Source organism: Phyllobates terribilis, unplaced genomic scaffold (assembly GCF_046119375.1).
Source record: "Phyllobates terribilis strain yellow unplaced genomic scaffold, ASM4611937v1 Scaffold_11__3_contigs__length_659146591, whole genome shotgun sequence".
Lineage (NCBI taxonomy): Eukaryota > Metazoa > Chordata > Amphibia > Anura > Dendrobatidae > Phyllobates > Phyllobates terribilis.
The window spans coordinates 334,941,647-335,085,825 of NW_027362771.1; the positions used below are offsets into that span (position 1 = coordinate 334,941,647).

The 144,179-nt window shown below is 42.8% G+C and overlaps 1 protein-coding gene across 2 annotated transcripts; it reads left to right on the top strand.

Annotated features, from left to right (window-relative positions):
* Window positions 1-6,192: 6,192 nt before the first annotated feature.
* PARP6 (poly(ADP-ribose) polymerase family member 6) lies at window positions 6,193-87,135 on the top strand. Of its 2 annotated transcripts, none has more exons than XM_073652745.1 (23): window positions 6,193-7,070; window positions 7,571-7,700; window positions 45,553-45,630; window positions 47,497-47,591; window positions 48,225-48,285; window positions 48,922-49,012; window positions 52,346-52,412; window positions 52,644-52,793; window positions 53,742-53,922; window positions 56,900-56,953; window positions 57,141-57,236; window positions 57,345-57,437; window positions 58,527-58,652; window positions 61,911-61,976; window positions 62,059-62,126; window positions 62,444-62,492; window positions 63,109-63,221; window positions 64,061-64,133; window positions 65,160-65,229; window positions 66,252-66,331; window positions 68,964-69,027; window positions 86,109-86,193; window positions 86,655-87,135. In XM_073652745.1, the coding sequence occupies exons 2-23, from the start codon at window positions 7,698-7,700 to the stop codon at window positions 86,755-86,757; spliced, it is 1,866 nt and encodes a 621-aa protein (XP_073508846.1). In that variant the 5' UTR covers window positions 6,193-7,070; window positions 7,571-7,697; the 3' UTR covers window positions 86,758-87,135. The 2 variants fall into 2 exon arrangements, with proteins under 2 accessions (XP_073508846.1, XP_073508847.1); XM_073652746.1 differs by having other exon boundaries at window positions 63,112-63,221.
* The last annotated feature ends 57,044 nt before the right edge of the window (window positions 87,136-144,179 follow it).

A 144,179-nucleotide genomic window follows, 5' to 3' on the forward strand; every position in this document is an offset into this window, starting at 1 on the left:
TCAGAAATGTTATTTTTTGCATGAGAAAAACAGATTCACACTGATAGTAAGAATGCCACATAGATGAAAAATCAAATGAAAAACACTTATGAAAATCAATTCGCTTTTCTTATATGCAAAAAAAAAAAGTGAAACTGGCCTAAGTGTTATATTGTAGTGTTACATACATAGAAAAACATGTCTGGCCTCTTAGTGTTAAAGTATTACATGCATGGAAAAATATGTCCTATGCCTCTTTCTTTCTGGTTCGCATCTGCATCTCGTTTATTTACCTATATATAGAGGGCCACCACGAAAAATGTATGATCCCGGAGGACACTTCTCACTACACAATGAGTGCGCTGCAATCACTGCCCAGCACATTGATTGACAGCCTGCTCTGCAGTGTGTGTGTGCTCTGCAGCCGCACCTCTGATGATTCATTTTTTGCTCTAGAAACAGAACACTATGGCCCTGATTCATCAAGGCATTCCTCTTAATGAAGGCTGAAAAATGGCGTGCGCCTCCATGTGCACTTCACCACAAATCCTACTTCAGACAGGAAATGGATTAAAATTTGTGGCATAAGGAATAGGATCGCCACTGCTCGTCAGGAATTTGGTGAGCCGGGTTTGACATGCCCCTTTCCTCCCCTGCTCCGCCTACTTTGTCAGACCTGGGTGAAAATGGTGTAAGAACACCAAAAGTCGCTAAGTTTTAGTGCAGTCTTGCGTTGTACCAAACTTTTGAATCGGGTCTTTTATGTTTAAGGATGAACTCCAAACTCTCTACCAGGAAGATTATTTGTCTGTCTGATATTTGTGTTCTTTTTCAAGTAGAGTTAAATAACTGCAAAGCCAAGTTTGTGGGTTATATTTGAGTATCATGCAGAGACATCAAGTGTCAAAAATATGTAAGCCGCATAGGAGATGGCAATAGTTAGCAACAATTTTAATAGTGCCCATTTCAAAAAAATGGAGAAAGAATGTGTTCTTCACTAGGTTAGATGCATATGCAAAACGGAAGTCTATATACAACTGTCTAAAATTATAAGACACAAATTCAAAGAAAAAAGCTTTCAAAACAAGCTCATCAAATCGTCTTTTCAGAAAAATTTGAAGGATAAACAGTGTAACTGTTTAGCCGTCAAAATACAGCTGCCGACCCAAGCACTGTGGTCCCCGGGAATCTGCCCAGGGGGCCGGAGAAAAGGTGATCGAGGCCATGGGCCTGAGCTTCCCCACCCCTGCTCTAAAAGATAATAAACCTACTCTAAAAAAGGATCCGTAACTTGGGAAAACTTTACTTTAGCAGTCTGGGGTCACTTTTAGAGGAGGAATTACGATTAAAAATATCATTGAACCAAGTAGATTAAGAAATAGAGAATCCAAAAAGTTCGGGAAAAATCAGAAAGTAATAAAACTAAGAATGGCTTTTTTAAAACATAGTCTATGTAGACATATTTCAATTGAATACAATGGATTATTTTATTCCATAAAATTAACTTAAAGGGGTTGTCTGGTCTTTAGCTACAAGTCTGAATACTCCTGTCCACATTCTGACTGAATGTGCAAGTATATTGAGCAAGGCCTGAAACAGTCTAATTGGAATGTGGAAGTGCATGTGATTTCAGGAGTCACAAGTCTGCAGTCACATAGAGCGACTACAGACTGGTAGTTTAAGATCGAACAACCCTGTTAAATTAACAAATACCAATTGATAGTAATGATTGTCATTAAATACTTAATAGGAGAGAGTTCTTTTGGATATACATAATAACGTTGGTCTGCATGGCGTTGTTAAATTGATTTAGTAAAACCTTTTTAACAATTAGAACATAGTTTATTAAAATTATTGGACTTTTTGCATGAGATGGTATTTGACACCCCTGAAGCTGGTACGGATTTTCCCCGGATCTTCCTCCTTTTGTTTTAGGGATTGTGAGAATAAAGGCTATTGCTATTACACATTTGTAAGATGCAAATAAATTTAAACACTTGGGTGCCAGAACTGGGGCAGAGGAGATCTTGTCAGCCCTGGCCCTGATGTGCAGCAGTGTGATGAGGTCAACATGCTTCTGACTCCACAGTGACAACAGGCACTGATAAGCGCTTTGTGGAGGAGCTGAAGAATAAATGATTAAAGAAGAAATTATTTTAGATGAAGGGGGCTGGAGGGGGGGGTGTTTGGTTTTCCTATAGAGTATATTATGGGGCAATGAGGGGGGGATTGTGAACAGGGCATAGTATAGTGAGGGGCAGTGGTGTGAAGGAACTTTATGCAGAGAGGCAGTGTGGGAGAAATATGGAAAGGGACAGTTTGGGTGGATATCTTGTAGAGAGAAATTTCTAACCTTTGTGGGTGCGTTTTTATAGGGTTAGAATCAAAGAGGCCCTTAATTTAATAGGAAATAAAAAAAAAAAACGCTGAATAAAAAAACGGATTGCATACAGATTAAATACAGATTGCATGTGATTAAATAATCAAACACTCAGCTGGCACTCACGTCATTGTATGCATTTCATCAATAAAAAAGACATTTTTCTGTCAAAATAATTGAGAATCTGGAATATACATATATATATATATATATATATATATATATATATATATATATCGGACCGTGGCTGCACAATTTCAGCCATATATGCTTAACTCTGAAATGCTTCAAATTTTCAGAGAAAAACGTAGTTTAGTAGGCGCTGGAGACCGAGCTGCACGAGAGACTGGGTGGACAGACAGGTCCCCAGCGGCTTCTCTCCGCCCGCTTGCTTTGAGTGATAGGTCTCTTCCTATGTAAGAGTCGTGTACTGTACTTTCACGTTCCTACCCCTAAAGCTACCAATCTAGTTGTAATATAGAGTGTATTATGTCATGCGTCTTTATCTATATGGTGTCATGTGAATTTATTGCATTGTGGTGTTTGCCTGTGTAATGTATAGCGTGTGATAAGTATTGTTAGTATAATATGCATAGTGCGTAGCAGTGTTTTAGGGAAATTATAGAGTAAGACATAGCTTAGGTTTTAGGGTATAAGGTAGTGACTATAGGGTAAGATAGACTTTGGTAAGCATTATAAGCATAATATCTTTAATGTAATGCATAATGTTTGTGAAGGAGATCTGTCACCTACAGATGTAGGGACATACATAATTAAAGTTTGAGACTAGTCCATAGTGGGAGGGGTAAGCCCCAGTAAAAAGGAAGTGCTTCCTGATAGGATTAAGATAGGGAAGTTCGTCAACCAAGGTCAAGGTGAAGTTGCAGCAGGCTGATAGTGAAAGCAAAAATCTACCATTGGGGCAGTGGTAGACCTTACAGGAATCCCCTGCGGACCTTCCTGCAACGTCTGGAGCTCAAAGCTCGATACAGGTACTACGGAGAGTGCCTTATCCTCTGGCGTACTGAGGAAGATGGACGTGGAACCGTGTGAAGGGAAGGTAACAGATCCCGGGTGTACAGCGGAACTGAATGGGAAATCCCTGGAGCTGACAGAACCAGTAAACGTAGGGATAGTCCAGGAGTAACGGATAGTAATGCTGAAAATGTGCTGTGTTAAGGAAATGAGAAATAAGAAGTGTTGCGCACGACACTGCATGTTACCATTAGATGAACTTGAACTGTCCAGTAAACTTCTGTGTGTTGAAACAAACTTGGTATCACCTGAGTTATTTCCGCTGGCTCCAGAAGATGGAAGCCTTGAGACAGCAGAGGCCTGCGGCCTACAACTGAGTGTGATGCACGCCACACCTGACAGTACCTTGGGACCAAGACAAGACGTTTTGGAAAGAGCCAGGGAGTTATGGAGCAGCAGTTCATCCCCGGCTACTGCCCTCCAGCACCTTCCACCCGTTGTGACGCTGGTGGATCATGGACCACTGCGCCCTGGGCCGGGCTTACCCTGGAGGAGCATAACTAAGCAGCTACTAGGTTTTCACTGGAATCTCTGATGGTGAGGTCAGTCTTGAGCTGCAGGTAGCTGCCAGGTACCACCCCAGGGCAGTGTCTGGAACTGTAGCAGCTGACCTCAACGGTCAGGGACGCTGGTTTAGGTTCGAAGTCCCAGGCAGGACCGGATACTGGTGCAGATGCAGACAGTGCTGCTTTTGGATACAAGACAGGACCAGACAAGGCAGTTTCAGGTTCGGGACTAGGTACAGGCAGGTCAGGTACAGGAACAGGTTCAGACAGGATGCTACAGGGTAAGGTTCAGGCAGGATGGACTCAGGGACCTAACAGCAATGAAATAAGTAGAAACTGACAATGTACTAAAGTTGCTCAGGCACCTTCCAACAGAGACACATCAGGTGCCATTCTGGCTAGAAACGTGCGTGTAATGCGCAGGCCCTGGGACATGGGAGCCGGAGCCGAGGTTGTGGCTGGGTGGCCGGGGCTGTGAGCATAGCAACTAGCAACTTCCCTGTAGGGACACCGGCGATACACCTGTCCACAAATGTATTGAATCATAGAATGGGATCTCCAGGGTCATTGTGTCCAATCCCCTGCTCAATGCAGGGAGAGACTTGTCACTCCAGGGCAGCGGGTGGGGAGAAGCCCGCCGGAACCCGCCTGTCCGACTAGTCTCCCATTCAGCTCGATGGTTATTAAATTATGTTTTTCTCTGAAACACCGCACAATTTCAAAATTAATTTTACATGGCTGAAATCGATATAGCTGCACGGCCTGATACATACTGCCTGTGGATCGGGCAACGTGTATTAGCTGTCAGGCCACCTTCAGCTAGTGACTGCTCACAGAGCGTCTCTTTTCGCTTCATTCAGATCCACAGTCTGTTATTTGATATGCACAAGCTCCTCAGGTACAGCATGTGATTTCAGCCACACATGATGTCTTCCTGCTTGTACCCTATACATATAGGGCCTGATTAATCAAGAATGTCAATATTATACTATTATAGTGCTAATGTATTTCAGTATACAGTACTTGCAATCAAAGAATCGCAGGTTCATGTTTCCTAAGGGGAATAAAAAAGTAAAAATAAATAATAAAAATGTTATTAAATATATTTCAAAAATACAAACATCTAAAAATTTAATTAGTCCCTTTTTCCAAAAATAAACATATTTGGTATTATCAAGCATATTTGGTATTATCAAGTTCATAAAAGTCTGAGCTATAAAAATATAAATTTATTCTATATGGTAAACGCGATATAGAAAATTACGTTTAAAACTCCAAAATTGCCATTTCCTGGTTGATGCACAATAAAAAGCAAACAAAACATCATATGTACCAAAAAATTGTAGGATTAAAAAGAATCAGCACGCAAAATTCCTCGTACAGGTCCAGCAACAGAAAAATGAAAACAATAAGGGTCTCAGAAACAAGTTTCTGTATTTTCTTTACCACTTAATGATGGAATTGCATTTTACTGTACTTAGATTTTTTTTCCATTTTCCAGTATATCATTTGATAAAATCAATGGTCTCATTCAAAGCTCAACTCATTACGCAAAGAAAAAAAAGCCGATTGTATGAATGGCTGACTTCAATGTAAAAATACAGTGGTCACAAATCATGGGTTCCTAATCACTAATATTCCACATCAGGTCACTTTTTGCAAAATATTGTCGGGCAATAGTTTCAGAATATCCTGTGTGCATGTGATATTCATTAACTAATGTTAAAAAATAGAGTATGAAAAAGAGTTTACGTACTGTAATGTTTTTCGGTCTGTCAGATTGGCATCATGTGTATTATTTTAGATTTTGTGTCCTGTTGTGCTGTCCTGCTTTACTGTATCTTTGTTATATCTTTATGTGTATACAACATAAATAAAGAATGTAAACTGGGAATGAGAAATGGGTAGAAAAACTAGGATTTTAAACTTTTATTATCCCTTAGTGTTTTTCTTTAGACTTTCATTGTGAATGCATATTGTGATAATTCTTATCTATCTATCGATATATCTATATATTATCTATCTATCCATCTATCTATCTGTAAATCTATCTATTGATATATCTACATATTATCTATCTATCCATCTATCTGTATATCTATCTATCCATATATCTACATATTATCTATCTAGATCTATCTATATATTATCTATCTATATTTATCCATATATTATCTATCTAGATCTACCCATCTATCTATCTATCTATCTATCTATCTATCTATCTATCTATCTATTATTCCCTGCTGTACAGAAGCAGTCATGTGACTTGCACTGGATAATCTGCACATGCGTACACAGCTCTCAGCTGCCATCAGCACAGGAATAACAAAGGCAGGAGCAGCTGTGCCCCTGACAGCCAAAGACAACCATCATCTGGGAGTCCGCTATGTATCTCCAGGAACAATAGCCCTGTGAGAGACACCATCTTCACTTGGAACACACAAGACAAAAAAAACTGATTCTAAAGGGGCATCCATCCATCCATCAGCGGAGAGACATCCAAAGGCATTCTATGACAGCTGCCACCTGAGACAGAATTTGAGACGACCATCGGCTGATAGCAACAGCATGAGACATCCAATTATAGCCTCCACTTAAGACAATTCATTTGGCTAAGACAATCATCTGTAATCCACAGCACCTGCCTGCCCTTCCCAAGCTCCGTCCCTGTCTCCCACACACCGTGACAGCAGCTTCTTAAGTCCCTCAGTCATTCCCCCACCCTCATTTCTCCTGTTCCCCTTTCATATCTGCTCATTCTCAGTCACCCTCCTCCCCCATTTGTGCTTGTGATTGGACCTGCTCCTTTTGTCTGACAACCCATTTTATATTTGTCTGCAACCGGTCATCACAACAACCTACGTTTACATATAATCAAGAAGGAATCTATCTATCTATCTATCTATCTATCTATCTATCTATCTATCTATCTATCATCATATTCTATCCATCCATTGATGCATACCACTTTATTACGCTGTTCTGCATATCTCATATTAATATTTTCCATAAAATCATCATTGACATATAAATCTATGCACACCATACAGAAGTGATTCAGAATCACAAAGACACAGATATACTTTGTGTCAAACATCATACACATACCTTCAGGCCATAATACCTTCTGTCTCATTGTGACAGTCTGCTTTGCTCAGCCAGAAGATGTGAGTATACAATAAAATGATCCTGCATTTCTGATGTTTATGTTTGAGTGTTTTGTGTGCATATTTCTATTTCTATTAAGGTATGTCTGTTAATATGCCTATTGCAAAATGTTTTCAGGTAGAGATATAGTAATTATGTGATAACTTCCTGCGAGACCTGCGACAATGTGTGCAGAACATGAATTCATCTATTGTATATGCCCATCTACTTCTCTGTATGTCTGTATATTTTGGATGTAGTGTGCAGTATTCCTCTTTGGTTAGCTTATCTTATTTTATAATAATATATTCTTGGTTACCAAATGTTGTGTAGTGTCAATAGAGAACAAATATACATCAGGTGTTAGTCCATTATGCCTGTAGCTGAGGTTGTTTTTTTCCTTTTGTTGCTTTTTTCACTCCTTTTTACTTTAGGCCTAGTTTTCTGCTTCTCTTTTACCTGTACTTGGTTTTTCTCAGTCATGAGTTGGTTCCGCTAAATGTATGCTTTTTCTCTACAGGGATCAGTAAACATCTCGCTGTGCCATCCCAGCATGCCAGTGCATGTGATGATAGCTGTGCTGCTACCGGGGGCATCGGACCCCCAACCCTGAGGCAGTGGCTAGGTGATATACCTCCTCAACGCAAATGGTGAGAATATTAGTTTATTAAGGTCAATGTGAATAAAATTACTATATGTAATTATGAGGCTTGCAACCAATTTGTGTCTTTTGATAAGAGCTCTGTTGTTTTTGTAACATGTAATTAAGGAGTAGTTTGCAAAAATGTAATTTAAAGGGGTATTTCCATCTTCAGGATCCTACCCCAATATGTAGAAGGTGTAATAATAATAGTATTAGCAAATACCTCCAATTATAAATGTAGTGTAGTTCTTCTGATTTGCTATGTCACATACCCCATGTGCAGGGCATTGCAGTAGCTTGGGTATCCATGGTTACGACCACTACCAACTAACTGTCACTATATGACTGTTCGTAACCATGGATACCTAAGCTTCTGCAATGCCCTACACATGGGGTAAGCGACATAGCGAATCAGAAGAACTGTACTACATTTGTAATTGAAGTACAAAAAGTCACAGAAGAACATATCTCACAACTTTGCAGCCTTTGCAAAGCAATTTTCCTTCTACTGAAGCCCTAGATTCCCCTTTCATTGCACCCATAAAGTATAATGCCAACAAAAGTGCACCACAAACACAGTATGATACCACCACGGTGAATTCCTCCACAGTACCCTCCACACGCACAGTATGGTGACCCCAACACAGTATGAAGTTGATGCGTCGGATCTGGGGGTTGGGGCTGTGTTGTCTCAGGGTCCGTCCCCTGGTAAATGATGTCCATGCGCCTTCTTTTCTAAAAAATTGTCTTTGGCTGAGAGAAATTATGACGTGGGTAATAGGGAACTCTTGGAGATCAAATTGTCGTTCAAAGAATTGCGACATTGGTTGGAGTGGGCTGTCCATCCTATTACTGTTATTACTGACCATAAGAACCTGTCATATCTCCAGTCAGCTAAACGTCTCAACCCTAAGCAAGCCAGATGGTCCCTGTTTTTTGCTAGGTTAAATTTTGTTGTTACTTTTGTCCAGGGGTCAAAAATGTCAAGGCTGATGCTTTGTCCAGGAGTTTCCCGGGTGGCGGTGACCATGAGAACCCTGCCCCGATATTACAGAAGGGGGTAGTCATTTCGGCATTATATCCTGAACTGGAGGGTGAGGTGTTGGAGGCTGAAGGGGACACCCCTGCCTCCTGCCCTCCAGGAAAGTTATTTGTACCATCCAATCTGGGCCGTAAGGTTATTAAAGAACATCATAACTCTGTGCTTGCTGGTCATCCAGGTGGTAAGGCAACTGCGGACCTCTTCTCTTGTCGTTTTTGGTGGCCGGGGTTGCATCGGGATGTGATTGAACACGTATCTGCTTGTAGTATTTGCGTTCGTTCTAAGGTTTCGCATACCGTCCGTCTGGTACTCTTCTTGTGCTACCTATCCCTAGTAGGCCATGGACACACTTGTCCATGGATTTTATTACTGACCTCCGATTTCTGCAGGCAAAACGGTGGTTTTGGTGTTAGTAGATAGGATTAGTAAAATGGTTCACTTCGTCGCATTACCTGCACTTCCAAATGCCAAGACACTTGCTTAGGTGTTCATAAATGAGATCGTGAAGCTTCACGGGGTTCCCTCCGATGTGGTGTAAGATCAGGGGACCCAATTTGTTTCCAAGTTCTGGAAGGCATTCTGTTCTTAACTGGTGGTGCAGCTGTCCTTTTCCTCTGCCTTCCACCCTCAGTCGAATGGACAGACCGAGTAAGTCAATCAGAATTTGGAAACCTACCTCAGGTGTTTCGTCTCCAAAAATCAGGAGGATTGGGCATCCTACTTACTGCTGGCAGAATTTGCCATTAATAATCATCGACAAGAATCCACTGGCAGGTCACCGTTCTTCGGTGCAAACGGTTACCACCCACAGTTTGGTACCTTTAGTGGGGGAGGAGCTTCGGGAGTTCCTGAGGAGGAACGGTTTGCTTCGTCGCTCTCCTCGGTATGGTGGGGTCTTCTGAGTAATTTAAAGATCATGGGAGACAGGTATAATCGTATGGCTGACAGAAAATGCTTGCCAGGTCTAGACCTGAATGTGAATGACTTTATGTGGTTGTCTACCAAGAATATATGATTCAAAGTTCCTTCTTGGAAGCTGGGACCTAAGCTTATTGGTCCCTATAAAATAACCACCGTCATTAACCCAGCAGCGTTCCGTCTTGAACTTCCTCAGGCCCTTAAGGTCTACAACGTGTTCCACAGGTCCTTACTCAAGAAGTATGTGGAACCTCTTGAGCCCTCACCTCTACCACTGCCTCCAGTAATGGTTGATGGTAATCTGGAGTTCTAGATTTCGAGGTTTGTAGATTCTCGTCTCCAACGTCGTTCTCTACAATACTTTGTGCACTGGAAGGGTTATGGTCCAGAGGAGAGGATGTGAGTTTCAGCATCAGAGGTGAACGCTCCCAGGTTGGCTTATTCATTCCATATCTCTTATCCTGAGAAACCCGGTCCTGAGTGTCCGGAGGCCACTCGTAGAGGGGGGGTGCTGTTGACGCGCTCCCTGGGCCGTGGGGTACTCGGAAGCATGGCCGGTCGATGCTGGGGATGGCACGGTGGCAGTGACCTGGTCAGTGACCCAGGGCGGTCAATAAAAGGGGAATAAAATAAAAGGAATATAGTTTTTATATATATTGTTCGTGACACCACCTGTGGTATGCGGCTATATGGAGCAACCGCTGCGGTGCAGATCCTCTGGAGCTGGTGGTGACGCAGCAGAGTTGGTTCAGCTCTCCACAGGCAGAGCTTAGTTCCAGGGCAAGATATAGTGATGTTATGAGTAGTGTTGAGCATTCCGATACTGAAATATCGGGTATTGACCGATATTCGCTGTATCGGAATTCCGATAATTAATTCCGATACTTTTACAATATCGAATACCGGAATCGAAAGTTCACATAATGCCTGCGCTCTGCAGTGTCTCTGAAGGATGACAAGCTGGATGGCAGCGCTCAGCTGCGATCCAGCCTGTCATCAGAATGCCATCCCAGCGTGGGAGAATTCTCCTGCTCAAGCGCTGACATTACATTATCTCCCTTACATTACAATTAAATGGAATAGCAGGAATTAATATTTTTTTAAGACGTTAATGCCACAGCCATGATGGTTGTGGCATTACAGTGGTTGCCCAAATCGAAGGGAACAGTGCTCACAGTGAAACATGAAAAGCCGGCAATTCAACAGCGGCTTATACTGGTACCCGACAATTTAGAACAGAAAGAATAGAGCTTCACACATAGATTAGAAACATGTCAGTCACATATATAAAAAGTACAGTGACAGTGTTGGTTACTGTACTTGTCATTTAGTGTTAAAGGATTTATTTAAAAAAATAATAGTGTTTTCATGCACCGTCTCTTTAAAAAAGCCGGCCGGCAATTCAGCAACGGTACCCGACAATTTAGAATAGAAAGAATAGAGAATCACACATAGATTAGATAGATAGATAGAAACATGTCAGTCACATATATAATAAGTACAGTGAAAGTGTTGGTTACTGTACTTGTCATTTAGTGTTAAAATAAAGGATTTATTAAAAAAAAAATTGGCGTGGGGTTCCCCGTAATTTTAGTCTCTAGCGGAGGTTAAGCAGATGGCTGGGGCAGATGTTTGAAGCCTGGGAAGGGGGTAATACCCACGGAGCTTCCCAGGCAACTAATATCAGCCCCCAGCTGAATACCTAGCCTTTACTAGCTATTAAAATGGGGGACCCCCAAAAAAATGATGTGGGGTCCCCCCTATTTTAATAGCTAGCAAAGGCTAGGCAGACAGCTGGGGGCTGATATTAATAGCCCAGGAAGGGTGCCATGAATATTGGCCCCCTCCCAGGCTAGAATTTCTACTCCTCAAAAACATTTCTAGAATTCGACCTTTTGTTACCTTTGACTCTGCAAAAACTCTTACTGTCGCTCTGATTCATTCTCGTCTGGACTACTGCAACTCTCTATTAATCGGTCTCCCTCTTACTAAACTTTCCCCTCTCCAATCTGTCCTAAATGCAGCAGCCAGGATCATATTCCTTGCTAACCGCTACACCGATGCCTCCACCCTGTGCCAGTTGTAGAGTTAAATATAAACTCATCACCCTCACCCACAAAGCGCTCCATGCTTCAGCACCGTCCTACATCTCCTCTCTCGTCTCAGCCTACCACCTTACCCGTGTCCTCCGTTCTGCTAATGACCTAAGATTAAGATCCTCAATAATCCGGACCTCCCACTCCCGTCTCCAAAACTTCTCACGTGCTGCGCCAATTCTTTGGAATGCACTATTAACCCAGGACTCTTTGATTAATACTCAACACCCACAGTTTTAAGCATGCCCTAAAAACGCATATCTTTAGACTGGCCTATCACCTCACCTCACCTAAACTATCCCTTTTTTTTCCTCTATACAAAACTTCCTTCCAAATCAGGTCCCTTATATCTTCTGTTCACACACCCCATCACTTAGTAGACCACTGTGTCTGTACTTGTTCAAATACTGGTTGGTGACTGGTTAATTTAGCATTAAGTGATTACTCTTTTTATTACATTGATGGTTGACCGTACAATGCAATCAATTGTTACCATCCACCTTTCGTGTCTCCCCTATTTCCTCATAGATTGTAAGCTTGTGAGCATTGTCCTCACTCCTCCTGGTATCTGTTGATTTATGTGATTATTGTTATTCTGTAATGTATTTTATTGTCTGTACAAGTCCCCTCTAATATGTGCTGCGGAATATGTTGGCACTGTAGAAATAAAAATTATTATTATTATTATTATTATTATGAACAGGGTCCTTTAAGGTCATCATAGGTTCTCAAACCTTCATGTAACCACAACCTCTGCATCCCTTATAGTTATGCGCTAGTTTTTTGTGATTAGGTTGTGATCATCTTGAAATCACCATTTATTTAGAACAAGATTCCTGCACTGCCTGGTATTTGTAAATTTAAATGGATACTGTATACCATAGACCTATAAATGTGATTGCAGTCATCTGCACTATTGTTTCCAGCAGTGACTAATCATGAATTTATTAGCTATTTTGTTGATAGGTGATACACACTGTTTGTGTTCAACCCTTTTAAATGCCTGGTTGTATTTTTGGGTCTAGTTCATCAAGTAGAACATGACAAACAATTGCTGTTTGCACCTAAAAGCAAAGCCTTCTGTAAGATCAAGCCCCCAAAGCACACATATGGGCATGCAGATCTTTGAAATCTAAATCCATTGATACCTTTATATCTTGTATCTGTTGCTGCATTCCCGAGAAATCGACATTTTAATTTATATGCAAATGAGGTGTCAAGTATTCTGGGTGTGACACAGGCTGTAGAAGTGCTCTGTCACACCCAGAGCAATTAAAACGCCTCATTTGAATATGAATTAGAATGCTGATCTATCAGAAATGCAGAAACAAACAGAAGATATAAAGGTATTAATGGATTTAGCTTTCAAAGCTGTATGTATGTATGCAGTGTTGATCTTACTGACAGATTCTCTTTAACCCCTTCACGATATATGAGGTAAGTGTACGTCATGATCGGGAAAGGGTCCCCGTAAATTGATGTAGCTATATCATGGTGATCATGCTGGCACATAAGATGTGCCCGCATGATCAACGCCGGTAGCTTCATTTAAATGATAGCTTAAATGGGTTGTCGGGACCAAATCGATACATCTACAATCACTCTATGTGACTGCAGACTTATGAATCCCCTTAGCACACGCCAGTTTCTGAGTCGGGACTGGAGGGTATGTATGAGTTATACATACTCCTGGCCAGTGGGCGTGGCCTCGCCTCCATACAGTTGTATGGAGCGAGCCCGCGCCCGCTAATTGACCACACCCACTGACTGGCTACGTCATTAGACGGGGCGCAGCCTCGCTCAATACAAGTGCATGGATAGAGAGGCTGCGCCCGCTGGCCAGGAGTATGCATAACTCATACATACTATCCTGTCCTGGGTCAGAAATGGCGAATCTCCGCAGCACACAGTGCCTGTGCTGGGACGATTCATAAGTCACTCTGTGTGACTGCAGACTTATCGATTTTGACCGGGCAACCTCTTTAACTCCCTAAATGCCGCGATCAATAGCGATTGCAGTATTTAGAAGGCTGGTAGAGAAAGGGTGATCCCTATCCCAGCCGAACTGCACCCCCGCAGAGGAATCGTGGGCTGCCAATGGTAGCCATGGCAACTGGAGGACAAATAATGACCTCCGGGTCTGCCATCTGCAATGGCCTATTTGACCATGCCAGGAACCTGGTCTAAAACCTGTTCTGTCAGTGTAACACTAAGGCTATGTGCCCACGATGCAGAAATGAAGCAGAAAATTTCTGCAGCATTTCTGCATCTCCCTGGCAGAAAAAACGCATGCAGATTGTGCATGCGTTTTTCCTGCAGAATACATGCGGGTTCACATGCGTTTCCGCCTGCAGATTGACAAGCGCTTTCCAGGCGATAGCATCACTTGGAAAGTGCTTGACAACTAGGTCACACTATATAAATCCATGCAAACGGCATGGATTTATACAGTGTGAACCGTAAAAATTAAAACAAATAAAGCTATACTCACCCCCGATGTCCCGGCGTGGCTGCAGCGCTGCTTCCTGGCTGCTTCCTGGATGCCGGCATATCGCGAGACAGAGCGGTGAAGGGCCTGCGGTCACATGACTGTGACGTCACCGCAGGTCCTCAAGCGATGCCGGCATTCAGAGAGAAGCCTTCGGAAAGGTGAGTATAAACTTTATTTGTTATTTTATTCTTTTTTTACAGGTACAATGGTACCCAGGTCTGGATGAGAGTCTTCTCTCCTCCAGAACTGGGTACCATCCGCACATAGAGACGCATAGAAGCCGCTTGTACAAATGTACAGTCGCGGTTTCTATGCGTCTCAATGCAAGTCAATGGCGGGAGTTCCGCTGCGCTTCCGCAAAATTAAATGACATGCTGCGGATTTTTGTACGCAGCATAAACGCTGCGGAAAAATCCGCAGCATGTGCATAGAACATGCGGAATCCCCTTGGGGACCATGGGGTGCGGATTACCTAGCGTTTCACAAGCGTTTACGCTGCGGAAATTCCGCAGCATAAACGCTTGAAAAATGCTACGTGGGCACCCAGCCTTAGAGATGTAAAGCATTGCAGTACATGTGTGTTGAAATGCATTACAATAATGATCAAAGTAGTAAAGTAGAAGTCCCATAGACTAAGTAGAAAAGTAAAAAATACTTAACTTTTTAATAAAAATATACAAAACACAAAATAAACAACAACAAAATTGTCAAGAAAATATTATGGCAATAACTATGTATATTTATATAAAAGAAAATAAAATGAAAAAAGTTCACATATTTGGTATCACCGCGTCTGGAACAACCTACTCTATAAAATTGTCACATAATTTAACCCTTTTAGTGAACACTGTAAAAAAATAAAAATGTAGCAAAAATTAAGTTTTCTCATCATACAGCCAAACAAAATGTAGAATAAAATGTGATAAAAAGACGAATGTAAATAGAAATGGTATAGCTGAAATGTCATCTTGTTCCGCAAAAAGCAAGCCTCATTTAGCTCCATCAAAATAAAAAAACGTAGCTTTTAAAATACAGCAATGCAACAACATTTTGTAAAACATCAAAAAGCTATATAAATGTGGTATCACTGTAATCATACTAACCAGAAGAATATAGCTGTCTTATCACTTATACCGCAAGGTAAATGGCGTATAAAAATAAAACCATTTCTTTAACTGCTGTTGATTTGTTCATTCTGCCTCCCATCGATCGCAGTAAGGCTTGGCTCAAATTTATCCTGCACTCTACGCTCCACGCTTACATCATTGTTTCCGTGTATCCAGGTTTCCGTATATAAAGCTGTCTTATCAATTTTACCACATAGTGAACAGCATAAAAAAATAAAAAAAAAACAGAAAAACTATTCCTAACTTGCTGTTTTTTGCTAATTCTGCCTCCCAAAAATCGGAACAGAAAGGGCTCAAAAAATGTTATGTGATTATTATCCATTATTATCCCCCCCTTATATTGTAAAAAAATCCCTCAATAAAAATAATTTAAATAAAAAATGTTATGTGCTGAAAAATGGTACCAATAAAAATTCCAACTCATCCCATAAAAACAAGCTCTCACATGACTCTGTCGGCATAAAAATAGCTTTCAAAATATGGTGATGCAAAAATTTTTTAGTATGTGATAGTAGCAGAAAGTAAAAAACGATATCAATCTGGTATTGCTGTAATCGCACCGACCTGAAGAATAAAGTTGTCTCACATTTATCCTGACACTCTATGCTCTGCACTTACATTGGCATTTCCATGTAAATCTCTGAAATACGTGTTTCACACAAAATCTCCATCGGAACATTCCCTATAATTAGGCAGATGGAGACCGTGTGAAGGCGTCTGGCCTATGATCTAGTGGTGTCCATCTTTTTAGGCATATACAAAAGCACAGTCAACCACAGTTTTATGCACTTCTGAAAAGAAGGACAATGCTGAACATAGGCCAGACGGAGTCCAAGGGTTTCATCTGAATCACATATTTCAGAGATTTAGATGGAAACCCTGATATATGTGCTCAGCGTAAAGCGCAGGATAAAAATGAACTGATCAAAAATGTTCTGTACCCCAAAATGCCACCAACAAAACTTTCAAGTCAGCCCACAAAAAACAAGTCTCTACTCAGGTCCATCACCTGTTAACAGACATATAGTGGGTGTCCACGTTACTGGTACCAAAAAGGTTCTGGAAAATCAACATGGCTGCCACCTAAAGAAATCCAGCGAAATCTACACTCCCAAGTCCAAATACCCCCATCCCTTCTGAGCCCCACAAAATGCCTAAACTGCAGTTAGCGTCCACATGTTTGCCATTAATGTAGTGAGGAGAGCACACTTAATTTACTGGTCGGTAACTCCAGAAGCACAAGCTGGGCACAATATATTGGGCATTAAATGTACTGTGCGCTATAATGTATTGGCACTACAATAGCATATGTGCAATTTTTAGTTTGCAACTTCCACTGCTTGTTTGTTTCTGGAAAACACCCATAGAGTCAAAATCGTCACTACACCCGTAAATTAATCCCCAGAAGGGTGTAAATTCCAATAATGGATCACTTTAGGGAGGGTTCTACTGTTCTGGCACTCAGAGGCTCTGCAAATGGAGTTTGCAAACTGTTCTAGAAAAATTTGTCCCACAAAAGTCAAATAAGGCTCCGTCCCTCCCCTGCCCTGCCGTCTGGCCAAACAGTACTATACAGCCACATATCGGGCATTGCCAACGTTCAGGAAAAAATTGTGTAACAAATTATGGGGCCTTTTTTAGACATTTACTCTTGTGAAAATGAAAAATGTAAAGCTAAAACAGTACTTTAGTGATTAAATGTAGTTATTATTTCTTCACCACCCAATGAAATAAAATTATGTGACGCACCTGTGGTGTCAATATCCTTACTGCATCACTAGATGTATTCACTGAGGGGTGCAGTTTGTAAAATGGGGTCACTTCTAGAGGGTTCTGCTTTTCTGGACCTCAGTGGCTCTGCCAATGTGACATAACACCCACAAACCATTCCAGCAAAATCTGCATTTCAGTATGGAACTCCTTCCCTACTGAGCTTTGCACTGTGCCTGAAAAGCAGTCTCCTACAAAATATGGGGTATTGGCGTACTCAGGATAAATTGTGTATCAAATTATTAAATTGAATTAATTGAAGGGTGTAGTTTGTAAAATGGGGTTACTTATGGGAGTTTCTGCTGTTCTGGCATCTCATGGGCTTTGCCAATGTGACTTGGCACCCGCTAATTATTCCAGCAAAATCTGCACTCCAATATGGCTCTTCTTCCCTTCTGAGCTTTCCACTGTGCCTGAAAAGTAGTTTACGATCACATATAGGATATTGACTGACTCAGGAGAAATTGCATAACAAATTATGTGGTCAATTTTCACGTAATAGCCCTTTTGAAAATTAAAAACTTGGGGCTAAAACAATATTTTAGTTTTAAAAAATATTTTTTCATTTCCACAGCCCAATGTTACACAATTCTCTGAATCATCTGTGGGTTTAAAATGCTCAATCACACAAAAAAAGAGGTAGAAATGCTGACTCTGCTTCCACACCTGTACGCCATTTAATCTGGAAGCACCATGGGGCAAAAAGAATAAGCGGACAACCAGATATGGTGGTGCTCAGCCCAAAGGAGGGCAGCATATAAAAATGAAAAAAAAATAGAAACAATGGAAAAGGAGTGGCACTCATCACTGGTATGTGGATTAAGAGCACTTTATTTGGGTGTTACATGTGGAAAATTCTGTGAAGCACCTGTGGGTTCAAAATGTTCACCAAACTCCTAGATAAATTCCTTGAGGGGTGTAGTTTCCCAAATGAGATCATTTGTAAGAAGCTTCTGTTGCTTTGGCACCTTGGAGGCTCTTCAAATGCAACATGGCGAAAGCAGTCAATTTTGGCCAAATCAGCGATGAAAATCAAATAACTCTCCTTCCCTTACGAGCTCTGCCGTGTGCCCAAACTGTAGATCCCAACCACATATTGGGCATTGTTGTGCTCAGGAGAAATTGGACACAAATTGTGCAGTCTATTTTCTCCTGTTACCCTTTTGAAAATTAAAAATGTTGGGCTAAAGCAATATTTTTGTGGCAAAAAAACTAATTTTTCATTGCTACAGTCCAATGTTTTAAAATTCTGGAACACCCCTGTGGGTTCAAGAAGGTCACCACACGCCTAGAAAAATTCCTTGGGGAGTGTATTTTCTAAAGCGATGTCACTTTTGAGGGTTTTCTGCTGTTTTAGCACTATAGCAACTCTTCAAATGCGACATGGCGTCCACACCCTATTCCGACCAATTCTGAGCTCAAAAAAGTCAAATAGTGCTCCTTTCCTGCCTTGTGCTCAAGCAGTAGATTTTCCCCACATATAGGGCATCAGCATACTCAGGAGAAAATGGACAATCCAATTTGAGCAAATCCTCCTGTTATCCTTGTGAAAATGAAATACACTGCTCAAAAAATAAAGGGAACACTTAAACAACAGAATAGAACTCCAAGTAAATCAAACATCTGATTGACAATCAATTTCACATGCTGTTGTGCAAATGGAATAGACAATAGATGGAAATTATTGGCAATTATCAAGACACCCTCAATAAAGGAGTGTTTCTGCAGGTGGGGACCACAGACCACATCTCAGTACCAATGCTTTCTGGCTGATGTTTTGGTCACTTTTGAATGTTGGTTGTGCTTTCATACTCGTGGTAGCATGAGACCGACTCTACAACTCACAGAAGTTCCACAGTTAGTGCAGCTCATCCAGGATGGCACATCAATGCGAGCTGTGGCAAGAAGGTTTGCTGTGTCTGTCAGCACAGTGTCCAGAGGCTGAAGGTGCTACTGTTATGATCTGCAACATGTACTAAGGAAAGATAGGGGAAAGCTGTCCCTAAAGTAAGACTAAGCTGAATCCCTATGATGTAGCGGGCAGCCTGTTCCTAGCGAACAGACCCGCCTTAGTCCTCGGCTAGTCTGAACGAAGACCTATAGCATAAGGGGAGGGGTCCCTAAAAGAACTAAGGACTGTAACAACAATGGGACACCTCCTAAACAGAGAAGTTGTTGCAGAACACAAAAAGACAAACAGACAAAAAGGTACTAGAAGTCCCAGAAGGACCAAGCGAACTGACAGAGATAGGTTCCGAAACACCTGGCTAGAAAAACAATCAACAACACTGAAGTCCAACACAGCCAGAAGGGCGGAGCTGGAATATAAAGGTAGGTGGTCACGTGATGGAAGATGGAAAAAACAAACAGGAGGGTTCTAACAGTACCCCCTCTTTTATGAGGATCCTCCGGATCCTCCAAGCCCAGACCTATCCGGAAACCTCCTGTGGAAAGCTCTAACAAGCCTAGGAGCAGAGACATCATCCGCCCTTAGGAGTTATCTTCGGGACCGAAACCCTTCCAGGAGACAAGATACTGTAATCTCCCTCTATGCCATCTAGAATTCAGGATACGAGAAATTTCATATTCGCCATCTTCCACCACAGGAGGAACTGTGACAGTGGAATCCCTATCTGATACATCAGCCTTTTTCAACAAGGAAACATGAAACACAGGATTAATCTTCCAGGAAGTAGGGACATCCAACCTAACCGCAGACGGGTTAACAACCTGAAGCACTTTAAATGGACCCACAATCTTTGGACCCAGTTTTTTAGAGGGAATCCTCAACCGCAGGTTCTTTGAGGACAACCAAACCATGTCACCCACAGTAAACAAAACCTCCTTACGTTTCCTGTTAAAATACTTCTTGGACTTCTTGTTAGCCTCTTGAAGGTTGCAGCATACATTAGTCCAAACTCTCTCCAAATCACCGGAAAAATTCTCCTCCTCCGGCACCGCCGACCCCAATTTGGAGAACGAACCAAAAGACGGATGTCTCCCAGTACAACAAAAAAAAGGAGAACACCCAGCAGAGGAGGAAGTATGATTGTTAAGAGCAAATTCTGCAAGAGGCAGAAACTCAGACCACACCTCTTGATTGTCCGCCTCAAAACAACGCAAAAACTGTTCAATATCCTGGTTCTTTCTTTCAGTCTGTCCATTAGACTCAGGATGATACCCAGACGAAAATGACAAATGGACTCCCAACCTGTCACAGAAAGCACGCCAAAAGCGAGCCACAAACTGAGGTCCTCTATCAGAAACAATATCCGTGAGAACGCCTTGAAGCTTGACAATCTCCTTAACAAACGCTTTAGCGAGTGTCATGGCGCAGGGCAACTTAATGAATGGAACCAAATGACACATCTTACTAAAACGGTCCACGACCACCCAGATGACAGTAAAACCCTCAGACACAGGAAGTTCAGTAATAAAATACATTGTGAGATGCGTCCAAGGCGCACTAGGAACCTCCAGAGGGCAAAGCAACCCCGCAGGAGGAGTATGTGAAGCCTTTGACCTAGCACACACCGTACATTGACGCACCCACTTGATGACTTCCTTCTGCCATCCAGACCACCAAAAACTGCGACTGATAAGTCTCTTAGTCTCCGAAATTCCTGGATGACCTGCCAACCGAGACTCATGACACTCCACAAACAAATCTCTCCTAAAGGTTCTAGGAGTGTTAGATGGAGCATCATCTTGAGCTTTCAGAATCCCATTCTCCAAAACGGAGTCCAAAGCCGCCACCACAACTCCTTTCTGGAAAATGCTCTCCTCCTCCTTGGCACCGACCGTAGGAGAGAAGCTGCGAGATAAAGCATTGGCTTTAACATTCTTAGTACCAGGGATATAGGTAACAGAAAAATGAAACCGAGAAAAAAAAAGTACCCACCTAGCTTGACGGGCATTCAAGCGCTTGGCAGCATCCAGATAGATCAAATTCTTATGATCTGTGAACACCTGAATAGGAAATCTAGTGCCTTCCAAAAAATGACGCCAATGTTCAAACGCGAATTTAATAGCCAGCAACTCCCGATTTCCAACATCATAAATCAATTCAGTTTCCGAAAATTTTTTCAAAAAGAAGGCACAAGGATGTATGCCATCCCTGTTCTCCTGAAACAAAACTGCTCCGACCCCCACCGATGAAGCATCGACCTCGACCAAAAAAGGCTTGGTCTCATCTGGCTGCATAAGGATAGGAGCAGAACTGAACCTCTCTTTGAGATACTTAATCGCTTCAATGGCCTCAGTAGTCCACTGGACCGTATTCGCACCTTTCCTGGTGAGATCGGTTAGAGGCTTAACAATTGCAGAAAAATTCTTAATGAATTTCCTGTAATAATTGGCAAAACCCAAAAATCTCTGTATAGATTTCAAACCAATAGGCCTAGGTCATTCCTGCACAGCCTGAACCTTCATCGGGTCCATCTCAAAGCCCTCGCTGGAGACAATGTAGCCCAAAAAAACTAATTTTCTGCACAGCGAACTCACATTTCTATAGCTTAGCAAAGAGTGAATTATCACTGAATAACTTCAAAACTTCACGTACACTCTGCCAATGGGACTCTAGATCTGGTGAATAAATCAAAATGTCATCCAAATACACAACCACATTCTTACCAATCAAAGGTCTCAGGATGTCATTAATAAGGTTCTGAAAAAATGCAGGTGCATTGGTAAGACCAAAAGGCATCACCAGACTCTCAAAATGACCTACCGGAGTGTTAAAAGCAGTTTCCCATTCATCACCCTCCTTCACTCGCAACAAATTGTATGCCCCCCGGAGATCAATTTTAGAGAACCACTTGGCTCCACCAACTGGTTAAAGAAGTCAGGAATTAACGGCAATGGTTAGGAATTGCATACGGTAATCTTATTAATTTCACGAAAATCCAGACATGGGCGTAAACCCCCATCCTTTTTTTTTTAACAAAGAATAATCCAACTGCCACAGGCGACTTAGAAGGTCTAATGTGACCAGCAGCCAGCCTAGTCTGTATGTACTCCTCCAAGACCTTTCTTTCAGGGATAGTCAGATTAAACAAGCGACTCTTGGGAAGAGTAGTTCCCGAAACTAACTCAATGGCGCAATCATAATCCCTATGAGGAGGTAAAACTTGCAACTCCTCCTCCGAAAAAACCCTCCAAAAATCTTGAATAGGTACCGGTAATTCCCCTTTTTCCACAGCTGCAATGCGACCATTACAACATGTATCATAGCACTTCGAACTCCAAGGCTTAATCACATTAGTAGACCAGTCCAGTAAGGGATTGTGCAGTTTTAACCAAGGCAAACCTAGAACGACCGGATAGGGTAAATTATCTAATACAACCAAGTCCAAAATTTCTTGGTGAACTCCATTGATAGTGAGGGGAAATGCAGCTACCTTGTGAGTAATACATTTCAAGGGAGTGTTATCAATTGCAATCACATAAATAGGTGATCACAAAGGTTTGGATCTCAATTTAAGTTTTTCCAAAAACCCTTTATCAATCACATTACGTGTTGAACCACAATCCACAAATACCTGAAATTCAATAAAATTTTCCTGCAAAGTAGTACTCCCTGAAAGAAATACTCCTGCAGAGCATAAACAAGCTATATGGGTGTACCTGACCTTTTTTTTTCTTTACTTAAACGAAGCTCACAATACTTAATAAAATGGACAGCTTTACCACAATAAAGACACAATCCCTCGGCGAACCTCCGGTCTCTTTCCTGAGAGGAGAGCGACTTCACCCCAACCTCCATCGGTTCTCCGCCGTCTGAGCAGATTTTCTGGGGACTAGGACCTGGCATTACAGGAGTCTTTACCTCATTCTGCCTAAAGCTCAGCCTCCTGTCCACAGCTAATTGCATGGCATCCTGCAGAGTCTCAGGTGCGGGGAATGCAATTAGCAAATCCTTAACCCTTTCACTCAGACCAGCAAGAAATAGACATTTCAGAGCAGGATCATTCCATTTGACTTCTGAAGCCCATCTTCTAAAGTGTGTTCAATAATTTTCAACATCACCTGACCCCTGATTCAAACGCCTGAGTTCTGCCTCAGCAGATGAGATTCGATCAGGATCGTCATATAATAGAACCATCGCCGAAAAAAATTCTTCTACAGACCATAAGCATGGATCATTAGGTTGGAGAGAAAAGGCCCACCCCTGTGGTTCTTTGTGCAAAAGTGACATAATAAAACCAATGCTCTGTGATTCATTCCCAGAGGACCTTGGTCTCAAACGAAAATATAACAAACAAGCATTTTTAAAGGAAAAAAAATCTTGCTGTTTACCATAAAAAACATCAGGCTGTCCTACCTTGGGTTCCACAAAATGCGCTCCAGAACAGCTACTCACGTGTTGCTGGAGCTCGGACACCTCCAGAGACAATCCCTGCAAGCGTTGAGCCAAATCCTGGATGGAAACCATGCTGATTCCCGAATTTCTTTCCTTTTAGTTTTTTGGGCTGCACTTACTGTTATGATCTGCAACATGTACTAAGGAAAGATAGGGGAAAGCTGCCCCTACAGTAAGACTAAGCTGAATCCCTACGATGTAGCGGGCAGCCTGTTCCTAGCGAACAAACCCGCCTTAGTCTTCGGCTAATGTTTCTTATTGGCAGATATAGTTCAATGTTAAATACAAATTATTCTCTATGAGCTACACCTATTCAATTCAAGAACCATTTTTCGTTCCTGAAGACTAGCTTTTTACATATATATATATAGTCTTCCTATAGTCTTCCTGTGGGAAAAACATAATTTTTCACCTACATTCTATGCAAACACTACCTTATGTCCTAAGTCCTAACCTATGTCTTTCATGCATCACATCACTATACATTATAATACCTTACATTATCACATTACATAGGCAAATATCTTACACTTCACATGACAAAAGACATTATGCAGATTACACATCACATTATACACAGCACTGATGCCTTCAAGGGGGAACAGGGCAATATATCCATCTCCTTACAATTAAATGCATATCAGTTCAGTGGGCGGTCCTACTAAGTGATTGACAGTCTTTCCTGATTGACTCTACATGCAGAGATAGCGATCAGTCACTAAGCGGGACCATCCCCTGGACTCAAACACATACAAACAGAAGGGATTTTAGTGAATAAAATACAAGTTATACTGAATCTTTCCAACAAACCTATATATCATACTGCTCAGCTTCTTTCTCTTCTACTCTCTCTGTCCATATATCGGACTGTACATACAATGTGACAGTGTCCCTAAGCCTACGTTCTAGTTGCACATGTAACATAGCATGTTTTTAAAAAATATTTTAAAATAGATAGCTATGTTGGATCATGCATCCATCTTTACTTTAATTATCCAGTTTTACTGCGCACAAAAGTAATACTTGATAAAGTGATAAATTCCTACTTTGGAAGATATTGTGGCAGGTATGGTGGATAGAAAAGTAGCACTCCCATAAAAAATGTATTCCCTTATCAATATGCATACAGTGCAGTTGGAGGTGTTTAAATACTTACCGATCACTGTCTTTACCGGTTTCCAGCAACGTTTCAATCCTCTTCTGAACCATTTGACTGCAGTTCACACTAGACAGCTAATCCATTGGGCCAATTCATGAAGGTTTTTTTGCTAGAATTCCAGAGTACAACACTTTCAACTTTTGGAAAAAATTTGCTCCAAAATTGTGTGTGTTCTGCCGTTTTTACTCCAGTCACGTCCAGCTTTCGTTAAAGTAGGAGGTGCTCAAACTGCAAATCATCAAGATTTATGCCACTGATTTACTCCAGAAATGTACTCCAGTCTCTAACTGGAGTAACATTTCTGGTGGTGATGCACGAGACTTGTAATATGCTCCTCTTAATGAATTAGGCACATTGTACTCCAGAACTACCTTCATTAAAATTGGAGTGTGCAACACTAGTCTTAATGACATGGGCCTTATGTATGAACCAGAAGTCTCTTTCCTCGTGTAAGGCTACGAGAGCCTTCATGTGAGACCCATAGGATAAGGGCTCGTTCAGATGAGCGTGTTATACATATGTGTGATGTCTATGTTAAAATAGGATAGCACACTGACAGTACACTGGCCCGTGGTATTGAATAAGGCTGTCCAGATGACATTTTTTTCACAGAGATGGAGGGTCCGTGTTAAAAAAAACTGAAGCAGGTCTCTTCCGTATTTTGGATGAAACTCACCTAGCCTATGGATGTGCAAAAAAAAAAAAAAAACAGAACCCATACAGCTCATCCATGTTGCATCCAACTTTTACCTATGCATTGCAATTCCTAACATAATATACTGAATTTAGTCTTGTACATTTTTTATGTTGATGTATAAAAATAGATGCCATATGGATGTATGGTCTGTGTGTCCGTTTTTACCATCAGTGTGTCATCAGTGTGTCTTCTGTGTGTCCGTTTTTACCATCAGTGAGTCATCCGTGTGTCCAACTTTACCATCAGTGTGTCACAGCATCTGTATTTTAAACTCTCTACAGCCCGTCCTGTGCCTCTAAGATAATCCTGCCTGAGGACAGTATAGGTGTGTCCTAAAGTAGTCATGTCAAATGTTGCGTTGAGTGCCCTAGTTGAATGAGGATTGCAACAGGAATGAGTATACTTATTTAATATTCATCTCTTATAGTTAATGACCTTCTTATACTTAGAACTAAATGTCATACTAACTGTGTACTAATACACCTTACATAATCTTACAATTTACATCTATTTTTCTTATCCATTTTCATGGTTCATAAACAAACGTAGTTGAATCTCTGCACTCTGTTACTGAAGTCTGACATGCTTTTCATATTTTTGGGTCTTTAAAGTCTAGGACATGTTGACAGTAATATCAACAAAAATGAAAAATGCAGATCTAAATATACAGTAGCCTTAGACTTAAAGCCTAATAATACTTACAGTATTTATCCAGTTTAGACACATAATAAATATCCATGTAACATGGTTTTCATGGACTGACCTCGGGTCTCCTGACCTGAACTTGACTGCCAAGTTTAGGTCTGGAGACCCAAGGCCAGGCCATCTTTACACGATCTGTACACGGACTGGACCGTGTTACATAGACGTCTGCGTGAGGTATTACATGATATTCATTAATGAAAGTGTGTTTCCAGATTTGAAGATATACCTTGGTGTACACAATGAAAACTATTTTTATGTAAAAATTGCATGTCTTAGGCTACGGTTACACTACCAGTATTTAGTCAGTATTTCACATCAGTATTTGTAAGCCAAAACCAGGTGAGGAACAATCAGAGGAAAAGTATAATAGAAACAAGTCACCACTTCTACATTTTTCACCCACTCCTGGTTTTGGCTTATTAATACTGATGTGAAATACTGAACGTGTGAATGTGGCCTTAGAGAAAGAATATGCCTTATCAGCTCCCGACAAGGTGCAGAGGGCCCTATACTTACAGGGAATGTGTCATCAGAGAACTACCGTATTTTTTCGGACTATAAGACGCACTTTTTTCCTCCAAATTTTGGAGGAAAATGGGGGGGAGGGTGCGTCTTATAGTCCAATGTACATAAATATTGTGGCTGTGGGTAGTGGGGGATGTGGGGGAAGCGACAGCGGCTGAATAGCGGGGCACAGGAGGCAGCAGCCACATGCTGCAGCCTACAATGTGCCCGCTACTAAAGAAAATGAATATTCACTTCCCCCCACGCCCATGGGCCCCCTCATCCTTGTATGCATGGCCCCCTTCATCCCTGTATGTATGACCCCCTCATCCTGGTATGCTTGGCACCCACTGATCCCTGTCACGCTGTACAGAAAAAAAATAAACAATCACACTCACCTCCTCTCTACTCCAGCACTGTCTTCCGCTCTGTGCCGGAATAGTCACTGCTCCCCACGCCGGGACTATTCATTCTCTCTAATAGCGCGCGCGCTGTAGCCGCAGCACAGCTCCTGCTGCGCTCGGCTGTCAATGTGCCTGCTATTAAAGGCCATGAATATTCACCACTCCCATGGGATGAGGCATGAGGGGGGCCATACATACAGGGATGAAGGGGGCCATACATATAGGGGTGAGGGGGGTCATACATACAGGGATGAGGCATGAGGGGGGCCATACATACAGGGATGAAGGGGGCCATACATACAGGAATGAAGGGGGCCATACATACAGGAATGAAGGGGGCCATACATACCGGAATGAAGGGGGCCATACATACTGGGATGAAGGGGGCCATACATACCGGGATGAAGGGGGCCATACATATAGGGATGAAGGATGAGGGGGGCTATATATACAGGGATGAAGGGGGCCATACATACCAAGATTAGGGGGGCCATACATACAGGGATGAAGAGCGCCATACATACCAGGAAGAGTAATGAAGGTACCATACATACCAGGAAGAGGGATGAAGGTGCTATACATATCAGGATGAGTATGAGAGGGGCCATACATAACAGGATGAAGGGTGCCATACATACCAGGAAGAGGGATGAGGGTGCCATGCATACCAGGATGGTGGATTGGAGTGCCATGTATATCAGGATGGGGATGAGGGCCACGTACAACAGGAAGGAGGGGGCCATATATACCAGGATGGGGGATATTAACAGAGTTGGGGGACATTACCCCTATAACAGTGTCAGCAGCAGACCCCCTCCCCCTTAACAAGGCATCATGACCCCATTTTTTGCTTACATTTTTTTTTTTCGCCTCTAAAACCTAGGTGCGTCTTATGGTCCACTTATTTTTTAAATCATGTTTTTTTTTAATGTGTTAAAAAATTATATTTTTAATGTTTCTTATCACTCTCTATACACAGTATCTCACAAAAGTGGATACACCCCTCACATTTTTGTAAATATTTTATTCTATCTTTTCATGGGACAACACTGAAGATATGACACTTTGATACAATGTAAAGTAGTCAGTGTATAACTTGTATTACAGTGTAAATTTGATGTTCCCCATAAATAACTCAACACACATCCATTAATGTCTAATCTGCTGGCAATAAAAGTGAATACACCCCTAAGTGAAAATGGCCAAATTGTGTCCAAAGTGTCAATATTTTGTGTGGCCACCATTAATTTTAAGCACTGACGTTACTCTCTTGGTGTCATGCACAGTGTGGGAAAGACTAAGTGCAACAAGAAGGGATGAGGGGAACGGAGCCCAGACACTAGGGAAAGGAGGAGTGGAGACGCCTAGGCAGGTCTAATAACACCTGTCTTGTTGAACCTCTGTATGGTCTTGGTCACCATACTGCAGCTCAGTGTCACGGTGTTGGCAATCTTCTTATAGCCTAGGTCATCTTTATGTAGAGCAAGAATTCTTTTTTTCTGATCCTCAGAGAGTTCTTTGCCATGAGGTGCCATGTTGAACTTCTAGTGACCAGTATGAGGGTGTGAGAGCGATAACACCACATTTACCACACCAGCTCCCCATTCACACCTGAGACCTTGTAACACTAATGAGTCACATGGCCCTTGGAAGGGAAAATGGCTAATTGGGCACAATTTGGCCATTTTCACTTAGGGGTGTATTCACTTTTGTTGCCAGCGGTTTAAACAATAATGGCTGTGTGTTGAGTTATTTAGAGGGCACACCAAATTTACACTGTTGTACACTGACTACTTTACATTGTATCAAAGTGTCATATCTTCAGTGTTGTCCCATGAAAATATATAATAAAATATTTACAAAAATGTGAGGGGTGTACTCACTTTTGTGAGATACTGTATATAGATAGTCATAAGGAACATTAAAAATAAAATTTTTTAATACATTAAAAAAAAAAACATGATTTAAAAAATAAGTCGTTCTCTGATGACACATTCCCTGTAAGTATAGGGCCTTCTGCACCTTGTCGGGAGGTGATAAAGCACATTCTTTCTCTAAGGCCACATTCTGTACAGATGACTTTTCAGCAGTGGATTACAAGAAAAAGTAACACATCTACAGTGCCTTGAAAAAGTATTCATACACCTTGAACTTTTCCATATTTTTTCACATTATACCCACAAAGTTAAAATGCATTGTATTGGAATTTTTGGGATATTTTTTTTTAAGTATATACAGTACAGACCAAAAGTTTGGACACACCTTCTCATTTAAAGATTTTTCATGACTATGAAAATTGTACATTCACACTGAAGGCATCAAAACTATGAATTAACACATGTGGAATTATATATTTAACAAAAAAGTGTGAAACAACTGAAAATATGTCTTATATTCTAGATTCTTCAAAGTAGCCACCTTTTGCTTTGATGACTGCTTTGAACACTCTTGGCATTCTCTTGATGAGCTTCAAGAGGTAGTCACCGGAAATGGTTTTCCCTTCACAGGTGTGCCCTCTCAGGTTTAATAAGTGGGATTTCTTGCCTTATAAATGGGGTTGGGACCATCAGTTGTGTTGTGCAGAAGTCAGGTGGATACACAGCTGATAGTCCTACTGAACAGACTGTTAGAATTTGTATTATGGCAAGAAAAAAGCAGCTAAGTAAAGAAAAACGAGTGGCCATCATTACTTTAAGAAATGAAGGTCAGTCAGTCCGAAAAATTGGGCAAACTTTGAATGTGTCCCCAAGTGCAGTTGCAAAAACCATCAAGCGCTACAAAGAAACTGGTTCACATGAGGACCGCCCCAGGAAAGGAAGACCAAGAGTCACCTCTGCTTCTGAGGATAAGTTTATCCGAGTCACCAGCCTCAGAAATCGCAGGTTAACAGCAGCTCAGATTAGAGACCAGGTCAATGTCACACAGAGTTCTAGCAGCAGACACATCTCTTCAACAACTGTTAAGAGGAGACTTTGTGCAGCAGGCCTTCATGGTAAAATAGCTGCTAGGAAACCACTGCTAAGGACAGGCAACAAGCAGAAGAGACTTGTTTGGGCTAAAGAACACAAGGAATGGACATTAGACCAGTGGAAATCTGTGCTTTGGTCTGATGAGTCCCAATTTGAGATCTTTGGTTCCAACCACCGTGTCTTTGTGCAACGCTAAAAAGGTGAACGGATGGACTCTACATGCCTGGTTCCCACCGTTAAGCATGGAGGAGGAGGTGTGATGGTGTGGGGGTGCTTTGCTGGTGACACTGTTGGGGATTTATTCAAAATTGAAGGCAAACTGAACCAGCATGGCTTCCACAGCATCTTGCAGCGGCATGCTATTTCATCCGGTTTGCGTTTAGTTGGACCATCATTTATTTTTCAACAGGACAATGACCCCAAACACACCTCCAGGCTGTGTAAGGGCTACTTGACCAAGAAGAAGAGTGATGGGGTGCTACGCCAGATGACCTGGCCTCCACAGTCACCAAACCTGAACCCAATCGAGATGGTTTGGGGTGAGCTGGACCGCAGAGTGAAGGTAAAAGGGCCAACAAGTGCTAAGCATCTCTGGGAACTCCTTCAAAATTGTTGGAAGACCATTTCCGGTGACTACGTCTTGAAGCACATCAAGAGAATGCCAAGAGTGTGCAAAGCAGTCATCAAAGCAAAATGTGGCTACTTTGAAGAAAGTTGAAAGTTGTTTCACACTTTTTTGTTAAGTACATATATAATTCCACATGTGTTAATTCATAGTTTTGATGCATTCAGTGTGAATGTACAATTTTCATAGTCATGAAAATACAGAAAAATCTTTAAATGAAAAGGTGTGTCCAAACTTTTGGTCTGTACTGTACATCACAAAGTAGCAAGTATTTGTGAAGTGTAAAGGAAATGATACATGGTTTTCTAATTATTTTAAAAATATAAATCTGAAAATTGTGACATGCATTTGTGTTCAGCCCCCTGTAGTCTGATACTTCTAAATAGAATCCTGAGTGACAAATTGATTCCAGAAGTCACATAATTAGAAAATTGAGTTCATCTATGTGTAATTTATTTTCAGTATTACTACAGCTGTTCTGTTAAGGCCTCAGTGGTTTGTTTGAGAACATTAGGAATCAAACAGCATCATGAAAACCAAGGAACACACCAGACAGGTCAGGGATAAAGTTGTGGAGAACATTAAAGCAGGGTTAGGTTATTAAAAAATAGGTCAAGCTCTGAACATCTCAATGAGCACTGTTCAATCCATCATCCAAAAATGGAAGCCGTATGACACAACTGCAAACCTACCAAAACATGGCCGTCCACCTAAGCTGACATCCCAAGCAAGGAGAGCATTAGAGAAGCAGGAAGAGTGGCAAGAATAAAGCCATTTTTGAAAGCAAACCATAAGAAGCGTGTTTGCAGTTTGAAAAAAAGCTATGTATGGGGACATAGCTAGCATATGGAAGAATGTGCTCTGGTCAGATGAGACCAAAGTAGATCTTTGGCGCAGCTGTGATATTAGGTGCCATGGATACTAACTACTACTCCTAACTGCAGTATATATCATATAGAAGACACCGAGACTGCTGTTTACATCACATAGGAGGCACAGATGCTGGAATATATACATCACATAGGATACACTGGGGTTGAAGTATATACATCACAAGCGACATGGGAGATACAGTTTATACATCAACGGAGACATGGTGCTCCAGTATAGACATCACAGGTGTAGCATCGGCATCTCTGCCCCTTGCCAGGCAGAGACGCCGTCCCCCCTGCCACCGCGGTCCTGCTCTGGCGTTTTCCGGCCTCCATGCTGCTGCTGGTGGTGCACGCAGCTTCCCTGGCACTTTGCTTAGGGCGCGCGCACGCTCCCTCCCTCTTAAAGGGGCCGCGCGCGCCATCCTAAAAAGTCCCCGGCCAGTGGCCGGAGGACTTTCTCTATAAAAGGCTCCTCCTCCAATATGGAGGTGCCCAGCAGATTGTTGCTCTGTTTTACTCACTTTGCTTCAGCCCTCAGGTCCTCTGCAAGTCAGTCCTGTCCGCCAGTCTGTTCTTCAGTCCAGTCCGCCAGTCTGACTACTTTCCAGCCCGGCAGTCTGCCTACAGTCCAGTCCACCAGTCTGTCTATGGGCTCTGCCCACCTGCTTACCTGGAAGCACCTGCTTGTTACCTGCCATGCCCACCAGCCTGCTTACCTAGAAGCACCTGCCTGTCACCTGCCGTGCCCGCCCTCCTGTTTACCTGGAAGCACCTGCCTGTTACCTGCCGTGCCCGCCAGCCTGCTTACCTGGAAGCACCTGCCTGTTACCTGTAGTGCCCGCCAGCTTGCCTACCCGGAGCACCTGTCTGGCTATCAGCCGAATCAGCCTGCCTGTCTACCCGGACCACCCGTCAGCCTGCCTGCCGTACTCTTCCGCTGTACCGATCAGTACCTGCCTTCTGACCCGTGGGAGTCACCTGCTCTCAATTGAGGTCAGTCCCAGAGTGGCACCTGGTCTCTCTGCTCTGTCCCTCCCTGGTTCACGGAGTCGACTGAGCCGCAGTGCGACCTTGGTCAGGCCGAGTAGATACTTAGTCACGCCCCTCTGGTCCCTCCTTGCACCACAGCACAGAGGCTCCACCACCCGGATCCGTAACAGTTTGCACGGGCCATGGAACTCAGTGGCTCCCAGGCTCCTTCGCTTTCTGACCTGTACCAGGAGGTTTCTCATCAGAGATCCCAACAGGAAACTGTCCTGACCTCCCTGCGGTCTGTCAACTCCCGCCTGGACACGCTGTCCATCCCACCTGTGTCCGTCTCGAGACGAGCGGCATCCGCTCCGACGGCGCCTCAGCCTACTAGTGTCATGGCATCCGACCCTGGTCCCCGGCTCTCTGTGCCTCCACGTTTTGGTGGTGACCCCGTCTTATGTCGGGGTATTCTAAACCATTGCACGCTGCCCTTTGAACTCCTGGCACATCAGTTTCACTCCGTCCGGGCCAAGGTGGCGTTCATCATGTCTCACCTCACCGGGGAAGCATTGGCATTGCTAAACCCTCTATGGGAGAGAGGGGATCCCCTGGTGTCCGATCTTCCGGCTTTCCTCACTGCCTTCCAGAAGGTCTTCGATGAGCCCAGACGAAAGACTTTTACTGCCTCCTCTCTTCTCCATCTCCGCCAAGGGAGTCTCACCGTGGGCCAGTATGACATACAGTTCCATACCCTCGCATCTGAGCTTGCCTGGAACAACGAGGCCCTGGTATCCACCTTCTGGGAGAGTGTTTCTGGACGAATCAAGGATGAGCTAGCCGGTCGTGAGATCCCTTCCACCCTGGACGACCTGGTGTCACTAGCTACCCAGATTGACATCCGTTTCTTGGAACGAGTTAAGGAGACTACCCGGGAGAGTAGATTTCCTCGTCTCGCTCCTGTATTCCAGAAACCTGCCTCCCAACCAGCAATTCCCCGGGCACGCTCACCCCAACCCATACAAATTGACCAGACCAAGATGGTCAAGTCTTGCCAAGAGCCGAGCCGAGCTGAGGGGAGCTGCTTCTACTCTGGCAGTAAGGAGCATCTGATCCATTCCTGTCCGGTGAGACCGGGAAACTCCAGTGTCTAGGACCGCTCGGGGAGGTCGCCCTAGGCAAGAGTAAATCCTCTCCATCCTTGACTCTATCCGTTTTCTATTTCTAGTGGTGAGACCCGCTTCTTTGAGACCGCCCACCTGTATTCCGGAGCCGCTGGGAATCTCATTTCTCAGGCCCTTTTGGAGCGGTATCAGGTTCCTACCAAATGTCTGGCCAAACCATTGGCAGTCGCTTGCGTGGATGGGAGACTCCTTCCGGAGACCATCTTGCTCGTCACAGAGCCAGTAACCCTTCAGGTGGGAATGCTGCACTCGGAGAGGATCTCATTTCATGTGCTATCCGGGCTCTCTCACTCCCTATTGCTAGGTCTACCCTGGCTACAGAGAACTGAACCCGTCCTGAATTGGCGATCTGGTGAGGTGCTTCGTTGGTGGCAGGATTGCCATGAGACCTGCCTGGTTCCGGTTCGTCCGGCTCGACCTCCGTCTTCTCCGGCTATTCTACCTGGTCTGCCGGCACCCTACTGGTCCTATGCGGACGTCTTCAACAAGAAGGAAGCTGAGACACTACCACCTCATAGGCCGTATGATTGCCCAATCGACCGGGTACCTGGTGCTTCTCCTCCCCGCGGGCGTATCTACCCCTTGTCGCTGCCTGAGACCCGGGCCATGTCTGAGTACATTGAGGAAAATCTTGCTAGGGGATTCATTCAGAAATCTATTTCCCCGGCTGGAGCAGGATTCTTCTTCGTTAAAAAGAAAGATGGCTCAACATGGCCGTGTATCGACTACAGGGGCCTTAACCAGATTACCATCAAGAATAAGTACCCCCTGCCTCTCATCTCGGAGCTGTTCGACCGCCTTAAAGGCGCGAAGATCTTCACCAAGCTCGATCTTCGTGGGGCGTACAATTTGGTCCCTATCCGTCAGGGAGACGAGTGGAAGACGGCATTCAACACCCGGGACGGTCACTATGAATACCGCGTGATGCCCTTTGGTCTCTGTAATGCTCCAGCCGTCTTCCAGGAGCTGGTTACGACATCTTCCGAGATCTCTTGTATTCTTGCGTAGTGGTGTACCTGGACGATATCTTGGTCTTCTCTCCGGATCTGCCCACAGACCGGAGGAATGTTCGTAAGCTTCTGCTAAGGCTCCGGCAGAATCGTCTCTACACAAAATTTGAGAAATGTCTCTTCGAGCAGACTTCCCTTCCATTCCTGGGATATATTATCTCCGAGACTGGTCTTCGGATGGACCCCAAGAAGGTTTCTGCTGTCTTAAAATGGCCCCGACCGGAGGGGTTGAAGGCGATTCAGCGATTCCTGGGCTTCGCAAATTATTACCGCCTCTTCATCCCTCATTTCTCCTCCCGGACCGCTCCCATCTCCGCGCTCACCCGTAAGGGAGCAAATCCCAAGGGATGGACTTCCGAAGCGGAGGAGGCCTTTGTCTCCCTAAAACAAGCCTTCTCCTCCGCCCCTGTGCTGCGCCATCCGGATTGCAACAAGCAGTTCTTACTGGAGGTTGATGCTTCCTCCTCCGGAGCCGGAGCAGTGCTCACCCAGAAATCCCCGTCCGGGAGAATGGTAACCTGCGGCTTCTTCTCCAAGCTCTTCTCCTCATCCGAGCGCAACTACTCCATAGGGGATCGTGAGATGCTTGCCATCAAATTGGCGCTGGAGGAGTGGCGCTACCTGCTGGAAGGGGCTCTGCATCCGGTAATCATCTACTCAGACCACAAAAACCTGGCCTATTTACAAAACGCCCAGAGACTCAATCCACGTCAGGCCCGGTGGTCTCTGTTCTTTGCCTGATCCTGCTTTACTCTACATTACCGCCCTGGGGACAAGAACATTAAAGATGACGCTCTATCCAGCTCATTCCTGTCCTCCGACCAAGAGGAGGAGCCTCTGCATATTATGGACCCCTCCTGAGTAATGACTGTGGCCTCGTTTGACCTGTCTCGTCTTCCACCCAGTAAGACTTTTGTAGCTGTTCCGGATCGTAAGAAGGTTCTTCTCTGGGGTCATTCGTACAAACTAGCCGGCCATGCAGGCCAGAGGAAGACCTTCCTGCTTATCGCCTTGCATTACTGGTGGCCCTCTCTACGCAAGGATGTTGTGGATTTCATCACGGCTTGTTCCTCCTGTGCCCATAACAAAGTTCCCAGGCATCTTCACGCTGGCCGTCTTCTGCCTCTACCCGTACCTTCCGCCCCGTGGCAACACATAGCTATGGACTTTATTACGGATCTCCCTGTTTCTGCCGGTTGTACTGTCATTTGGGTGGTCGCTGACCACTTTTCTAAAATTGCCCACTTCATCCCTCTGCCTGGTCTCCCCTCCGCATCTGTGCTGGCTAAGGACTTCATCCATCACATCTTTCGTCTCCACGGCCTTCCCCTCCACATTGTGTCTGATTGCGCGGTTCAATTCACTTCTCGCTTCTGGAGAGCTACGTGTAAGCTGCTGGATGTCACCCTGGATTTCTCCTCTGCTTATCATCCCCAGTCCAATGGTCAAGTGGAACGTATCAACCAGGTCCTTACCAGCTTTCTCCGGCATTTCGTCAGTGCTCACCATAACGATTGGGTTGAGCTCCTGCCCTGGGCCGAGTTCTACTATAACAACCATGAGAATGAGTCTTCTTCCAAATTCCTGTTCTTTGTGGTCTACGGTCAACACCACCGGATTCCATTTCCCGTCTCCGCTTCTGTGGACAATCCTGCCGTGGAGTTTCTGGTTAGCGAATTTTCTACTATTTGGGAAAACACTAGATCCACACTTCTTCTGTCCTCTGAGCGGATGAAGAAACATGCCGATAAGAGACGTCTGGATCCGCCTCAATTCCGTCCGGGAGACAGGGTCTGACTCTCCTCCAAACATGTTCGGCTCAAAATATCATCGTATAAGTTGGGTCCGCGGTTCATCGGCCCGTTTGAGGTTCTCAAGCAAATCAATCCTGTGGCTTACAAGCTAAAACTCCCGGCCACCTTACGGATTCCCAACTCCTTCCACGTATCTCTCCTCAAACCAGTTGTTCTTAATTCTTTTTCTGATGATCCAGGTGCCACTCCAGCTCCAGTCTCTGCTGAGGACTTCTATGAGGTAATGAATATTTTGGCCACCAAAAGGTTAAGAGGAAAAACCTTTTTTTCTGGTGGATTGGAAGGGGTTTGGCCCGGAGGAGAGGTCTTGGGAACCCTGGGAGAACATCCATGCCCCTCTGCTTCTTAAAGAATTTCTTGCTGGCCTAAAAAAGAGGGGGCGTAAAGGGGGGGGGGGTACTGTAGCATCGGCGTCTCTGCCCCCTGCCAGGCAGAGACGCCGTCCCACCTAACGCCACCGTCCTGCTCCGGCATCTTCTGGCCTCCCTGCTGATGCTGCATGCAGCTTCCCTGGCACTGTGCTTAGGGCGTGCGCGCGCTCCCTCCCTCTTAAAGGGGCCGCGCGCCGTCCTAAAAAGTCCCCGGCCAATGGCCGGAGGGACTTTCTCTATAAAAGGCACCTCCTCCAATATGGAGGTGCCCGTGCAAGGTTGTTGCTCTGTTTTACTCACTTTGCTTCAGCCCTCATGTCCTCTGCAAGTCAGTCCTGTCCGCCAGTCTGTTCTTCAGTCCACTCCGCCAGTCTGACTACTTTCCAGCCCGACAGTCTGCCTACAGTCCAGTCTGCCAGTCTGTCTATGGGCTCTGCCCACCTGCTTACCTGGAAGCACCTGCCTGTTACCTGCCGTGCCCGCCAGCCTGCTTACCTGTAAGCACCTGCCTGTTACCTGCCGTGCCCGCCTGTCTGCTTGCCTGGAAGCACCTGCCTGTTACCTGCCGTGCCCGCCTGCCTGCTTACCTGGAAGCACCTGCCTGTTACCTGTAGTGCCCGCCCTCTTGCCTACCCGGAGCACCTGTCTGGCTATCAGCCGAATCAGCCTGTCTGTCTACCCGGACCGCCCGTCAGCCTGCCTGCCGTGCTCTTCCGCTGTACCGGTCAGTTCCTGCCTTCTGACCCATGGGAGTCACCTGCTCTCATACAAGGTCGGTCTCAGAGTGGCACCTGGTCCCTCTGCTTGGTCCCTCTCTGGTTCACGGAGTCGACTGAGCCGCAGTGCGACCTTGGTCAGGCCGAGTAGATACTTAGTCACGCCCCTCTGGTCCCTCCTTGCACCACAGTACAGAGGTTCCAGCCACCCGGATCCGTAACAACAGGACGCATGGGGCTGTAGTATACATATCACAGGAGACTTGGGGCCACTGAAAAGACATCACAGGAGACATGGGACTGTGGTATAGACACCACAGGAGACATGGGGCTGCGGTATAGACTTCACAGGAGACATTGACTGTGGTAAATCCATCACAGGAGACATGGAGCTGCAGTAAATACATTACAGGAGACAAGGCGGCTGCAGTATAGACATCACGGGAGACATGGGGCTGCGGTTTGTACATCACAAAAGACATCGGGCTGCAGTATAGACATCACGGGAGACATGGGGCTGCAGCATAGATATCACAGGAGACAAGGGGGCTGCAGTAGAGACATCACAGCAGACCTAGGGGCTGCAGTATAGATATCATTGGAGACAAGGGGGCCGCAGTAGAGACATCACAGCAGACATAGGGGCTGCAGTATAGACATCACGGGAGACATAGGGCTGTGGTATGTACATCACAAGAGATATGGGGCTGCAGTATAGACATCACTGGAGACAAGAGGACTGCTGCTGCTATCTTCTGTTGGACAGGAGTGCATCACGCTTTAACTCCATCCACAAAGTAGGCCTGGCACTGGCTATCATGAGGACGTAATCTGAACGCTGCAGGCTTGCAGAGCAATAAGAAATTAAAGGGCCAGCAGCCGTCAAAATGCAGCTGGTGGCCCAAGCACTGCAGTCCCGGGGAAGCTGCCCGGGAGAGAAGGTCATCGTGGGCCGTAAACAGCGCGCAGGCCTGAGGCTCCCCACCCCTGTATTAAGGGGAGCCTGTCATATCCCTAAACGGTATTACCCTCCAGATATAGTGTTAATCTGCTGGTTGATAGCATTCTAAAGCTGTTTGGCCGCTGCACTGAAAGCCTAGCTACCAGGAGGAATTGAACTTTATTCTTCCCACAGCCTCTGACTTTCAGTCAAAGAGGTGTGGCCAGTGCAGCTTTAGTCACAGCTCAGTACATAGTGAGTTTTGGCTGTAACCACGCCATTACTGACTGACAACTGGCTCAGCAGTGCATCAGTACAAAGCCGAATGTCAATTAATGCTGGGACGTGGTTACACCGCTCTCTATATACTGACATACACTCTCTATATATTGACAGTCCCCCGAAGAAGCCCACATGAAACACGTGTGGGGGCTGGTGGTTTGTGGAGTCATACAAGGAGAAATGGGTATGTTATCAATTTGTGCATATGTCTTTGTTATACAGTGACTGAATACCTGTTTATTATTTGTATTTATATTTTTTGCACAGCTCACTTTCTATATTATGCTTGGGGAAAGGTTTTCAAGTCTCATGTAACCAGTGCATGTGCTATTGGTATTTTTTTTGTTTGTTTTATTGATACTGCCCTCCCTTATATTTTCATGTGTATCCACCTCGCCCATTTATCACCTGAGTCTCTATGGCCGATATTAACATTTTCTATATGTTTCATGCCACTTTTTGTGTATTTTCAATACATTTTGCTGTCTATTTTATAGTGGACTTTTGACTCAGTGTTTTTTTGCAGGACTTTATACAGTTGTAGGAATTGTCCTCTCTCAGAGTTAGGTCTTATAATGGCTCTTGGTCTTTCAATTGTCTCCTTGTGATATTTTATCAGTTTGGATGATATAGATTATATCTCTATATACTGAGTGGTGACTGAAGCTGCACCTCCATGACTGAAAGCCAGAGGCTGCTGGGAGGAATAAAGTTCATTTTCTCTTGGTAGCTGGCTTTCATTGCGGCAGACGCACAGCTTTAGAATGCTCTTAACCTGCAGATTAACCCCATATCTGCAGGTTAATAGCATTTTTTTCACATGACAGGTTCCCTTTATGATGATTCTTTTTCCTAAACTTCTGTTTCCTTTACAAACTCTTTGCCTTCTTGTTAAGAAATTTGATGAGAAGCTCTTATATAAAGCTTTCAGATGTTTTGTGTGGCAGAAACATGGGGCTCATAGGATTAGCATTTTTTAATCTACAAGACAAATTTCATGGAGGTTTAAACCTGACTCACTTAAGATCTTATACTCTGGTGATTAATTTACGATATGCTTGAGATTGGATAAGAGGCAGATCTACTTGTAACAACTTTTTGGCAAACTTGGGATTTTGGCCACTAGCTGGTCTTGTAACTCTTTTACACATCTAGTATAGGGAAATTATTAATTTAATCAGGTATAATCCCCTTATTTGGATCACAATCCAGATTTAGCCCTTAAGGGGCATTTACACTGCAAGATAATTGTTAACGAGCCTTGTTAAAAATGCTTGTTTCACGATTTTCTTGCCGTGTTAACTGGCTGCCGATCACCCAATGAGCAAGTGTTTTGCTCGTGAAATGATCTTTTGTACAGCACAAAAAAAATCATTGTTCTCAGTGGTGCATCATCCTGTATGAACAGAACTCGCACTGCCTAGAACTATGGCAACCTATGTGCACTGAGCCATCTAGTATAGATTGCTTAGTGCGCATAATTTACTTTGATCTGCCTGTGTAAACAGGTATTTAAATGACTGCTGATTGGTAAACGTTTACTGATCAGTGGTTTTATAGTGCCGCCGGTTGGTATGTGTAAATGGAATTTTAGTAAGAAGGGAAGTCTGACTTATTCCTATTGGCCCACAGTTTTCCTTTTTTAACTAACTCATTTTTATAGAGGGCAAACCCCTATTTTCAAAACTTTAGCAATTGTGTGTTGTGTGAATATCCTTGATATCCTAGATAACAGAGGAATGATTTTATCTTATGGAGAGTCACCTTTTACATTCCCAATTTTAATAAACCGGGTTTTTATATTTATGCACTTGTGAATCTTCGCCTAGTATAAACTCTATGATACTAAGAATCACCCACTAAATTTACTTTGTAACAAAGCCAGGACGAATTATGTGTCAGCTGTCTTTACAATTTCAATAGACCTGAAACAAATTAGGAAAATTCTTCTACTGGAGCGAAAAGATGGGCCACTAATTTTGCTTGGTTGGAAATTAAAGATTTGTTGGAGGCTGCATTAAAGATAAATACTATAATACCATATGACACTTATCAAACGATGTCCTAAAGGAGAATCTGTCAGCATAATTCTGTAATGTATAGTAAAGACTGGCTGTAATAACGCTGTAATACAGATTAAAATGAAATCTTTGTTGAAGAAATCTGCTTTGTTATTCTTCTTTATTCACCATTTGAAGTTTTCTTCTAATTAGATTTCAGTGCACAGGGGCCGGACTGTGCACTGGGTCTTCTCCTCCCTGCCTCCGCCTGGCTTTGGTCTTTGAATAACATGTCACTGCTTTTTCAATGACCTGATTTCTTTGTTTGAAATCTCTTCTTCAAACAGAGGAGACAGGTGGAGGGACAGGGAACCAGAGACACTGGGAAAAAGACCCAGTGCACAGTCCAGCCCCTGTGCACCGAAATATAATTAGCAGAAAACTTCAAATAATGATGAAAGAAGAACAACAAAGCACATTTCTTCATCAAAGATATACAGTAATTTTTATCTGTGTTACAACCATGTCTTCACTTTACATTACAAAATTGTGCTAATAAGTTCTTCTTTTTAATGATATTTCATAGGGCTATATCTGCCCTTTGATTTTGATTCAACCTAAATGGTCCCCTGTATTGTATCCTAATACTCTTGCCCTTATTGTAAATTTCCCAAAGAGGACATATTGTTTGTCGTAATGTCCTCTTATCTGGGTGGTATGAGAGAAGTTGGTTCAATTTTTGGGTTCCTCCTTCAATATCTCAGTTCAACTAACACCAGCAAGAATCTATTTTCGCTAAACATGATAAAATAATGCTCTTGATTTGAGCAGTTGCAACCCATAAAAGTATATTTTATTGTTGGGCTCAATATGAGCTTTTGTCATTAAGCTTAATTACCAACAAATTAGAGTTCATGTTTCGAATATAATAAACAGAAACACTTAGGCTGTGTGCCCACTATGCGTTTTTTAAGCGTTTCCGCAGCGGCAATTCCGCTGCAGAAACGCTTAAAAAATGCTTGGTAGAAGGTCTGCTATGTTCCCCAATGATAATCCGCATGTGCTTTGCACATGCTGCAGAAATTTCCGCTGCGGATTATCATTGCAGAAAAATCCGCAGCATTACCAATTATTGCGGAATCGCGGCGTTTTCGCCGTCATTGACTTGTATTGAATCGCATAATATCTGCATCACTACATGTGCACATGTGGATATTATGCGATTCTATGTGCGGATGGTACCCGGGTTTGGAGAAGAGGAGACTCTCATCCAGACCCACGTACCATAGAACCTGTTAAAAAAAAAGAATTAAAATAAAAAATACATTATACTTACCTTCTGAAGGCCCCCGGTCTCCATAGTGATGCGTCTTGGCTTCAGCAGCTTGCGATGGTCTAAAAGGACCTTCCATGACGTCATTTAGTCATGTGATGGGTCACGCGACTGCTGACATCGGCGGTCGCGTGACCTATCACATGACTAAATGACGTCATGGAAGGTACTTTCACACCACCACGAACCGCCGAAGACACTGGATACGAGACCGGACGAAGCAGAGAAAAGACCGCGGGCCATCAGAAGGTAAGTATAATGTTTTTTTTGTTTTTTTTACCATTTTTAATCTTTTTGGTCACACTATATAAATCCATGCCGGTTGCATGGATTTATATAGTGTGACCAAGTTGTCAAGCACTTTCCAAGTGATGCTAAAATCGCTTGGAAAGCGCTTGACAACCCGCATGCAGAAATGCATGTGAAGAACGCTTCACTTCCGCTTGTCCCTGGCAGGAAAAACGCATGTACAATCCGCATGTACAATCCGCATGCGTTTTCTCTGCCAGGGAGATGCAGAAACGCTCAGGAAAAATCTGGAGCATTTCTGCATCGTGGGCGCTTAGCCTTATTGAGAAAGAAAGACTGACAAAAGTTTTTCTAACATGGGAGGAGTTTATTGATACAGACCCGACAACAATTAAACAAGCATTAATATCTAGTTTTAAATGCACTTGATGGTATAAGAAAGTACAATTGAGTGGCCTGAAACAATATAAAAAATAACTTAACTGTTATAATAATTTTCATTTCCTAATTACTTTTCTAGTTTGCTTCTGAGGTGTAGGGGGGTTGGGAGGAGAAAAGGCTAACTGGGGTAAAGATATGAAGAATTGGCTTAAGAAAAACGGTATGATCCAATATTTGTTACTATTTAACTGAATGTATTTGATATATTTTTGTACTGTATTTACATTGTTTAAAGATCTAATAACATTTTTTAAAAAATAAACAATGTTTTTAAACATCTAAAAAGATAAAAAAAACATATAAATTTGAATCAACTACCTTTTCTCCCCTTAAAATAAATATATTTAAAAAAACAACACATATTTGGTATCGCTGTGTTTGTAAAAGTCCAAAATGTAAGAGGAATTAAACCGATTGGTAAACTCTAGAATTTCGTTTTTTCAGTTACTGCAACTCTCCAAAAAAAATGCAATAAGAGGTGATCAAAACGTTGTATCTTCTTCGCCTATTGAATGTTTGTTTTCACAATTTCACCCCACTTTAAATTTTTTTCCCGCTTTCTAGTACATCTCACGGCAAGATGGATGGTGTCATTCAAAAGATCAAATTGTCTCGCAAAAAAACAAGACTACATGTGGTTATGTTGGCAGAAAAATAAAACAGTCGTGGCTCTTGGAAGAAAGGGAGGGAAAAGCAAAAGTGCAAAAACACTATCATTAGGGGGTTAAATGAGTGCACTTCCATTTTTATTAGAAAGTAATACTGCTTCTTAGTACCTTCAAGATTGCTTGAAGGGACTATATTTATGATTTGAGCATTCAGAGCAGTTTTTGAAGCCAATGTCAGGAGATGATTATAAAGGATGGGGGCGGTGAGGAATTAAAAGTATTCTATGCCCTTTTTTAATCATCTCCCAGTTTTGGCATCATAAACTGGATAAAAATGCCATTTATGCAAATGTATTCATGTATGTATCTCTTTATTACAATATCTGTAATATGGCCCCTAACTTGTGCTGTATATAATATTGTTGAAGCACAAGTGTCAGATGTGACTGCTACCTCTGCACACTCTATAGATACATCCCAGCTCCGCTGAAAGCAAGAGCTACTGCTCATATAAACAAACTATTGCGAGGCCTAAGAGAACAGAAAGTTTGAAAATCTCAGAGTTAAACTGCTCAGCTTTGAGTCTCTGTAGCTTCCTTCTTGCAAGTTCTCAGCTGTGCAGCATCAGCCACTCCCCTGTCCTATATAGTCTCTGCTATGGCTATCTGGGATTGCCAGTGTTATGTCTTGTACAGCCTGGTGAGGAGTGGAGAATTCGGTGTTTGGTAGAGGCGTTTAAGGAGAGTTGTTTTGTGATGCTTGCTTTGTGTTTTGGCAGTGTGCATAGTCCCTTCCTCTTCTATTTTTGTTTACCTTCCTAATCCCTTTGTTGTTTTCCCTTTGTTGTCTGTAAGATCATATTTTGTATGTTTGATAATTTCAATTATCCCTGTACGTCCTTTCCTTGTTTGTCTTACATACACGATTCCTCCCCACTTCCCTGGGGACAGATAAAGGCTGATTCAGGAGAATAACAAGGTACATGGCCTCAGCATCTTCACCATCAGAAGTAACCTGGGGAGCAGAGATAGCTAGGGCGCACCTAGCATTAGGGACAGGGTAGGAGCCACTGGTCCCGAGTTATCAGACTACAGTATCGTGACACCCTCACTCAGTTTAGTTAGTAAAAGAAGTGGCAAAAGTTATAGCAAAACCAGGGTAATTTATGTATCTGGGTGGTAGAGGATTTAACAAAAAAGAGATATATAAATTTTTGTTGTAAATAATTCAGTATAACCCTGGCAAATTTTTGTATTATCGTTTTTTCCTCCCCTTCTTTCAAGAGCCATACCTTTTTGTTTTTCCAACGACACAGCCATATGAATGCTTGTTTTCTGCAGGTCAAGTTGTAATTGTGAATGACACTTCATTTTACCATATAATGTACTGAAAAATGAGAAAATAAATCCAATTGGGGTAAAATGGTGAAAAAAAACCACAGTTTCGCAATTGTTTTTGCAGTGTTTGTTATGTAGTAAAAATAAACCAGCAATATGATTATCCAGGTCAGTATGATGATACTGAAGGTATACATTTTTTTTTTTATCTTTTTAAGTTTAAAATAAAACTCAGAGCCTTGTAAAGAAAAAATTGTGTAAAAAAATTGTTGTTTAACATACAGTTTAAGTAATTTCATATTTTGATAGAACGGACTTTTATAGACTTGTCAATACCAAATATGTTTATTTTTTAATTTTTATATTTCATTTTTTCTTCATTATGGATGAAAAATAAAAACGTACAACTGTTGTGGGTCAGGGGATGGGAGCAGCCACTGAGAAGCAGAGTATGGCATGAAATTGGCAAAAACGTATATTATTTTAATAGTAGTTTAAAAATCGTCTGATCTTCTGTTTTATGTAATAAAAAAATGACAATTGCTCTTTAAACTTACGGTATATAGATTTATGTATATATATATTTTTTTAGGTTTTAATTATTTTTGATTCCACCTAGAGGACTTGAACCTGCAATACTGCAGTATATAGTGTAATGGACTGTCTCCTATTAAGCCATATAAGGACTAGGATAGCAGTCAGGGGTGCCTTCAGCAGGCCCTTGTCTGCCATGGTAATCCATACATTTTTTTTTTAAAGCAGGCCCTTTAAATGATGTCATTCAAATAGCTGAAGCATCATTTGGTCGACAGTCATCTAATGTGAATGAAGGGCTTAAAGCTATTTTCTATAATCTCCATAGGACATCAAGGGACACAACTGGGCTGAGGAAGAATCTGATGGGGAAAATGAATGTGGGGAGTTCCTCTATGGAGTTCAGGTAAAGAAAATACAACAAACGAGTTTTGTAGCTCAAACAATTAGATCAGTGTTATTAATGAGAGAGATGAGTTTAGTGAAAGTAAGATTCCATGTGGCAAGTCAAAATTCAGACAAAGAAATCACATTGAAGCACATTTGCCTGAGTATCTGTACAGCTGTTATCAGATAAGTTTCTCAATACTGTTTTCTTGCTTGTATGTTATTCATGTTATTATGGAAATCAGCACATATACATTGTCTTCTTGGTAAGGTAGTGGGACATCTAAGGTTAGAAGCAAAACTATCCAAACATGCAGATGTTCCTGAACTTTGATAAAATAGGAGATCAATTTCATTTCTTCTAGGATGTTTTAGTCATGATGCACTACTTAAAAATAAATAAATAATGGATGAAAAAAAACATGAGATCAGCAATAGCTACATATCATTTATTAATTGATAAATCCCCCACTGCTTTGGGGTTGTCTACCATCAGCCCAACTGACCAGTGCAGCTAACCACTAAGGTCTAAGCGGTGTACAGCATGAGACCACTGAAACCAGTGGTTAGCTGTAGGATACAAACCCTACCAGAGTTTGGCCCGGAGTAGTAGTGCTCAGGCAGCTGGGCTTCATCAAGTAAGTAATGGCACTTTTGGTACTTTACGACACTTGTTAGACTAATTTTGCTGATCTTGTAATTTTTGCCGATCTTGATCAATGACTTCAATAAGCTTTATATATTGTATACTACTAAAGAGCATTTATTCTTAAAATCAAATAAGCAATCTGTAGAAAATAAATGAAAGCTGGTTATCTTATGCTTTAGAAAACTTTTTCACAAGGGTAGGTATAATTATATAAAAAAAGAAAGAAATATCACTGGAATCCTCAACAGCTCCAGTGTTGCTGCTCTGATAGTCTCCACTAGGCTTGGAAGCGATGATGGCCCAATTGCCAGCCACCTGACCTTGGTGCCAATCAGTGACCTCAGCCATCAGGTGACTTGTTGTCGAAACATAATCATGGAGTGGCAGTGAGGGACTGGCAGGTTAAGGTTTATTGTGAGAAGTATGAGTTATTTCTTTCTTTTATAATGATCCCTAGTCTGTGTAAAGTTTTCTACATCCCTTTTAAAGGCTGTAGACATCTTTGCATCTTTATTTTTCTTGCATGTATTATGTAGAAAAAAAAATTATACAAATTTTGTTTGCAACGAAAACTGAAAATCTGTCCATCAAGCCATCTGACAAATTGTATAAGGCAACATTCACATTTGTTTTTTGACTTTCCTGAATACGGAACAGACAAATGCAATCAATGTAAAAAACAGATCAGTTGCATAATGGATACAAGCAGTAGCATATGGATGGCATAGATTATTATGGGGTCCGCCTGGACTCTCTTATGTGTCAGTTTTTAGAACAGAAGTTACATGTTGTGGTTTGTCTTCCGTTCTAAAAACCAACACAAAACAGATCAATAAGATCCTTCTGCTGCCACTTGCATCAGTTATGCAACAGATCTGTTTTTGGCAATCATGTCATTTGTCTGTTCCTAAAAACAGAACAGACAAAAAAAATGTGAAAACGGAAATGACAATGTAGCCTTTGCAAAACCAGCCAAGTGGGACCGCTAGACTTATAAATGCAATTTTAGTTTAAAAGGTGTCATGGCGCAGGTGGGTGCAGAAGCACTCTTTAAAAACTCTAAGAAAAAGGGATATGTCCTAGTGATTGATTACCCTTCAATTTTACTCTAAAATCGCAATGACATCTTGTGCTTTATTATACTTACTAGCTTTCATTTATTTAGATTTTTCCTTCAATTAGTTCTTTATCACATCACGTCACACATCTCAAATTTAATATTTTTGTTTTTGACAGGGCACTTGCTGTGCTGATCTGTACAGGCATCCACAGCTTGATGCAGACATAGAGGCTGTTAAAGAAATATATAGTGAAAGTGCTGTATTTGTGAGGTGAGTATAATTGGGATGTGTAATGATATGCAAAGTTCTATATTACCCAACACTTAGTAGAGGAAATAGAAACAAAATATTGGTATCATTCATGTAAAAACAAGGAAAGGATGCAAGGGCATATGGCCTCACCAGGAGAATAAGGACACTTATCCCAGAGGGTTCAAATTTATTCAGACTCATGTTATTTCAAAGGCTGACAGCTCTCTGTGCTTTCCTCCTCCCTAAGTGTTAGAGATAGCAGCAGGAAGGGGGTTGTAGGCACATTTTTACCCCAGCATAAACAGGGGAAAAGGTATGTCAGGGAGAGAAAATAAAACAGAAAAAAAAAATGAGAAAAGCACATGAAGAGGAAATGAGTGAAGGATAGAAGCTGTGCTGATATATGAGACAGCAGCATCCTGGATACACACAGACCTCACTTCCAGCCTACATTACTGAGAGATATACGCTCCCATGAAAGAAAAATCAGAGACTGTTACTTTGGAAAGACACAGAGCTGCACCCTCAGCTGTGGTCCCCAACACACACTGGAATCCTACTAGATGTCAAGTGTCCAGTCTAAGCTCCTTGCATGTTAAAATTGAATTTCACTTTTACATTTCCAGTCATGTGCTAATTTCTTATTCACAGAGAATATGGGACCATAGATGATGCCGATATTGACTTGCACATAAACATTGGATTCCTGGATGTAAGTCTTGCACTTCCCTGACAACCTGTTTCTAGGATTTTTTTAGGTTATCTACAGTATTTATCATACATTCATTTTTATTTCCTTTTTCATCTCTTTTTTCCATCTATCATTGAGTAGACACAATAACACTAAGGAGCTGATTCATTAAGACTAGCTTTGTGCAGTTGTGCCCGCCAGTCTGAATGATAAGCATGCTGGAGTAACTGGTGGGGACTGGAGTAACATTTCTGGTGTAAGGTACACTACAACTTTTCAAGAATTTGTTGGGTGGGCTTTGGTTCGCCCTGTCCTGTTCCGGCTATGCCCAGTTTAGCAGAGCTAGCAGAAAACACCAAAAGTCACAACATTTTTGCTCAACTTTGTGTTGTGTAAAACAATTCTGACATTTGAAGGTGTTTTCTGCTAGATAACTAGCAAAAGCACTTTCATTATTATGCTTTACTTATATAGCACCCTCATGTCCGCAGTGCTTATCATCACTGACCCTAATGGGTCTCACAATCTAAATTAGGCCCTAAAAATTAATAAAATCCTTCACATTTATTATCCATATCTTCTCATTTTTTTTTTTCATTCAAGGTCAATTTATAGTACTCTATATCTCATTTGCTTTTCCTTTCTACCCCCCTGCAGGAAGAAGTAGCCACTGCCTGGAAAGTAATCCGCACAGAGCCGATAGTGTTACGCCTACGCTTTTCCCTTTCTCAGTATTTAGATGGCCCTGGTAAGTGATCCTTTGTCGATTGAACGATTACAGATATTACATTTACATGTTTAATCTTTACATTTTATTACTCATGCCAAGTGGCGTACCGCCAATGGTGGTAGGCGACGCGGTTGCTATGGGACCATGATTCAGGATGTCGATACAGTTAAACTTACAATGACGGGCAGGGGGGCATCCTGGATTCCAATATTGTTGAAAGCAATGATGAAAGAGGGAGCGTAAGCTGATGCTTCCTCCTCCATCATTCTTCCTCGGTGTCTGGCATCTCAGCGCAGCGGGCGTGATGACTTCATTACATGGAAGATTGGAGCAGCGGGGGAATGAGGAGGAGAGGTGAGTATTTTTTTTTTTAAATCAATGAGTACAGTGTGGTGGCCATAATACTGCGTAGAGGACTATGGAGAGTGCATTATACTTTATAGAGGATTATAGGGAGTGCATTATACTAAATGGAGGACTATATGGAGTGTATTATACTATAAGGAGGGCTATGAAGTGCATTGTATTATATGGATGACTATGGGGTGCATTATACGGTATAGAGGACTATGGGTGCTGCATAGTACAATCTATATGGAGGACTATGGGGAGTGCATTATACTATATCGAGGACTATGGGGGGCAGTATACATTATGGAGGACTATAGGACCCATTATACTATATGGAGAGCTATGTGAGGGAATTATAATATTTGGAGGGCTATGTGGAGGCCATTATAATATTTGTAGGTCTGTGTGGGAGCCTTTATATTTTATGGAGGGCTAGGTGGGGGACACATGACAAAGCTCGAGAACAGGAGAGTGCTGGTCACGTGACAAAGCTCGAGAAAATCAGGAAGGAGCCACATACTGTAAAGTAAGTGTTTTACAAAGTTAAAGAAAGGCTTGGTGAGGGATTAATATAATGGATGTCTGATCTTGGACAACCCCTTTAAATACATTCAGTGGATCTCAGTTATAACAGACTAAGCATGTTTACCAATATCTATATATGCACCTCATTTTGCGTAGCTACAGAATTTTTCACCAGGTTGGAGGTACTAAATGAAGAGGGTATTAGGGTGAATTCCACATCCGTGAATTATGGACCATGCTCCAACCTCAATACCCTGCCCTACTGGAGGATCTCCTGACCTGAATTAACTGTCTCATATATGCTTATGAAGCAGTTTACTCAAGTCAGAAGACCCACTGGTCAGGCAAAGTATTGCGATCTAAACACAGATGTCTGAATTTGGCCTTAAGTCGCTAGGCCAAATTACCATGAAACCTAAAACATTAATTAGGATAAAATGATAATTTTAAGAGACAAGTTGACACATTTATTTGATTTTGCATCTATTTCCATCTACCTAGGAGGACATCTTAGTTGATACATTTTTAATATAATGTATGTTGAGGTTTGATTTTAATTTGGCCATAACTACAGAATTACAACATGGGTGATATTTGCCTTTTATATGTGTGGTCTAGTGATAGTGAGCTTAGACCTAAATATTGATCTACAGGGTGGGCCATTTATATGGATACACCTAAATTAAATGGGAATGGTTGGTGATATCAACTTCCTGTTTATGGCACATTAGAATATGGGAGGGGGAAAACTTTTCCAGATGGGTAGTGACCATGGCGGACATTTGGAGGCCATTTTGGATCCAACTTTATTTTTTTCAATGAGAAGAGGGTCATATGACACATCAAACTTATTGAGAATTTCATAAGAAAAACCATAGTGTGCTTGATTTTAACGTAACTTTATTCTTTCATGAGTTTTTTACAAGTTTATGACCACTTATAAAGTGTGTTCAAAGTACTGCCCATTATGTTGGATTGTCAATGCAACCCTCTTCTCCCACTCTTGACACACTGATAGCAACACCGCAGAAGAAATGCTAGCACCGGCTTCCAGTATCCGTTGTTTCAGATGTTGCACATATAAATGGCCCACCCTGTACTACTCTGAAAGACCCATATTGATTAGCATGTTTGCCCTTAGTAAAATAATTACATTTATACGCACTTCCAGTGCTGACACTGTTCCAGCAGTGTCGGTGTTCGCTCTCCCGGAGCGTGCGTCACATTGTTATGCCACGCGAGTCCTGCAGACAATCAGCGCTGGCTTCACTCTCCCCACCTTCGGATGAATCAATTGTCAAGGGGAAGTGAGTGGCCAGCTGCAGCTCTGACGTCCTCTTGATGTCTGATTTGTGCGAGGCGGGGAGAGTGAAGTCAGTGCTGATTGGCTGCAGGGCTCTCATGACATTACCATGTGACGCAAGCACTGGCAAAGCAAGTGCCGACACCTCTGGAATGGCGCCCGCACCGAAAATGAGTATAAGTGTGGTTATTTTACTCCGGGCGAACTTGCTGATTGAGACTGGGTTGTTCGAATAGTGGACAATCCCTTTTTTTTACTTTAAATATTTTTATTGGGTTTTAACAACATTGATATGAAAGCAGAACATTCCAATTGCAAAAAGTTGTTAACGGTCAACGGCCCATGGCCAGCGTTCATAGGAGATGATGATTTCTGCTACACATAGCAGGGCTGAAGCCCTGCTATGTGTAGCACAAGCTATCCTAAGAGAACTATTGAAGCAAGTAAAAAGTAGGAAAAAAATGTTTTAAAAAATCTAAAAAAATATATATATAAAAGTTCAAATCACCCCCATTTTGCCCCATTCAAAATAAAACAAAAAAATACAGATATTTGGTATTACTGTATTCAGAAATGTCCGATCTAACAAAATATAAAACAATTAATCTGATCAAATCAAAAAGCCAGAATTAATTTTTTTTGGTCACCACAACATTGCGATAAAATACAACAACAGGCGAGCAAAGCATCGTATCTACTCCTAAATGGTATCAATAAAAACGTCAGCTCAGTGAGCCAAAGATAAACCTTCACCCAGCCCCAGATCCCAAAAAATGGAGATGCTATGGGTCTCAGAAAATAGCGTAATTTTTTTTTTTTACAAACTTTTGATTTTTTTTCACCAGTTAAATAAAAAAAGAACCTATACATGTTTGGTATCTGCGTACTCGTACTGACCTGGAGAATCATAATGGCAGGTCAGTTTTAGCTTTTGGTGAAGCTATTATGTTCCAATAGACAAGACCACCAAAAATGAGATTGCATTTAATGGTCCTCTGTGAGGTGGTCTTGCCAAAGAAGATGACCAGTATGGATGACAAATGGTGCAACTTAAAATCTGTCACAGGAAATCTGGTTTTGTTAAGGTATATGCTTTCTCAAAGACATTAGAGAACATCCCTCATATTCTCGCTTATAATTAAAACTCTTTACTTATCTTACATTTCCTACAGAGCCCACCATTGATGTATTTCAACCATCAAACAGGGAGGACTTTGGACTGGGGATTCAGTTAAAGAAGTAAGTATGAAGTTGGGACGGGAAGTCGCTAGAGAGAGACATTAATAATATGAGTTCTATATAATTTTCTTTCTTCCACCCTAATTCAGTTTTCTCTACTTCCATGTTTTAGAACATTAAAGTCTGTTTTCTGCTAAATGTTACTTTCCAGCTTGTTGTCTATCCACATCTTCAATTCATCTGACTCAATAAATTTTTATTTAGTGCAATCCCTTCTTTCTTTGTTTCCAGAATCTTGTCTCTCTTCTCCTCTCATCAATGGCGGTATCTCAGTAATGAAGTTTTACGCTCACAGCAAGAAAGAAGGTTACGATGGCTTAGAGTCAGTGGCAGTATTAAGAGATTTCGAGCTGGACTTAGTATCTTCTCTCCAGTACCCAAGTAAGTATCCTATATTTCATTCCAACAAGCATTATTTTATAATACATTTTTCCCTCAAATCTCCCTCACATGCATAATATATACAGCATGTCCTTTGTAATGTCTACTAACCTTTCTTTTACAGGTTTATTCTTATGATTCCATTGAACGTGTCTAGTTCCCTACTGCGAGAGCTGACAGCAGCTCCTTTACAAGCATAGAGTTAAGAATTGGATGCCTAACAATTAGGGGCTATTATTTAATCCTTGTATAATTTTTTTTGTTCATCTGGTTACTGTCACTAAAACTTAACACCAAGCTTCTTCATAAATAGGCATGGACAGTGCACCAGTTGATCTCCAGCAACTGACCACAGAGTTTTTGAGGAGGTCACAAGAATGTAGCCACAGAAAGTACAGAAAGTACATCTCAGTCACCATAGAGTGGACAGGTTGGCTCAACGAGAACTGGGCAAAAAATATATTAGGGAATAATGGCTTAAATCACTAAGTCACCACAGAAAAACAGCAAACATAATAAATAGCAAAAATATTTCATATGCCATTAGGCCAAGCAAGACATAAAAAATGGACATAAAGTAAGCCCCTAGGTAATAAGGCACTAATATGACACAGAGTAACTGGGGGTACTAAAGTAAATTACTCACAGCATAACCAAAATCCTTAATTTTACTGCAATCCCTCAACAACAGTCTATATGTTTTAATTTCTGGTTATGAAATTGCCGAAATTACCCAAATTAATTGTGGCCGCATGAATGATTATTCAATACCATGTCTCATTGTTCAGGAAAAGGGAATTATTCATCCAGTCGTTGAATTTTCTGTAGTATTCACAGCCCATATAGTCTGGTACTTTTTCCCTTATTTGGTGAAATATCTGTAAGTTGTTTGACAGCTTTATTTTCTCAGGTTGCCTATGCCTGACTCTCAGTGCAAATCTATTGCAGGTCTCCCAGTTTCCCGGGGGTCCAGGAGTCTGCATTGCGGAGTAGTTTGACTGGATCAGATCTTAGAAGTGGTCTTACGGGGACTGATCTTCGTGTTCCCCGTCTCATGAATAGATCAGTCTCCTGTACTCTACGAAACCCTAAATCTGAACTGTACGGGAGTCATACAACCACAACACAGGTGAGACTTTGAAATAGCCTTGATATAAATATCTACCTGGATATTGTAATATGTAATTAACCAGTGTGTATGTTAAACAGATATAGGATGACTGCTAGATAATGTATATGTATACCGTAATTAGCCAACAAGCCTGCTACAGATCAGTTCAAGGATCTTTACAAGGGAAAAAATACCAGAAAAATATAGTAATTAATATTTTTCTAAGTTCTTAAATATTGCAGGAAAAACAGTCAAACTTAGCCTTTATTTAGTATCCCACTAAAATATGTCTGTAAATATAGAAAGCAGTCTAGCTTCTAGTTACCATTACAAACACTCTACCAACCGCAATTTATCAAAACAGAAACCATGGCCGAGCATTCCTATTACAATAAGTGCAATGTGTATGTGCACATTCACACTACGGCCATTACCAGACAAAACCTAGAATAAAAACAATGAATAGATATCCTGCAGTAAGTAAAGAAGTAGTAGTAATACATGTAAAAAACATAGGGCACTTAGTTTATACTATTTTGATCAAAAGTGTTAAAGCCATCCCACCGTGACAAGGTGTGCCCAATCTGGATGGTCCATAACTCTAGTGACTCACCTATGTGCCAACAGGCCTCAAAATAGACTGGGCAGAGCAAGACATGGATCCAGCTGTGTTTTGCACCTGCCTGTGGAAAGATAAGTAGCTAGGTGCACAGCCCAAAGGGGAATGGGCCCTCCACCAAATGTACCAAGTATAAAAAATTAAAGCAAAACCAAAACCATAGTCCAGGATTCCTGTTAGTATATTAGTTAACAGATTAAACCTACAATAAAAACAATGGATACCCTGCATATGCCCCAAAAGAAGCGAATGCGAAACGGCGTTGGGGTGAGGGAGACACTCCACAATCCTTACCTTAGTGATTCCTACTATAGGCAAATAGCACAGTCTACCTTTCTATTTCATATATGAGATGACTAGTTTATAGGTATGTGATTACATTGCTAGTTGTATTGACTTATGATAGCTCTTAGCTACTTGTACTATCTAAACTGACCTGGGATTATTTGACTTCACATGCTACTATCCCTATAATGACATTGATGGTACTTTGCACTATGCACCTTACTGAAACACATCTCTAGAGGTCTTTCTATTTAGCAGCTGATGAGGCAATTGACCTGCTATACATATCTACTGTACTGTGGTCCTCAATAGCCTATTGCTCTGTTATTTGTATTCCACCATTTGGATTGTGTATCTTGATGTCCTCCCCTCCAATGGAGGTTCCCTTTTCCTTGTTTTTGAATTGTTGTTCTCATTCATACCAATAAAATGTTGTAGTTTTATGATAGTTATAGCTGGAGTCTCTTTTGCCCTTGGCCATGATTATGACCTATAGGGACCCTGGTGTTTAAGTAAGTAAATTAAGTAGTAGTAATACATGTAAAAAACCATATATATATTTTAAAAAACTCAATTTAGTGATGACAGATTGGTACCCAAGCATATGGATAGGGAACCTCAACATTCATAGGTGATCCAAAAAACTACATGAACAAAAACAAAGGCACATCACAATGTGCCTAGGATGTCCACACAAACACAATCCGGATAACAAAGAACAACATTGTTCCTTATCCGGAATGTATGTACATTCTAGCACTGTACGATATGCTCCAGTATTTGCTCTTGTCGTCTTTTGAATTTTTTTTCAAGTTTGTTTCTAAGTCATGTAAATCCAGATCTTGTCAGGATCAATTATCTACTTTTCCCTCTGTGAAAGTCCATTATACTATTTAGCCTAATCATAGAACAGAAAGCCAATGAACCAAGCGACTAAAAGAAGAGGTGCCACATTGGATTAGTGGACCAGTAGGGTTGCATGCAATGAGCTACATGGAGATTATGTATGTTCTTTAGTTGATGTAAAGACTTTTTGGCCTGAATTGATATTTATTTCATCTTTTTGTATTCATTGGCATCAATACTGCATTATTGGTACAGATTGTGAACACCAGGGGAAATTACCAACTAAAACATTTATATTTAAAGAATTGCAGAAAAATAAATAAATATATATATATATATATATATATATATATATATATAAAAAAATATGAATATCTAATATTATTATTAAAAAATAAAAAAGACATAGTAGTCGCATATAGGTGGTAGAATACAGGCAAGGAAAACCTATGATATGCTGATAAAGCGTTAAAATGCTTGAATGATTAATGCTATTAGTACTGTATATATACAGGTACTTTAAAATAGACACAGCTGCCTTATGAGAGTGTGAGATAAGTGAAACTATACTTTAGGTTAATTTCACAAGCCAGATTACAGTGCATTATAATAGCGGAACCTGTTAGTGGGTGTGATGCTGAGTCACTTCTCACCGACAACCCGTCAGTCAGGGTAGTCAAGGAGTCAGAGGTCAAGAGCCAGGAGGATACGTCATAAACAGAGGGAAGAGACAAAGACATAGTCAGGAAATGGTCCGAGGTCAGAATACCAGGATAGCAGATCAGAGCAAAGGGGCTAGGCAAATGGATGGTTAGAACGAGGTCCAAGGTCAGGCAGCAAAAAGATCCACAAGTAAAGCACAAGGCACAGAGAAACAAAGCACACAGAGCTGAATCTACGTCTGGCAGAGATCTGGGACTGACAGTCCAGCTAAGTAGCTGAGCAATCACCTGGGACAGGGAATACCTGAAGGCCGCCCAGCACCTCTCGGTTTCAGACTGGACGGCCGAGCTGTCAATTAAAACACTGATAACTCAGCACGCCCCTGCACCAGATTGGATGACTGAGCTGTCAATCAAAGGACTGACAGCTTCAGCCCATCCCTGCGCCAGATTGGATGGCTGAGCTGTCAGTAACTGCGTTCAAGACACCCTAAGGTGTGGAATCGTGACAGTGGGGAGTTGGGATTTACCATATAGAGGCATGTATAGTTTCTTTTAATATTAATCTAATCACTCTCTGCAGGTCAGTGGGCATTGCAAGACAGTTCCCACTCTGGAATATGGATTTTTGGTGCAGGTGAGTTGTCAGCTAATATTCCATATTTTCTATATTATTTGAAAATTTAAGTTTGCTGCACACTCCACCCCCACCGACCCCTGATACCCCTACATTCAGAAATAAGTATTGTTTATTCTCATTTTCTTTCCATCTCTTTTTACAATTTTCAATGTGAACACATCTTATAGTTTTTTCCCTTCCATAGATAATGAAGTATGCAGAACAGCGGCTACCCACTCTGAATGAGTACTGTGTAGTCTGTGATGAGCAGCATGTCTTCCAGAATGCATCTATGCTCAAGGTGGGTCAATTTTGGTGTGAACAATGTAATAACCAGCTATGTTACAGGCATTACCTGTTTGTTTTCTCTATTAATTTCCTTCTATATTCACCATCTCATATCCCGCAGCCAGCAGTGTGTACAAGGGAGCTCTGCGTCTTCTCTTTTTACACTCTGGGAGTGATGTCTGGAGCTGCTGAAGAAGTGGCTACAGGAGCTGAGGTAAATCTAAGAATATAATTAGGACTGCTTCTTGGTTACTTACAAGGTTAAAAAAGTGCAGTGAAAGCCACAGGCCTGCAGTCACCATTTGCTGTTCTGTCAAGTACCTCTTCTAAAAATATGTTACAGTTGTGAGTTTAAAGGGAATGTGTCATCAGAAATGATCTATGGTTTAAATCAGGACTTCATGCAGTATTTTTTTTTTATATTATTTTTTTTCAACTTTTCATATAGCTATCTTTGCTAAAAATTTATATAAGTAAAGTAGTAATTTTCACACTGGCAACTAAGACTAATAATAGAATCACACTTCCTGTTCTTTACAAAAGACTTTCATCACTCTCATTATCATCACAGACAACTTTACAATGAAAGGTAACACCACTATATATAGTATATAGAACAGCATCCTCCATTCACATTAGATAATGTCCCTTCCCTTCACAATGACCTGTCCATGGCTCATTAAATACTTCTCTACAGCACAACAGGGTCCATGTGGCTGCTGCAAAGAACAGGCAGCATGAGTCTAAGTAAGTAGGACGTTTTTTTTAAACATTTTGAAAAAAATTTAAAAAAGATAAGTTTAACATAAAAACCTGATTTAAATAATGGGTCATTTTTATATGATAGATTTGCTTTAAAAGGAATCTGTAGGCAGGATTTAACCCCACAAACTATTCATGTATATATAGCTTTTTCAAAGACAAGTCCAGCAATACCTTTACATGGCCAGTCCCTTCCTCAGCTATTGAAACACCCAGCGCTTCTAACTCCTGCCTGACTGACAGACTCTATGCTGTGTGACTTCAGGCAAAGGAGCCGTCAGTTAAGCAGGAGGATGCCTCGCTGGGCGGGGAATAGAGCTGGAGTGACAGAGACAAATGTATTGCTGGACTTGTCTTTGAAAAAGCTACATGTGCATATGAATAACATGGGGGTGAAATTTTGCTGACTGATTCCCCTTAATGCTCAAAGCAGGAGAACCTGGCAGGACAATTCCCTTTAACAACTAAAAGATGTGACCAGGCATGATCCATTCCTACTTATGTTTTATAATGGTCTGTTTTTGTGCAATGGTTTCTGTAGGTTGTGGGTCTGCTGGTCGCAATGTGTCGAGCTGCACTTGAGTCACCAAGGAAGAGTATTATATTTGAGCCATACCCTTCAGTAGTGGATCCTAATGATCCCAAAACACTGGCCTTTAACCCTAAGGTAAAGAAATGTTATATTATATCACTTCTGAGTCACAGTGCTCCTATGAGAATGTGCTTTTCAATTTTTAGAGTCCAAATTATATTGTAAAGTCTCTTCTCTCCAAGAAAGACACCAAGGTCAGACTGGATATCAAGGACTTCTGTAGAAGTCTTAAAAAATAAGAGAAAATATTGAGTCTTTGCATAAACATGATGTATTTCTCAATAAAAGTTTAAAATACTTATGAAAAATGTATAATTCTACTTCAGTAACCATGAAAACATCTGACTAAAAGATGTAAAACCACTGTATCTTTGTACAAACCAAAATTTGTGTCAGTCTCAAAACCTTTGGTCACGACTGTATATAGAGAATATTGATTCTAACCACAGTTAAACTAATATTTGATGGCTGACTATAATGTTTGGCTATCTTACGATTCTAACAGAGCATTTTGTGAGATCAATGAGGATGGCAGTGATGGGACACCTAATGATTAGCAAGATGTCACCTACTCTGTGGATAGCTGATGAATTGGGAATCCATGATATCTTATTAAAAGTCATGTACTCAAACACTTAATGCCTTTGTAAGTATTAGGGCAGGTGCAGACGGCCGTAGATTCTCTCGTCCAAGAGAATCGGCCGATTATGCACATTACACTGATCAAACTCTGATCACAGTATAATCAGAGTGTCAGCATAGTGTGATCCTATTCTCTCCATCTTCTCCATTGTGTCAGTGCGCAGAAATCAGAATGCACTTGTGGCGCCCCTGATGGTTCAGTCGCCACAGAGGTACTGCACCTCACGCAGAGGTGTGGTGTCTCCCTTCTCTCAGGTAAGGTGGGAGTGCTGCATGGAACCCTAAAACACCTGCATCCAACACTACACTGCTCCAGGCTGGCTGGAGGGGCAACATGCAGAGTGCAGCTGCTGAGCCCTGACCCAGGCTGGAGTGGGGGGGAACCCAAAGGTAGGGGGAACCAGTAGTGGGTGTGGGTGGAGGAAGTAGTTAGAAGGAGCACTTTAGTAGGGATATAAATAGGGAAGCCATCTTAGGGTGGCAGACGAGAGTTGAGGTCAGTTCTAGGGAGCAGTTCAGAAGAACAGCTTGAGACAGTTCAGAAGAACAGTCCGGGGGCAGAGTCTCATTAGGAGATCTGCTCCACAAGTAGGGCCAGGTCAGGAGGCCCAGGTGGGGAGCAGGGAGTAGGCTCCGTACTACAGAAAGGATCCCAGGGGGTACGGCGTGTGCAGGACGGCACTCGTACGCTCCGCATCTGTCAGAAGACAGAGGGATCGCAGCCGCATTCTAGTCCCCTGAGGGTCAAGCAAGTCTGTGTAACTCCGACGGACAGGAGGGACTTCAGAGTACCCGAACAGGACTGAGAGTGGGCAGCGCAGAGCTTGAGGGAGAAGGACCAGTGTGAAGACGGTCAAAATAGGAACACGAGAAAGTGGGGTTCTGCCAGGTATTCCCAAGCAGCCTGAGGAAGGATTGAACCCCTTCCCGGTGAACACAGCACGACGCGGGAGGCCTTTGCTTGTACAGTGCACCTGTGAAGTGTCTTAAGAACCGTGAGTAAAATCTTGGATGACTGCACTGCACTGCCTCTGTCCATTCCTTCATCGGCGCCATTGTTCCCCCTGCACTACAACGCCCAGCGCGACCCACTCTCTACAACTACACTGCCCTGAGGCCTGCTCCACCTGTGGGGAGCCGTTCCATCACAAGCTGCCCTAACATCTGCCTCAGAGGACTGTTGCAGCGCTGGTGATCCTCACTAGACACCACAGGTGGCGTCACGACAAATCCCTTAATAATTCCCCTTTTCAGTGACCGCCCTGGGCCACGGACTGGGTCACCGCCACTGTGACATCCCCCAGCATCTACCGGCCCGGCACCGGGTACCCCACGGCCCAGGGGGCGCGTCACTCTCAGATGTCATCCGAGTGTAGTCGGATATTTTCCACACACTTATTGACTTGCATGGCCGAGTGTGATCCGAATATCAGATCAAACTCAGACATGCTACAATTTTTTCCTTAGACAGACTCTGTCCAAGGAAAAAAACGGTCATGTGCACAGCCCCATAGATAAACATTGGTCCGGGTGTGATCCGACATTTTGTCGGATCGCACTCCAACTGATAATACGGTTGTCTGTACCTGCCCTTATATAAATAAGATAGCTCCAAAGCTTTCTATATCATTTTTCAGAAAATAAGTTTGAAATTAAGTTATGCATTTGACTTTAACCAATGGAATAGGATCATATAGTCTTGTAAAGAGAATATTTAGATACAAGCTTAATAGGATACTTGGAGGCTGAGCTACACCATACAGAATGCAGGAGTTCAGTAGTGTTCTCAACGACCATGAACATGCAAATGGACGGGAATGTACATAACCACAGGAACCTAATTCCAGTCTGAGAGCTGCTGACCTTTTACTCTGGGAAGACCGCACTGCAGCAGGTGGATTACAGCTACATCAGGCCTTCAGACATGATTGTAGTGACAACTGTGCTAGTTAATGTCAGAGTTCCTGACCTGGTCATTCTTGATTCAACCTTCAGCTACAAATTGACCTTATCCCTTCTAAATGAAAATAATTGAAAGAAACTAAACTTTGTATGATTCCAACATCCGATCACCTGAATATTCATTGTACTACTATACAGTAGCCATACTGTACTGTATATACACTGTATATACTGCAAATTAAACGACTACATGTAAAATGTATACTGACTAGTTCATTGTATAACACCATACCTCACATTCAACGATAACCCTACTGAACACGCTGACGTTAAATTTTCCACAAATAGTACAGATGTAAGAAGTTTGTGCATCATAAAGCTCCATACTCAATACATAATATGCCCAATACCGTATATCATGCAGCTTCAAAATGCTATATTATATGGCTACATCAATGGCTAATATTCACATAGCTTTTTAATCAATATGGTATAAGCAAGTGTAATAAATTATAAATAAGGTTAAAGCCTCATTTTTTGCTCTTAAAGGCTGTTCTTCCTTTTATAAGTGAATTGAGTATTTTGAAAAAAAATAGTAGGCTATACTAATATGTTTATATGAATAGGCCCTCATGTTTTGTACGTTTTTACAGGATATTAGCACAATAATGTAATCCCTTATTTGCATACTATCATTGTTCCGAGGGGCATAAGTAATATACGGTAATATGTTGGCACTGCAATATAAATTACAATGAATTGACTGTATCATATCTATGTTCACTGCAGAAGAAGAACTACGAACGTCTCCAGAAAGCCTTAGACAGTGTCATGTCAATTCGGGAGATGACCCAGGTAACATAGAAAAGGATATTTTGGGTGTTCTAGGAAAACAAGTCATAAAATACATTGCTTTTATTAAGATTTTTTTTTCTAGGGATCATACCTGGAAATCAAAAAACAGATGGATCGCCTTGATCCATTAGCCCACCCCCTCCTGCAATGGTAATGCCATGTGTTTATGTTGCCTTCATTATACAAGTACTTTTATCATCTATGCAGTTGCCCATAAATATCTGTAATAGTAGTCTGTCGATCTGTGGCTCACTAGTGGTTTCAGAAATACAACCCCCAGTCAGGGCATGCTGGAAGTCATAGTCATCCTTCACCCAGAGACCCACAGATTGCAGATCAGTGATAACAGTGATTATAGGTTTTAGATAGCAATATGATGCATGTTCATTTAACGCCTGTGTAATAGCTTGTTCACAACATTTATTTTGACTGTATTGCTCCAAGACAGTTATTTTGTCTTATTTCAGGATAATCTCCAGTAATAGGTCCCACATTGTAAAATTGCCCCTGAGCAGGGTAAGTGCTTGACCACATTGTGCAGTCCATATGAAGAGGTATTATTGTGAGCTAATGTCTTGATGATAGAAGTGTGGTATAATTGTATCTTACCATGACTTCCCTCAATTGTTTGTTATTTTTTTTAATCATCCGAAGTCTAAACTTATAAATTTAAGTTGATCAGATGCAAAATCAGAATATGTAGACCTTAACTTCAGGAAAGTCACTAAAAAGTGCCATACATATGCTCATACATACAGTATGCTGGCATTTAACTGCTCCTTAATTGTTCCCTTTTGACAGATGCTGAAAGAAAAAAGGATTAGGCATGTTAGACTTCAATATGCATGATGCTTTTTTTCTGCACTATGCTCACTTATGTCAGAGGGGTCTGGCAGTAGCTTATTACCCCCATGCTGTGAAAATAAATATTTAGATCAGCTGAGTATGAATGGAGTGAAGTCAAATTTGTAGGATATCAATCAATTGGCCAACATCTATTGCATGTGTATGACTCGCTTTCATGTGTATTTCTCTCCTATAAAGACTCATTATATTTGTACACACAACTTACACCTGCCTGTTTTATTTCTTTCTGTTCACCTGGGTTCTCTCTTCCATAATCCTGTGGCAGCAGCTGAAGTTTATGCACACTTCACATCAGTTTTTGCTGCTCAGTAGTCCCCCAGCCAAGGAAGCTCGATTCCGAACTGCCAAGAAACTCTACGGAAGCACATTCGCCTTTCAGTAAGAAATAAGAGGGATGGGAATATTTCTTATCTCTTTATTTATTTTACTCACTTATATAGTGTCATTAATTCCACAGCACTTTACAGACATTATCGGCTATAACTTAAGGAATAGGTCTAACAAACAGTGGAAGGAGTAGAGGCGTGGAAATAATGAAAAGTTGTCTGGGATTCCCCTTTATTCTATCCTTTTTGTAGAATTGTACTTTATTTTAAATTAAGGTCACGTACCAATGTATTATATTGTATATTCATAATGCCCTCCATGCTTGTTTTTACATGCAACGTTACACTGTATGGAATGCAATACGATGGGCACAGTGCTTATGTGACCTAAGCATCCAGGTGCATCCTTGAATACTGTAGAACTGGCGCTGTATCTATAGGTTATGTCAGTCATGGACATTCAGTACTATTTATGGGCTGGCCATGTTCAGGCTGATCCCAGGATTTCATTAGGATTTGTTTGGAAATTAATTTGGCATAGTTTGCATGGGTCCGTTTTCAACAGAAGCCATAAGGATAACATTCAAGTGCCTAAGATTGATATATAAGGGGAAAGTGTTCAAAGGAAAAAGATCTTCTAGAAGAATGAGTTTTCAATCCTGTTATTCCGTTACTTTATTCCCTTGTTACATGATGGATTTCTGTTCTCCATTGTGTCATCATAAAAAATAGTGCAATATGCTGTGTGTTATGGTACACATGGCTAAATCTGCAATGTAGTTTTCTAATAGGGACTCTAGCACACGTGTTCCTAGATTTACTTCTCTGCATGTATGATGCCTCTTGTCAGTTTGTTGCCACAGTTTACTGTTTTGTCTTTCTTCCAATCAGCGGCTCTCATATTGAGAACTGGCACTCTATTCTGCGGAATGGACTGGTTAACGCATCCTACACCAAACTGCAAGTAAGTTCATCTTTACATAAAAATAAATATATAGTGCTGTGCAAAAGTTTTAGGCAGGTATGGACAAAATGCTGCAAAGTAAGAATGCTTTCAGAAATGGAAGTGTTAATAGGTTCTTATAGACTTACATTGAGTGCTTGTGACTGTTTCCTCTGACTTCCGGTCAGTCAGAAGTTGCTGTCACAAGATGGCGGTGCGGAACCGAAGCGGCGTCAGGAAGAGCTGAAGATGGCGGCTGGTAAGTATAATACTAGGGTCAGAGAACTTACATTAGTAGCACCACTCCAGCGCTGAAATAAAAAAACAACGCTGGAGTGGTGCTTTAAACAATAGGTCATTTTCTGATGACACATTCCTTTGAAGACCTTCTACACAGATACGTATGAACTTTGCAGTAAGTCTCATTCTGCTACAAATGCTTGACTTCTAGCTTAGGAGCAAGGTGATAGGGTGATAGCATATCTGAAATTCACATTACTGTTGCAAGAAGAAAAGAACAAATCTCAATTTAAAGGGAACCTGTGAGGTCAGATAACGCTATTAATCTGCAGAAATAGGGTTAATCTGCAAGTTAATAGCGTTATGAAGGTACCCAGCCACTGTACTGAAAGCCGGAAGCTGCCTATATTATTAAAAGCCGGCAGCTGCTGGGAGGAATAAAGTTTGTTTTCTCCCTGGTGCTGTACTTTTAGTACAGCTGCTGGGCACCTTCATAATGTTATTAACCTGCAGATTAACCCTATCTCTACAGGTTAATAGCGTTAACCGACCTAACAGCTTCCCTTTAACCCGTAGAAACAAGTAATCAATTATAGTTTTTGACCTAGAGTAAGTTATATCATGAGAGGCAATGTTTGACTGACAGCGCTGAGTTTTGGACCTTATAGTAATTCTAGTAATAGCCATTGTTTTCTTAATTTCCTCAAATATTCAACAACATATGAGTCAGCTGATGAGTTACATGCTGTACTCCAAACTCACATGTGTGTAAGATATTACTGACTTGTAACTGTGATGTATTTACAGTTGCACGGAGCAGCATATGGGAAAGGAATATACCTTAGTCCCATCTCCAGTATTTCATTTGGATACTCAGGTAGGTAGTAGAATAAATGGGACACCAAGTATGTACACAGTAGTTTAAACATATTCCCCTATACATTACACATAAGACATACAGTCATGAGAACATACAGCCTCTTTCAATTCTATGGTTTTAAAGATCAGGGCATAAATATAATCTCAGATGGACAACAACATTTAACAAATTACACCTTGTCATTATTTATTTATTTAACAAAAACTAGGCCAAAATGTGTGAAAAATTAAGTACACCCTTAATACTTTCAGTTGTATTAAGAAGGTGAGTAGCAGCCAGCTGCTGCTAATCAAATGCCTTAGGCTGTGTGCCCACTATGCGTTTTTTAAGCATTTCCGCAGCGGCAATTCCGCCGCAGAAACACTTAAAAAACGCTTGGTAGAAGGTCTGCCATGTTCCCCAATGATAATCCGCTTGTGCTGTGCACATGCGGAAATTTCCGCTGCGGATTATCATTGCAGAAAAAAACGCAGCACTACCAATTATTTTGCATAAGCGCGGTGTTTTTGCCCCCATTGACTTGCATTGAATCACTTAATATCCACATGACTACATGTGCACATGCGGATATTAAGCGATTGGTAGAGGCTGATAAAGTCATACAGAAAATTGCTTCTAGTGGCTCTAAAAGCCTGATTCATGGGGTGTACTTAATTTTTCACACACTGCTTCTGCAATTTAGCCTAGTTTGTGGTAAACAAATAATTTCACAATGTAAATCATCATGTGTTGTAGTTCATCTGAGGTTGTATTTACCTAATTCTAAGACCTTTTAAGGACCAGATATTTTTTATTATGTGTTCATATGTAAAACTATAGAACACAAAGAGGATGTACCTATTTTTTTTTTATAACCGCAACTGTATTTGACTATAAGTTTATAGAATTTGTGGTAAGCAAATAATTGGGACTTAATAGGACAACAGAAAGAATGCTTGCTCTTTTTATGGAGTAACTTCCACTGACCAGTATATTTGGTAACGATTGCAGAAAATAGTTATTTTACATATTTTATGCAGGTATGGGGAAGGGGCAACATCGAATGCCATCAAAGGATGAGCTGGTGCAAAGATATAATCGGATGAACACTATTCCTCAGGTAACATATTAAATTGTTATTCAAAAGTGCTAAATGATTTACTTAAAGGGAAGCTGTCACGTCCTAGTTGCTATGTACACTGCCCCCATTGGTTTGTTAGTGATGCAATGTGCATCACTAACAAGCTGTTTTCATGAAAATCGGTGGTAGTATAATGATGTTAGAACATTTTATATACTTTGTCTTACCTGCTCGTATTCAGTCATAGGGGTGCGATTCTCACATTCAGTCATGGGCGGTCGCCGTGTTCAATCAGTGCTAGCGCCGCCCATGATATTTGAATACTGCTCCTGGCAAGCGCTAGGTTTGAGGGGCGCATGCGCACTTGCACACGTCGGGCCCCTGGCCCGGCGCGTGCTCACTGAGCCTGTGTGATTACCAGCTTCTGTGTGCACGAGCTGTCACCTGTGGCTCCCGGCGTATGCGCAGTCAATGTATCGTGCGGTCACCGCTGCAGTGTCACTGTGCATACGGTGACCGTAAGATATGGATTTTGGCTTACACATAAGGTAATTATTTATTAACGGAAATTTAACTGATAAAATAAAAAAGCCTCTACTCACCTCCCATGCTGGTGCCGTTCCCGCGGTGTCAACACTAGCGATCCCAGGGCTCTCATGCGGCTGTTGTGACCCTGGCGCCCAATCAGCACTGGCGTCACTATCTCCACCTTCGAACAAATCAAACATGAAGAGGACGTCCGGGCTGCAGCTGATCTCTGACTTTCTCTTCATGTTCAATTCGACAGAATGTGGGAACAGTGACACTAGCGCTGATTGGGCGCCGGGGTCACATGTCACAACAACAGCACGGGAGCCCCAAGGAGAGCGAGTGCTGACACCGCAAGAACGGTGCCAGGACCAGAGGTGAGTATAAGCTTTTATTTATTTTATAGGGGCCAAGCGTGGGGTATGACATAGAGTTGTCCAAGTAGTGGACAACTTCTTTAACTTTTTGTAAGTTAAAAGTAGATTGCCTGTACAGCATGATTGCCTTTGAGTGCAGGCTTAACCCCTTCACGAACTTTGATGTACATTTACGTCAAATCTCGTGTCCCTGCCTTTGATACGGGCTTGCACGCCGAACCAACCTCTTTCCCCACACATGATGGCTGATTTAATCTTCCATCATGTGCCTTTATCAGCCGCAGGGTGGAGTGGTGCTGTTAACTAGTTCAATCCCGATGTTAATCACTGACAGTGGGATTTAACAGGCAACAGCTGCAAACGCGTCATTCATCTCTCCCATCGGCGTGCTCATCATGTGATCACGGGGCGCCGATGGGTTGTCATGACAGCCAGGGGTCTGCTGGTGACTCTGTGCATGTAATTGCGATCTTTCTGTGAACGCCGGCCCTTGGCTGGCATTCATTGGAGATCGTGATTACTGCTATACATAGCATTGCTGATGCACTGCTATGCACAGTACAACTGATCAGATGATTGCAGCTTCAAGTCCCCTAAGAGGACTATTCAATATAGTAAAAATTGAGAAAAAAATGTTTTTAAAAATATTAAAAAAAATAAACCACAACAGTTCAAATCTCCCTCCTTTTGCCCCATTAAAAATAAAACTATAAAAAATACAAATATATATATATTTAGTATGACTGCGTTCGTAAAAGTCCGATCTATCAAAATATCAAATAAATTATTCTGATCGGTAAACAGCGTAACAAAGCAAAAACTCAAAACGCAAGAATTACTTTATTTGTCCGACACAACATTGCAATAAAATGCAATAACAGGCGATCATAACATCATATCTATCCCTAAATAGTATCAAAACGGCAGCTCATGATGCAAAAAATAAGCCCTTACACATCCCCAGATCCCAAAAAATGAAAATGTTACTGGTCTCGGAAAATGGTGACATAAGCGAAATCCTTTTCTTGCAATTTTTTTTCACCACTTAAATATAAAAAAAACCCTTCACATATTTGGTATCTGTTGGTATCTGCGTACTCGTACTGACCTTGAGAATCATATTGCCGAGTCAGTTTTACCGTATATTGAACATGGTAAATAAAAAACCCAGAAAGCAATTGTGGAATTCCACTTTTTTTGCAATTTCAACGCACTTGTAATTTTTTTCCCACTTTCCAGTGCATCACATGATAAAATGAATGGTGTCATTCAAAAGTACAACTCATCCCGCAAAAAACAAGCCCTTATACGGCTATAGGGACGGACAAATAAAAAAGTTATGACTCTTGGAATAAGGGGAGGAAAAAACGAAAGCGCAAAAATGGACAATTGCAAGATCATGAAGGGGTTAATTGGCTCAATGTCTAAGCAATGCTTATTGAGGTGTCTTGCATTCTTTCCATTATAGATCTTGCACCATGCTTTGTACAGTAATCTAATATAGGCACAACACTGCAATATCCATATCTGTGATATCGGTGCTACTTTATATTTTTGTTAATAAGCTTGTCATCAGTTTTCAGTAACAGTGAGCAGAACTTTGAATTCTTGTTTGAGTATAATACAAACTGCAGCTCAAGATCTATGTAAGGTAATGAATGTGAAGTAGTTATAATATTCAGTATATGAGTAACTTGTCTAATTTGTAACTTCCCAAACTATTTTGTCCTCTGAATGATTTTCTTTCTGTCATCCCTTTCTATTAGACTCGATGTCTCCAGTCTCGTTTCTTGCAGAGTCGGAATCTCAATTGTATTGCACTGTGTGAAGGTAATAAATAATTTAACTATAGATTAGTTCTGTGATCTTCTGAAGAAGCTGAAATGGCTCTCTTGCACATTTAATTAAAGGGGTTGTCTTAAGAAGAATCCTGAAGATTGACAGTACAGGACATCGGCATGGTTACTCTGCTGGTCTGAACTGTGCTCTCCCCCAGGCTGCTAGCATAAGCAGCTTTGCCTTTGCAATATAGGAATAGCAATTTGCAATTTTACCTTATTTGTGAACTTGAAGCAAACCAATTTAAAGACAGAGGGAGAGAAAGATCGAGAATGTTGACTCACTGCACCTGATCCTTTCATTTTCCCTAGACATACAGTGGGTACGGAAAGTATTCAGACCCCTTTAAATTTTTCACTCTTTGTTTCATTGCAACCATTTGGTAAATTCTAAAAAGTTCATTATTTCTCATTAAGTACACTCTGCACCCCATCTTGTCTGAAAAAAAAATTGAAATGTAGAATTTTTTGCAAATTTATTAAAAAAGAAAAACTGAAATATCACATGGTCATAAGTATTCAGACCCTTTGCTCAGTATTGAGTAGAAGCACCCTTTTGAGCTATTACAGCCATTAGTCTTCTTGGGAATGATGCAACAAGTTTTTCACACCTGGATTTGGGGATCCTCTGCCATTCTTCCTTGCAGATCCTCTCCAGTTCCGTCAGGTTGGATGGGGAACGTTGGTAGACAGCCATTTTCAGGTCTCTCCAGAGATGCTCAATTGGGTTTAGGTCAGGGCTCTTACTGGGCCAGTTAAAAATGGTCACAGAGTTGTTCTGAAGCCACTCCTTTGTTATTTTAGCTGTGTGCTTAGGGTGATTGTCTTGTTGGAAGATGAACCTTCGGCCAAGTCTGAGGTCCAGAGCACTCTGGAAGAGGTTTTCATCCAGGATATCTCTGTACTTGGCCGCATTCATGTTTCCTTCAATTGCAACCAGTCGTCCTGTCCCTGCAGCTGAAAAACACCCCGAAAGCATGATGCTGCCACCACCATGTTTCACTGTTGGGATTGTATTGGGCAGGTGATGAGCAGTGCTTGGTTTTCTCCAGACATACCGCTTAGAATTATCACCAAAAAGTTCTATCTTCGTCTCATCAGACCAGAGAATCTTATTTCTCATAGTCTGGGAGTCCTTCATGTGTTTTTGAGCAAACTCTATGCAGGCTTTCATATGTCTTTCACTGAGGAGAGGCTTCCGTCGGGCCACTCTGACATAAAGGCCCAACTGGTGGAGGGCTGCAGTGATAGTTGACTTTGTGGAACTTTCTCCCTTCTCCCTACTGCATCTCTGGAGCTCAGCCACAGTGTTCTTGGGGTTCTTCTTTTTCTCTCTCACCAAGGCTCTTCTCCCACGATTGCTCAGTTTGGCTGGACGGCCAGGTCTAGGAAGACTTCTGGTGGTCCCAAACTTTTTCCGTTTAAGGATTATGGAGGCCAGTGTGCTCTTGGGAACCTCGAGTAATGCAGAAATTCTTTTGTACCCTTGGCCAGATCTGTGCCTTGCCACAATTCTTTCTCTGAGCTCCTTGGGCAGTTCCTTTGAGCTCATGATTCTCATTTGGCTGTGAGCTGTGAGGTCTTAAATAGATAGGTGTGTGCCTTTCCAAATCAAGTCCTATCAGTTTAATTAAACACAGCTGGACTCCAATGAAGGAGTAGAACCATCTCAAGGAGGATCACAAAGAAATGGACAGCATGTGACTTAAATATGAGTGTCTGAGCAAAGGGTCTGAATACTTATGACCATGTGATATTTCTGTTTTTCTTTTTTAATAAATTTAAAAATTTCTACATTTCTGTTTTTTTTTCAGTCAAGATGGGGTGCAGAGTGTACTTTAATGAGAAAAGGAAATGAACTTTTTAGATTTTACCAAATGGCTGCAATGAAACAAAGAGTGAAAAATTTAAAGGGGTCTGAATACTTTCCATACCCACTGTAAGTCACAGCCAGAGATGTCAGCTTTCTCTCTAAAAAACACATGCATGCTCAGCTCTGTATGTGTATGGGCGAGTCAAGGGATAAAGCTATTGGCTGAACGAGTGGTCAGTCAGGCATTATCCTTAAAGGGAATCTATCAGCAGGTTTTTGTTATGTAATTTGATGACAGCATGAGGTAGGAATTGAAACACTGAATTTAACCATGTGTCACTTATCAGGCTGTGTGCTGTTGATTACTTATAATGAAGGTTTTATCACTAGGAGATTATCAATGCTGTGACTAGCTGACATTGGAGCACTGACCGACTCCGCCCCCTCCTATGAAAAGGAGCTCACTATCAATAGACAATATACATACAGAGCCTGGTGTGGGCGGGGTTAACTTTCTCAGCTCTGTTTCATGCTGCATCTAAGATCTCTGATTGCGTCACAACTGCCCAGTAATCTAAGTGGTACATCGTTGGATTCAGGGTCTCTTTGCCTACATCATGCTGCTTTCAGGTGAGGTAGCAAAAACCTGGTGATAGATTACCTTTAAGTGTGAAATATATTCCAACCTATATACATAGATAGATAAAGGCCGAACAGTAGTTTGGCCATTAGTTATCTTTCCTGATTCCATATACAAGTTTGCTCGGCTTAGCTGAGTGCTCCTGTATTCTCTATGAGAAAGCTGTTGTCAGGCTCTTTTGGCGACTTATCCCACCGAGAACAAAAAGATCATCAGTCTGAAATCAGACATGCCAGATACTTCTCTCTGCCAACATCATGTGTCAAGTGAGAGTCATGTGGCCAAGCCTGCTGATATTCACGGGTTCAACCAACATTAGTCTAAACTGTATGGGGGCATTATCACAAGCTTTTTCCCAATGGTAATGTAAGGTGCCAGAGGGAGGTAGCTGTGGTCGATCTGCTGCTCCATGATGCCCTTGCACTTTACAGGAAAATTGTGTCCCAGTCCCAGTGTGCTGTCTTGTGTAGGGTGCATTACACTCACTTGTAGGCCGCAGGCATCCACTGTCTTCAGTTCTCCACATTTAGGGACAGACGCACATAAGTCGGGGGACTCCCAATTAGTTTCAACACATAATACAGTACATTTCCCACTTTACTTTCCGTTCTGCCTGGACTATCCCTATGCTTACTGGTTCCTTCAGCCCCAGGGATTTTCCGTCCGGCCCCGCAGTATGGCTGAGATCCGATACCTTTCCCTCATGCGGTTCCACATCCATCTTCCTCTGTACGGAAGAGGTTAAGATACTCTCCATAGCACCTGTTTTGAGCCTTAGGCTCCGGACATTGCAGGAATGTCCACAGGGAGTCTTATGAGGCCTCATACAACCAGAACAATTTGTACTCATATTTGCTATCAGCTCTCTGCACCTTGAACTTGACCTTGTAACTGTCACCAACAAACTCAATATCTCTATCTGAACTACTATCAGGAAGCAAATCTCCTTTTACTAGCACTAGGCCTCTCCCAATGTGGGCTAGTCCCAAACATTAACTATGTCTTGTCCTTTTGACATCACCTAACTACAATCACTGAACAATAAGCATATTAAATTTATAATGGCTATCACACTCTATCTTATCTCCTAAATCCTAGCCTATGTTTTATCCTGTGCTTAACCTACACTATACACTACTCACAGTGTACATTAACTCTTTATATTACTTATACACTATACATTACCACATTGCATTACTCACTAAAAACGCAGAACATAATTCACACTTCACATAACACAACATATGTATAAAACCACATGACATACAGTACAGACCAAAAGTTTGGATACACCTTCTCATTTAAAGATTTTTTTGTATTTTCATGACTTTGAAAATTGTACATTCACACTGAAGGCATCAAAACTATGAATTAACACATGTGGAATTATATACTTAACAAAAAAGTGTGAAACAACTGAAAATATGTCTTATATTCTAGGTTCTTCAAAGTAGCCACCTTTTGCTTGATGACTGCTTTGCACACTCTTGGCATTCTCTTGATGAACTTCAAGAGGTAGTCACCAGAAATGGTTTTCACTTCACAGGTGTGCCCTGTCAGGTTTACTAAGTGGGATTTCTTGCCTTATAAATGTGGTTTGGGCAATCAGTTGTGTTGTGCAGTAGTCAGGTGGATACACAGCTGATAGTCCTACTGCATAGACTGTTAGAATATGTATTATGGCAAGAAAAAAGCAGCTAAGTAAAGAAAAACGAGTGACCATCATTACTTTAAGAAATGAAGGTCAGTCAGCCTGAAAAATTGGGCAAACTTTGAATGTGTCCCCAAGTGCAGTTGCAAAAACCATCAAGTGCTACAAAGAAACTGGCTCACATGAGGACAGGCCCAGGAAAGGAAGACCAAGAGTCACCTCTGCTTCTGAGGATAAGTTTATCCGAGTCACCAGCCTCAGAAATCGCAGGTTAACAGCAGCTCAGATTAGAGACCAGGTCAATGCCACACAGAGTTCTAGCAGCAGACACATCTCTTCAACAACTGTTAAGAGGAGACTTTGGGCAGCAGCCCTTCATGGTAAAATAGCTGCTAGGAAACCACTGATAAGGACAGGCAACAAGCAGAAGAGACTTGTTTGGGCTAAAGAACACAAGAAATGGACATTAGACCAGACCAGTGGAAATCTGTGCTTTGGTCTGATGAGTCCAAATTTGAGATCTTTGGTTCCAACCACCGTGTCCTTGTGCGACGCAGAAAAGGTGAACGGATGGACTATATAAATGCCTGGTTCCCACCGTGAAGCATGGAGGAGGAAATGTGATGGTGTGGGGGTGCTTTGCTGGTGACACTGTTGGGGATTTATTCAAAATTGAAGACATACTGAACCAGCATCGCTACCACAGCATCTTGCAGCGGCATGCTATTCCATCCGGTTTGCGTTTAGTTGGACCATCATTTATTTTTCAACAGGACAATGACCCCAAACACACCTCCAGACTGTGTAAGGGCTATTTGACCAAGAAAGAGAGTGATGGGGTGCTACGCCAGATGACCTGACCTCCACAGTCACCAGACCTGAACCCAATCGAGATGGTTTGGGGTGAGCTGGACCGCAGAGTGAAGGCAAAAGGGCCAACAAGTGCTAAGCATCTCTGGGAACTCCTTCAAGATTGTTGGAAGACCATTTCCGGTGACTACCTCTTGAAGCTCATCAAGAGAATGCCAAGAGTGTGCAAAGCAGTCATCAAAGCAAAAGGTGGCTACTTTGAAGAACCTAGAATATAAGACATATTTTCAGTTGTTTCACACTTGTTTGTTAAGTATATAATTCCACATGTGTTAATTCATAGTTTTGATGCCTTCAGTGTGAATGTACAATTTTCAAAGTCATGAAAATACAGAAAAAACTTTAAATGAGAAGGTGTGTCCAAACTTTTGGTCTGTATTGTATACACATGATGTGATTGTTGTCTTCAGGGGCAGGAACACTACAGTACAGTCCACACCCTTACAGTAATATGACATTTATGGCTTTTAACAACTGCATGAGACAGTATCAAGTAAAATGTGTATGCGGTGAGTCGAGGAAGCAATCATTCACCAAATAAATGCTCTTTCAACAATCAACTAACTGCAGTCTAATGTGTATGGCCACCTTCAGCATTCATTGGAGCTGGTACTTTCTAATCTGCCTGCCTGTGTAAATTCACAAATATAGTATTTATCATTTAAAGTCCCAAATCTGCTTATTGGCATAAAATGCTTAGTGCCTTAGACTCTACTCATCCAGTGTATCATGCATAAAGCTGGCCATAAAAGTTACATAGCTGCTGGACGAACATTCATTAGACTGACAACTATGCCTCCTGACGCCTCATACACATTTTCAACAGTTAGAAAAGAGTAAGCCTCTGCCAGACTACTCTGGCTTCCCCAAAATTCTTTGCAGCTATCGCATCATATGATCTAGCACAGCTAAAGGGACTAAAGATGATGGCAGGGAAAGCAGTTGCCATTTTTAGGATTTTACAGCGTAGGGCAAAGAGGTAAGAGCACACAGCTCATCATTACAAATAGGGTACAGAAAGTACTGATAACGGGAGTGATGGACCTGCTGAATCAGTATGACTGAGAATTGATTGATCAGTGTTAAACTGTACTACAGTAGCTTAATAACACCATTTTCTATTCTTGACACACTGCAAAGAGTGTAGTTTAATACCCCTGTGTTCTAATTTTGTTGCTGAAGATAATTACTGAAACCTAGGCTTGTCTCTCATTTTGATAATAGAAAACCTTTTGCAGATTCCATCAAAGGGATGATTTTTAAATTCCTGGCTGAGAAACCATTGGTTCTTCAGTTTCAAAACTGCATACCTGTTTTGTCTCCCTAAATAAAGCATGAATTTTTTGATGGCTTATGAAAAAGCAATCACTTCTTCATTTAGCAAAGAACAAAGCTCTTGACACTCTCCAAACAAGGATAATTTTTGCACCACTCCAAGAAAAAAAGCCGTGGATTTTTCGTTTGCATTACCTGTGTATAAACACCATCAAGGCAGGCATCTACCCCCCAAAAGGATAGCTTTTGGACTATTTTTCAAAATTATAAAATTCTGTTAGTGTAGTTTGTAGTTAAATAGGCTGTTGATTATGACCAGTTATCAACTGTTTTACCCTTGCCAGATAGGTTGAGGTCACTCTGACCATTACCAAGGTTGTGTTTGCATTATGAACTCAAAAGGGGTTAAACACAGTCCAAGGAGACCTTGGAGTGTTATACATTTCTTTTCCGAACAGTTAGAGGCTTTGCAGTATCAAATTTTTGGGTAAAATTGGTCGAAGCTGGCAAATTTTAATTTTAAAAAATATGCTCATCTTTAATTGTAGCTAAAAAGAGAATAATTTTTAGTCTCATCTGAAATTATAATCTCATATGATGCCTCCATATGGTACTCCACAGACGTATTCTCCCTTAGAAGCAATGATTCTAGGTAAGAATATGCCTGTATCATGGGCGTACCCAGGATCAAAACTAGGAGGGGGCAAGCCATGGTCACAGATACCGAAGAGAAATATATATATAGTACAATGCAAAGATTTTACTTCTTACATTACATGAGATATATCTATTGTAAATTCCACAATAGCTCCGAAACCGGCGAATTGCTCCACACAGTATACTGGCCCCCATAAAATGCTCCATACAGGATACTGGTCCCCATATAACGCTCCATACAGGATACTGGCCCCCATATAATGCTCCATACAGAATACTGGCCCCCATATAACGCTCCATACAGAATACTGGCCCCCATATAACGCTCCATACAGGATACTGGCCCCCATATAATGCTCCATACAGAATACTGGCCCCCATATAACGCTCCATACAGAATACTGGCCCCCATATAACGCTCCATACAGGATACTGGCTCCCATATAACGCTCCATACAGGATACTGGTCCCCATATAATGCTCCATACAGAATACTGGTCCCCATATAACGCTCCATACAGGATACTGGTCCCCATATAACGCTCCATACAGGATACTGGCCCCCATATAACGCTCCATACAGAATACTGGCCCCCATATAACGCTCCATACAGGATACTGACCCCCATATAACGCTCCATACAGAATACTGACCCCCATATAACGCTCCATACAGGATACTGGCCCCCATATAATGCTCCATACAGAATACTGGCCCCATAAAATGCTCCATACAGAATACTGGCCCCTATATAACGCTCCATATGGAATACTGGCCCCCATATAACACTCCATACAGGATACTGGCCCCCATATAATGCTCCATGCAGGATACTGGCCCCCGCCTTATAATGCCCCATGCAGGATGTCACCCCCCCGACCCCCCCTTATAATGCCCCATGCAGGATGTCACACACCCCCACCCTTATAATGCCCCATGTAGGATGTCACACACCCCCACCTCACCCCCCTCCCTTATACTGCCACAGGCCTCCATATAATTAAAAAAAAAAATTAAATACTCACCTCATGTCTTACCTGCTGCCGCTGCTCTGGACTCCAGCGTCACTGGCCTCATCCTGCTCTGCGCTGTGACTGCTCAGGAGAGAGCGCGGTGTAAAGACGTCACCGCGCCCTCTGACCTGAGACGTCACAGTGCAGCAGCCGCGGAGGATGCAGGAGCTGCTGCGGAGGCACGGGGAGGGCTAAGTATTGTGCCGGGTGCCGGGGCCCTGAGCAAGCAGGGGGGAGCGGGCGCTGACACCGCTCTCCTCCGCTCACGGGTCCCATAGCGCGCCGGGTGCTGACGCCGGCCCTGATGTGCGGCCCTACTTCTAGGGGGGGGGCAGCTGCCCCCCCCTGCCCCACGGTGGGTACGCCCATGGCCTGTATTATAGTAATATGGTAACATGGCCAAGAAACAGCAAGATTTTTTTTTTCAACTAGAAATAGAAATAGATCTGAAAGGAAAAACGTTATATTCCTCTTTATTAAATTATACTGAGGTAGAGAATGAGCCCCTGTTACGATCATGTATATAAAGCCTGTATGTATACGAGTTATCTCCACCCTTAAACACCATTTTTTGTTTCAAATCTAAATAGGCTAGAAGTTGTGTCCTGATTTATTTCTCAACAGATCATTATACAGTGAAGGAAATAATTATTTGATCCCATGCTGTTTTTGTAAGTTTGCCCACTGACAAAGACATGAACAGTCTATAATTTTAAGGGTAGGTTAATTTTAACATTGAGAGATAGAATATCCCAAAAAAAGATCTAGAAAATCACATTGTATAAATTAGATAAATTTATTTGCATTTTGCAGTGAGAAATAAGTATTTGATTTTGATTCCTCTGGCAAACAACACTTAATACTTGGTGGCAAAACCCTTGATGGGAAGCACAGCAGTCAGACGTTTTTTGTAGTTGATGATGAGGGTTGCACACATGTCAGGAGGGATTTTGGTCCACTCCTCTTTGCAGATCATCTCTAAATCATTAAGATTTTGAGGCTGTCGCTTGGCAACTCGGAGCTTCAACTCATAGAATCATAGAATCATAGAATGGTAGAGTTGGAAGGGACCTCCTGGGTCATCTGGTCCAACCCCCTGCTCAAAGCAGGATTCACTAGATCATCTCAGACAGATGTCTGTCCAGCCTCTGTTTGAAGACGTCCATTGAAGGGGAACTCACCACCTCTCGTGGCAGCCTGTTCCACTCATTAATCACCCTAACTGTCAAAAAGTTTTTTCTAATATCTAATCTGTGTCTCCTCCCATTTAGTTTCATCCCATTGCTTCTAGTCTTTCCTTGTGCAAATGAGAATAAAGATGATCCTTCTACAATGTGACAGCCCTTGACATATTTGTAGACAGCTATTAAGTCTCCTCTCAGTCTTCTTTTTTGCAAGCTAAACATTCCCAAATCCTGCAACCGTTCCTCATAGGACATGGTTTGCAGACCAGTCACCATTCTGGTCGCTCTTCTCTGAACTTGCTCCAGTTTGTCTATGTCTTTTTTAAAATGTGGTGCCCAAAACTGTACACAGTATTCCAGATGAGGTCTGACCAAAGAGGAGTAAAGACCGATAATGACTTCACGTAATCTAGACTGTATGCTTCTGTTAATACATCCCAGAATTGTATTTGCCTTTTTTGCTGCTGCATCACACTGTTGACTCATGTTCAGTCTATGATCTATTAGTATACCTAAGTCTTTTTCACATGTACTGTTGCTTAGCTCTATTCCTCCCATTCTGTATATGCTTTTTTCATTTTTATTGCCCAGATGTAGTACTTTGCATTTTTCCCTGTTAAAAACCATTCTGTTGGTTGCTGCCCACTGCTCCAGTTTATTTAGGTCTTTTTGAATCCTCTCTCTCTCTTCTCTAGTATTAGCTATCCCTCCTAGCTTTGTGTCATCAGCAAATTTAATCAGTTTACCCTCAATTCCTTCATCTAAATCATTGATAAAGATGTTGAACAATACAGGTCCCAGGACGGAGCCCTGTGGTACCCCACTTGAGACATTCATCCAACTGGATGTGAAGCCATTTACAACCACCCTTTGAGTCCGATCACTAAGCCAGTTATGAATCCACCTAACAGTTGCCTGGTCCATTGCATACTTGGTCATTTTTTCAATAAGGATGGTGTGAGATACTTTGTCAAATGCTTTGCTGAAGTCAAGATATACTATATCTACAGCATTTCCCTGATCCACCCAGTCAGTGATTCTGTCATAGAAGGAAATTAAGTTAGTCTGACATGACTTGTTAGTTACAAACCCATGCTGACTCTGGTTAATCACTTCATTCTTATCCATGTACTTACATACATGTTGTTTAATAATTTGTTCAAAGATCTTTCCTGGTATAGAAGTCAGACTCACCGGCCTATAGTTCCCTGGGTCCACCTTCTTCCCCTTTTTGAAGATAGGAACAACATTTGCTCTTCTCCAGTCTTCTGGGACTTCTCCTGTTCTCCAAGAATTTTCAAAGATTATGGAAAGTGGTTCTAAAATTTCTTCTACGATCTCCTTCAGTACTCTGGGGTGTAATTCATCTGGACCTGGAGACTTGAACTCATTTATGTTAGCTAAATATTCCCTCACAATCTTTCTGTTTACAGATAACTTGGATTCCTCTATTCCTTTAAAAGGACAGTGAAGATCAGTTGATGTTACATTTTCTTTCTGAGAGAAAACAGATGCAAAATAGGAATTAAAAAGTTCGGCCTTCTCAACATCCTCTCTTACCATTTCTCCATTTTCATCCTGTAAAAATCCTATAGCATCTTTGACTTTTCTTTTACTTTTGACATACCCCCAAAATCCTTTTTTATTGCTTTTGACATCTCTTGCAAGCCTTAATTCATTGTCAGCTTTAGCTAACCTGATACGTGCCCTACAGGATCGGCAGACTGCATTATAATCTTCTTTAGATATGCCTCCCTCTTTCCATTTAATAAACATTTCTTTCTTTCTTTTTAGCATGTATTTAAGTTCTGTGTTCATCCATCCTGGTTTCCTTAAATGCTTCCCATTCTTCCTACTTTTCGGGATTGTTAACGATTGTGCTTTGAGAATCTCATTTTTAAAAATTTCCCATCCTTCCTGGACATTTTTGTCCTTAAGGACATCCAGCCATTGGATCCCTCCTATTCTCTTTCTGAGTCTCTTAAAATCTGCCTTTCTAAAATCTAACCTTGAAGTCTGAGTCTTCACATGTCTTCCTCCTCTAGTTATCCAAAATTCTATAATAGCATGATCGCTGCCTCCTAGGGTCCCAGCCACCTTTACCTCCTCAACCATTTCCTCCCTGTTTATAAGGATTAGATCCAAAGTAGCAGATCCCCTTGTTTTCTCCCCTACCTTTTGGAAGATAAAGTTGTCAGCAAGAGAGGATAAGGATTTGCTTGACCTGTTAGTTTTACTTGAGAGAGATTCCCAACAAATGTCTTGATAGTTGAAATCTCCCATGACCACTACGTCATATTTTTTGGAGAACTTGGTCATTTGATACATAAAGAGTTCATCCATATCTTCAGCTTGCCCAGGTGGCCTGTAGTAAATGCCTACAATGGTGTCCTTTCCGTTGTTCTCTCCTTGTATTCTTACCCAAACAGTTTCCACAGAACTCCCAGTCTCTGAAGCTTCAATCTCTGTGCAGATATACGCTTTTCTAACATACAATGCAACACCTCCTCCTCGTTTATCAAGTCTGTTTCTTGCAAATAAGTTGTATCCTTTTAGCCTTTTATTCCAATCATGTGTATCATCCCACCAAGTTTCAGTGATTCCATTGACATCATATTCCTTTTCCTGCATTAGTAGTTCCAATTCTCCTTGTTTGTTGCCCATGCTTTGTGCATTTGTATAAAAACATTTTAGTTTGTGATTGGTTTCTCTTCCTCCCATATTTTTATTATTTAAATTGTTTTGTCTTTGTTCTTCCTTTCCACTTCCAGTAGCAGAGATCTCAATAGTATTTGTCAGCTGTATGGCTTTTTCTGGCCTTTTGCTTCCCTTCCCACATTGTTCTAGTTTAAAGCTCTTCTGATGAGTGTAGCAAGGCGACTTCCAAATACATGTTTTCCAGTCTTCGTAAGGTGCACCCCATCTCTAGCAAGTAGTCCATCGTATAGGTAATTCATTCCGTGATCCAGAAATCCAAATCCTTGTTGACGGCACCATCGACGTAGCCAGTTGTTCACCTGTAGAATCTTATTCCACCTCATTGTTCCATGGCCATCCACTGGGAGGATGGATGAGAAGACCACCTGCGCTCCCAATTCTTTCACTTTCTTGCCTAAGTCTTCAAAGTCACTGCAGATGGTTTCCAGGTCCTTTCTTGCGGTGTCATTTGTCCCCACATGTATTAGCAGGAATGGGTAGTGATCTGTAGGTCTGAAAAGTCTTGATATCCTGTCAGACACATCTTTAATTTTTGCTCCTGGAAGACAGCACATTTCTCTTGAGGTTATGTCTGGTCTGCAGACAGCGGCCTCTGTTCCTCTTAACAGGGAATCCCCCATGACCACCACTCTCCATTTTTTCTTCACAACATTCTTCTTTCTCCATCCAGGAGGATTCTGAGGGCTTACAAGGTTATTCATTGCTGGCAAAGTCTTATTTTGCTGTATTTCTTCATGGTTCTCCTGCGTGAGAGCCTGGTACTGGTTCCTGAGCAGTATGGGTGCTGACTGCCTCTCGATCCTCCTGCTTCTGTGGGTCACATGCTTCCATTCCTCTGTTTCGTCAGGTGCAGTTCGAATTTCTTCTCTTTCTGAATCATGAAGAGATAATTCTGCTCTGTCTAAGAACTCTTCAACTTCCTTAATGATTTTCAAGGTAGTTAACCTCTCTTCTAGATTTCGCAACTTTTCCTCCAACAGGGACACAAGCTTGCATTTCTGGCATGTGAAGTTTGGCTTTTCCACTGGCAAGTCTGTGAACATGTAGCAGGATATGCAGCTCACCAAATGGCTCCTGGACTCTTCCATGTTCTTATTGTTAATGTTCTGAAAACAGTGAAAAAAGCTTAAAAAAAAAGCTTCAAAATGCGCGCGCCGTTTACCGATGTCCTCTTTTCAGCTCCAACAGCCAAAATCCAGTGTTCTTTGAGCTCGCGGAGACTCTTCACTTACCCCAAAATGCAGTGGGAATATGCAAATTATCTCCTCAGGACTCCTCCCCTGGTTTACCGATGTCCTCTTTTCAGCTCCAACAGCCAAAATCCAGTGTTCTTTGAGCTCGCGGAGACTCTTCACTTACCCCAAAATGCAGTGGGAATATGCAAATTATCTCCTCAGGACTCCTCCCCTGGTTTACCGATGTCCTCTTTTCAGCTCCAACAGCCAAAATCCAGTGTTCTTTGAGCTCGCGGAGACTCTTCACTTACCCCAAAATGCAGTGGGAATATGCAAATTATCTCCTCAGGACTCCTCCCCTGGTTTACCGATGTCCTCTTTTCAGCTCCAACAGCCAAAATCCAGTGTTCTTTGAGCTCGCGGAGACTCTTCACTTTCCCCAAAATGCAGTGGGAATATGCAAATTATCTCCTCAGGACTCCTCCCCTGGTTTACCGATGTCCTCTTTTCAGCTCCAACAGCCAAAATCCAGTGTTCTTTGAGCTCGCGGAGACTCTTCACTTTCCCCAAAATGCAGTGGGAATATGCAAATTATCTCCTCAGGACTCCTCCCCTGGTTTACCGATGTCCTCTTTTCAGCTCCAACAGCCAAAATCCAGTGTTCTTTGAGCTCGCGGAGACTCTTCACTTACCCCAAAATGCAGTGGGAATATGCAAATTATCTCCTCAGGACTCCTCCCCTGGTTTACCGATGTCCTCTTTTCAGCTCCAACAGCCAAAATCCAGTGTTCTTTGAGCTCGCGGAGACTCTTCACTTACCCCAAAATGCAGTGGGAATATGCAAATTATCTCCTCAGGACTCCTCCCCTGGTTTACCGATGTCCTCTTTTCAGCTCCAACAGCCAAAATCCAGTGTTCTTTGAGCTCGCGGAGACTCTTCACTTACCCCAAAATGCAGTGGGAATATGCAAATTATCTCCTCAGGACTCCTCCCCTGGTTTACCGATGTCCTCTTTTCAGCTCCAACAGCCAAAATCCAGTGTTCTTTGAGCTCGCGGAGACTCTTCACTTACCCCAAAATGCAGTGGGAATATGCAAATTATCTCCTCAGGACTCCTCCCCTGGTTTACCGATGTCCTCTTTTCAGCTCCAACAGCCAAAATCCAGTGTTCTTTGAGCTCGCGGAGACTCTTCACTTACCCCAAAATGCAGTGGGAATATGCAAATTATCTCCTCAGGACTCCTCCCCTGGTTTACCGATGTCCTCTTTTCAGCTCCAACAGCCAAAATCCAGTGTTCTTTGAGCTCGCGGAGACTCTTCACTTACCCCAAAATGCAGTGGGAATATGCAAATTATCTCCTCAGGACTCCTCCCCTGGTTTACCGATGTCCTCTTTTCAGCTCCAACAGCCAAAATCCAGTGTTCTTTGAGCTCGCGGAGACTCTTCACATACCCCAAAATGCAGTGGGAATATGCAAATTATCTCCTCAGGACTCCTCCCCTGGTTTACCGATGTCCTCTTTTCAGCTCCAACAGCCAAAATCCAGTGTTCTTTGAGCTCGCGGAGACTCTTCACTTACCCCAAAATGCAGTGGGAATATGCAAATTATCTCCTCAGGACTCCTCCCCTGGTTTACCGATGTCCTCTTTTCAGCTCCAACAGCCAAAATCCAGTGTTCTTTGAGCTCGCGGAGACTCTTCACTTTCCCCAAAATGCAGTGGGAATATGCAAATTATCTCCTCAGGACTCCTCCCCTGGTTTACCGATGTCCTCTTTTCAGCTCCAACAGCCAAAATCCAGTGTTCTTTGAGCTCGCGGAGACTCTTCACTTACCCCAAAATGCAGTGGGAATATGCAAATTATCTCCTCAGGACTCCTCCCCTGGTTTACCGATGTCCTCTTTTCAGCTCCAACAGCCAAAATCCAGTGTTCTTTGAGCTCGCGGAGACTCTTCACTTACCCCAAAATGCAGTGGGAATATGCAAATTATCTCCTCAGGACTCCTCCCCTGGTTTACCGATGTCCTCTTTTCAGCTCCAACAGCCAAAATCCAGTGTTCTTTGAGCTCGCGGAGACTCTTCACTTACCCCAAAATGCAGTGGGAATATGCAAATTATCTCCTCAGGACTCCTCCCCTGGTTTACCGATGTCCTCTTTTCAGCTCCAACAGCCAAAATCCAGTGTTCTTTGAGCTCGCGGAGACTCTTCACTTACCCCAAAATGCAGTGGGAATATGCAAATTATCTCCTCAGGACTCCTCCCCTGGTTTACCGATGTCCTCTTTTCAGCTCCAACAGCCAAAATCCAGTGTTCTTTGAGCTCGCGGAGACTCTTCACTTACCCCAAAATGCAGTGGGAATATGCAAATTATCTCCTCAGGACTCCTCCCCTGGTTTACCGATGTCCTCTTTTCAGCTCCAACAGCCAAAATCCAGTGTTCTTTGAGCTCGCGGAGACTCTTCACTTACCCCAAAATGCAGTGGGAATATGCAAATTATCTCCTCAGGACTCCTCCCCTGGTTTACCGATGTCCTCTTTTCAGCTCCAACAGCCAAAATCCAGTGTTCTTTGAGCTCGCGGAGACTCTTCACTTACCCCAAAATGCAGTGGGAATATGCAAATTATCTCCTCAGGACTCCTCCCCTGGTTTACCGATGTCCTCTTTTCAGCTCCAACAGCCAAAATCCAGTGTTCTTTGAGCTCGCGGAGACTCTTCACTTACCCCAAAATGCAGTGGGAATATGCAAATTATCTCCTCAGGACTCCTCCCCTGGACTCCCTCCATAAATTTTCTATGGGATTAAGGTCTGGAGACTGGCTAGGCCACTCCATAACCTTAATGTGCTTCTTTTTGAGCCACTGCTTTGTTGCCTTGGTTGTATGTTTTGGGTCATTGTCTTGCTGGAAGACCCAGCCACGACCCATTTTTAATGTCCTGGCGGAGGAAAGGAGGTTGTCTCTCAGGACTTTACGGTACATGGATCCATCCATTCTCTCATTGATGCGGTGAAGTAGTCCTGTGCCCTTAGCAGAGAAATACCCCCAAAACATAGTGTTTCCACCTCCATGCTTGACAGTGGGGACGGTGTTCTTTGGGTCATAGGCAGCATTTCTCTTCCTCCAAACACGGCGAGCTGAGTTAATGCCAAAGAGCTCAATTTTTGTCTCATCTGACCACAGCATCTTCTCCCAATAACTCACAGAATCATCCAGGTGTTCATTGGCAAACTTCAGATGGGCCTGCACATGTGCCTTCTTGTGCAGGGGGACCTTGCGGGCACTGCAGGATTTTAAACCTTTAAGGCGTAATGTGTTACCAATGGTTTTCTTGGTGACTGTGGTCACAGCTGCCTTGAAATCATTAACAAGTTCCCCCCGTGTAATTTCAGGCTGATCTCTCACCTTCCTCATGATCAAGGATACCCCACGAGGTGAGATTTTGCATGGTGCCCCAGATCGATGTCGATTGACAGTCATTTTGTATTTCTTTCATTTTCTTACTATTGCACCAACAGTTGTCTACTTCTCACCCAGCGTCTTACTTATGGTTTTGTAGCCCATTTCAGCTTTGTGCAGGTCTATGATCTTGTCCCTGACATCCTTAGAAAGCTCTTTTGTCTTGCCCATGTTGTAGAGGTTAGAGTCTGACTGATTAATTGAGTGTGTGGACAGGAGTCTTTTATACACGTGACTATGTAAGACAGCTGTCTTTAGCGCAGGTAACGAGTTGATTAGGAGCGTCTAGCTGATCTGTAGGAGCCAGAGCTCATAATGGTTTGTAGGGGATCAAATACTTATTTCTCACTGCAAAATGCAAATAAATATATCTAATTTATACAATGTGATTTTATAGATTTTTTTTTGGATAATCTATCTCTCAATGTTAAAATTAGCCTACCCTTAACATTATAGACTGTTCATGTCTTGTCAATGGCAAACTTACAAAAACAGCAAGGGATCAAAAAATAATTTCCTTCACTGCATATGGTAATATAGATAATTGAATTGACCCTTATGATGCAAATATTAGTTGTGCAAAGTTTACTAACCATAAATGATTTTTCCTCTACTTAGTAATAACATCAAAGGATCTACAGAAGCATGGGAATATTTGGGTGTGCCCTGTGTCTGATCATGTCTGCACACGTTTCTTTTTTGTGTAAGTAGCGATTTCTTAGTCTGAGTTACAGTATTTAATGTTCTTTTCAATTTCTCTTAAATATTAATGATGAGAAAAAATGGCTGAAATGGAGCTGCAAGTTTTCAAGTTTCAGGATGCACTGGACAAGTGGTGACACCTCCACCGCTGCTTTTAAATATTTTTGAGTCATAGGAAAATATATTCATTTCTAAAATAAAAATCTTTCTGTATTAACCTGGGAATTTTTTTTGTAAAGCTTTATCGGACAGTTTTTCTGTTGAATTTGGCTGAACAAAACATCACTTGCAAATATGTTTTGAGGCTTGAAGTGTGTTCTAGTTCTGAAGCTATACATTTTCTATTTCTACATTTTCTAATATTCTGAGTCTACTTATTTGTACACTCTCAAAATGTTTATGATTATATACTTCTTTGTCTTTATTATTACATATCTTCTGTCAAAATGTATACTATCAAAGGTATGAAGATGGCCAAGTCGGAGATGCCAACATCAACACTCAGGACCCCAAAATCCAAAAGGAGATCATGCGAGTGATTGGGACACAAGTGTACAGTGGATGAGGGATAATATCCTCAGGATTATAATCAAAACAAAAGGGAACAGTCTGTCCTATCTGGGACCAAGAACATGGGGAAATCTGTGACCTGCTTCACATATGGAAGATTTAAGGTCCTCTCTGTGACTGGGTAGACCTTTCTAATGTGGAGAGGAGGGTCTTGCACTGATCAGGCTCTCCAGGCAACTGTAAGATATCATTTTATGTTGAGATATCGCAGCCCTGGGACAATTCCTGACATATATTGACTTTGCCGTGTGTCAGCACTACCCACTTTCCATACTTTACCCCTTATTCTGAATACTTCTCATTTACAACTCTTTGTTTAACAAAAGAAAAAAAGAAAAATGTAAAAAAAAATAAATCTGAAGGTTTTATTTCACTCTTGTTGTTATTTTTTAAATATTAATTGTAACATTTACATATCCTGATCAATTTATCCTAAAGAGGTTCTGTGCTGCTTAACCCCTTAATGACCGCCAATATACCTATTCACGGCGGTTATTAAGGGGCCTTAATCCTCCGCAACGCTTCTTCACGGTGCTGAGGATTAAGTGTATAGCACCCCCCAGCAGACGAAAATCTTACAGGTGACAGCTGTATATGACACCCTGATGTATTGGCCCTGACTTGTTTTGAAAACCAATTGAGGCCGATTAACTCCTTAAATGCTGCTGTCTATTGTGACAGCGGCATCTAAGTGGTTAAAAGGAAGTTAAGACACCCCCTTTAAAACTATTGTCCACCCACGATTTTCATTGCAGGTGTCAATAGTTGCCATCGCACCCCGAGGTCATCTAATGACCTCCTGGTACAGTGGCCTGTTGCGCACTGCTATAAGTAGAGTATAAAAGGCTGTTAGTAAGAAACTGACAGGTCTTATGTATGAGACTAACGAGTAAAGTGAAAAATATTCATGTCCCCAAGTGGGACTAAATTAAAAATTAAAAAAAACGTGAAATAAAATATGTAAAAAAATGCACAAAAAGTGCACAGAAATCACAAAAACCTGTTTTGCCACTAAAAAAGTAGCTTTTATGTTAAACAAAAATAAACAAAAAAAGTACACATCACTGGTATTATAGCGTCCATAATGACCCAAACAATAAAACTGTTGTTATTTTTTCCGTACGGCGAACACCATAACATCTTAGTGTTTAAAAGTAGCAAAGCATTAAAAAACGAAATAAATCTTGTGGCACTATAATCGTACTGACCCAAAGAATAAATTGCCTTTATCACAGCGCAAAAAAATATATATATGTATGTATGCATGTATATATGTATATACACTGCTCAAAAAAATAAAGGGAACACTTAAACAACAGAATATAATACCAAGTAAATCAAACGTCTGTGAAATCAAACTGTCCACTTAGGAAGCAACACTGATTAACAATCCATTTCACATGCTGTTGTGCAAATGGAATAGACAATAGATGGAAATTATTGGCAATTATCAAGACACCCTCAATAAAGGAGTGGTTCTGCAGGTGGGGACCACAGACCACATTTCAGTACCAATGCTTTCTGGCTGATGTTTTGGTCACATTTGAATGTTGGTTGTGCTTTCACACTCGTGGTAGCATGAGATGGACACTACAACCCACAGAAGTTGCTCAGGTAGTGCAGCTCATCCAGGATAGCACATCAATGCGAGATGTGGCAAGAAGGTTTTTCTGTGTCTGTCAGCGTAGTGTCCAGAGGCTGGAGGCGCTATCAGTAGACAGACCAGTACACCAGGAGACGTGGAGGGGGCCGTAGGAGGGCAACAACCCAGCAGCAGGACCTCTATCTCCGCCTTTGTGCAAAGAGGAACAGGAGGAGCGCTTCCAGAGCCCTGCAAAATGACCTCCAGCAGGCCACAAATGTGCATGTGTCTGCACAAATGGTTAGAAACCGACTCCATGAGGGTGGTATGATGGCCCGACGTCCACAGATGGGGGTTGTGCTCACAGCCCAACACCGTGCAGGACGCTTGACATTTGCCACAGAACACCAGGATTGGCAAAGTCTCCACTGGTGCCCTGTGCTCTTCACAGATGAAAGCAGGTTCACACTGAGCACATGTGACAGACGTGACAGAGTCTGGAGACGCCGTGGAGAGCGATCTGCTGCCTGCAACATCCTTCAGCATGACCGGTTTGGCAGTCGGTCAGTAATGGTGTGGGGTGGCATTTCTTTGGAGGGCCGCACAGCCCTCCATGTGCTTGCCAGAGGTAGCGTGACTGCCATTAGGTACTGAGATGAGATCCTCAGACCCCTTGTGAGACCACATGCTGGTGCGGTTGGCCCTGGGTTCCTCCTAATGCAGGACAATGCCTGACCTCATGTGACTGGAGTGTGTCAGCAGTTTCTGCAAGATGAACGCATTGAAGCTATGGACTGGCCCGCCCATTCCCCAGACCTGAATCCGATTGAGCACATCTGGGACATCATGTCTTGCTCTATCCACCTACGTCACGCTGCATCACAGACTGTCCAGGAGTTGGCGGATGCTTTAGTCCAGGTCTGGGAGGAAATCCCACAGGAGACCATCCGCAACCTCATCAGCAGCATACCCAGGCGTTGTAGGGAGGTCATACAGGCACTTGGAGGCCACACACAATACTGAGCTTCATTTTGACTTGTTTTTAGGATATTACATCAAAGTTGGATCAGCCTGTAGTGTGTTTTTCAACTTTAATTTTGGGGGTGACTCCAAATCCAGGCCTCCATTGGTTAATAAATTTGATTTCCATTGATGATTTTTGTGTGATTTTGTTGTCAGCACATTCAACTTTGTACAGAACAAAGTATTCAATGAGAATATTTAATTCATTCAGATCTAGGATGTGTTATTTGAGTATTCCCTTTATTTTTTTGAGCAGTGTATATATCTGAAAGATCTGAATAAAAAGCAAACAAAAAATGTTATATATGCCATAATAGTACCAAAAAAATCTTCAACTCGTTGCACAAAAAATTAGCCTTCATACATCTTTGTTCGCCAAAAAATAAAAAAGTTACAGCTCTCAGAATATGGAGACGAAAGGTTTTTTTTTTTTTTTTTTTTTATAAAAAAAGCATTTTAGTGTCTGATAGTAGCAAAACATAAAAAAAATGTTTTAAATCTGGTATCACTGTAATCACACTAACCCGAAGAATAAAACTATCTTATCACATATACTGCTCAAAAATTATGCAAAAATAAAAATAAAAACTATTCTTGTACTGCTGTTTATTTGTTCATGCTGTCTCACAAAATTCAGAATAAGGCTCAGTTCACATTTATCCTGTGTTCTCCGCTAAACACTTATTTCAGGGTTTCTGTGTCAGGCCACGTTCACACATTCAGTATTTGTTCAGTATTTTACATCATTATTTGTAAGTCAAAATCAGGAGTGGAACAATCAGAGGAAAAGTATAATAGAAACACGTCACCTCTTCTGCATTTTTTTCCCACTCAAGGTTTTTGCTTATAAATACTGATGTGAAATACTAACTGTGAAGACCCGGGGTCTTCTGTGGGCGCAGCACTACTCAGACAACACAGGCTGAGGGTAAAACAGTGTGGCATTACTTTATTGAACCACAAAATGGACAATAAACACATAGAACAGTCCCAGCAAATACCTAAGATAGTACAACACTACACAGTCTCACCCTTCCACACTGTCCACCTTTGATAGAACAGCTGCAACTTTGGAACTTCCAGGGCCAACTACCTCAACCAGTGGCCCTCCACTTCTGGCGGGCCCCCACAGAGAGAAGGTAGCGGCATGCTTAGGAAGCTCACAGTCCATCGAGGTACAAGGCCCGAGGGTCCCACCCTGGCCTCTCCAAGAGTTTCCATGGGGCCAGATTACCGGCTTGTCCCAATCTGGCTTCTGCGAATGTCTCCATAGTTTCCAGGCGACCGGAAGGTCCCACCTGGCAACCCCAAACAACATATTCATGGGGCCAGGTGACTACATTGTCCCAACCTGGTCTCCCCAAATGTATCCATGGTTTCTCTGATGGTCAGTGGAGCAGATCCGTATCTTTGCAATCAGGGTCATATACCCTTAGACTAGAATCATGTAGAATCCAAATCTGTGTCTCTTTGGGTAAAGCCATCCTTCTAAGCTGATGGTGTGAAGAGAGTCTGATCTTTGATTCTCCTTGTAAAAGTCTTTTTTCAATCTCTGTCCCAAGTCTGACTCCTACAGAAGCATATCTCCTTTTTAAGTACACATCCACAGGTCAAGGGGTTAGGGAGGGCATTACTCACAGGGCTCAGGTGGTCTCATTGTTTGAGCTAATCAATTTACATAGTTGGTATAGTAGGCGGCTCTTGTAAATAAACATCTAGCTAGCTTAGTATAATATGTCATTAGCATAGTAACAAACATCATTGTTTCCAAACCCAAGAGGAGACAGCAATCATGGTTATACAAATAATCGTATGTCCTTCTTGACCAGCCAAGAGAAATACACATACATTTATAAGTCAACATGAACACAATAGTGTATTTCTCATGGCTTAACAAATCTAATCATCTGGCTTATTAAGATTATAGGCTGTATCGTCACACTAACCAAATACTGAACGTGTGAACGTGGCCTAAATCCCAAAAAACGTGATTCAGACAAAACCCCTGCTAGAACCACTCACTATAATGAGCCAGATGGAGTCACCCCTAGATTAATTCCTTGATGGGTCTAGTTTCCAAAATGGGGTCACTTGTGGGGGTTCCTACTGTTTTGGTACCTTAGAGGCTCTGCAATCTATTCCAGCCAAATTTACACTCCAAATACCAAAAGTCGTTTCTTCCCTTCCGAGACCTGCCATGCATTGAAACAGAAGTTTTTGACCACAAATTGCCATGTTCAATAGAAATTGTATAATGACTTAAAGGGTCCATTTTCTCCTATTAAATGTTGTGAAAATTTTTGACCACAAATTGCCATGTTCAATAGAAATTCTGGGCTCCGGTGCTCAGGAAAGACATATTGGAGCTAGAGAGGGTACAAAGGAGGGCAACTAAGGTAATAAAGGGAATGGAGGGACTAGAATACTTAGAGAGGTTGTCAAAATTAGGCCTATTTACGTTGGAAAAGAGAAGGCTTAGGGGAGACCTCATAAACATGTATAAATACATCAGGGGGCAGTACAGAGATCTCTCCCATGACCTGTTTATACCAATGATGGTGACAAAGACGAGGGAGCACACTATGCATCTGGAGGAAAGGAGGTTCCTGCACCAGCATAGAAGGGGATTCTTTACGGTCAGAGCCGTGAGACTCTGGAACTCTCTGGGAGAGGAAGTGGTGATGTCCAACTCACTTAATGAGTTCAAGAGAGACCTGGACGCCTTTCTTGAGAACAATAAAATTACATTTTATGCTTAGTGATAGTTAATTAATCCAGGGATTTAATCTGACTGCCAGATTGGAGTCGGGAAGTGAATTTTTCCTCAATGATGTAAATTGGCCTATACCGCATGGTTTTTTTTTGCCTTCCCCTGGATCAACGCTGCGGAATAGCTGCAGTGCACAAGAAATAGGCTGAACTGGATGGACGCTTGTCTTTTTTCGGCCTTATAAACTATTTAACTATGTAACTATGTAATTGTATAATGAATTAAAGGGTCCATTTTCTCCTATTAAATGTTGTGAAAATTGCAAACTTGGGGCTAAAATAACATTTTACTGGAAAAACTTAATCGTTCATTATCACACCCAACTGTTATAGAGGTCTGTGAAGCACCTGTGGGGTTCATTTTCCAAAATGGGGTCACTTTTGGAGGTATCTGCTATTTTGGTACCTCAGGGGCACTGCAAATGAGACATGGTGTCCTCAAACTATTCCAGCTGTGTGCCCAAATAGCAGTTTTTGACCACATATAAGATATTGCTGTGTTCTGGAGATTTTGTATAATACATTTTAGGGTCCACTTTCTACTATTTTCCCTTGTGAAAATGAAAAATTTGCAGCTAAAGCAATATTTTAGTGGAAAAAATATAATTTTTGCTTTATCAGCGGGTTCCTTTGTATAGCGTGTTTCAGAATCTACAGGCTCAAAAAAACTTCTTCAGACAGACCTGGTACATGCCAGTTTATCTGGCAGGTTCCAGAAGAATCCAACATTTACCCTTTGTAGCGCCAGCATTTCTGCACTCTGCTCCCTCCCCAGCAGAGACGCCGACTCACCGCCATGGCCACTCTCCCGCTGCTCCTCCACTGCTGCTGCCCAGGGTCTGGGCACAGCTCGCAGATCCCTGGGCACTGTGCTTAGGGCCCGCCATCCTAAAGTTTCCCCAGCCAATGGCTGGGAGACACTTATTATTTAAAACACCTCCACCTGGTGGGAGATGCCTGAACAATGTTGTTAGTCTGCTCCCTGCATCTTTGCTAGTTGTCAGGTCCCCTGTTTGCCTGTACCTGCCCGTACTTTCTTGTTCTTGTCCCGTTCCTGCCTTTCCTTGCTTGTACCTTCCAGCTGTACATGCCTGTGCCCACCTGTATATCAGCCGATGATAGATATATGTAAATGGGGGTGCACCAGTGCCAATCATAGGGCAAAAAATGACCGGGTGCAAAATACATTGACAAGATAATCTGTAGCAAAAAAAAAGGAAGAAAGAGACATTGTATTATGGAAATGCACACCTATGAGTCAATAGTGTTAAATCAAAAAATTCCAAAATGTATTACTATGTACTGACACAAACATGCTAAAACCAATTAAAAACAGAAACCATACAAAAAGACCATGTCCACAAGTAATCAATAACCTGAAGGTACAGATAATGACATAGATCAATTGCTAGGTACACTCTCCCATAAGAGCATGTTACAAATAACCGCCACACATCAAATACTGCAGTTTGGTTGAAAAAAATGGCAGGTATAGAGGATCATATAGGCAGAAACATGTAGGTATATAGTATCATGAAGATATAGAACTCAAAACCAGGTGTCCCTGGAGAAAATATTTAACCTCAGTATAGCACCTATATAATGGCTCATATAACACATATATAACTATACAAATCCAGTGTGCGGGCAAAGAACCTGAAATGCAGACTAGTGTAGCCACTCCAACCTGTCAAAGGTAGTGTTACTCATATAGACCCCCATGTGGTGGGATGAAGAGGAATGCATGTGGATGTAGCGGGGAAAATGGGAGAGGGACCATAGGAGTGAGTGAAGCCCACGCGTATCGCCGTCAATACGGCATCATCAGGGCAGGTCCTCCTCTATACCTGCCATTTTGGAATTTTTTGATTTAACACTATTGACTCATAGGTGTCCATTTCCATATTGCATTGTCTCTTTCTTCCTTTTTTTGCACCTGTATATCAGCCATCCCCGCCTGTACCTCCCTGTGCCCACCTGTATACCAGCCGTCCCCACCTGTACCTGCCTGTACCCACCTGTATACCAGCCGACCCACCTTTACCTGCCTGTGCTCACCTCCATACCAGCTGTTCCTGCCTGTGCCTACTTGTGCCCACCTGTATACCAGCCGTTCCTGCCTGCGTCCACCTGTATACCAGCCGACCCGTGTGCTCAACTGTCTACCAGCCGCACCTGCCTGCATCGGCCAGTAAATGCTCCTGGATTCCTGCCGTGCCTGCTTGTACCAGCTGTACTCTCCCTTCTTGGCTGTTCCAGCTTTCTGTCCCTTGGAGGTCAGCTGCCGGGCGGCCAAGGTCAGTCTTACTGTAACACCTAGTCACGCCACTTCAGACTCTCCTCGGACCACGGCGCAGTGGTTCCACGACTCTCGTTACACCCTTCAACCACCCTTCAATACATGGATCTGGTCTTACAACAGGGTCCACTGGATTGCTGCCACAGAAGGGCTGCAGACGGAAGGAATGAACCAGAGGCAAGAAAAGTGAAGTTAGCCAGGTAAGAACCAAAAGGGCAGTCAAGACACAAAAAAAAGAATGGCAAAGCTCCCAACTGTCCCGGATTCAGCGGGTATGTCCCGATTTGAGGGCTCAGTACTGCATCCCGGCACGTCAGAGCATTTGTCCCGACTTCAATGCTCACCTCTCTCCGATATCTTCATCGCTCTGTAACTCCTCCTCCTTGGGGGCAGGGCTGCTTTCTGCAAAAATTATATTTATTCACAAAGTTCACACGCAGTAGCCCTATGGATGAGCCACAGTTCATAATGCCTACAGGTAATCTTGATCTACAGTACAGACCAAAAGTTTAGACACACATTCTCATGTAAAGATTTTTCTGTATTTTCATGACTATGAAAATTGTACATTCACACTGAAGGCATCAAAACTATGAATTAACACATGTGGAATTATATACTTAACAAAAAAGTGTGAAACAACTGAAAATATGTCTTATATTCTAGGTTCTTCAAAGTAGCCACCTTTTGCTTTGATGACTGCTTTGCACAATTTTGGCATTCTCTTGATGAGCTTCAAGAGGTAGTCACCGGAAATGGTCTTCCAACAATCTTGAAGGAGTTCCCAGAGATGCTTAGCACTTGCTAGCCCTTTTGCCTTCACTCTGCGGTCCAGCTCACCCCAAACCATTTTGATTGGGTTCAGGTCTGGTGACTGTGGAGGCCAGGTCATCTGGCGTAGCACCCCATCACTCTCCTTCTTGGTCAAATAGCCCCTACACAGTCTGGAGGTGTGTTTAGGGTCATTGTCCTGTTGAAAAATAAATGATGGTCCAACTAAACGTAAACCGGATGGAATAGCATGCCGCTGCAACATGCTGTGGTAGCCATGCTGGTTCAGTATGCCTTCAATTTTGAATAAATCCCCAACAGTGTCACCAGCAAAGCACCCCCACACCATCACACCTCCTCCTCCATGCTTCACGGTGGGAACCAGGCATGTAGAGTCCATCCGTTCACCTTTTCTGCGTCGCACAAAGACACGGTGGTTGGAACCAAAGATCTCAAATTTGGACTCATCAGACCAAAGCACAGATTTGCACTGGTCTAATGTCCATTCCTTGTGTTCTTTAGCCCAAACAAGTCTCTTCTGCTTGTTGCCTGTCCTTAGCAGTGGTTTCCTAGCAGCTATTTTACCATGAAGGCCTGCTGCACAAAGTCTCCTCTTAACAGTTGTTGAAGAGATGTGTCTGCTGCTAGAACTCTGTGTGGTATTGACCTGGTCTCTAATCTGAGCTGCTGTTAACCTGCGATTTCTGAGGCTGGTGACTCGGATAAACTTATCCTCAGAAGCAGAGGTGACTCTTGGTCTTCCTTTCCTGGGGCGGTCCTCATGTGAGCCAGTTTCTTTGTAGCGCTTGATGGTTTTTGCAACTGCACTTGGGGACACTTTCAAAGTTTGCCCAATTTTTCGGACTGATTGACCTTCATTTCTTAAAGTAATGATGGCCACTAGTTTTTCTTTACTTAGAATTTGTATTATGGCAAGAAAAAAGCAGCTAACAGTCTATTCAGTAGGACTATCACCTGTGTATCCACCTGACTTTTGCACAACACAACTGATGGTCCCAACCCCATTTATAAGGCAAGAAATCCCACTTATTAAACCTGACAGGGCACACCTGTGAAGTGAAAACCATTTCTGGTGACTACCTCTTGAAGCTCATCAAGAGAATGCCAAGAGTGTGCAAAGCAGCCATCAAAGCAAAAGGTGGCTACTTTGAAGAACCTAGAATATAAGACATATTTTCAGCTGTTTCACACTTTTTTGTTAAGTATATAATTCCACATGTGTTAGTTCATAGTTTTGATGCCTTCAGTGTGAATGTACAATTTTCATAGTCATGAAAATACAGAAAAAAATTTAAATGAGAAGTTGTGTCCAAACTTTTGGTCTGTACTGTATATTGCAGGCAATGACCCCCAAAAGCAGATTATACATGTAAATTGGATACAGCAGTGTATTTCGTTGTACTTGTATACTAAGGTGAAGAAAAGTCAGATATTTTTGTTCCTATAAAACTACTAAAAATAATAAAAAGCAATTACAAAAACATCTTGTTTTTTGTGAGAATTTAGCTGGTAGTAGAACCCACAACCTATAAATTTCAACATCACAGGCAGGAGATAAAGCTGCTGAGGCACAGGATCTGGTCATGTAATGGGAAGACTTTTCTATACTTGATCTGTATTACAGGCTCTGCTTCCATAGGCAGATGATACTGATACATTATACACGGCAGTGGATTTTTATGTCTCTATTCTAGAGGGAAAATAAAAGATTTTTTTCATCCTCTAAAATTACTTTAAAAAAAAAAAAGAGACACTTAAAATAATGTAATTTTTAATACGTTTTTTTGTTTAAATAATAAACATTACGAATCAGCAAATAACATTGACAAATTTGGTGTCTCTGTAATCATAATGACCAGCACAACACAGCAATCAAATTATTTATGGGGGTCGGTAAATGGCGTGATTGATATATTTTCTCTATTAAACTCATAAAAAAATGAAATGCTGCATAAATGCTGAGTTTTTCCTACTGCTTTTTTCTGCATGTTTTCTGCAGATGTCCGCACCAGACAACGGAATAACAATTTCCTTTGATTATTGTGTGTTTGCAGCGTTTCTTTTATGCGTGTTCCTCATATTTGATGCGTTTTTGGTACAGATGTGAATCCATGCTTTTAACGCTTTTTTAATAGTGTAGAAAAATTCTGCACTTAAAAATTCAATGGGTTTTTTTCAGGCTGCACATAGAAGCGGCTGCACATAGAGAAGAAAAGCACCAAAACAGAATAGTACAGCAGTATCTTTAGACGCACCGAGGGCAGAGATTTTATGGTATCACATCCACGTTGCTTGGACATTTAGACCGTGTTCACATGTTTTTTTGCACAGAAATTCTGCTGTGCTTACCTGTTCACGTAAAATGGATGTGATTTCATGAAAACTGTGCCCCCTGTGGTCTAAAGATGCTGCTGAACTGTGCGGTTTTTGTGCTTTTTTTTCTCTAGAGGTTTTTATGTGGAGCCTAAACAAACACTTTTTTAAGCCCAGAAACAAAGCTTTTCTGTACTATTAAAAATACGTTAACGCGGCTTCAAATCTGAACCAAAAACGCATCAAATAAGGGAAAAGGCCTAAAAAAAGCAGCAATAATCAGAAAATGTTGTTATTGCGTTCTTGGATACGGACACGTGCAGAAAACAAAAAACACAGTATTATTGTAAAATGTGAACACGGCCTTACAGACACAAAAAAGCCACATGTCATATAGTGAAGCTACATAAAGATGAGAAAGTTCTGGCGGCTCCGACTGTGAATTAATGCACAAAAAATAAATCCACAGGTCCCAACTAGAGATGAGCAGGGCATACAGATGACGTCACACTGCCTAGGCGAATCAAAAGCCTCGCCAGGGATGCCATAAGGTAAGATATTCACGGCCTCCTGTCCAGCCACCAGCTAGCACTGATCTGGACGCTGGACCAAAGTCCTGTGAGTCAATAAGCTCATCTCTAGTCCCAATTATCATGGATACAGCGGACAGTCCCGTATTTGGGTCTACGCTCTGTAGTCTCGGGCGTCTGCTGAATTTCCCTCACTGTCAACGCCCCTCTGACATCTCTTGCCAGGGAAGAAAGAAATGGTAAATCTTAGAATCTATGTTGTTTTACTATCTGCCATCTTGTTGTGGTTTGCTGACTCCCAGTCTTTTCCTCTGGTGTTGGGTGTCTTGGTCACGTGATCTCTTCACTCTTTATTACTCAGCACCTGTCTCCCATTCCCCGCTGGACATCAGTGTTGTTTTGCTTGTTCTCTGGCTAAGTTGCCTTGTTAATTCTTTGTGCTTAGGACAATTGATATCCCTGGGACTTCTTGTTCCACCAGTTTTGTTTCCTTTTTTCTTCGTTTCTGCAACTTACTTTTCTTTTAGGAGGTCTCCTGTTTTTGCTCCCAGTCCTTAGATCTTTTAGGGACTCCCTTTCCCTTTCCTTGAGGTCTTCGTTTGAGTTCAGTGCAGGAGTGTCGGTGGGGTTATTCACAAGGAATAGGGCACCCACCCCAGCGTAGGATTAAGCTGAGTCTCAGTGCAGGGACAGCTTTTCCCTCTTATTCCTTAGTTCTAAGCTGCAGAACATAACAGTAAATTGGCGTGGATTGGGTTATGGCCAGAGGCATGGCCAAAATTTGCAGTTACGTGTGCCGCATAATTTGTCCCTCTTTCTGTGCTTCAAAAGTTGCGAGGTATGACAATGGTCAGGAAACAGGCAGCAGTCAGAACTAGGAGGGCAGCAAAGGTACAAAATCAGTAGACAAAGTATGGTCAGGAAACAGGCCGCGGTCAAACAACAAGAATTCATCAAGCAAGCACGAGTAGATAGTACAATACTGAGCCAGAAAAGAGAAACTTTAACATCAACTGAAGTGGGAAAAGACGGGACAGGTACTGTTATGATCTGCTACAGAAACTAAGGAAAGGCAGGAGATCTGTCCCTACAATAGAACTAAACTAGATCCCTACGATGTAACGGGGAACCTGATCCTGCGGTCAGACCCGCTAAAGTCCTCGGCTAGTCTGAACGCAGACCTATAGATGTGGGGGAGGGATCCCTACAAGATCTAGGGACTGGGATAAGTTGGACACCTCCTAGCAGAAATAGTAGCAGTCAAAGACAAACACACAACAAAAAGCATAGAGGTCAGAAGACCTAGCAAAACTAACAGAGAACGGCAATAGAGCAACAAGCTAGCTCAACAGTAGTAAATACAAATGAAGTCCAGCAAAGCCAGGAGGGCGGAGCCGGATTAAATAGACAAAAATGGTCATGTGACCAGCAAACTAAAAAAAGCTAACAGGAGAGTTGAAACAGTACCCCCTCTTCTAAGAGGATCCTCCGGATCCCCTAGGACCAGGCTTACCAGGAAACCTCCTGTGGAACGCTTGGACAAGTCTGGGGGCAGAAACATCATCCGCCCTCACCCATGAGTTATCCTCAGGTCCGAAACCCTTCCAAGCGACGAGATACTGCAAACTCCCTCTATACCGTCTAGAATTTAGGATGCGGGAAATTTCATATTCCCCGTCCTCCACCACCGGAGGAACAGTGGCAGAGGCGTCACCATCCGACACATCAGCTTTTTTCAACAGAGAAACATGAAACACCGGATTAATCCTCCAGGATGTAGGAACCTCCAGCCTAACAGCAGATTGGTTAACTATCTGAAGTACCTTAAAGGGCCCTACGAACTTGGGACCCAATTTTTTAGAAGGAATCCTCAATCGCAGATTCTTAGAGGACAACCAAACCATGTCACCAACAGCAAACAAAACCTCTTGCCGTTTCCTATCAAAGTACCTCTTAGAAATTTTGTTAGCCTCCTGAAGATTACCACGCACATCCGTCCAAACTCTCTCCAAATCACCGGAAAAACTCTCCTCCTCAGGCACAGCCGAAACCAATTTGGAAAATGACCCAAAAGACGGATGTCTCCCAGAACAACAAAAAAAAGGCGAACACCCAGCAGAAGAGGATGTATGGTTGTTAAGAGCAAATTCAGCAAGTGGCAGAAACTCAGACCACCCCTCTTGATTGTCTGCCACAAAACAACGCAAGAACTGCTCAACATCCTGGTTCTTCCTTTCTGTCTGGCCATTAGACTCAGGATGATATCCGGATGAAAACGACAAATGAACTCCCAACCTGTCACAAAAGGCACGCCAAAAACGAGCCACGAACTGAGGTCCCCTATCAGAAACAATGTCAGTAGGAACACCATGTAGTCTGACAATCTCCTTGACAAAGGCCTTAGCGAGTGTCTTAGCGCGAGGCAGTTTGATGAAGGGAACCAAGTGACACATCTTGCTAAAACGGTCCACGACCACCCAGATGACCGTGAAACTTTCAGAGGGAGGAAGGTCAGTAATAAAGTCCATAGCCAGATGTGTCCAAGGTGCACTAGGAACCTCCAGAGGGCAAAGCAACCCCGCAGCAGGAGCATGCGAAGACTTGGATCTTGCACACACAATACATTGGCGCACCCACTTAATGACTTCCTTCTGCCATCCAGGCCACCAAAAACTGCGACCCACAAGTCTCTTGGTCTCAGAAATTCCTGGATGACCTGCCAATCGAGACTCATGACACTCAACAAACAAATCTCTCCTAAAGGTCCTAGGCACAAACAACCTCCCATGGGGAGTGTTAGATGGGGCATTCTCCTGTGCTTTAAGAATCTCATCCTCCAAAACGGAGTCCAAAGCAGCAATCACAACACCTTGTTGTAAAATGGTCTCCTCCTCCTCCTCAACACCGACCATGGGAGAAAAGCTGCGAGACAAAGCATCCGCTTTAACATTCTTGGTACCCGGGATGTAAGTAACGGAAAAATTAAACCGCGAGAAAAAAAGTGCCCACCTAGCCTGACGGGCATTCAAGCGCTTGGCAGCATCAAGATAGATCAGATTTTTATGATCAGTGAAAACCTGAACGGGAAATTCAGCACCTTCCAAGAGGTGACGCCAGTGTTCAAATGCGAGTTTAATCGCCAGCAATTCCCGATTACCAATATCGTAATTAAGTTCAGTCTCGGAAAATTTTTTTGAAAAAAAGGCACAGGGATGTACACCATCCTTGTTTTCCTGAGACAACACTGCACCAACCCCCACCGAAGAAGCATCAACCTCAACCAAAAACGGCTTAGTCACATCAGGCTGCATAAGGATGGGAGCAGAGGTGAACCTCTCCTTTAAAAACACAAAAGCTTCAATGGCCTCAGAAGTCCACTGAACCGCATTAGCACCTTTCCTGGTGAGATCGGTCAGCGGTTTGACAATAATAGAATTTTTTTTTATGAATTTTCTGTAATAATTGGCGAAACCCAAAAACCTCTGTATCGATTTCAAACCAATAGGCCTAGGCCATTCCTGCACAGCTTGAACTTTAACCGGGTCCATCTCAAAACCTTCACTGGAGACAATGTAGCCCAAAAAACTAATTCTCTGTACAGCGAACTCACATTTCTCCAGCTTAGCAAAAAGCGAATTGTCCATTAATAACTGTAATACCTCACGTACGCTCCGCCAATGAGACTCCAGATCTGGCGAATAAATCAAAATGTCATCCAAATACACAACCACATCTTTGCCGATTAAAGGTCTAAGGATATCATTAATAAGATTCTGAAAAAATGCAGGAGCATTGGTGAGACCAAAAGGCATAACCAGACTCTCAAAATGACCCACAGGAGTGTTAAAAGCAGTCTTCCATTCATCACCCTCCTTCATGCGCAACAAATTGTATGCCCCCCGGAGATCAATTTTAGAGAACCACTTGGCCCCCACTAACTGGTTAAATAAATCAGGAATCAATGGCAGTGGGTAAGGATTGCGTACAGTAATTTTATTAATCTCACGAAAGTCCAGACAAGGACGTAAACCGCCATCTTTTTTTTTTTTACAAAAAAAAATCCAACAGCCACAGGAGACTTAGAAGGCCTAATGTGACCGGCGGCCAAGCTAGTCTGTATGTATTCTTCCAAAGCCTTTCTTTCAGGAATAGTAAGATTAAATAAACGACTCTTAGGAAGAGTCGCTCCAGGGACAAATTCAATGGTACATTCATAGTCTCTATGGGGAGGCAAAACCTGCGTCTCCTCCTCAGAAAAAACTCTCCAAAAATCCTGAATAGGTACAGGCAATTCCCCTTTATCCACAGCAGCAATGCGCCGGTTACAACACTTGTCATAACACTTAGGGCTCCAGGACTTAATTTCATTGGTAGACCAATCCAGTACAGGATTGTGCAATTTTAACCAGGGTAACCCCAATATTACTGGAGAAGGCAAATTATCCAATACCACCAAATCCAAATTCTCTTGATGAATACCATTAATAGTGAGGGGAAATTCACAGACCTTGTGAGTAACACTCTTCAAGGGAGGGCCATCGACAGAAACCACAGCAATAGGGGATGACAAAGTTTTAGGTTCTAATCTAAGTTTTTCCAAGAATCCCCCATCAATCACATTCAGAGTAGATCCACAATCCACAAATACCCGAAATTCAATTAATTCATCCTGAGCAGCAGTAGTGGCAGATAGGAATACCCCCTTAGAATTTAAACAGGCAATACGGGCATGACTGACCATTTTTTTTTCTTTCTTCATATGAAGCACACAGCTCTTAATAAGATGACCAGAATTTCCGCAATAGAAACACAAGCCTTCAGAAAGTCGGCGGTCCTTTTCCTGAGAGCGGGGCGCCATCGCCCCAATTTCCATCGGCTCTCCATTGTCAGCACAGAACCTGTCAGGACTCGAAGCTGACATAGCAGAGGATTTGCTCTCATTAACCCTTGCACGCAGTCTCCTGTCCACCCGTATAGCTAATTGCATTGCCTCCTGCAAGTTTCCAGGTGTGGGACAAGCAATCAGTAAATCCTTAACCCTTTCACCTAGCCCTGCAAGAAACAAGCTTTTCAAAGCTGAATCGTTCCACCCCACCTGGGCAGACCACCGACGGAAGTGAGAACAATATTTTTCCACATTACCTGATCCCTGCCTCAAACGTCTTAATTCAGACTCAGCAGATGAGACACGATCAGGATCATCGTACAACAAACCCAAAGCAGAAAAAAAACTATCCACTGAACTAAAGCACGGATCACTAAGTTGGAGAGAGAAGGCCCATCCCTGAGGATCTTTGCGCAAAAGTGACATTATGAACCCTATGCGCTGTGATTCATCACCAGAGGATCCAGGTCTCAAACGAAAATATAATAGACAAGCATTTTTAAAAGAAAAAAAATCTTGTTGTTCGCCAAAAAATAGATCAGGCAGACGTACCTTTGGTTCCACAAAATGCGCTCCAGGGCAGCTACTCACGTGTTGTTGGAGCTTGGTCACCTCCAGAGAGAGTCCCTGCAAGCGTTGAGACAAATCTTGCACCGAGATCATGATGGAAAACTGGAGGTCTTTCCCCAGAGAAAATCCTTTTCCTTTTTTTTTTTTTTATATATGGCTGGACTTACTGTTATGATCTGCTACAGAAACTAAGGAAAGGCAGGAGATCTGTCCCTACAATAGAACTAAACTAGATCCCTACGATGTAACGGGGAACCTGATCCTGCGATCAGACCCGCTAAAGTCCTCGGCTAGTCTGAACGCAGACCTATAGATGTGGGGGAGGGATCCCTACAAGATCTAGGGACTGGGATAAGTTGGACACCTCCTAGCAGAAATAGTAGCAGTCAAAGACAAACACACAACAAAAAGCATAGAGGTCAGAAGACCTAGCAAAACTAACAGAGAACGGCAATAGAGCAACAAGCTAGCTCAACAGTAGTAAATACAAATGAAGTCCAGCAAAGCCAGGAGGGCGGAGCCGGATTAAATAGACAAAAATGGTCATGTGACCAGCAAACTAAAAAAAAACTAACAGGAGAGTTGTAACAGGTACTGGCCATGAAGTGACAGTGCCCCCTTCTTATGACGGGCCCCCAGACACCTAGACTTTCCAAGGAAAGACCAATGTAAATTTATGATAAAATTGTCAGCATTGATGTTATTAGCAGACAGCCATGATCTTGCTTCTGGCCCATAGCCTCTCCAATGAACAAGGTATTGCAAGGACCCCTCTACTAGCTTGGAATCTAGGACTTTTTACACTTCATATTCAAGGCTGCCTTTAGCCAATACAGGTGGGGGATGTATAGGATGCAAAGGTTAAAAATATGTTTTTTAGCAAAGATTTGTAAGAAACATTGGGAATCAGCAATGACGGGAAAAGCTTCAAATGGGCAACTACTGGATTGACCACCTTGATTATCTCATAACAGCCAATAGCTTATTGAATAGAATCTTGAGTTTGATAATTATCTTAGATAACCACACCCCAATAGCCAAGCTTGGCCCTTTCATCCGTCTCTTATTAGCTGAAGAAGTCTCTTTACCCTGTGCCCTTATCAGGTTTTCTCTGTTTTCAGACCAGATTTCCTTGTCTATGGATTTGCAAGCCTCTGGAGTATCAACTTTAGAAGTTGAAAAGGAACCAAAATGAGAATTCTTGATATTGAATATTAATGCAAACTCAGCTCTATTGGAAACAAAATATTCCAGAATCCCATGTAGATGTACAATGTGTTTAAAAAAACAACTTACTTAGGGTTTGAGAGTTATGCTTCCCAGACGAAGGAACAAAATGACACTGTTTGCTACATCTGTCCACTGCTACCCATATAGCAGACTTCTCTTTGGCGGGAGGGTGGTAGATCAGTAATAAAGTCCATGGAAAGATCAGTCCAGGGACTTTTTGTAGTGGGTAAGGGCTGAATGGTGTGTTTTCACTCTGGCACAAGTTTCGCAAGCACTAACCTATTTTCTGCAATCTCGAACAATGGTTGGCCACTAGAAATTTCTGGTTATTAGTTGATAGTTGAAATTGATTTAATACTTCATACAAATCCCTTGGTTACTGATGACAACTTAAAGACTCCTCCAGTATGAAGAAACTAGTCACATGCATTGCTCAGTTGTGATTTTGGCCGATTCTTACACACAAATGCGCTTCAAATTCTGAAGGTTCTGTGGGCTCCTTCTATGAACCCTGAGCTTTAGTTCCTTCCATAAATTTTCCATTGGATTCAGGTCAGGTGATTGGCTGGGCCATTTTAGAAGCCTTATTTTCTTTCTGTGAAACCAATTGAGAGTTTCCTTGGCTATGCGTTTGGGATCATTGTCTTGCTGAAATGTCCACCCTCGTTTCATCTTCATCATCCAGGTAGATGGCAGCAAATTTTCATCAAGAATGTCTCGGTACATTTGTCCATTCATTCTATCTTCAATCATATCAAGTTTGCCAGTGTCTTATGCTGAAAAAATGCCTCACACCATTATGTTCCCACCTCCAAACTTCACTGTTGATATGATGTTTTTGTGTTGATATGCTGTGGCTTTTGACCTTCAAACATGGTGTGTATTATAGCATTCAAAGAGTTCAATTTTGGTCTCATCTGACCAGACTATATTCTTCCAGCATTTCACAGGCTTGTCTAAATGTTGTTGAGCAAACTTTAAACACGCTTGAACATGCTTTTTGTTCACCAATGGAGTCTTGCATGGTGAGCGTGTATGTGCATTACTTATATTTTTTTAAGCAATTGTACCTGCTGATTAGAGATGAGCGTTGTTCTACTCGAACTGTTCGCCAATCTCAAATTCGAGCTGTTTTGGGCGGTGTTCGAGCCGTTCGGCGAACACGAACAATTTGAGAAAAATTCGGCTGTTCGAGGTTATGTTCGATAACTGTTCGTGCACCAAAATCATAACTGGATTTTTTCTCAGTAATGATGAAAATTAATGTTAATACGCAGTTTGAGTGTACAGCGGGGTGGGGGGAGGGGCAGGGGATGGATCTCTGCAGGAACAATGAAGATCTCCATTTTTTTTTCTCTTTCCCGCATTTACAGTGGGGAGGTGCAATCTGTCAGCCTATCAGCAGCGCACACACGGAGCGAAGTGCTTTTTTTCACACAAGCAAGGGCATGTGTCATTGGCAGTGTATGTCACATGTCCTTGCCCTATAAGACCAAGCCATTTTCCCCGTCGCCACCATTTTCTCACTGCTGCAGCTGCGTGTTAGACGGCACCGCTGTTGCTGTGTGCGCTATGCCTTGTTAATGTTAAGCCAATTTTCGCACAAATCTACAGATAGCTTGGGAGTAGGGAATAGTTGTGATTGCAGTCCTTTTAAGGACTAGGTTACAGCATTTCCTACGACTTTTATCAGGCAGGTCTGTGCTCTTAAATAGATAGATTGTGGGAGTAAAGACTAATTGTAATTGGAGTCCTTTTCAGGACTAGGTTACATCAGTTCCTATCAGTTTTTGCCAGGCAGGTCTGTGCCAGTGCTGTGCAAGTTTTTTTCACAGCATTTGGCTGAATCTAGCAAAGCTAATCCTTTTTGGCCTATTGCAGAGTGTGTTAGTCAGTGGAGTAGCCTATCTGTGTTGCAAGATATACCACCTGTGTATAGAATACCAATTTTTTTACTGCACCTAGTGAAGTAAAATCTTTTGGGCATAGCATCATTCTATTAGTCCATCTATACTGACCTCCATCAGGTTGCAAATTGAATATAATTTTTTTCTGCATCTAGCTCTGAAAAAATATTGGGCTTCTAGCTGTGTGTGGGACTTGTTGTATTAGTCCATCTATACTGACCTCCATCAGGTTGCAAACTGAATATATTTTTTTCTGCATCTACCTCTGAAAAAATATTGGGCTTCTAGCTGTGTGTGGGACTTGTTCTATTAATCCATCTATACAGACCTCCATCAGGTTGCAAACTGAATATATTTTTTTCTGCATCTAGCTCTGAAAAAATATTGGGCTTCTAGCTGTGTGTGGGACTTTCTCTATTAGTCCATCTATACTGACCTCCATCAGGTTGCAAATTAAAAATAATTTTTATCTGCATCTAGCTCTGAAAAAATATTGGGCCTTCTAGCAGTGTGTGGGACTTTCTCTATTAGTCCATCTATACTGACCTCCATCAGGTTGCAAATTGAATATAATTTTTTTCTGCATCTAACCCAGCCAATAGTTTTGGCCTAATACCACAGTTTGGCCACTCAGCTCTGCTTGGTTCCCATCCATTGTTTTTTTGTGCAAACAACTCCAGAGTTGTTAATTAGTTAACCACCAAAATGAGTGGAAAAAGGCCTGCTGCTGGTGGAAAGGGGAATAGGCGTGTTGGGAAGGGGAAAAAAGGTTGTGTCCGTGGGGTAGGTGTTAAAGCAACAGTAACATCTGCAGAAGAAAGACCATCTTCCAGCCAAACTAAAATGTCTACTTCTTTTAGCGGACAATGTGATAAGATCCCTTTCTTACGGCCACGCCAATCGCTACAAATTCCAGATGAGGCACAAAAACAGCAGGTGCTTCAATGGATATCAAGTGCTCCTTTAAGTGGGCTCTCCTCCACATCAACTTCAACATCACAAATACTCCAGTCCTCAAAGGTGTCACCCCAATCGCACTTGCTTCCTCACAGCTCCCAAATCTCCAGCTGCCCGTCTGAGTATGAGGTAGAACAGATGGTTGAGTCTGCAGAGCTGTTTACTCATACTATAGCCTGGGAATCAGAGGTCGACTCCAGCGCTTCTGTGAATCCAGACGAGGAAATGATCTGCACTGATGCCCAGAATCTTTATGAGTCGGATCCAGGACCAGACGCAGAAGGTTCTGACCATAATGTAGACCCTCATTCCCAAACTGTAACTCCTGTTGGTGGAGACAATGAGGAAGACGATGATAAGACTCAAATACCTGATTGGAGCGACAACTTTAGTTTTTTGTCAGGACAGGAACAGATTGGCTCTGAGGACGACGGGCAGGGTCGGACAGGGGTATCTGGGGCCCACAGGGACAACTGACTCTAGGGGCCCACCTACAGCCATATGCAAATATCTGTTATCCGCTATCCCTGTTATAGTGGAGCATTGACTGGCGGCTCCTGCACATCTACTGTGCACCACTATAACTGGGATGTACAATTACGGTAGTTTGCATTAAAGGGAGAGGGGGGCTGGCCGTCAGGGTTCACCGCGGCTCTGGCACAAACCCGGCGACACGGAGGTGGCACGGGCAGGAGCGGACTGAACGTGTCGGCTTCTCACTTTTTGGATTTTAGAAGGGCATGACATGCCTATATCTGTGTCTCCCCCTCCTTTTACTCCTCCACCTCTTTTCTTTTCGCATAACTATATGTACTTGTCACTTTTCCATGTGTTAGTTGTGTCTTCTGAGCAGTTTGTCAGCTTTGGACACCTCTGAAGGTGTTTTCTATGTGTTTCTATGTGTTTTTGTTTGCCTGCCATTGGTTTTAACGGTGTTCGAAGGTGTTCGACGAACAGTTCGGCGAACACACGGGTGTTCGACGAACCGAACCGAACTCGAACACTACGGGGGTGGCTCAACACTACTGCTGATTCCACATATTTATGTAGCTCTCTACGGATGGTCATTGATTTTTGGAAAATTCTTCTGATAATTATTTTCAGTCCTCTGTCTGAAATCTTGCGGTTTGCACCTGGTCATGGCCAGTTTATAGTGAAATACTATTCTTTTCACTTCTGAATTATGGCCCCAATAGTGCTCACTTGAACCTCCAGTAGTTTAGAAATTCTTCTGTAATCAATGCCATCATTATGTTTGGTAACAATAAGGTTGTGAAGGTCTTAAGACAGCTGACTGGTTTTACCCATCATGAGATGTTTCTTGTGTGGTACCTTGGTAATGAGACACTTTTTTTGATAGGCCATCGGTTGAAGCAGCTGTTATTTTTCACTAAGTGGCAGTGTTGCTTTCTAATTACGGATAAATTTCAGCTAGTGTCATGACTTTCTATGTATTTTTACACCTCTTTTACTATACTTATTCCCTGTGCCATTTCTCATTATTACACATAACTTAAAGGGGTTGTGCCACAATAAAGAATGCAGTTAACCAACCAGAAAAGATGGAAATAAATAGTTTTGTAATTTAGGGTATGTGCACACGTTCAGGATTTGAAGCAGAAATTTCCTGAGTGCTTTTGCCTCTCCCTTGCAGAAAAAAATGAATGCGGATTTACATGCGTTTTGACGCATTTTTTACAGTCGTTTTTACATGCGTTTTTTAAAGCGTTTTTGAGCATCTATGAATGCTTTTTGGAGCTAAATAAAGTTATTTGGTGGGACATTGTTTAATGGATTACCATAAGAACTGGGGTGAGTATATTGGTTCATTTAAATGATTAAAGAATGGGCTATGGTATTTCAAAAAAATTGTTTACACTGTCTGTGTGTTTCTTTACTTAGTTTGGTCATGAAAAGGTCTGATTGACATCACTAAACAAAAGATCTGGGTGTCAGTTAGTCCCATTCACCCAATCTTCATTAGCATTTCTATTCATGTAATTTATGCGACTGCTGTAAGCTGTTTTTTTTTACCCTGGGAAGGTGCCATTAGGCAAACATGGTCCCTGGCCATTAAATAATATTTCACAGCTGGTTCGTTAGCCACTATGTCCCCAGGAACAGCACTCAGCAGCGGTTTGGACACAACGTACTTATGTTGCGTCCAAAATGCGGTGTTCTAATGCCGCACTTTTGTTGTCGGTACATGTGAATCCACCGCATATAATGACACTTCAATCGGTCAAAATCTGCAGCGGAGACTAGCGTGTCCACTACATAAATTGATACACTGCGGGTGAGTTTGGGTACGTGGCCACGATCTGGAGCCGCTGCAGGTTTGACGCTGCGTGTTTATACAGCGTCAAACCCGCAGCGTCCAGATGTTACGTTATAGTGGATGGGAAGTCTAGAAATCCCATGTCCACTATGCACGCATCAGAGGCTGCAAATCACTCGTGGAAACTGACATGTGGCGCATCTTTCAGGACCGCAGCATGTCAGTTTTTCTGGCGGAGTCGCTAGTCTCCGCAACAGAAATTTGACCACTAGAATGTATTCAATGCTGTAAATACGCATTGTTGAGTGAACACATGTGGATTTACCTGCGTTCAATAGAATGCAACGTTTTGGACGCAGCAAAAATTTGCATTCAAAGCGGTGCTACGTCTGAATTATGGGCACAGAGCCTAAAACTAAAAGGAAAAAAAATGGCGTGGGCTCCCACGTCATTTTTATAACCAGCAGAGGGAAAGCCAACAGCTGGGGGCTAATATTAGTAGCCACGGAAGGGGCCATTAGCCAACAATGTTTCCTGGCTATTAATATCAGCCCACAGCTGTTTGTTTAGCCTTTTCTGGCTAGATTACAGGGGGATCCCAGAAAAAAATTGACATGGGGTCCCCCTATAAAATCTAACCAGCAAAGGCTAAACTAGACAGCTGCGGACTGATATTAATAGCCATGGAAGGGGCCATGGATACTAGCCCCCTCTGTGGCTATTAATCTCACCCCTCAGCAGTCCCAGAAATGGCGTATCCATAAAATCCAACAAATCTGGCGCTTAGTCTCTGTAGCAATGGCAGTGGGGTAATGGGGTTGAGGTTCATGTCAGCCTTGTATTGGTGGCTGATGTGAAGCCCAGGTTAGTAATGGAGGGCGTCTACAAGACGCCCCCATTACTAACCGCGTAGTAAAATGGTCGGCGCTTTTTCAATAAAAACACGGCCAGAATAAAGCATTTTAATGAAATAAAAAACACACGTTTTTTCTTTTTTTTTTTTTTATTGCATGCCTGCGCGAAGCCCTCGATCTCCTGAAATTTTTTTTAAAAAACAAACAATCGTATCCCTCACCTATCCGCCGTCAACGACGCAGTCCATGTAACGCCAAGTGTCCCACGACGATCCGGGTCAATTCTGCAGCTGTGACATCAGAAATCACTGATGTCACAGCTGTAGAATACAGCACTGTATACCTACAGAAGTGTAAAATCACCCCCTGTCAGTATACAGGCTGCAGGAGGTCACTGGGGTTCATCAGCTGAAAATCATCTGATGGGCCCTGGTGAGCTAGACACCGTGGGAACTTTCCCACGGTGAGCATCAGCTGATCGCTCATGAGACCGATCAGCTGATTACCGGCGTCAGCAATCAGCTGATGGTCACGTGACCATCAGGTGATCGCTGATGTCACTGATCAGCTGATGGTCGCGTGACCATCAGATGATCAGTGACGTCACTGCAGGTCCTGGCAATACACTGCGGGACGCGAGCCCGCACCATGCAGCGTACCGCAGGCCGCCGAGAGAGGATCGCCGCCGGGGACCAGGAGGACCGCGAGGGCCACTGGACAGGTGAGTATAAAGGTTTTTTATTTTATTTTTACTTTTGTATTCTTTTTTTTTACTACCGTGGGCACGCAGGCTGGGAAGAGCAGACTGCTGCTCCTCCCATCCACGCTGCTCTCACTGTTATCAGCCAGAGCGGTGCGATTTTACGCCAATTGATTTTCATTGAAATGCAGCAAATCCGCTTGTATAGATATTATACAGTACAGACCAAAAGTTTGGACACACCTTCTCATTTAAAGATTTTTCTGTATTTTCATGACTTTGAAAATTGTACATTCACACTGAAGGCATCAAAACTATGAATTAACACATGTGGAATTATATACTTAACAAAAAAGTGTGAAACAACTGAAAAGATGTCTTATATTCTAGGTTCTTCAAAGTAGCCACCTTTTGCTTTGATGACTACTTTGCACACTCTTGGCATTCTCTTGATGAGCTTCAAGAGGTAGTCACCAGAAATGGTTTTCACTTCACAGGTGTGTCCTGTCAAGTTTAATAAGTGGGATTTCTTGCCTTATAAATGGGGTTGGGACCATCAGTTGTGTTGTGCAGAAGTCTGGTGGATACACAGCTGATAGTCCTACTGAATAGACTGTTAGAATTTGTATTATGGCAAGAAAAAAGCAGTTAAGTAAAGAAAAATGAGTGGCCATCATTACTTTAAGAAATGAAGGTCAGTCAGTGCGAAAAATTGGGCAAACTTTGAAAGTGTCCCCAAATGCAGTTGCAAAAACCATCAAGCGCTACAAAGAAACTGGCTCACATGAGGACCGCCCCAGGAAAAGAAGACCAAGAGTCACCTCTGCTTCTGAGGATAAGTTTATCTGAGTCACCAGCCTCAGAAATCGCAGGTTAACAGTAGCTCAGATTAGAGACTGTAACATACCTGGCGGCGTCCTTGCATAGTGGTCCATCTCCCACTGTGCAAGAGCGCGCACTTGATCTCCAATCCAGAATGTCTCTCTGGCTTCCCTCCATGCTGTCTGTTTGCTTCTGTTTCTGCTGCTTAAGGGTGGCGCCCGATCACTTCCTGTTTCTTGTACCTGCTGCGGGCACACCCCTTGTGCGTCCTCAGCCTATTGCTGTCTGTCACCTGGTATTTAAACCAGCAGCTCCAATTAACCCATGCCTGAGCATTGTGTTTCATTCAGTGTGCTCTTTCACTCTGAATGCGCCAGGTCCCCTTCTGTGTTTGCTTGCCTGCCCTTCCTGGAGGCTGTATTTCCAGGCCTGTCTGAACACGCTCCTTGCCTGTTCGTTCCGCCTTCTAGGGGCCGCATACCTAGACCCGCTCCTGTATCTTGTCTGTCCTGTCTGAACACGCTCCTAGCCTGTTCCTCCCGCCTTCTAGGGGCTGCATACCTAGACCCGCTCCTGTATCTTGCTACTGTGTCTGTTCTTGTCTGTATTCTCTTCTAGCCTGTTTCCTGTGTTTCTCTATGTCCGTACCTTTCCTTTTTCTGCAGAGTCTGAACTCGTACCTGACTCCTGCTTGTTGTCACTGTACTTCTGTTTGTGAGTTAGTGGTCCCCTCACTACTTCACTGTAAGTACCCTGTGGGTATCTGGTTCTGCCTTTCCCTTCCTGCCTGTTCCGTGTGTACAGAGCCCTGTTCCCCCTGCTCTGCCTTGCTCACCGCTCCGGCGGTTCTAGCCTGCTCTGCCTTGCTCACCGCTCCGGCGGTTCTAGCCTGCTCTGCCTTGCTCACTGCTCCGGCGGTTCTAGCCTGCTCTGCCTTTGCTCACTGCTCCGGCGGTTCTGGCCTGCTCTGACCCTTTGCTCACTGCTCCGGCAGTCTTGCTCCGCTCTGACCCTTTGCTCACTGCTCCGGCAGTCTTGCTCCGCTCTGACCCTTTGCTCACTGCTCCGGCAGTCTTGCTCCGCTCTGACGCTTTGCTCACTGCTCCGGCAGTCTCGCTCCGCTCTGACCCTTTGCTCACTGCTCCGGCAGTCTCGCTCCGCTCTGACCCTTTGCTCACTGCTCCGGCAGTCTCGCTCTGCTCTGACCCTTTGCTCACTGCTCCGGCAGTCTCGCTCCGCTCTGACCCTTTGCTCACTGCTCCGGCAGTCTCGCTTCGCTCTGACCCTTTGCTCACTGCTCCGGCAGTCTCGCTCTGCTCTGACCCTTTGCTCACTGCTCCGGCAGTCTTGCTCCGCTCTGACCCTTTGCTCACTGCTCCGGCAGTCTTGCTCCGCTCTGACCCTTTGCTCACTGCTCCGGCAGTCTCGCTCCGCTCTTACCCTTTGCTTACTGCTCCGGCAGTCTCGCTCCGCTCTGACCCTTTGCTCACTGCTCCGGCAGTCTCGCTCCGCTCTGACCCTTTGCTCACTGCTCTGGCAGTCTCACTCTGCTCTGACTACTCTTGCTCACCGCTCCAGGCGGCCTCGTCCTGCTCTACTCTTGCTCACCGCTCCTGTCGGCCTCGTCCTGCTCTACTCTCGCTCACCGCTTCAGGCGGCCTCGTCCTGCTCTACTCACGCTCACCGCTCTAGGCGGTCTCGTCTTGCCCTGCTCTCGCTCACCACTCTGGGCGGCCTTACTCTGCTGTGTTTGTCCGCCACATCTGTGGTTCTGTTCCTGAGCCCCAGTGTGTACTGGGTCCTATCCCGCCTGTGTTCCTACCTGCTAGTGCCTCCCTGTCTGCACTCTAGCCGTGCTTGCCTGTACCCCCCTGCCTGCATACCCGCCTGCCTGCATACCAGTCGTGCCTGCCTATACCCACCAGTCTGTGTGCCAGCCTAACCTGTCTGTTCCTGTATTCCCCTGTGTGGGTCAACAGCCGTGTCCGGGGTCTGTCCTGGAGTAGCACCTGGTCCCTCTGCTCGGTTCCTCCTTGGTGCACTGGCATCGTATGCCGTCGTGCGACCCTGGTTGGATCGGGTGAATACCTAGTTACGCCCCTCCAGGCATTCACTCTCCGGCACGGTCCAGTGGAATCACACGCACACGCCGCTCAGCCCGGGCGTGTGCATTACAAAGACCAGGTCAATGCCACACAGAGTTCTAGCATCAGACACATCTCTTCAACAACTGTTAAGAGTAGACTTTGTGCAGCAGGCCTTCATGGCAAAACAGCTGCTAGGAAACCACTGCTAAGGACAGGCAACCCGCAGAAGAGACTTGTTTGGGCTAAAGAACACAAGGAATGGACATTAAACCAGTGGAAATTTGTGCTTTGGTCTGATGAGTCCAAATTTGAGATCTTTGGTTCCAACCACCGTGTCTTTGTGTGACGCAGAAAAGGTAAACGGATGGACTCTACATGCCTGGTTCCCACCGTGAAGCATGGAGGAGGAGGTGTGATGGTGTGGGGGTGCTTTGCTGGTGACACTGTAGGGGATTTATTCAAAATTGAAGGCATACTGAACCAGCATGGCTACCACAGCATCTTGCAGCGGCATGCTATTCCATCCGGTTTTCGTTTAGTTGGACCATCATTTATTTTTCAACAGGACAATGACCCCAAACACACCTCCAGGCTGTATAATGGCTATTTGACCAAGAAGGAGAGTGATGGGGTGCTACGCCAGATGACCTGGCCTCCCCAGTCACCAGACCTGAACCCAATCGAGATGGTTTGGGGTGAGCTGGACCGCAGAGTGAAGGCAAAAGGGCCAACAAGTGCTAAGCATCTCTGGGAACTCCTTCAAGATTGTTGGAAGACCATTTCCGGTGACTACCTCTTGAAGCTCATCAAGAGAATACCAAGAGTGTGCAAAGCAGTCATCAAATCAAAAGGTGGCTGCTTTGAAGAACCTAGAATATAAAGCATATTTTCAGTTGTTTCACACTTTTTTGTTAAGTATATAATTCCATATGTGTTAATTCATAGTTTTGATGCCTTCAGTGTGAATGTACAATTTTCATAGTCATGAAAATACAGAAAAATCTTTAAATGAGAAGGTGTGTCCAAACTTTTGGTCTGTACTGTACATGCAGGTTTGCTGCAATTCAATGCAAGTCAATGGGCGTGATTTCACCACTGAATCGTGCATGAAATTTCCGCATCATGTGCACAGCACATGAGGATTATCATTGCTATACATGGCAGACCTATTACCAAGCGGTTTTAATGCGGAAAAAACACAGCGGAAACGCATTAAAATCGCCTCATGTGCACTCAGCCTTATAGTGATTTAAAAATATGCTTCATTCAAAAGATACCAAGCTTTTATTTTTGGAATTATGCTCTCTGGCACTCCCTGGCGCAGGGGGTGGGGGGGGGAGGGAGTATCTCACCCGGAGATCAGCTGTGGGCGCAGCGGGAAGGGGTTAATCACAGACACTCTGTCCTTACAGCAGGGAGCCTTGTGACAGAGAATACATTGTGAAGGCTGTGGTTGGGGAGCTTTTATGACAGGAACTGCGCAAACTCGCCCAGCTGATCACCCACTACTAGGACGTAATGGAATAACGCAATGGGGAGCCAGAGAGCATAATTCCAAAAATAAAAGCTTGGTATCTTTTGAATGAAGCATAATTTTGAATCACTATAAATTACAAAACTATTTATTTCCACCTTTTCTGGTTGGTTAACTGTATTCTTTATGGTGGCACAACCCCTTTAATTTATGGACATTTATGGACATATATGGTTTGATTTCTGTGCCTGTGTGGATTGGATGAGTTGCCACTGACATCTGGTGAAAATTTCATGTCAATAGCATCTTTAGAAATAAATTTACTTGGTAAATAAAATTGGTGACATGTTCAATACCAATTTCACCTGTTGTGTGTATATGTATGTATATATATATATATATATATACATATATATATTTATACTGTATATATATATATATATATATATATATTACAGACCAAAAGTTTGGACGCACCTTCTCATTTAAAGATTTTTCTGTATTTTCATGACTATGAAAATCGTACATTCACACTGAAGGCATCAAAACTATGAATTAATTGGGTTCAGGTCTGGTGACTGTAGAGGCCATCACACCTCCTCCTCCATGCTTCACGGTGGGAACCAGGCAGGTAGAGTCCATCCGTTCACCATTTCTGCGTCGCAAAAAGATACGGTGGTTGGAACCAAAGATCTCAAATTTGGACTCATCAGACCAAAGCACAGATTTCCACTGGTCTAATGTCCATTCCTTGTGTTCTTTAGCCAAAGCAAGTCTCTTCTGCTTGTTGCCTGAACTTAGCAGTGGTTTCCTAGCAGCTATTTGACCATGAAGGCCTTCACAAAGTCTCCTCTTAACAATTGTTGACGAGATGTGTCTGCTGCTAGAACTCTGTATGGCATTGACCTGGTCTCTAATCTGAGCTGCTGTTAACCTGTGATTTCTGAGGCTGGTGACTCGGATAAACTTATCCTCAGAAGCAGAGGTGACTCTTGGTCTTCCTTTCCTGGGGCGGTCCTCATGTGAGCCAGTTTCTTTGTAACGCTTGATGGTTTTTGCAACTGCACTTGGGGACACTTTCAAAGTTTGCCCAATTTTTCGGACTGACTGACCTTCATTTCTTAAAGTAATGATGGCCACTCATTTTCCTTTACTTAGCTGCTTTTTTCTTGCCATAATACAAATTCTAACAGTCTATTTAGTAGGACTATCAGCTGTGTATTGTAAGGCAGCGCTAGTCATCACGCTGGGGGACACTCGTGTCACCGGGTCAATTAAAGCACACATGCAACGATTTCCAGTAACGTGAAATCCAGCAGTTTATTACACTTCATAACTGCTTATCACACAGTACATCTCAGTGGCTCACCAGCATGTTTACACACATAACATCCAAGAGCCTTTCAAGTGGCAGACAGGCCCACTTGGCTCCAGTTACAGCCTTCAGCAAAGTAACTATATCAATGTCCATATAACGCACCGCTTTTACATTTTGCCAGGTTTAGCGGTTTCCATCAGATTTGTTCTGCCACAGCTGTGGCTTTACGGCTTCCCAGATAGGGGTCTCCAGCCCTCGTACCTTCCAAGGCTACTGGCATCTCTTACACACACAGGGTTCCAGCCTCTGCCTTTCAGGCTTCACCAGGCTTCACACTCTCACGGTGTCCCTCACGCGGAGAACAGGCCTCATGCCTTTTTCACTGTCTCAAAAGCACCAAGATTTATATATCCTTCAGTGCATACAGGACCTGTGCTGATGTCACAGTCATGTGATTAGTCCTTCTGTGTGTACAGGACCTGTGCTGATGTCACAGTCATGTGATAAGTCACCTGAGGGAGAGGTACATGGTCAGCCAGAACACACCCTGGACCATTACAGTAATGCCGCAAGCCGCTGCATTACATATCCCCCCCCACCTCTGTTCAAACTTGTGGGGTTGAACACATAATATACACAATCACATTAAAACACACAGTTCACACAGAGACCATGTACTTGACAATTGCGCTGCTCAGCCCCTGGAATATTAGTCATTGACATTAGCCCATTCCTTAGGGACCTACCATAAGTCATTGTCACTGACTTTGTCAAGTCACATTTCCGGGTCGTAACCTTGTCAGACCTCCCCCGTTCCCAGCGGTCAGTCGTAACCTTGTCAGACCTCCCCCGCTCCCAGCGGTCGGTCAATACAGCAGTGTGACTCACATGCCCTGGTATCTAAGGTCCGGTTCGACTCCGTACTGTCCCGTACTCTATTGGGTCGTTTGTATGGGCCACTTAGACCTGAGTTACTGGAGGTCTCACTACCTCTAAACCCACGCCCACTATCTTCAGGACATATTGGAAAGTCTCTAACTTCTACTGTAGCCGTTCTATTATTTGAAGGGCCCTTTCTGTGTCTGGTCTCACAATTTCTAGACGGCTGCCATCTTCTGCTGCTCAGGCGATTCTGTCTTTCCACTCGCAGTCTAGCGAGATTCAACTGTTCTACCTCTTGCAGGTAGGTCACTCGGTACTCCATCAGCATGCGTATATATGCAAGACTTTCTTCCGTTCCTACAGCAGAGAATGACACCATGCCGTCTTCATCTGGTATCCAGTCCTGTCGATCACGTGGACTGCTTACTTTTGTAACGGGTCTGGGAGGCGGAACCTCTGAGCAACTTATACAAGGGGGTGGTCCTTGCAAGGAAGCGGGTGGCGACCAGGAAAGACAGGCAGGCAGTCACGGCAAGTGACCGGGACAGTCTCTGGGTAAACGGGCAGGAGGTCACAGCAAGTGACCGGGACAGTCTCTGGGTAAACGGGCAGGTATGACCTGTGATGGCTAAGCCTCCAGGTAGGCTAGCAGGCAGATGGCAGATGAGTGCTCCCAGGTGAGCAGGCGAGAGTCTCAGGATAAGCAGGTGGTCACAGCATGTGACGGCGGAGCCTCCAGGTAGGCTAACAGGCAGATAGCAGATGAGCGCTCCCAGGTGAGCGGGCAAGAGTCTCTGGACTGGCAGGTGGTCACAGCACGTGACGGCGGAGCCTCTAGGTAGGCTAACAGGCAGGTAGCAGATGAGCGCTCCCAGGTGAGCGGGCAAGAGTCTCTGGACTGGCAGGTGGTCACAGCACGTGACGGCGGAGCCTCCAGGTAGGCTATCAGGCAGGTAGCAGGTGAGCGCTCCCAGGTGAGCGGGCAAGCTGGTCCATAGACAGACTGACAGGTGTCGGAAGGCAGACCGTCGGACCTCAGGCTAGCAAGCAGGAAAGCGGATGACAGGCAGGAATCAGGCAGCAAACTGGCAGGAGACTGGCAGGTAACCGGCAAGTAACAGGCAGGTAACAGGCAGGTAACAGGCAGGTAACAGGCAACGGGACCTGAGGGCTGAAGCAGAGTAGTGAACAGTGCAACAACATTGCTCGGGCACCTCCATTTTGGAGGAGGTGCCTTATATATGGAGGGATCCTCCGGCCATTGGCCGGGGACTCCTTAGGGCGACGCGCGCGGCCCCTTTAAGAGAGGGGAAGCGCGCGCGCCCTAAGCACAGTGACCGGGGGAGAGCGGGCGCTGCAAGCAGAGCGGGAGGAAGCCGCCGGGCACGGAGCAGAGAGGTGAGGGGAACAGCGTCCCTGCCTAGCAGGAGGCAGGGACGCCGACGCTACAACTTTCATCACACACGACTTCTTTACCATCATCTGCATGGCTCGGCCATTTCTCCCAATGAGCTTTCTTACCAGAGCATTAGGCAGCCGGATGACCTCTTCACGCAGACTTTGAGCTTTTCTCATAAGCTCCAGTTGTCTAATGGCTTGTTCCGTCTTCAACCGGACAAACCGCTTTGTGCGAATACATCGCCAGTGCATGTCACTTAGGATAGCCACTCTCTTGACTGTGACTTCGGATGTGGACAGGACCACCAGCTGTTTAGCTTCTGAGGTCGAGTACACCTTACACGCTCCCACGGCCTTCTTAAACTCTTCATGCACGGACTCACTGGTGCATTCTTCTCTCAAATCCTCGGGTACATCTATGAGGCACTTGTACTGAGACGTTTCTGTCTCACCAGTGGTTTCCAGATGATCAACCGGCTCAGGTTTCAGGGGCAACTGACTTTCAGCTTCTTCACCCTGTATGCTTCCCCTGAGCTGACTCACAGCTACAAATTCAAGAATTTTCGTCTTGACCTCTTCCATTTCATATTTATCTTCTGTTAACACTCTCTTAGCTCTCCTCAGCTCCACCTTCTCATGGTATAAAGGAGTAAGTGCAACTTGTTTGCCCTTTTCCTTCTCCAAGGAGGCCTCGTTCACTGAGTGATACTTTGCTAGGCGACCTTTGAGCTCGAAAACTTCTTCCTCTAGCTCAGCTACTCGCCTCTCAGCAGCGCATCTCTGAAGCTCTTCCTTCTTCAACTGCTCCTTTAACAGTAGAGTTCTCTCAGACCTCTCTGTCTCCAATGCGACCACTGGGCTCTCAACAGCCAGTCTCTCAAGCTTCTCTTGCTTCAAATGGGCTTGTAGCGTCTCCTTGAGCTCCTTGATCTCGGCTCTTACATCCACCGAATAATCCGAGCTCGCATTATTCGAGGAGGTATTTGTTGCATACCTCCCATCTCCAGTGGCCAACTCTTGACCCTGGTCTGTGGCTTCTCCGATAGACTCCTCCATCTTTTTCCGCTCAGCTTCCATCTTGCTGATTCTTTCCTTAAGGCACGTCTCTGCCCTCTGGAGATTATCACAGAACGTCTGCAGCTCCTTCACCTGAGCTTCCAGACCTAGGGTCTTTCTGCGGAGATCACCATTTTCATCATGGGTGTCCTGCAGAGTGGTCTCAACCACTTGAAGCATGTGCTCTGCATCAGCCTTATCCTCCTCTAGTTTTTCCTTAACCTCGAGGAGATCCTCATAGTCTCTCTTAATTTGTTGCAGTTCCTTACTGAGTTCACCACACTCCTTCTTGGATTCACACAGCTCCTGGTTGAACTGTCCGCGCAGTCGTTCTAGGTTTTGATCACGTCCAGAAACTTCATCCTGCAGCGCCTCTTTTAGGGCAGACAGCTCCCTATCCCTCTAGTGTAGACCCTCATCCAGCTTTTGCTTCGCCTGCCTCAGCTCTAACCGTACCAGGGAGAAGCGATCTTTCACCTCGCACAACTCATCTTCACACTCCGCTTTATCAAGCTCCAATTGAGAAAACTCCTCTTTATTTCTCCGGAACCTTTCTTTCCATTTGTTGATTTCCTCGCTGCTTTCTTCCAGTTCTCGCTGCAAGTTCCTTACAACCTGGTTTATTTTCTGCCGTTCAGACTCCAGGCTCAGCTGGTCTGAGGACACGTTCTCCAGGTTCTCCCTTAGTTGCTGCACGTCACTCTGATACTGCTGCCTGATAGGCTCCAGCTCTTGCTCATGACTGTCCGCCTCCTCTTTCAGGGCTGTCGGATCCTGATCCTTCTGTCTCAGTACTGTATCGGAGGTTGCTACTGGCAACGTCACCTCCTCTTCTTCTAAAAGAGGATCCAAACTCGGAATAAAGGCACACAGCCTTGCATTTTCTTTATTTGCCCTTTCAGCAAAATCTACAGGAGCAACTTTTTTGTGGCCCTTGCGCCGTTGACGACGAGAGGGGGACTCTCTCCCCTCGTCTAGTCCCTCCTGACTGAACTCTCTTTCTACTTTCATAGTGTCACCATTAGTTGTGGGGTCTGTGTCACTCCCCATGGTGTTGTGGACCAACAAGTCATCTCCCACCTTGACGTCAACCCCTTCTACTGGAGCTACCCCGTTATCAACGGTCAAATTGTCATTTTTAGGCGGTACCAACCCACAACCAGTAACAAATTTTAGTTTTCTATACGCCATGCTCTTTTGAAAATCCGCCCCCTTTTAAGACTCCGCCCCCTTTTGGACACCCACACCTATAGTCTTAGGACCCAGTTCACAACATCTCTTACCACCTCCCAGGGCACTCTGGGATAGTACCGGTGCCCCAGGAGAACTCACAGAATGGTCCGCCGCCACCTTTCTGTAAAGAGCCAACAGCTCCTGCACCACGACCTGTTGTTGTTTTCTCAAATACCTGCTGTTGTTTCTAAAATGCCTGCTGCTGTGATTTTAACAGGCACTTTAATCGCTCAATAGCTTCAGTCTCATTTGCTGCTCCCTTCACAGCCATCTTTATCTGCTCCTGCATTTCTTCAGGACGCTCCATTTTTCTGCAGGACGTTTACAGCCAGTCATCTAACCCCTTCTCCATTCCATCTGGAGATACTGCACCATTCATGGCCATCGCGGTACACTATTCACACTAGACACTTCACACCGCTCTCCCCAGAAAATTTTCGTGGCCCCGCCGAGCCACAGCAAACCAGGTTTGAGTGCGAGGACAATTTTCGTAACCCCGCCGAGTTACAGCAAGATGCTTTAATCTTCGTGACCCCGCCGAGCCACAGCAAGGTGCTTGTATCCACACTCGTCGTCCTGTGCCATTGCCCCTTGCAACCGGGCTGTAGTTGCCCCTAGAAACCGGCTGCAGTTGCCCCTAGCAACCGGGCTGCAGTTGCCCACATTCTCCACCATATGTAAGACAGCGCTAGTCATCACGCTGGGGGACACTCGCGTCACTAGGTCAATTAAAGCACACATGCAACGTTTTCCAGTAACATGAAATCCAGCAGTTTACTACACTTCATAACTGCTTATCACACAGTCATCTCAGTGGCTCACCAGCATGTTTACACACATAACATCCAAAAGCCTTTCAAGTGGCAGACAGGCCCACTTGGCTCCAGTTACAGCCTTCAGCAAAGTAACTATATCAATGTCCATATAACGCACCGCTTTTACCTTTTGCCGGGTCTAGCGGTTTCCATCAGATTTGTTCTGCCACAGCTGTGGCTTTACGGCTTCCCAGATGGGGGTCTCCAACCCTCGTACCTTCCAAGACTACTGGCATCTCTTACACACACAGGGATCCAGCCTCTGCCTTTCAGGACTCTTGTCTTCCAAGCTTCTTGCCCTCCAAGGCTACTGGCATCCCCCACACACGGGGATCCAACCTCTGCCTTTCAGGCTTCACCAGGCTTCACACTCTCACGGTGTCCCACACACAGGGGAACAGGCCTCACGCCTTTTTCACTGTCTCAAAAGCACCAAGATTTATATATCCTTCAGTGCATATAGGACCTGTGCTGATGTCACAGTCATGTGATCAGTCACCTGAGGGAGAGGTACATGGTCAGCCAGAACACACCCTGGACCATTACAGTAATGCCGCAAGCCGCTGCATTACAGTATCCACCAGACTTCTGCACAACACAACTGATGGTCCCAACCCCATTTATAAGGCAAGAAATCCCACTTATTAAACCTGACAGGGCACACCTGTGAAGTGAAAACCATTTCCGGTGACTACCTCTTGAAGCTCATCAAGAGAAAGCCAAGAGTGTGCAAAGCAGTCATCAAAGCAAAAGGTGGCTACTTTGAAGAACCTAGAATATAAGACATATTTTCAGTTGTTTCACACTTTTTTGTTAAGTATATAATTCCACATGTGTCAATTCATAGTTTTGATGCCTTCAGTGTAAATGTACAATTTTCATAGTCATAAAAATCTTTAAATGAGGTGTGTCCAAACTTTTGGTCTGTACTGTATATATATATATATATATATATATATATATATATATATATATATAAACTATTTATATATATCAGTTAGCCACTTGGGCTATTAAAAGATAATCTATAGAGTATAATTTTTCTGATTAGCCAATGAAGGTATCACTCTTTACTTATACAGGTTGTGTGGCATTTCTTATTTACTGTAATTAAATGCTGACCCCAAGTGGCTGGCAGTGGTATTTGCCAAAATATTCATGTTGCTGTACACAATCATTCAGATGCAGCGCTGGACCCGTGAAGAGTGAGTTCCAGCTGATCTTAATATTTTTAACACAGCCGCAATAAATTTGTAAAAGAAAAATAAATTTGAAAGGAGAAAATCTCTTTAAAACATTCACAGACATCTCATTATAAAGCAGTGTACAGAACAATCATCACAATACACCAGTGGTAGTCAATGTGAAATAAATGCATGATTCAAATTTGGAACATAACAACTTTTAGCCTGGTCAACGGGTTGGCATACACAAGTTTACATGTATGACATGTTGACATAGCTGTTTATTTATTTTTTATATATTTATATAAACTTTTTTTAAATACTTTATAAAAAGCATGTACATGCAGCACTATGCAAAAGTTTTAGGCAGGTGTGGAAAACATGCTGCAAAGTAAGAATGTTTAAAAAAAATAAAGTTTTAAAAGATATTCATCTATCATGCAGTACCAGCAGGGAGATGTTTGATTTGCTCCAAATTTATTCTGCAGCAAGTCAACAACCACAAACACACAGTCAATGTCATTAAGAACTATCTTCAGCTCAAAGAAGAACAAGGAGTTCTGGAAGTGATGATATGGCCTCCACATAGCCCTGATCTCAAAATCATCAAGTCTGTATGGGACTACATGAAAAGACAGAAGGATTTGTGCAAGACTTAATTTCAGAAGATCTGTGATGAGTTCTCCAAAATGTTTGGAACAACCTCCCTGCCGAATTAAATCAAAACTTGTGTGCAAGTGTAACTACAAAGATTGATGCTTCAATGCTGTTTTGAAGGCTAAAAGTGGTCACACGAAATAATGATTTGATTTAGATGTTTCTTTTTGTTCAATCACTTTGCATTTAGTTAATTGATAAAAATAAACAATAAAAACTTCAATTTTTTAAAGCATTTTTATGTTGCAGCATTATTTCCACATCTGCCTAAAACCTTTGCACAATACTGTATATGATCGATTTGATTTTGTGCACGTGCCCTTACACATATTATTCAGAAGCTTAAGATCAATGGGTCTGTACCAAAACTCCATGGATGAGATTGAAAGAGGAAGAGGAAAACTGATGACAAATTGAAGAGATGGATAATAAAAATGGTAATAAAAAAAAACCAGAATAACTTCCAAAGAGACTTGAATTGAACTCCAAAGTGAAGGTAGATCAGTGTCAGATCGCACCATCTGTCACTGTCTGTACCAAAGTGGTCTTTATGGAAGACGACCAATGAGGAAACCACTGTTGAAAGCAAATAATAAAAGAGCAAGCTTGTAATTTGCCAAAATACATACTTACAAGCCACAAAGCTTCTGGGAGAATATCCTTTGGGAAAATGAGACAAAACTGGAGCTTTTTGGCAAGTCACATCAGCTCTATGTTCACAGATGAAAAAATGATGTATATAAAGATAGAAACATTGTACCTACTGTGAAAATAGAGGAGGCTCAGTTATGTTCTGGGGCTGCTTTGTTGCCTCTGACACAGGATGTCTTGTATCTTTGCAGGGTACAATGAAATATCAAGACTATCAATGCATTCTGTAGCCAAATGTGATGCCCAGCGTCAGAAAGCTTGGTCCCGGTCGCAGTTCATGGCTTCGCCAACAGGATGGCTAAGAGCAAAGCATTGGACTTTTCTGAAGTGGCCTTCTATGGGCTCTGAGCTAAATCCTATTGAACATAGTATGTAAGGAAGTGGACAAGAGAGAAGAATACAATTGAAGTTGATACCTAAGCAGCGCCAGTAGAAGTCTGTAACCAGCGCCAGTAGAAGTCTGTAAGCAGCGCCAGTAGAAATCTGTAACCAGCGCCAGTAGAGGTCCATAAGCAGCGCCAGTAGAAATCTGTAACCTGCGCCAGTAGGGGTCCATAAGCAGCGCCAGTAGAAGTCTGTAAGCAGCGCCAGTAGAAATCTGTAACCTGCGCCAGTAGAGGTCCATAAGCAGTGCCAGTTGAAATCTGTAACCTGCGCCAGTAGGGGTCCATAAGCAGCGCCAGTAGAAGTCTGTAAGCAGCGCCAGTAGAAATCTGTAACCAGCGCCAGTAGAGGTCCATAAGCAGCACCATTGGAAGTCTGTAAACAGCGCCAGTAGAGGTCCATAAGCAGCGCCAATGGAAGTCTGTAAGCAGCGCCAGTAGAAGTCAGTAAGCAGCGCCAGTAGAGGGCCGTGATCAGCGCCAGTAGAAGTCCGTAGCCAGCTCATTACCAGTGACTCGCATATCTAGGACTTGCGGCCTAACGGGAAATACCGGTGATCCCGGCGAGGGCCAGTGTAATGATCAGAGGTGTTTACAGAGACTTCGACAGGGACAGGCTTAGTGCTGAGAGTGACACCGCCCGTGAAGTTGAGACACAAAGGCATTAACAGTTGTATAATTGCTAGATAACAAGAACAGCATATGTAATAGTAATGTTATGTCAAGTATGCATGTATTTCAATGGGGAAGGGGTAGACGTTGCCAGACACTTTTAATAACAAAGGATCAGGCATGTTGAAATTCAGCTTATCATTCAATACACACATGCTGAGTGAATGTTACATTGGGGGGCGCTCCGACAATGTAGATTCAGCATAAGTAAATATACATTGGGATGGCAATAATGGTAAGCTGCTAATTGGAGTTTGCTATAAGCCTCTTAATACAGTTGAACAGGTAGAGGATGAAATGCTGCAACAACAAAAACACAGCAAATAATAATAGGGTCCTTATTATGGGGAATTTTAACTACCCAGGTCCAGGAGCATTTGGGATGCAGCGACCATACTGTGGTAAATTTCAAACAACAAGGGTGGACAAAACAGGGGAAATGGCTTAGCTTTAGATGAACTCCAAATAAGTACACGGCCTCAAGCTCCAGAGAGGATGAAGTACTGCTCCTGCTAAGCTTCACAAGTAGAAATTGATATAGCCGGTGACTCCCTCTCAGACACACCAGGTATATATACACCCAGCCCAGAGAGCTAATTAGCAAGAGAGAGGTAGCCGCTCAGTCCTAAAGACAGCCTCTTATCTAAGGAGCTGTCTGCAATGCTAAACGTAGAGATCTCCTGCAACCCACTGCAGGGCGACTGTCACCTCTGACACACTCGTGACAAAAGGGCATTCAAAACCTTGAAGGCTGAGAAATCAGATATAGCATTTAAGGAGTATAAAGATTTCAGTAGGAAATGTAAAAAAGAAATCAAGCTAGCAAAGCTAGCTACAGCAAAATAAAATGCTAATGGCATTAAAATAAATCCCCCAAAATTTTATAAATACTGTACATTAATGCCAAAAAGGAAAAAATCTGATGACATCGGGCCCCTTAAAAGATGATCATAGCAAGTAGAGGACATAGAAAAGGCTGAGTTATTAAACAGGCATTTTTCATCTGTGTTCCCAATGAACTGACTATACCAGGGATCATTGAGCAAGGCAGAAATTGAAGTTCATCACCTGATAAAACTAATTTAGCACAAGGAGAAGTTTGGCTGTGACTGAGCAAATTAAATTTTGATAAATCCCGTGGCCAGATGGCATTCATCCATGGTGTAAGGAGCAGCGGACAAGATCCTTGATGAAGTATATGTGTCACCGAGGTTCCCAGCCTCAACGATGTGAAACCCGAAGAAGCAGGTTCTAGCATATACGGTATATTGCTGAGAGGTGTTTCTAATGGGCCCGGTTTTTGGTTCCGGGTTTTAGGAAAGACTGGAAGAGCTGGGCGGGACTGATTGTTCCCATTCTCCAATCCAGGAGGTTCAGCTGGTGTAAAAGGGCAGCTGAACTGCTCCATAATGGTCTGCGTGTGGAGGTGGAAAGACCTTATTATATGCTGGTCAGTCTCTACAAGAGACTGGCTAAGACTGGACTTAACTTTGAACGAGTGAACCCGCTCTGTAATCCTGTACTGCCATATAGACTGTTTATTTTGTTTACCTTTATGCTGGAGAAAAGGCTGTTGGCTTTTCCTTTATGCCAGAGATTTCTGAACTTTAATAAATCTACCTGTTTGCACTAAGAAACGTCATGCCTGTGTGGACCTGGCAACTACTAAAGAGTGTGAATCCCGCAACAGATATTGAGGGAATTGACAGACCGCTGTATCTAATCTTCTTAGACTCTCTTGTACAGGGAATGAGCCACATAATTGGAGGATAACTGATGTCCTGAAATTTAAAAAAGGTTTAGACAATTACTGTCTGGTAAATCTGATATCAGTGGTGTGCAAAGTTTTTGAGGGCATTATAAGAGATGACCTGCATAAACATATTGCAGAGAATATTATAATAACTGACAACCAGCATAGATTCATGAAAGATAAGTCCTGTCTAACCAACATGTTGGGTTTCTGTGAGGGTGTAAATGCAAATCTGGATATTGATAATTTGGCTGATGTCACATATCTGGACTTTGCAAAGGCATTTGATTCAGTACTACACAAAAGTCTTGTACTGAATCTCCAGAAGCAAGGACTTGGGGGAACTACAGTATATGCAGATGGGTAAAAAAAATGGTTAAGAGGCAGGAGACAAAGAGTCTCTGTAAATGGTATATTCTCTAAATGGGATAAAGTCAGCAGGGGGGACGACAAGGATCTGCATTGGGCCCAACTCTTTTTAATCTCTTTATTAATGACCTTATGGATGAGATTGAAAGTAAAGTGTCAGTATTTGCTGATGACACCAAACTATGCAGGATATTAAAAACTGACTTTGACAGTACAATATTACAAAATGATCTGAATAAGATATCTGCATGGGCAAACACTTGTCATATGAGGTTTAATGTTGATAAATGTAGAGTAATGTGCCTAGGCCAGAGTAATCGTATTGCTGCACATACATTAAATGGAAATATAGTAGGGATTATAGTACAGGAGAAGGACTTGGGTATTCCGATTACAAGTAAGCTGAGCAGCAGTACTCAATGTCAAGCAGCAGATGCAAAAGCAAACAAGATTTTAGGGTGTATGAAAAGAGAGATAAAGTCATGTGACCCCAAGGTATTATTAAACTTCTATTAATCACTTGTAAGGCCACATCTAGAATATGGGATCCGGTTAGGGGTCCCACATTTTAAAAACCATATTTGGAAGTTAGAGTCAGTTCAAAGGTGGGCAATTAGATTATTACAAGGGATGGAAGGCCTCTAGCATAATGAGATATTAGAAAAGTGTGGTTTGTTTAGTTTAGAAAACTATGCTTCATAAGAGATCTCATTTACATGTGTAAATATTTGTGTGGTCAATACAAAGGACTGGCACATGACTTATTCCTTTCAAGGACCTTAGAGAGTACCAGGGGGCATTCATTACCGATGGAGGAAAGGTGATTCTGGCAGCTGAATAGGAAAGGGTTCTTTATAGTCAGAGCAGTCAGACTGTGGAATGCCCGACCACAAGAGGCATTCGTGGCAGACAATATAACAGCTTTTAAAAAAGGGATGGATGCTTTTCTCACAACAGCTTTCATTGTGGGTTATAAATAATCTAGCGATAGAGAATGTAGAACTGGTGGAGAAAGGTTGAACTTGATGGACCTAAGTCTTTTTTCAATTTATATCATTATGTAACTATATGCATGAACATTTCACATTAGATGATCGGACAGTTATGCCAGCAAAAGTCTAATGTGTATCATCACCTATAAAGGGCTCCCAATATTTAAAATTATCAGGTTTAACTGCTGGGACCCCCACTGATTGCAAAAACAGGTCTCTTAAATGCCCTTTGGAATGCAGAGGTGACCATGTAAGAGTGTCACTGCTCCATTCATTCTCTATGGGACTGCCGGAAATAGCTAAGTTTAAAATATGAATTTAGACTTTAGTAAGCTTTGCCACACAGGCTCTTTTCTTGTGTCATTGTTCATTTATCACTTATCATTTTACTGAATCGATACCAGTGGTATTGCTAAGGCTCAACATTCACGTTCAATTTAATCCATGAACTTTGAATGTTGATACAGTTGAAAACTAGCATAGGTGGCAATTGTGTCTTAATTGTTTTAAAATAACTAACAAAGGTACAGATGGAGTGGCCTGAGCACTGGTAAAGAAAGCACAACAGGTAAAAGTTGGTTGGGCTTAAGTAAAAGAGAGGCATTGTGGTTAGCAATGCTAACCACATTGGGACATACTGTAATGCCTGGCATGCTAGCATAGTGCCTGGCATGGGGTATTATATTTGACATTGGGAATATAGTGGCTGGCATATGGTATTGTGACTGACATAGAGAATTGCAGTTGGTATTGGGGGCATTGCGGCTGTCATGGGACATTTTGGCTATCATGGCAACATTGTGGCAGACATAGGGCATCATTTTAGCATTGTTCTAGTCAATTGGGTATAGTGGCTGGCAAAAGGGACACTGAATATTCTCTGACTGCACTTGACCAGTACCCTATTTGCTTGTGGTTATAATTGGTCTTGTTAGAACTGTGCTAGTTAATTTTAGGTGTATGCAATAAATACGTACGAAGGGGCAGATTATTTAGGGATGAAGTAAAGATGGAAGAATGTAGCAAATTTAGTATCTAAGTTGTATTTTGGTAGCATCTCCTCCACCCTCGTTCCAGGTATTTCATGGTCTAGAAACATCCCAACTTAACTTTAACAGCCTTACTTTGACAAAAAGTTTCCAGAGGAACAAGCAGGATTCAGAAAAGGCAGAAGTACAATAGATGTGATTGCTAACATGATATATGTTTGCTTCATCTACAACAGCAAAGCTTTCGACTGTTGATCACCAGAAATTTTGGAATACCATGAAGGATATGGGTGTGCCGAACCATCTGATCAGCCTCATTAGGAACCTTTACGTCGACCAAGAATCAACAGTCTGAATGGAACAGTGCAACACGACATGGTTCAAAGTAGAGCGAGGCGTCAGACAAGGCTGCATCCTGTCACCATTACTCTTCAATTTATATGCAAAAGCTATTTTCAGAAAGGCTGTACGTGTCGAAAAAGAAGAAGGAATCAAAATTGTTGGAAGAATCATCAACAACTTAAATACATAGACGATATAACATTGATTGCAACAAGTGTAGATGGAATGAAAGACTTATTACGGAGTGTCAAGTTGGAAAGCTCAAATATGGGACTGCTACTCAATACAAAGAAGACAAAGATATTGACTACTGCCAGATACGACTGGGACACATTTGAGCTGGACGGTGTCAGGGATCACCCACAGGGACGACATCGGGGAGATCACGCAATATCCCACCGTTGCCGTCACGCTGTCAGTATTTCGTAGTAGTCAGGAATAGCGAGCACACAATCCAGACTACTCGCTATGTGGATATCGGCAAGCAACCAGTGAGAGTATGGCGTCACACCTTGGGATTCCAAGGCAAGGAATCCGTGTTTACGCCCCGTGCCGTCACTGTCAGCTTCACGATAGCCGATTATTAATATTATTCTCTGCCACCACCATCCAGATTTGAAATATAATACAGGCCTGGCGGACACCTGCATTTTGGTAGCGCATACGGCTTTGGGGGAGGGAACGGTTACAGGACAAAAGAAACAGAATAATTAAATTTTATATTTAATCCAAAAGGGAGGCAGTGTTTAGGAAAAATATATACACAAGGATGTTACAAAGGATACATTAAAATACATAAGTAGTTACATAAAATAAATAGGATAAAAGAAGACAACTTACACTATACAGTGCGCAGGGACAAATCAGTATAGGTGGAGGAGGTGCTCCCCAGTTGATTTGAGCGTTATCGAACGCGACCCATTGCTTATAATCCTTATACCCCCCTGGCAATGAGTCCTTCTGTAATATCCATGAGTTCTCTTATACTTAAGGGGAGATTTACCCACACGACCCTTGCCGTGACATCATGTAGGCTGGTTTCCAGCCTGTACATTTTTATTAAAAACGCTAACTTCTGCGATAACTCATCGCTCGTTGATCGCAGAAGCGTGCAAACGATGCCATTTTTTCCCTTATGATTTTATCTTCAGATAGAGGCCACACATCACATAGTTGCAGCCTGCTATTCTGGTGTTTTTGCACTACAGCTCTATGAGGTGGCGTAATGGGTGATTTACCGATCACCTTTTTAAGCCCACCTCCTGGCCCACCCTTCCTGCTGATTCGACAAGCTGGGGATCCAGCTTTCCGATCACCCTGACATGTTCGGGATACATTTTCCCCACACCTCTGACAAGCTATGGCTGCCTTCTTCCCATACTCCTGACACACAGGGGGACACACCTTCCTCCTACCTTGCCTGGTTGCGGGGCCTACCCTTCCACGCATCATGGCTACCTGGGGGGCTTGGCTAGCTATGGGGCAGCCATGCCCGGCCATGTCACAGTCCATCGTGGCACTGGTCGGTGGCACGGGACCACTTTCCTTATGATCCCCGTGCTCCTCCCCATCCTTTCTCATCACCTCTGGAGCCATGCTAGTCATGGGGCAGCTACCATTGACCACGCCACTATCTGGCGTGACACTGGTCACCTGCACGGGATGACCTGCTTCCTGGTATCCGTGCCTGCTCCCCTTGCCCATAGCACTTATGCTGGCTCGCTTTACGGAATCCTCAGCAGCATCAACCCGCGGGGTGAGGTGGCTGAGTTCCCCTTTACCACAACACACACTTTTATTATTCATTACATTGACATTTTTGACAGCGGCATTACATAACATACCAGATCTGGGAGGGTTATCAGGAATGTATCGGGCAACCACTGTCCCAGATCAGTTCCCAACAGCACATTAGTTGGGAGATTCTCCAACACCCCCACTTCCCTAAACCCCCTCCCCGCACCCCAGTCCAGGAAAACTCGGGCCATCGGAATGTGACGACGAACACCCCCAAACCCGGTGACAGTCAGGGTCTTCCCAGCAATGAGTTCCTCTGGCAACACAAACTCAGGGCGGATCAGTGTGCATTCTGCGCCAGTGTCCTTAAGGCCGACAGTGACAGTGTTGCCCACGGTAACAGGTTGTAAGTTCTCCCGGGCCCGGCCAACCGCCCCACCCACAAAAAGAATGGCTGCAGTAGGCCCTGGGGCCTCAGGTGTGGTGTTCATCTTCTGTCTCTCCGGGCAGACAAGGCTGATGTGACCCATTTGGTCACAAGTATAGCACTTATGGGAGTCAAATGCAATCCACTTGCTGGAAGATGGGGCAGAACCTGCTGAGGGCCAGCAGGCTGGAACACTGGGGGTAGTTGTAGACTTACCCCCTTTCCAGCTGGCGGTGGATGACTTCCGCACCTCTTGTGTGCGGTTGGCCTCATAGACATCTGTGATCTGGGCTGCTCTGGCGGCTTCCTTCGGCTCCCGGTCAAGCACAAACTGACGCACTTCCACTGGGTAAAGATGAAGAAACTGGTCCTTCACCATCAGATTCTTCAGGTCCTCGAAGGTGGTGATTGACAGTCCTCAGATCCACTGCTCAAAATTGGTTCTGAGCCCATCTACCACGTCACTGTAGGTGTCATGCGGTCCACGTTGGAGGGTTCAGAACTTTTTCCGGTAAACCTCCAGAGTCAGCTGGTACTTTTTATCAAGGCCTGCTTGATGGCCTCATAGTCTCCTTCTTGTTCTTGAGGGAGAGAAGCAAACACCTCCAGAGCTTTTCCTCGGAGCCCTGGAGTTAAGTACCTTGCCCACTGGTCCGTGGGCAGCTTCTACTGCCTGCAGGCCTTTTCAAAGCCTCGCAGAAATATGTCCAAGTCCCCATCCTTTTCCAATATATGGAAAGTTTCAGGACGGGGTTTAAAGCTGTTGGTGCTGTTGGACTCACGGGTCTGTGTGGTGGAGGTCTGCAGCTGGATCCGGGCTAACTCCAGCTGGTGCCGCTGCTCATTTCGCCACTTTTGCTCAGCAGCCTCCCGGTCAGCTCGGGCCTGGAACTCCTCTCGGTCAGCTTGGGTCTGGCGCTCAGCAGCCTCTCGGTCAGCTTTGGCCTAATGCTCTGCTCGCTCAAGGAACTTCAGGATCAGCTGCAGTCGTCCATCACGATCGTATGCTGTGAGCAGCTCCAAGGCCATCAGCAGGTGGGGGTCCACACTTCCCTGGCTGCGTGCAAGGCTGGCAATCATAGGTGGGACCCCTGCAGCAGCGCTGTCTGGGCCTTGGCTGGCCGCCCCATCATCAGGGCTCTGTTGTGGGGCAGGCTCTGCAGCACCTTGCAACAGTTCAGCAATCATTTGGGCCCTGTTTTTGCCCGTGGGGGTCAATCTGTCTCAGCTCACAGAGGGCAGTGAGAGTGGCCTTCGTCTGCTATTGATACCAGGGCTCTTCACGTGTAGCCATCATTGCCAAATAAAAGATAGGACAGAAAATCAAGAGAAGGGAGGGGATGCAACTGCTACATGTATAGTAATGTCCCAGATAAAAAAATATTAAAACACTGAGTCTGATTTCTTAAAACTCTGCACAGAATTCTTGCAAGAACCGTGCAGGTTTTCAGAGACAGGAATGATTGCTCAATCCAGCCACTGATGTTCTGTAATATCCCACCGCTTGCCACCAGTTTGTCAAGGATCACCCACAGGGACAACACCGGGGAAATCACACAATATCTCGCCATTGCCGTCACACTGTCAGTATTTCGTCCGGAATCGCGAGCACACAATCCAGACTACTTGATACGTGGATATCGGCAAGCGACCAGTGAGAGTATGGCGTCACACCTCAGGATTCCAACGCATGGAATCCGTGTTTACGCAAAGTACCGTCACTGTCAGCTTCACAATAGCCGATTATTAATATTATTCACTGCCACCACCATCCAGATTTGAAATATAATACAGGCCTGGGCGGACGCCTGCGTTTTGGTAGCGTATATGGCTTTGGAGGAGGGAACAATTACAGGACACAAGAAACAGAACAATTAAATTTTATATTTAATCGAAAAAGCGAGGCAGTGTTTAGCAAAAATATATACACAAGGATGTTACAAAGGAGACATTAAAATACATAAGTAGTTACATAAAATAAACAGGATAAAAGAAGGCAACTTACACTATACTGTTCGCAGGGATGAATCAGCATAGATGGAGGAGGGGGTCCCTATTTAATTTGAGCGTTATCGAACGCGACCCGTTGCTTATAATCCTTATACCCCCCTGGCAAAGAGTCCTTCTTTAACCCCTTAATAACATCTGACGTACTAATACGCGTCTGTGCCCTGGGACTTAAGAGCCAGACCCGTATTAGTACGTCATGGCGATCACGCGCGCACACAGGCTGTGAGGGCGCGATCGCCGCCGGGTGTCAGCTGATTGTCACAGCTGACACCCGATACTATGTGCAGGGAGCGGTCCTGCACCGCTGTCAGCACATTAACCCCCGCGATGCTGCGATCGAAGTCGATCGAAGTCGATCGCAGCATTGCGGGGGCAAGGGGAGGTGATCACAGATACTCACCTCCTCTTCCGGCTTCCAGCGCTGTCTCACGCGGCTTCCCGGGTGTTGCCATGACGACCCGATGTCGTCATGACAACATCCAGGTCACCAGACAAGCAGGAAGATTGTTTGGACATGCGCAGTGCATCTCCAAACAATCTTCTCCCTGTCCAGCGCTGATAGCCTGCATGGCACAGGGATGGTGCTGCATTCCTGTGCCATGCAGGCGATCAGAGAAAAAAAAGTGAAAGTCCCATAGTGGGACAAAGTAATAAAGCATATAAACTTTCAGAAAGTGAAAAAAAAAAATTAAAAAAAATTGCAAAAAAATAAAAAAAATAATCCACCAAAAATAAAAATATAATGTACCCATCAATAAATATTATTATATAAAAAAAAAAACAATAAAAGTACACATATTTGGTATCGCCGCATCCGGAACAACCTGACCTATAAAACTGTCCCACTAGTTAACCCCTTCAGTGAACACGGTAAAAAAAAAAAAAAGAAGCAAAAAACAATGCTTTATCACCATACCGCCAAACAAAAAATGGAATAACACGCGATCAAAAAGACAAATATAAATAAAAATGGTACCGCTGAAAACATCATCTCGTCCCGCAAAAAACAAGCCAACATACAGCTCCATCAGCCGACAAATAAAAAAGTTATAGCTCTCAGAATAAAGCTATGCTAAAAATAATTTTTTCTATAAAATTGCTTTTATTATGTAAAAGTGCAAAACATAGAAAAACGATATAAATGTGGTACCGCTGTTAACATACTGATCGTAAGAATAAAGCTGCCTTATCAATTTTACCACACGCGGAACAGAATTAAAAAAAAAAACAATTTCTGAATTGTTGGTTTTTGTTTATTCTGCCTCCCAAAAATCGGAATAGAAAGCGATCAAAAAATGTCACGTGCCTGAAAATGGCACCAATAACAACGTCAACTCATCCCGCAAAAAACAAGCCATCACATGACTGTCTGCCAAAATCTGGAAAAATTATAGCTCTCAAAATATATCGATGCAAAAACTAGATTTTACAAAAAATGCGTCTTTTAGTGTGTGACAGCTGTCAGTCATAAAAACCCCATATGATTCTGGTATTGCTGTAATCACACCGACCCGAAGAATAAAGTCGTCTAATCACTTATACCGCACGAGGAACGGCGTCAAAAATAAACTCTCGGGTTAGGGTTGGGCTAGGGTTAGGGCTGGGTTTGGGGTTAGGGTTGTGATGGGGTTGGGATTTTTTTCAAAAGTAAGAAAAAAAAAGATGACGATATGGCGACTAGTGTTGAGCGCAAGTGCTCGCTACTTGAGTTTGCATCGGGTGCTCTGGTATGCATTGAGTATCATGGGTATTTGAGTGACATGCTCGAGTCTCCGCCCCATATGCTTCGCGGCCAAAAAAACTTTACGGGGATTGCCTGCCATGCACGAGCGATCCCCGCATATTTTTTTTTGGGTGTCTAATAACCGTGAAACATGCGGGCGGTGACTCGAGCATGTCACTCGAGCACACGCTGTACATGGTGCATACCTGAGTACCCGATGCAAACTCAAGTAGCGAGCACTTGCGCTCAAGACTAATGACAACTTATTCAATATGATGACCTAATGTTATCAAATTCTGTGTCGTACCTCTGGGTTCAAAATGTTCACTATACACCTTAATAAAATCCTTGAGGGGTATAGTTTCCAAAATGGGGTCACTTGTGGGGGAGCTCCACTGTTTAGGCACATTACGGGCTCTCCAAACGCGACATGGTGTCCGCTAACAAATTGAATGGAAAATCGGCTCAAATTGTTAGCGGACGCCATGTTGCATTTGGAGAGGCCCTGTGTGCCCAAACATTGGAGCTCCCCAAAAAGTGACCCCATTTTGGAAACTAGACCCCCCAAGGCACCTATCTAGATGCATAGTGAGCACTTGGAACCCCCAGGTGCTTCACAAATTGATTCATAAAAATGAAAAAGTGTTTTTTTTTCACTTTTTCATTTTTATGAATCAATTTGAGCCGACAATTTAACGGACACCATGTTGCATTTGAAGAGTCCCTGTGTGCCCAAACATTGGAGCTCCCCCACAAGTGACCCCATTTTGGAAACTAAACCCCCCAACGCACCTATCTAGATGCATAGTGAGCACTTGGAACCCCCAGGTGCTTCACAAATTGATTCATAAAAATGAAAAAGTGTTTTTTTTCACTTTTTCATTTTTACGAATCAATTTGTGAAGCACCTGGGGGTTCCAAGTGCTCACTATGCATCTAGATAGGTGCCTTGGGGGGTCTAGTTTCCAAAATGGGGTCACTTGTGGGGGAGCTCCAATTTTTGGGCACACAGGGGCTCTCCAAATGCAACATGGTGTCCGCTAACAATTTGAGCCAACAATTTGTTAGCGGATACCATGTTGCATTTGGAGAGTCCCTGTGTGCCCAAACATTGGAGCTCCCCCACAAGTGACCCCATTTTGGAAACTAGACCCCCCAAGGCACCTATCTAGATGCATAGTGAGCACTTGGAACCCCCAGGTGCTTCACAAATTGATTCATAAAAATGAAGAAGTGTTTTTTTTTCACTTTCTCATTTTTATGAATCAATTTGTGAAGCACCTGGGGGTTCCAAGTGCTCACTATGCATCTAGATAGGTGCATTGGGGGGTCTAGTTTCCAAAATGTGGTCACTTGTGGGGGGGCTCCAATGTTTGGGCACACAAGGTCTCTCCAAACGCAACATGGTGTCCGCTAACAATTTGAGCCGATTTTCCATTCAATTTGTTAGCGGATACTATGTTGCATTTGGAGAATCCCTGTGTGCCCAAACATTGGAGCTCCCCCACAAGTGACCCCATTTTGGAAATTAGACCCCCCAAGGCACCTATCTAAATGCATAGTGAGCACTTGGAACCCCTAGGTGCTTCACAAATTGATTCGTAAAAATGAAAAAATGAAAAAAAAAACACTTTTTCATTTTTACGAATCAATTTGTGAAGCACCTAGGGGTTCCAAGTGCTCACTATGCATCTAGATAGGTGCCTTGGGGGGTCTAGTTTCCAAAATGGGGTCACTTGTGGGGGAGCTCCAATTTTTGGGCACACAGGGGCTCTCCAAACGCAACATGGTGTCCACTAACAATTTGAGCCGACAATTTGTTAGCGGATACCATGTTGCATTTGGAGAGTCCCTGTGTGCCCAAACATTGGAGCTCCCCCTCAAGTGACCCCATTTTGGAAACTAGACCCCCCAAGGCACCTATCTAGATGCATAGTGAGCACTTGGAACCCCCAAGTGCTTCACAAATTGATTCGTAAAAATGAAAAAATGAAAAAAAAAACACTTTTTCATTTTTACGAATCAATTTGTGAAGCACCTAGGGGTTCCAAGTGCTCACTATGCATCTAGATAGTTGCCTTGGGGGGTCTAGTTTCCAAAATTGGGTCACTTGTGGGGGAGCTCCAATTTTTGGGCACACAGTGGCTCTCCAAACGCAACACGGCGTCCGCTAATTATTCAAGCAAATTTTACAATCAAAAAGTCAAATGGCGCTCCTTCCCTTCCGAGCCCTGCCGTGCACCCAAACAGTGTTTTTTCCCCACATATTGGGTATCTGCGTGCCCAGGGGAAATTGCACAACAAGTTTTGGGGTCCATTTTTTCTTGTTACCCCTGTGAAAATAAAAAAAATTGGGTCTAAAGTAACATTTTTGTGAAAAAAGTTAAATGGTCATTTTTTTCTTCCACATTCCAAAAATTCCTGTGAAGCACCTGAAGGGTTAATAAAGTTCTTGAATGTGGTTTTGAGGGGTGCAGTTTTTAGAATGGTGTCACTTTTGGGTATTTTCTGTCATAAAGACCTCTCAAAGTGACTTCAAATGTGATGTGGTCCCTAAAAAAATGGTTTTGTAAATTTTGTTGGAAAAATGAGAAATCGCTGGTCAACTTTTAACCCTTATAGCTCCCTAAAAAAAAAAATGTTGGTTCCAAAATTGTGCTGACGTAAAGTAGACATGTGGGAAATGTTATTTATTAACTCTTTTGTGTGACATATCTCTCTGATTTAAGGGCATAAAAATTAACATTTTGAAAATTGCAAAATTTTCAAAATTTTTGCCAAATTTCCATTTTTTTCACAAATAAACGCAAGTGACATCGAAGAAATTTTACAACTATCATGAAGTACAATATGTCACGAAAAAACAATCTAAGAATCAGGGGGATCCGTTGAAGCGTTCTAGAGTAATTACCTCATAAAGTGACAGTGGTCAGAATTGTAAAAATTGGCCTGGTCATTAACGTGCAAACCACCCTCGGGGCTTAAGGGGTTAATGTCCATGAGTTCTCTTATACCTAAGGGGAGATTTACCCACACGCCCCTTGTGGTGACATCATGTGGGCTGTTCTCCGGACTGTACATTTTTATTAAAAAGGCTAACTTCTGCGATAACTCATCGCTCATTGATCGCAGAAGCGTGCAAACGATGCCATTTTTTCCCTTATGATTTCATCTTCAGTTAGAGACCACACATCGCATAGTTGCAGCCTGCTATTCTGGTGTTTTTGCGCTACAGTATTATGTAGCGTTTTTTAGCGGCAGAAAACATATCCCTATCATTCCCTCGCTGATTTTACCGATAAAAATATGGGTCCCGTTATTGCCGGACGTATGGAACTCATAATATTTCATATATTGGAAATTATATATTATATTATATTAGGTTTCCTAAGAGATGCTATACTAGAGTATCTGAAGAAGAATAATCTCATGACCCAATATCAACATGGGTTTACGAGGGACCGTTCCTGTCAAACTAATCTCATCAGCTTTTATGAGGAGGCAAGTTCCGGACTGGACCAAGGAAATTCAGTGGATGTTGTGTATATGGACTTTTCAAAAGCTTTTGATACGGTTCCACACAAAAGGTTGATACATAAAATGAGAACAATGGGGATAGGGAAAAATATATGTATGTGGGTTAAGAACTGGCTCAGTGATAGGAAACAAAGGGGGGCTATTAATGGAACACACTCAGACTGGGTCTCAGTTAACAGTGGGGTACCACAGGGGTCAGTATTGGGCCGGCTTCTTTTTAACATATTTATTAATGACCTTGTAGGGGGCATACAGTGTAATATTTCAATATTTGCAGATGACACTAAACTCTGCAGGGTAATCAATGCAGAGGAGGACAATTTTATATTACAGGAGGATCTATGTAAACTTAGAAGCTTGGGCTGATAAATGGCAAATGTGCTTTAATGGGGATAAATGTAAGGTAATGCACTTGGGCAGAGGAAATGAAATGTATAATTATATGCTTAATTGTAAAATACTGGGCAAAACTGTAACTGAAAAAGACCTGGGTGTATTGGTGGATGACAAGCTCACGTTTGGTGGCCAGTGTCACGCAGCTGCTGCAAAGGAAAATAAAATAATGGGATGCATTAAAAGAGGCATAGATGCTCATGAGGAGAACATAATTTTACCTCTATACAAGTCACTAGTGCGACCACACTTAGAATACTGTGTACAGTTCTGGTCTCCAGTGTATAAGAAAGACATAGCTGAACTAGAGCGGGTGCAGAGAAGAGCGACCAATGTTATTAGAGGACTGGTGGGTCTGCAATACCAAGACAGGTTATTACACTTGGGGTTACTTACTTTGGAAAAACAAAGGCTTAGGGGTGATCTTATTACTATGTACAAGTATATGAGGGGACAGTACAAAGACCTTTCTACTTTTTACTTTGAGACGGGGACAAGGGGGCATCTTCAAGTCTGGAGGAAAGAAGGTTTAATCATAATCACAGACGCGGATTCTTTACTGTAAGAGCAGTGAGACTATGGAACTCTTTTCCGCATGCTGTTGTAATGAGTGATTCACTACTAAAATTTAAGAAGGGCATGGATGCCTTTCTTGAAAAGTATAATATTACAGGTTATATATATACTAGATTCCTTGATTGGGCGTTGATCCAGGGAACTAACTTGTTAGGCTATGGGTTGAACTAGATGGACTTAGTCTTCCTTCAACCTTAAAAATGATGTTACTATGTTACTATATTTCATATTGGAGTCGACGTGGCTATGGCTGGTGGCCGGGAATTGTTTGCGAGTGCCTTTGAACTTAAGGAACCATTTCCTCTTTCCTCCAAACTCTGGCCTGGGAGAAGGTGTCAATCTATCTCAGGTCTGTGTTAAGAGGAAATATATTTGCATTTTAGTTAGCTTGTAACACTTCATGGCTGGCATTTGTTTGTGTAAGGCCTACCTTATGATTGTGTTAATTGGGGCTTTTCTGCTGAGTAGAAGGGGAAGAATGGTCAATATCCGGGACAGGGAAATATGGAAGAACATTTTCAATATTCCTCAATACTTCCCTGACAGACGGCGAGAAACTGAAAGTTGCAAAATTGTAAATGACTTGTTATGGTTATTTTGTGGAATGTCTGACTTAGATTGTGGAATGTCTGACTAAGATACTGGTTTCTTGTGAAGTCCCCGAGAAGGTTTTACGTTGGGTCAAGGGAAGTGTGTTTACTACTGATAGACTAATTTTGGTTTCCTGTTCAGTTAACAATTGTATTTCCTTTTTGTCTAGCTAATAAATATGGTGAGTCTTTGTTGCCACACAGAAGACAATGCATGTCGCATGTATTCTGTCTCTCTTCCTTCATCGATGAAGTATCTTAATTTGAATCTCACTGGCAATGTGAAGACCCTTTGCTGTCTATTCCAAAGTTCTCCTTAAAACAAAGAGGGTCTCCATAACAGAATTAAACCTACTCAGTTGAATGATAACTCAAGATGCTGCGAAGACACCAGAAGGTGAATAGATATGGGCAAATCAACAATGAAGTCATTGGACAAGGTCTTCAAATCAAGGAATATTTCACTGGCTATGAAGACGGGCTAATACCTAGTGTGGACTTTTCAGTGGTAACATACTTATGCGAAACCTGGACGATAAAGAAACAAGACAGAGGAAGAATCAACACTTTTGAAATGTGGTGTCGGAGAAGGATGTTATCAATACCATAGGTGGCAGGGAAAGCAAACAAATCAGAGATGCTCAGGTGTCGTTGCATAGGGAACAGAATTAAGTCGTTTATTTATTAATTTTACTATTACATTTTTGCTCTCACACTGTTCTATTAGGTTTAGGCATGCCATATCCACACCTTACAGGTGTGAACATTAACCTAGCACTGTATACTTTTCATCTTATGTTTACAGTTTTCCTGATCCATTTACATATACTATACTATGTGCTCAAACATACATTTTTTATTGTGTTATTTTTGTGATATCACTCTGCAGAGATTTTGCATTATGTAATTACAATTTATATTGCTCAGAGCTTTAATATATCTGTGAATAGCTCTCATTTTGCATATTTTTAGTAGTTAAACTAGTTTATATGTGTCTATACTGCCACATTGCTGTGCGTGTTTTTATCTTTTCCTGTATCCTGTATAATTACCCCCATTTTACATGTTTTTATATTGTAATATACTGTATATTATTCTGAACGAGTGTTATATTTTTTTTTATCTTGAGGGTCTTGTTTTATGTAGGATTTATACTAATTTAACGACTCATTTATTGTTGTTTTCTTTTGCTTTATTCAATAAAGAAACATGACAGGAGAAGAATTGAAGCAGATCTCACCGCTGCAGCCAATTTGTCAGGGGACGCAACTCCGCTGCCTCCAATCGTAAGAACAATTACACAATTGACTGACGAGAGATGGACGAGGCCGTGGCTGTTTCCACTACTAGGCCGGTTATTGGGGAACTCGCAGTGAGTGTATGGTATTGAGGGAGAAGGGAGAGGTGGAGGTCAGAGCTAGTCACGCTGGAGACACATGGAAAAACGTTGCAGTATAAGTAAACCAGTGGATGTTGTACCTGCTGGTAATTTCAGCCAGTGTGGAAGGAACAAAGGGTAGTTTCCGACACAATCGTTCGCATATATAATGCATTTTATTGGAAAAGTTAAAAAATGTTTAAAAACAGAAACCTCGGAGCCTGACAAGTTTCTAACATACCAAGACGCCCTTAATCATAGGATATTACATGAGGCAAATAGGTGAGTATATATATAAACAAGGAACGAATCACCATTGAACAAATAAATGACATTGAGAAATCATCAGCTGAGTACGTACAAGGGAAACCCTATAGAACTGAAGAATACAATGATTAACAAACAAATATATTAGACATATGTTACAGCAATAACAACGACATAAAGAAATAAAAACCAAAACATAAAAGCCACCTAATAAATGTAGAAAGGATCATTTTTATAATTCATACCATATGGGTACTTAGTGTGTAATGTTAGAATTCAAAAAGCATCTCGCAGCGCTAGTTGCTTTTTGCCAATTCCCACCCCTTGTCAGAAAGCGCTTTCTATCCCAAAGAAGAAAAAATTGGATAAATACCCCTTATTTATAACAGTGAAAATTTTTGCAGCTCCTGAATAGCTATGGTGTTTATCATTAATATTGGCAATGTATTCAGCTATTCTTTTTTTGAGTTTTCTAGTGGTGTAATATGTAACGAACATTACACGCTTGACACTCTGTGCAGTAGATTAATGTGATTAGATTCACAATTGATAAAAGATTTAATATGATATATGATATTATTTTTGGAAGAAAAGGTAAGTTTTTGATTTTCTGCAAAGCTACAAACATTACATCGGTTGTCAGCACATTTGTGGGACCCTTTAATGGACAACCATGAAGTAAAGGTTTGGGGTTGGTGCAACATACTGGGGGACAACATGGTGCCTAATGTACAACCCCTTCTTGCCACACATCTACAACCTCCCTGGATGATGGTTTATAGTGTTTTATCCTGATTGACAATCAGAAGATACTTAAAGCAAATTATTCTTATACTATTGTATTGAGGACTATACGCAGTTGAAAAGGTAACATGTTTGGAGGAATTAGGAGAGTTTTGTGGGATGCATTTTTTCTGATATAGTAATCTACTACATGGTGTATTCATGGTATCCCTGAACACATGTTCTTATGCTTGTCCTATTATATCCTCTATCCAAAAGTCTACTGCTGA

Coding starts and splice junctions, on each gene's coding strand:
- PARP6 (XM_073652745.1), top strand. Junction 56,954..57,140: donor AATATGGATTTTTGGTGCAG/GTGAGTTGTCAG, acceptor TCCCTTCCATAG/ATAATGAAGTATGCAGAACA. Junction 69,028..86,108: donor TTGTATTGCACTGTGTGAAG/GTAATAAATAAT, acceptor TCCTCTACTTAG/TAATAACATCAAAGGATCTA.